Genomic DNA, 144,179 nt, shown 5'->3' with positions numbered 1-144,179 from the left:
GCTCTACTCAGAGGCAATGAGGAAAAAGCATTTCAAAGTACACCGAAGATGGCCTATCGCTCCCTTCCAGGGATTTACAGATAATACAGGTGGTTAAATTTCAAAGCACACTGTGGGGTCTCCTCTGAGGCAAACCTAGAGCAGCCACCACATGGGCAGCTCCATTCCATTCCAGCCACAGAGAGGCCTCGGTTATCATATATGCAGAAGTCTGTTAAGTGTTTTAGATTACGACTACACTAGATAAAATAATTTTCTGTTCCACTTTTAAGGAACTGACTTCTTTCCCCTCCAGTGGTCAGTTTGGTGAGGTGAGAGAAGCCAAAATGCTGGGAAGCTTGCACTTCAGGATCAGACTGAGCTGAGAATAACAACTGTCAGATTTCATGGCTGTGGAACTGTGGACAGATAACCTAACCTCTCTGAGCTTCAGTTTCCAGTATTCCTATCTGAAATACCTCTTTCATATATAGTAAACACTCAGTAAGCAGTATCTGTTGTTTACTATAAAGAAGTGAGAGTGGGAGATGAGAATTTTTAAGTAGAAAAGCATCTTAGGACAGCACCTCCGAGACTATATTCCTCAGAACACTGGTCCCATGAAGTAGAATTCCAACAAGAAAGAGTTTTGTGGCCACTACATTTTGAAAATGGTATATATCTCTCAGTAGAGACTGATAAAGTACATTAGCATAGTTAACATTCTGAGAGGTCCTGCAGTAAAGCAATCAGTTTAGCTTGGCTGAACCCAGCCTCTCCTAAACTTATTTTATTAGGTTTTTTGTTCCCCTCCAAGGAATAACTGTTAGTTCTGTGAAGCATACTTCGGGAAATAATGGCATAAGAGAAAATGTCTGACTTCATCAGAACTTCTTGATCCTGCACTTTGGATGCAGGACGTGGATGCAATCTTTGTAAGATTGTCCTGCGACGTGGGGGGTTGGGTGGGACAAATGGGACAAGCCATCAGACTCTATCCCATGTCACCTAGGTCCATAATGAAAAAAACCATCCCTGAGGGAGCTTAGACCATCTTAGGGGGAAAAATGGTGATGTGACATATAGTTGCTTGAAGCATTGCCTTGAAAATTTTTATTTTGGTTGGTGGTGGAGCAGAGGGAACTATAAGCTAGATATAAAGTCTCATGAACACTCACAGTTCTCTGCAAATGACCAATAGCTATCATAATATGCCATAACAGTATTTCAGAAGAGTTTCAAAATGCCAGACTGGGGTTTAAATACACACACACACACACACTCTGAGTAGTTATGTAGGAACAGATTAAAAGGATATGTTTAATTTATAAGTGCTACTCTGATTAGAAATGATAGATGTGGAAAGATTGCTAAAGGATAATGTTCATACTCAATTTGCAATAATTACACATGTCTTTCATCAAGACACATATCTAATGTAATCTCCCAAATCCCAAAGTACACATAAAAATAAAGTCCGGTAAATGACATCAGACAGGAGAGGATAAAAATTATACTTCTAGGAAGACTCAGAATACACTGGGGTCTAAATCAGAATGGATAGAAGTAGACCTAGATATTTTTGAGTATTTTTGTAAGAGCATTATTGCCCCCTTTTTATTTTAAATCAGTGTTAGAATAATACAATAAGCAACCACCAAGAATTGTAGACATTTTTTCAATTTTGTTTCACTTCACATACATGCATTGTATATTTAAATATAAATAACATACTGGGGGGTAAACTTGTTCACAATAAACTGCAGACATTGTGGCACCTCTCCTTAAATATTTCAACATATGTCTCTTACAAAAAGGACATTTTCCCACATAATCACATGGCATTATTCTGCCAACAATTCTCTAGTTACATGTGATATCAACTCTAGAGTCAGATTTCTTCAGGAACAATCATGGTTCATATATTGCATTTGGTTATATCTCCTTAAATCTAGAATAATCCTCTCATCCCAACATTTTTCCCAGTATATTTATTTTGTGGTGAGACTAGTAATCTTGTAGGATGTCCCACATACATGGCTTTGTTATCTCTTGGGGTCATTTGGCTCATTCTTCTATTTCCTGTGCTTCTTGGAAACTAAAAGCTAGGTTGAAATTCAGGATTAGTAAACTTTTAACTATACCTGATCAGTTGGGTAATTATTTATTCCCATTTTCCTTCTGAACCACTGTAATCCTAAATAGTGCCTTCCACCATCAAGAATGTCCTGGTTTGGGACACCTCATCAGCAAATGAAGCATCACATTATGAGGCACAGAATATTAGTCTGCCCTGCCAGTAGGAATACCAAGTCTAATCACTTGGTTAGGTCTCCATCACTTAGCTTTTAAGAAGTAATGATCCCCATTATAAGATTGTAAATTGATTGATTTTATTATGTAAGTCATGTCTCCTTTCAATAACCAATCAAAGTTTTCTGCCAAATGGGCACAATCCTGAGTAAGTGATTCTACCTTAAATTGGACTTCAAGTCACTCCTTCTTATATTAATATGTTATGGAAATATACTTTTTATTAAAAAAAATTTTCTATTGTTTGAATTCAACTAAAGGGAAGATGACAGAAGGTTGAAGATTTAGTTTTCTCCAGCCGTTTGCATAAAGTCGTCTGTATTTTAAGAGCCCTAACCAAAGTCAGCTCTCCCAGGTCTCTCTCTTTGGTGCCTGGTTGAGAGAGGGAGGTAAATTTCACATTGTTCTTTCTTTCCAAATTTGGATTGGTGGAAAGAAAAAAAAGTTATCAATTTTTTTCTCTCCCAGGGATAGCTTTTGCCTCTTGTTTTTCTCATTTTGTGTCCTGAGAACTTGGCTTGGCAACTGTCAGGTTGTACCTCCCAGAAATATGGTTGGTGTGATCAACAGAAATATGGTTGTACTCTTTTTAGAGCTAGGGTCCTACTGACTTTTTCTTGCTCTCAGGGAAACTGTCTCAGTCTCTCTTTTGGTTATCTTTGCCAGTGGCTCTGGCTTTTCGGGAGGGTAGTTTCTTTTGCACACTTTTTGGGGAGGGACCCCTTTTGTGTCAATGGAATTTTTAAATACTGCAGGGAATATTTACTCTTTGTTTTGGCTAAAACCTGACAAGATATTTGAAAGATATTTTGTTGTTGTCATTGTTTTTAAGTAGTTCTGTGGTCAGAATTTCAGAGGTTGGCCAAATCAAAGCTGATACTCAGAGCCTGATAGAAACTTTTATTTTTTTTAAGATTTTATTTATTTATTTGATAGAGATTACAAGTAGGCAGAGAAGCAGACAGAGAGAGAGGGAAAGCAGGCTCCCTGCTGAGTAGTGAACCCAATATGGGGCTCAATCCCAGGACCCAGGGATCATGGCCTGAGCCAAAGGCAGAGGCTTTAATCTACTGAGCCACCGAGGCACCCCTGATAGGAACTTTTTTTTTTTTTAATTTATTTTCAGCATAACAGTATTCATTGTTTTTGCACCACACCCAGTGCTCCATGCAATCCGTGCTCTCTATAATACCCACCACCTGGTTCCCCCAACCTCACACCCCTCGCCCCTTCAAAACCCTCAGATTGTTTTTCAGAGTCCATAGTCTCTCATGGTTCACCTGCCCTTCCAATTTCCCTCAATTCCCTTCTCCTCTCCATCTCCCCTTGTCCTCCATGCTATTTGTTATGCTCCACAAATAAGTGAAACCATATGATAATTGACTCTCTCTGCTTGACTTATTTCGCTCAGCATAATCTCTTCCAGTCCTGTCCATGTTGCTACAAAAGTTGGGTATTCATCCTTTCTGATGGAGGCATTATACTCCATAGTGTGTATGGACCACATCTTCCTTATCCATTCGTCCTTTGAAGGACATCTTGGTTCTTTCCACAGTTTGATGACCATGGCCATCGCTGCTATAAACATTGGGGGTACAGATGGCCCTTCTTTTCATGACATCCGTATCTTTGGGTTAAATACCCAGTAGTGCAATTACAGGGTCATAGGGAAGCTCAATTTTTAATTTCTTGAGGAATCTCCACACTGTTCTCCAATGGCTGCACCAACTTGCATTCCCACCAACAGTGTAAGAGGGTTCCCCTTTCTTCACATCCCCTCCAACACATGTTGTTTCCTGTCTTGCTAATTTTGGCCATTATAAGTGGTGTAAGGTGGTATCTCAATGTGGTTTTAATTTGAATCTCCCTGATGGCTAGTGATCATGAACAGTTTTTCATGTGTCTGATAGCCATTTGTATGTCTTCATTGGAGAAGTGTCTGTTCATATCTTCTGCCCATTTTTTGAAAGGATTATCTGTTTTGTGTGTGTTGAGTTTGAGAAGTTCTTTATAGATCCTGGATATCAACCTTTTGTCTGTACTGTCATTTGCAAATATCTTCTCCCATTCCGTGGGTTGCCTCTTTGTTTTCTTCACTGTTTCCTTTGCTGTGCAGAAGCTTTGGATTTTGATGAAGTCCCAAAAGTTCATTTTGGCTTTTGTTTCTTTTGCCTTTGGAGACATATCTTGAAAGAAGTTGCTGTGGCTGATATTGAAGAGGTTACTGCCTATATTCTCCTCTAGGATTCTGATGGATTCCTGTCTCACGTTGAGGTCTTTTATCAATTTTGAGTTTATCTTTGTGTACGGTGTAAGAGAATGGTTGAGTTTCATTCTTCTACATATAGCTGTCCAGTTTTCTCAGCACCATTTATTGAAGAGACTGTCTTTTTTCCACCGTATATTTTTTCCTGTTTTGTCGAAGATTATTTGACCATAAAGTTGAAGGTCCATCTCTGGGCTCTCTACTCTGTTCCACTGGTCTGTGTGTCTGTTTTTATGCCAGTACCATGCTGTCTAGGTGATCACAGCTTTGTAGTGTAGCTTGAAATCAGGTAATGTGATACCCCCAGTTTTACTTTTGTTTTTCAACATTTCCTTAGCGATTTGGGGTCTCTTCTGATTCCATACAAATTTTTGGATTATTTGCTCCGGCTTTTTGAAAAATACCAGTGGAATTTTGATCAGAATGGCATTAAAAGTATAGATTGCTCTAGGCAGTATAGACATTTTAACAATGTTTATTCTTCCGATCCAAGAGCATGGAATGGTCTTCCATCTTTTTGTGTCTTCTTCAATTTTTTTCATGAGTGTTCTGTAGTTCCTCAAGTACAGATCCTTTACCTCTTTGGTTAGGTTTATTCCCAGGTATCTTATAGAGATCAAAGAAGAACTGAAACAATTCATGGAAACCAATGAGAATGAAGACACTTCGGTCCAAAACCTATGGGATACAGCAAAGGGGGTCTTAAGGGGGAAATACATAGCCATCCAAGCCTCCCTCAAAAAAATGGAAAAATCAGAACACACCAGCTGTCTCTACACTGTAAAGAACTGGAGAATCAACAACAAATCAAACCAACTCCACACATAAGAAGGGAAATAATTAAGATTAGAGCTGAGATCAATGAAGTAGAAACCAGAGACAGTAGAACGTATCAATGAAACTAGAAGCTGGTTTTTTGAAAGAATCAATAAGATCAATAAACCATTGGCCACACTAATCCAAAAGAAGAGAGAGAAAGCCCAAATTAATAAAATTATGCATGAAAAGGGAGAGATCACAACTAACACCAAGGAAGTAGAAACAATCATCAGAAGTTATTATCAATAGTTATATGCCAATAAGCTAAGCAACCTAGATGAAATGGATGCATTCCTGGAAAACTATAAACTCCCAAAATTGAACTAGGAAGATATTGACAACCTGAATAGACCGATATCTAGTAATGAGATTGAAGCAGTGATCAAAAAGCTCCCAAAAAACAAGAGCTCAGGACCTGACGGATTCCCTGGGGAATTCTACCAAATTTTCAAAGAAGAAATAACACCTATTCTCCTGAAGCTGTTTCAAAAAATTGAAGCAGAAGGAAAATTTCCAGACTCTTTCAATGAAGCCAGCATTACCTTGATCCCCAAACCAGGCAAAGACCCTACCAAAAAGGAGAATTTCAGACCAATATCACTGATGAATATGGATGCCAAGATTCTCAACAAGATCCTAGCAAACAGGATCCAACAGCACATTAAAAAGATTATCCACCATGGCCAGGTGGGATTCATTCCTGGGCTACAAGGGTGGTTCAACATTTGCGAATCAATCAATGTGATAGAACAAATTAATAAGAGAAAAGAGAAGAACCACATGGTCCTCTCAATTGATGCAGAAAAAGCATTTGACAGAATCCAGCATCCATTCCTGATTAAAATGCTTCAAAGTATAGGGATAGAAGGAACATTCCTGAACTTCATAAAATCTATGAAAGACCCACAGCAAATATCATCCTCAGTGGGAAAAAGCTTGCAGCCTTCCCACTGAGATCAGGAACACAACAAGGATGCCCACTCTCACCACTCTTGTTCAACGTAGTATTAGAAGTCCTAGCAACAGCAATCAGACAACAAAGAGAAATAAAAGTTATCCAAATTGGCAATGAAGAAGTCAAACTCTCTCTTCACAGATGACATGATTCTTTATATGGAAAACCCGAAAGACTCCACCCCCAAAACTACTAGAACTCATACAACAATTCAGCAACATGGCAGGATATAAAGTCAATGTACAGAAATCAGTGGCTTATACACTAACAATGAAAATACAGAAAGGAAAATTAGAGAATCGATTCCATTTACTATAGCACCAAGAACCATAAGATACCTGATAGCAACTTTTTAAAAGACCTTCTCCCTTAAGCTAAAATGCAACTGTGTATCCAGGGAGGAAGCACAACATTCTGAAGCCATTATGGGAGGAGTTACTAAAACATTCTAAAGAAACACAACTCTAAATCTAGAACAGGGGAATCTTTTGATTTCTATCCTAGGTGAAGATCTGCCTGATAAAAAGCAGCAAATTGAGGATAAGGTAGTCAGATGGCTGGGTCAGCCTCTTGAAGTGATGCAGGTTGCAACCCAATTCTTCGAGGAGTCAAGAACAACTGTATTTATCTTATAAATTGAGTCATTACAAGAACAGAAATTTGGCTCCAGAAGGCAAAACCCACCTGTCCTTTTTATTAACACCAGAACCCTCCCCTATTTATCTCAAAAGTCTTGCAGATATTGTAGAAGATACGGATTTAGGAGGAAAAAACCCCTCCATTCTTGAAGAAACTGACATCCTTTCCTTTGCCTTTGGGTTGTAAATGTTTTACCTATCTCCTCTAGGAACTCAGAGTCCTTTCTTGAAATGCGAACTTCAGGTAGGTAAATCTGATCAGGAGGGAAAAAAAAGACAGTAATTTGGAAATTAGGTGAATAAAAAATCTTAAAAGTCTTTTCCACAAATACTAGTAAAGTTCTAGCCACCCAAGAGATAAAACCTTTACTTATTCTATCTGCTAGAGACACAATTTGCACCCAGCTGTTCTTAAACTAGTGAATTTTGCGTGATCGTATCTGTCTTATGGCTAATGTTTTAAAATGAAAGCTGTAAGATCTCTGCATCTGTCTGTATGCTTATGTATGTTTATGTATGTATGTTACAGATGTGTGATATTTTTGTACCTCTGGATGGTATTGCTCTAATTTGTAAAGAACTCTATTTAAATGGCTTAAAGACAGACATTTATATTAATCAAGTATACTCTCAAAAATATTGAAACTAACACAGATTTTTTTTCAAGTTCATGTGGCATAGGATAATCTTTGGTATATAAAAGTTTAAGCTGGTTGGTTTAATTAAAACAAATGTCTTTAGAATTAGCAGCATCAATTATAATCTTTTTTATTCTACCTAGGTTTACTAAAAGTCAACTAAACTTACGTTAACTTTGTTATAGAATCTGTCAGTAAGAAGGATAACTTAAAGTGACAGCTATTGAATGTCTCATGAAATTTTCATGAGTAAGCATAATTGTTAAGAACAAGTAAATTAAAAAGGTCTAAGTAAGATAAAAGCTTATAAACTCTTCAACAACAATTACGCTTTATGGTATGCCACTTAAAAATAGTTTCCAGAATCTTTTTGGTAACTTAAAACTTTAAAGATAGAGTGAGATAAATTAAATGATGACTATTCGTTGAATATCTAGATCATTCCCAAATAAGATAAAGGACTGCAAAATTAATTATTGAACATAGGGTTATCCACTTTGGCTTCCTTTTAAAGATATTTAGGTCTTTTGGTAAAAATGTTTTGTGCCACACTAAAAATTTGCCTGAGGAAACATGTACTTCTAAAAATTATGAGAAGGATTTTAAATTTGCAGATGCACAGAGTAGTAGCATGACAGACAATCCAGAATTACTCATTTCTTCCTTTTCACTAGGAATAAAGGATTCTAAAGTTTAAGAATTATAATTAATACATGTAATTAAAACCACTTAGAAATTATAGGGTAAAAGGAAACAGCTGTGTATGAAAAGTAGGTAGGGAAAGTAGAATGACCAGTGATTCCAGAATGAGAAAGAGAAAAACATAGGCCAAAACCTAAATGAATATAAAAAGAGCTTTCTTTAGAAGGTTTGTGGAAAGGAATCTTGGAAAAGGAATTTTGTATGTGCTTAAGCTGATTAAAATGGGAATAGATTTCTTTAAGTTTTTGTTGTTGTTTTTTTAAGATTTTATTTATTTATTTGACAGATCACAAGTAGGCAGAGCAGCAGGCAGAGAGAGAGAGAGGAATGGAAGCAGGCTTCCTGCTGAGCAGAGAGCCCGACTCGGGGCTCCATCCCAGGACCCTGGGACCATGACCCGAGCTGAAGGCAGAGGCTTTAATCCACTGAGCCACCCTGGCACCCCTTTCTTTAAGTTTTTAAAGAATGAGCTTCTGTATCAAAAGTACAGTGCTATATCTATATCTATCTCTCTCTCTCTCTCTCTCTCTCTCTCTATATATATATATATATATACACACACACACACACATACACACACACTTTTTTTTTCCTTTTTGGGTAATCAACCTGAAAAGCAAAGAGTTTGTGTTTTATCAAAATAATATAATGTTTCCTCACCTTTTTTTTTTTTAAAGATTTTTTTTTTTTGTCTGAGAGAGAAAGATCACAAAAGAGAGCATGAGCATGGAGGTAAGAGAGAAACAGGCTCTCTGCTGAGCAGGGAGCCCAGTCCTGGGACCCTGGGATCATGACCTGAGCTGCAGGCAGATGCTTAACAGACTGAGCCACCCAGGTGCCCCTCTTCACTTTTTTGATCAGATTGTTGATTACATAAGAAAACCCGGTGTTCTTGGGGTGCCTGGGTGGCTCAGTCATGATTGAGCTCAGGTCATGATACCAGGGTCCTGGGATCCAGCTCCATGTTGGGCTCCCTGAGCAGCAGAGGAGTCTCCTCCTCCCTCTCCTTCTGCCCCTGCTCCTGTGCTCTCTCTCTAGGTCACTCTCTCTCTCAATAAAATAAAATAAAAAAGAAGGAAAAAAAGGTCAATTTTTCTCAATATTAAAAAATCTAAGTTTTGTTCACAACTATGTAACCTTCTGTATTGGTCTTTAAACTCTTCTGTGGTTAAATCTACAATTTAGTGTTTCATAACGATTTGAGATCCTGTTTAGTCAGATGTTCACACCTTTTGACATTTTGACAGTTTCCCCAAATCAAATTGCAAATGCAGCCTTTTTGACCTTACAGTAACTTTGAGATGTCCCAGAGGATTGTTAGAAGCTCTCTCATCTTGTTAAAGAGAGATGTTAAACTAATTAGGGTTATCTGGTCTGTTAAATTATGTGGAAGCACTGTCAAATAAGTGATGATAAACCTTCTTAGGTTATATGTATATAAATGTCTGTTACTAATATCTGTATTCCAGAAATTGTTGTTAGAAATTTGTCAGTATTCTCATATCGTCCAACTATTAGCCTAAATTATTGTGTGCAACAGAAATAACTACATTTCCTTATCAGATGAACTCTGGTCAGATCTATTACCATGGCTGTTTGGTTAAGTCTTTTTGTCATTTACAGACAATTACTACTTTACTCTGATGTTTTTGCAAAGGTGCTTCATCTTCAGAAAGGTTCATAGAAAGGACTCTGATAAGTACTCTTAAATATAGGTTTCTGATCACTTTAAGATTATAAAACTGAACTGGGAAAGAATTTCCAGAACTAAAGGAAAAACTGAATTCAAGTAGAACAAAAATTAATAACATGGAATTGAATGAATTGATGAAGATGATTGTAATTTTTTTTTTACAACTGTTTCTTTGAAACACTGCTGCTTCCTTAGTTTTGTTTTCTTCCAGATTTAAGGAAAGCCTTTTCTCTTTTCTCTTAAGCTATCTGTGACTTACAGTAATTTTGTAAAGTATACCTTTGTAAACAGAAACGAAACATTTACTTTTTCTTCCTATCTGATCCCTCCTGACTTCAGAAATTTTTCGAGTATTCTTATTTTCATGGCAATATAGGTATTTGCATAAGTTCAATAGAATCTGTTCTCCTTATAGCAGGACACAATTGTAAACATTGGTTATATTACCAATGCTTTGACTGGAATATCATGTTTGAGAATATGTATATAGTCAAATAAAACTAGACATGGGCTCCCTGCTCAGCAGGGAATCTGCTTGTCCCTCTCTCTCTCCCTCTCCTTCCCTCCCCCAACTTGTGCTCTCTCTCTCTCCCTCCTTTCAAATAAATAAATAAAATCTTAAAAAAAAGAAAAAAGAAAAACAGGTATGACCAGATAGTTTGAAGAAGCTAAGGTTGACTTCATGCAACCAATAAAAGCCCCTTGGATAAACTAGCCCGATACCTTGCTTCAGGGTTCTCTGTAAACTTACCAGGTGGGTAATGGAGGCTTCCTGGCAGGTCCTCAGAAACCCTCAGGATAGCTTCAAAAGGGAGAATTCATGCAGATCTGTAGGAATGTCAGATGAAGTCTGATGGTGAGTTCTTGGCTTGGTTTCTTAGTCTGGAGAGGATTTTAACAGTCCAGTCTAAAAGTCATTATGAAAAGGTTCAGCAAAGAAGATTTAAAAAGAGCCTATCTCATTGATCACTATGCTTGCTGCACTTATGTGAATAATCAGGCCAAATCTAATGAGACTAGACTTGCGTTGCAAACAAATTAGTCTTACTGTGATGATCTTTGATAGAGATGAGGGTGATCATAGAGGAAAAACATTTTGTTTTTAGGATATTCTACACAAATGTGTAGACATCAGATTCTAATCCTGTTTATTGTCCTGAAGGTTTTGTTATATACCTATAAGCTGAAATGGATCTTGAATTCTAGTGCTTATAACTGTCCATACTAAAGTTTCCAATTTTCTCTCATTCCTCTGATTTGGAATCACTGAGAAGAAAGACTGCCTTAACCCTTTCTTGGAAGAGATTATACCAGGTCCTCCTCGCTACCATACGTAAGTCAAACTTCAGGAATTTGAATCTTGGATCCATATCTCCCAGTTAAAAAGACTTAAGACTCTTGGAATTGCACATCTGCTAGAGATCTAAAATTAAAACTGATTAGGGAGGTTACTCCTCAGAAGCAGATGGCATCTCGAGTGGACAGCTCTTCCAAGTTCACAGATGAAGATCTTCATCTCCAGCATCCTTTTGCTTTTTTGGTATTTGTTTTTCTGTTAATGTACAGGAGGGTAGTGCTTCTTAATTCTGGCAACTCTCACTGAATGTACTAGTAAGGCCATAGCTGCACAGTAAAAGTCCCTTGACTTTCCTGCGAAGGTGGTTTTAGATAATACAATTGCTTTAGATTACTTACTGGCTGAACAAAGAAGAGTCTGTGCCATAGCAAATAATTCCTGCTGTACTGAATCGATACTTCTGGTATTGTAGCAAATATAAGAAACAACTAAGTATGCTGCCTGGGGAAATAGGTTGATGCCCTTTTAGGTGCATTTTTAAAATTTGTTTGATACCAACTGGCATGGTTCATGGGTGACCTGGCTAATGAGTATATTTAAGTTTCTTAGTGTTACCCTCCAATGGGTTACACTGCCCTTGGAGAAACAACCAAGATGAACAATGAGAGCAACACAAAGACGATTCTTCCATGGGTCTGATGTCATTCCCTGTGAGTTCCATAACAAGACAAGAGTGACTTAGTATTGATGGTGACTGAGAATCACACTAATACCAGGCGATTGGTCAATCTTTTGAGTATCAGAGGATGACCAAAATGGGGGAGCTGTTAAATTAATTAAACAAGGAGGCCTTTAAATTGATGTGGCTCTAATGCTGTGCCAGCCTGTATAATCCGTATCACCCAAAATCTAAGCCCATACGCACCTCATGGTTATGAAGTCAAAACACTCAGGGCAGCCGGTCACTAATGGCCAGTCAATAGTTTCCTGACTTTGTTTCTGCCTTTTCTCTATAAAAGTCTTTCCCTCTGTGCTCCTGTTGGCAGAGTACTCCTGAACACTTCTGATTTGGTGTTGCTTGATTCAAATCAATTTTTTCCTCAAATACTATAAGATAATGATATTTGTTCTGTACACTGGAGTAAATGAATGAGGCTAATGTAGTCGGGGATGGCCACCTGGAAGCCTGGGCCCTAGCTGGTTGTCCTGAGGGCAGAAGGAGCCATGTGTCAGTCTCCTGTAATGCATTCAAGGTACATCAGGGCCAGCTCTGCACCCTAGGAATCCTAGAAGAATGTATATTCTGATGTTATGATGAGCCCATCTTTCTTTTAAAAAAATGCAGTGTGGCTGCATAGTATTCCATTGTGTATATATACCACATCTTCTTGATCCATTCATCTGTTGATGGACATCTAGGTTCTTTCCATAGTTTGGCTATTGTGGACATTGCTGCTATAAACATTCGGGTGCATGTGTCCCTTTGGATCACTACATTTGTATCTTTAGGGTAAATACCCAATAGTGCAATTGCTGGGTCATAGGGCAGTTCTATTTTCAACATTTTGAGGAACCTCCATGCTGTTTTCCAGAGTGGCTGCACCAGCTTGCATTCCCACCAACAGTGTAGGAGGGTTCCCCTTTCTCCGCATCCTCGCCAGCATCTGTCATTTCCTGACTTGTTGATTTTAGCCATTCTGACTGGTGTGAGGTGATATCTCATTGTGGTTTTGATTTGTATTTCCCTGATGCCGAGTGATATGGAGCACTTTTTCATGTGTCTGTTGGCCATCTGGATGTCTTCTTTGCAGAAATGTCTGTTCATGTCTTCTGCCCATTTCTTGATTGGATTATTTGTTCTTTGGGTGTTGAGTTTGCTAAGTTCTTTATAGATTCTGGACACTAGTCCTTTATCTGATATGTCGTTTGCAAATATCTTCTCCCATTCTGTCAGTTGTCTTTTGATTTTGTTAACTGTTTCCTTTGCTGTGCAAAAGCTTTTGATCTTGATGAAATCCCAATAGTTCATTTTTGCCCTTGCTTCCCTTGCCTTTTGCGTTGTTCCTAGGCAGCCATCAAAAGAAATGAAATCTTGCCATTTGCAACAACATGGATGGAACTAGAGCGTATCATGCTTAGCGAAATAAGTCAAGCAGAGAAAGACAACTATCATATGATCTCCCTGATATGAGGAAGTGGTGATGCAACATGGAGGCTTAAGTGGGTAGAAGAATAAATGAAACAAGATGGGATTGGGAGGGAGACAAACCATAAGTGACTCTTAATCTCACAAAACAAACTGAGGGTTGCCGGGGGGAGGGGGTTTGGGAGAAGGGGGTGGGATTATGGACATTGGGGAGGGTATGTGATTTGGTGAGTGCTGTGAAGTGTGTAAACCTGGTGATTCACAGACCTGTACCCCTGGGGATAAAAATATATGTTTATAAAAAAAAATGCAGTGTGTGTGTGTGTGTGTGTGTGTGTGTGTGTGTAACCTATTCCTTATGTTGATTATGTAGGAACTTGTAATTGTGAAACCGCTCCTTCGTGGAAATACAAATGTTTTTCTTGACCACTTTCTGATCCTACCTGTTCTCCATAAAATATGCTTAACCCTATTCCAAAAGTTTGATTTATTTGATTTTTATTTGATTTTTCTTACCTGGAGTCAATTCACTCAGCAGTTATTAACTGAGTTATTTTATGCAGGTACTTCGATAAGCAATGGGGATAGAGAAATGGTAAAGGCAGTTTCTGAGTCTAAAGTGTTTACAGTTTAGTGGAGGGAAACGCAGGAATGGTCAGAGAAAGCAAGAAGTGCTTAATGGTCGTTGATCCAAAGTTCGATGGCCTTTGACTTGGGGCAAGTGCGAAGACTTCCCAGAAGCAGTGACATTTGAGGTGTATCTTGGAGGAGGAGTGAAGGCTTGACATTTCGGTCAGGAAACACAGCATTGGATAAGAGACAGAAACCTGTGGTTGTAAGAAACAGGTGAGCTTGTTACTGTGCCTGGAATACCAGTTTCAGGCAGCACCTAGAAGAGTGACAGAGGATGAGGGTGGAAATGATGGTACGGTTAGTTTTGGGGAACTTTGCCTGCTGCACAGAAGGGCTAGGACTTTTTATGAAGGAGATTGACATCTGCAGTTTTTTAAAACATGCCTCTGGCTTCACTGTGGAAAATGGTTGGAGGGGGAGGTCATGAGGAGATTGTTGCAATCTTGAGAGCAGAAGTGATGAGGGCTTGACCTGGGGTCAGGTTGGTGGGGGTAGATGAAAGAAGGTAGTGGTCATAGAATCCATAGCTATGGCGGCAAGAGTACAAGACAAGTCAGTCTGGGCAATGGAGTGAGTAATGGAATCATTAACAAAAACAAAGAGAAAGGCTCAACCCCACCATTTCAGCTCTTCAAATCCAATGTCTCCTTTTAGACTTTACTCATGTGCCCATTCCTTTTCAAGCCTTTTTGCATCCTTGTTTCCTTAGGGACCACTCTCTCCCCAGAATACATATTCTGGGAGTCAGACAGTTTGCTGCAAGCAGGAGGCTGTTACTTCGTATGTGTTAGGTGTGTTTCCTGAACCAGACTGCAGGACTGTCATTCACAAGCCCCACATCTCCTACTTCAGTGATGCTCATCCCAGCAGCTAGTGCACCCTGTCAGACCTTTACTCAGTTGTCTACAGTAGGCAGCGGGGCCTCATGCTGCACTTGCAAATAAAATCTTATCTATAAAGTATAGAGGAAATGTAGCCTTTCTGATTCATACAGAGGTGGAGGCCTTGAATCCAGGACCTGTGGTTCCCTCCTATCTAGGGCTCCGGGAAACACGGTTTGAAAACTTTTGGCTTAATGGACTGGCTGTGGGTTTGAGAGTTAGAGCTGAGTTCTAACCCCTACTCTGTCTCTTACCCTAGCCGCAACAGAATAGACAAATGGAGCAACTGCTCTGAGTCTCACTGTCCCCCCCTGTAAAGCAGGGCTCAGTATACTTCCAGTGTAGGCTTATTGTGAGGACCAAGTAAGGCGATGCATGCAAAAATCTGTGACACCTGTTAAGTACTCACTAGGTCATTGTTGTTGTAAGAATAAAAAGAAGACATTTGCTAGCTGTTGGAGTAACTGAGCCTTATTGAGTTGATACTTGTTCAGTCTAAATAAATCTACACTTGCTCAAGTTAGGAAAAGCCAGTGTTGGGGGTGAAGTTATGGGGGAGTTTAGGATTCAAAGGGGACCCAATCTTGTCTTACACTGCGCTCCGTCCGCTCTGTAAACCCACAACTGCCTACTTTGGCATGAGGGTCTATCAATATTTAATGTGTGGGTGTCAGTTGCTGTAAACTGAGCACACCCCAGCATCAACTTGAATTAATTATATGCAAGAGGAGAGAAAATAAAATGCCTTTTCCTCAGAGCCCCAAATTTTACTGGCTACACTGAAGCCTGAAAACCACAGGGTGAAATTTCTACTGATGGAGGACCCTGAGAAGAAGCTGAACCAGAAGAGTGATGGCAAACCACGGAAAGTACGATTTAAAATCTCTTCCTCCTACAGTGGCAGAGTGTTGAAGCAGGTCTTTGAGGATGGGCAGGAATTAGAGTCGCCAAAGGAGGAATACCCTCACAGTTTTCTCCAAGAGTCCCTTGAACCAGTGGATGGTGTTTACGGGTCTGGGGAAGCCCCCAAGCCCCAACCATACTCCCCTAAGCTGACTGCTCAAAGGATCAGCGTGTTTAGAGAGGGCAATGCCTACAGTTTGGCGGGCAGCCAGCCTTTCTTCAATGATTACAAGGCGAATGACCATAAGGTTGGTATTGTGCATGGTGTATGAACTTTAAGGACTAAAACGTATATAGGAAAACACCTAACTGATTCAAATTTCTATCTTGCTCATGCTCCAGTACCAACCAGAGCTGTAGGTGCTCCAAATGGGACGCTGCTATTGGAGTAATATTTCTGGGACAAAAATAGCATGCTTGCTGCCTCCTCATTGGAACTTGCAATGAGCATGTACAGTATTCAGTACCATCCAGGGTAGTAAATGGTAATTGGGCCATTGGCTGGGTTATCTTGGTAAGTAAGTTAAATAGAGATACAGTGGTTTTCAGCTTGCCAGACTGCGTTTTAGAAAATTATGTGACAACTGGTTGTTTTGTTTCCTGTTGACAACTGGTTGTTTTGTTTCCTGTTCGAAGGTGCTCATTTCACTCCGGCCAGTTACTCAGCTTGTGGTTTATCCATGTCTTACTTTATTTCCAATCCCCCTCCTGCTGCCTGCTTTTAAAAAATGTTTGTTTCTTTGTTTATTTTGCCTTTCCATTGCTCATTAGTGTGAACACTGAGTGGTTGGAATCCTGGGAAGAAATGGCAAAAAGCATGTCAAACAGAGGAAATGTTACTTGGGGAAGAAGTTTGAGCTAATAGTTCAATTGAAATGTGTATTTTATCTCTTAATTTCAGTTCTCTTCCCCAGTACCATGCATAATGAAAAGCCCCTACATGATTTTCTTTGAAGCTAGAAGAACTTGGGAAATAGTCACTGATTTCTAAAAATGAAAAGGAGATGTGTATATGGCTACCATTGGAACCATGAATGCCTTTTTTTCTTTTATATTAAATACAGTTATATAATGTGCCAGGTTATTAATGAATAGTACACCAGGATATGCTCTCATCTTTAAAGTGTGAAATTCAGATAATTACTCTCTAATCATTTTTATTGTTAGTTTCCTAAGGGAACAGATAATTCGTCTATACAGACAAATGCACTGGCCTTTCTGACATTGGTAAAAGTGTAATTATGGGAGTCCACATTTATCAAGAGATAATACCAGGTTTCCTTTTGATAATAAAAGGGGCTGGAGTGAACATGTTAGTGGAGCGACTTATGCATTACAAAGCAGTTTCACATAGTCTGTCCTTGGGTCTTTACCGCAGCCTGGAGGAGAAAGGCAAACTGTGGTCATTCCCATTTTGCAGGTAAGGAAAACCGAGTGCCAAGTTATTAAGGGATCCACCCAGTATTAGAGAGTCATTAGGTGCAAAGTCAGAATAAGGACCCAGATCTTCTGGTTCCTCATGCTTTTGGTTGTGTGTGATGTTCCTTTTTATTCTCTGAAATTATTCTTTTTATTCCAATTCTATTCTCACCGTTAATATTATTGGTGATGTTAATAGTAATAGTTACCATTTACCAAGTGCTTATTATATCCTAGGTTCTTGGCTATGTCTTTTACTTATAGTATCTCTTTGAAACTAAATCTTACCTGTATGTTTAGACTTTACAAAGCTGTGGTATACAGACCTTGTGCAGGCTGTGGTAGATAATTTGGCCACCTGACCTTTACAAGTCCTGTGTCCAACTTGGGACTTATGTATATGTATGATTTGGTAAGGACTTATAAAACCAGACAACTGACTCTTCATAGCAGCACCACAACATTGTTTAAACACAGTACGGAGACCATGTTCAGAGTTTGATTCCTGCTTGATCAGGTTTCCTGTTTGATCCAGTTATCCTTGTTTCCTTTGCTGCCTGATCCAAATGCTACCTCCCAATCTTAGCCAGTCTCTGGGTAAGAGGGGGTCAGGATGGATTCTTGCAGCTCCGCCCACTGAAACCAGTTGTCAGTGTGGTATTTATGAAACTCAAGGAAATGAGAGCTGGAAAGCCATGATTTTTCAGTAGCAAATTCAACTATAAAATAAACCCTAGTAAATATTGGTTATGAAGCAACACTGGGTAGCAGTTAAACACAACAATTATAAGTAAAGGCTCTAAATTTGAAGAGGTGTTTATACATCAATGTGCATAGCAGCTTTATTCACAGTTGCTCACGAGTGGAGGCAACCCAAATGTCCATCGGTAGATGAACGGACAGATAAAATGTATATACACGCAGTTGAATATTATTCAGCCTGAAAAAGGAAGGCTATGCTGACACATGAAAGCACAGATGAAACTTGAAGACATTATGCTAAGTGAAATAAACCAGTCATAAAAAGATAATTATATGATTCCATCTATGTGAAGTGCCTAGAATAGTCAGATTTATAGAGACGGAAAATAGAGCAGTGGGAGCTTAATGGGGATACAGTTTCAGTTTGAGAAGATGAAGAAGTTCTGGGAGTGACTGGTGGTAAGGGCTCCACAACAGTGTGAACATAATAATGCCACTGACCTGTACACTGAGAAGTGGTTAAAGTGGTAAATTTCATGTACTATGTATTTTACCACAGTAAAAATAACCATTTTTAAAAAGCAGGCGTGGGCACCTGGGTGGCTCAGTCAGTTAAGCGTCTGCCTTTGGTTCAGGTCTTGATCCTGGGATCGAGCCCTGCTTTGGGGACCCTGCTTGGCAGGGAGCCTGCTTCTTCTGCTCCCTCTGCCTTTCCACCCCTGCCTGTGCTCTCTCTTTCTCTCTCTCTCAGATAAATAAGTAAAATCTTAAAAAAAAAAAAAAAAAGGGCAGGGGCTCTTATGTCTTTTAAACCTGGGCTTGCTGTCCCCTTGCCTACTTACTGTGGGAGCTTGACAGACCACTTATTATTGCCGTGCTTCAATGTCATTTTCTATGAGATGAGAGTAAATAAAAGTATCTACTTATGAAGTTTGTTGTGGTGATTAAAAAAAGATTTTATGTAAGAAACACTCAGCATTGTGCCTGGAACATTGGATGTGCTTAGCAAGTAATCCCTACCTTTGTGATAATGACCAGGTTCTCATCAAAGAAATACTGAGTCTTTAAAAAAATTTTTTTATATGATAGAGAAAGTAGTTATAAACAAATAAATATTTTAAAGAATTGAAACCATTTGAAGTTTATAAGTTTCATTTTAAAAAAATGGAAGGGAAGGAAGAGACATGGCATTTACTGAACACATCTTTTGTATATATGTCATTGCATTTTCAAGGCAATTCTTTGAGAATTTTACAAATTGGAAAAATAGCACATGGGGTTTGGTAACTTGCAAATCTTGCACAGAAAAATTGACCTCAGGCCTGCCTGCCTCCATAGCCTTTTGCATTTCTAGAACTCAGGAAGGCGTCCCTGTTTAAGTGGAAAGGTTTCATGGTGCCTGAATAGGAGTCTCCAGGCACGTGGCCATGGATGTCAGAGCACTTATGAAGCTCAGTCACCCAGGTTGCCATTCTGGGCACTATGGAAGGAAACACAAAAATTCATGGCTTCGTCCTGGCCCTCTGTAATGCAAGAATATGTGTTCCTCATGGGCAACTGGTTGTCACCAGATAATGTGAATTTTAGTTACGCCTTGAGGGTTTCCTTAGACACAAGGAAGAACTTGGCTGTTGGGGTGACTGAAACATAAACACACCTTACAGGTGATTTGGGACCCCCCTCCTTTTAAGTACATTAAAAATGAATGTACTATCTTGGGTGTCTCAGATACAGACCAGCTTAGAGGCAGGAGGTTGGACCAGATGACCACAATTTTTTTTTCAGTAGGTTGAGAGTTTCACCTTGAAAAAACCAGTTCTACCTGTGAAAAAAAGCTCCCTAGTAACTAAACCTCTTTGGCTATTAGTGGAAGTGGAAATGGAACCTTCTAAAAGTGCCACCATCTTTATCTTCTGATGTTCAGAAACTGATAGTCCAGAGTGTGAAACAGGAACCCAGTGTGCATCAAACAATAGGAAAGGGAAGCTGCCACACGATCCCTTGAAGAGAAGGAGAGAAAACAGGGCCAAGTAGGAAGCTCCTGACTTCATAAATAATGTGATAGAAAACTCTCTGTGTGTTCCAAGGAAGGGGATCCCAGTACTGAAGTCCTGTTTCAGCCAGGTTGCGACTGAATGTGTTATGGCTATATATAGGAGACTGCTTGATTGTGGCATCCCAGTGAATTTGGTTTCCACACTTTCGTAAATGCAGGCAGAGTATTTGGAGCCGACGTATTTAGCTGTGTAGCATGATTGTGCATGCAGTACTAATGAACAGTGTTAAGTACCAGCAACAGCAACAACCTTGCATAGTATCTTTAGCTTTGAAAACCCTGTTTTAGGGCGCCTGGGTGGCTCGGTGGTTTAAGCCGCTGCCTTCGGCTCAGGTCATGATCTCAGGGTCCTGAGATCGAGTCCCGAGTCGGGCTCTCTGCTCAGCAGGGAGCCTGTTTCCTCCTCTCTCTCTGCCTGCCTCTCTGCCTACTTGTGATCTCTCTCTGTCAAATAAATAAATAAAATCTTTAAAAAAAAAAAAAAAGAAAAAAAGAAAACCCTGTTTTAGGGAGCCTGGGTGGCTCAGTGGGTTAGGCCGCTGCCTTCGGCTCAGGTCATGATCTCGGGGTCCCGGGATCGAGTCCCACATCGGGCTCTCTGCTCAGCAGGGAGCCTGCTTCCTCCTCTCTCTCTGCCTCTCTGCCTACTTGTGATCTCTGTCTGTCAAATAAATAAATAAAACCTTTAAAAAAAAAAAGAAAACCCTGTTTTATATATTCTTCATTGTACTTCCACCCCTAGAGATTGATATAATTAGCTGCAGGGATGAGCATCAAAATATTGCACCCCAGGAACATTGCCCTGTCAGCACAGAAGCCAGCACAGCTTTGGAACGGGGTCTTGAGACCTGGGCTCCTAAGCATTAATGGCTACATTACTGGGTTTGGGGACAGTAGAGGCTCCCTAAAGAGAGCTGAGGGCGACAGGAGGGCACACAGAAGTCGCAGGACAGCACCTGCTTACCACCCAGTATCCAAGTATTCCTGTTTTTTGTTTTGTTTTCTTGATAGTGTGTGCATGCATGAAGGGGGCGAGGGGCAGAGGAAAAGGGAGAAAGGATCTTAAGCAGACTCCAGTTTGGACACAGAATTCGACTTGGGGCTCCATCTTTCAACCCTGAGATCACGACCTGAACAGGGCTCAGCAGTTTGAACGCTCAACCAACTGAGCCTCCTACGCGCCCCAAGGCATTCCTGGTTTCATAATGATTTTGTCTGTGGTGATGCCTACCAGTTAGATGTCACCCCATTTGGAATGAGCAAAGCGAGGTTCTAAGAGGCCAGATGACTCTCCTGTATCTTACAATTGGTGAACAGCAGTATTAAGATTGGTCTTGTTTGTTGCCAAGCTTTCTTATCTCTGGGTTCTTAGTTAAGTAATCCCCAAACATTTACTCCTCCATGCTTCTCTGCTGCATTGTAGTATTGCCTAAATTATTCCTCAGCAAATTACCAAGTCATACATAAAAAATGCACGTAAAGGAACATAAGCTATTAGTAATGATGCTGCAGAAATATATTTATTGACCTAAAAAGATTAACGTATTATACAGATAATAAAAACATTACATATATAAGATCATTACATATATGTAAGATCACTTCTCTCTCTCTCTCTCTCTCTCTATATATATATATATATATATATATGTATGTATATATATATGATCATTGTATACATAGTGATCTTACAGGTTTTTTGCAGGGAAATGCTTGTGAATAGTGCTGTATGGTTAAGAATATGGGCTTTAGGGGGAGGGCGGTTGGGAGAAGGGGTGGGATTATGGACATTGGGGAGGGTATGTGCTTTGGTGAGTGCTGTGAAGTGTGTAAACCTGGTGATTCACAGACCTGTACCCCTGGGGATAAAAATATATGTTTATAAAAAATAAAAAATTAAAAAAAAAAAGAATATGGGCTTTAGAGTTATACTGGGGTTCGAATCCTAGCCACTGATAACCTTGGGAGGCTCTTAACCCCACTGTGACTCAGTCTCCTTATCTGTAAAATGTAGAAATCATAGCATCCACCTCAAGGGATGTTTGAGGAGAAAGTGAGGTAATGTTGTAAAATGCTTAGCATGGTGTCTGACACACAAAAAATGCTATCCACTAGAGTAAAATAATAATTCAGTAAATTTTATCTAATATTATCATTTATACATAAACATTTTGGAGAACTGTTTTTTTTTTTTTTTTAAGCACTCTTCTGTGTTTATAAAACACCTGCTGTGCCCAGCTCTGCCTCAGCTACTGTGATATGTAATGGGAATAGAAACTTTGGCTCCGGCCCTGCGGAGTCTTGCAGCCCCGTCATAGGATTCGTTCAGCTATGGTCAGTTACCATCAACAGGGAGAAGGAAGCTGGTTTTCAGGGCTTTTAGAGAGAGCCAGCAAACCCGGGCACGGATTGTAGCTTTAGGGTCTTTTGGGATTCTAAGTGCTAGACAAGTTCTTTGTCCCGTTTCCCGGGATGTTGAACAGGTTCTGCAGCCCTGTATGTCGTGACTGCTGGTAAGTTGCCATGCTCATTCTCCATTTCTCTAGTCTCCACCTATTATAGATTTCGGAAAGATCATCATCTACACGAATAACTTGAAAATCATTCGAACCCCAATGGACAAGAGAGATTTCATGAGGAAAATTCTCCAGAAGGAAGAAGAGGCTGAGGAAGAGTCTCTGGTGAGCAAAGAAGAAATCTATGGAGACCGTGACCAGAACGACGGGCATTTGCCAGACACGGAAAGCACTTTCCCCCATAGCCAGTACCCACAGGTGTGTCAGAGTGGTTCACTGTCCTCCTTGGAATTGGCCCTACAGCAGTGGTCTCCACATGGTTTTGACTGTGCACTACTTAAGTGAAAAACGTCAATATAAATACTTTAGATGTCTAACTGTTAAGAAATGTCGAGGAATTTTAAGTTTATTACATTTTAATGGTATGTGATTAGCAATAATCTGTGTTTCAAATATGCATGATTTTTGTTGTTTTTGGTGACTTCTGAGAGCTGATTAGGTATTTATTGTTTTCACTCTGCATATAGTGTGGCATAGAACAGTTTCCAAAGATGGAAAAAATCAGCTCTGTTCTTCTTACAGGTTTGCTTGTGTTTCTGTTATTGGGGTTATCCTCAATCCAATTTCCTTAATGAATCTTACCAAGTCATGTGTCTGGGTTTTGTAGAGATTAGTTTTCTTAAAACTAAGCACTATCCTCTGTACATCCGCTGGACCAGGGACAGTGGAACTTCTTTATGCTGCAGTATGCTCGAAGTGAATGAATGAGCCGGGACACCACTGGCACTTTACGTGCTATGAGGTCAGTTTCCATCATGCTTGCTCCAGAGATCCTTGGGTCCTATATTTGTCTGCGGACTGCCTGACCCAGTGAAGAGGCCAGTAGCAACTAATTTATTAAAAATCAGCATACCAGTTTCTTTTGAAAGTATGATTGAAGCTTACTTAGAATGATTTTCTGCCCACACCTCTCAGAGGTGCTAACTCCTCACCTTGGAAACCGTTGCTCAGACATGCTCAGATGAAGTGGTAGAGTGATGATATTCATTAGTTCACAGTGTGGGATTGGCAGTGGGAAAAGCAATTTTGATGGATCTAAGCTAAGAGGGTAAAAGCTTGGATAGCAGCAGAAATGAATTTTCTCTCTCTTTGGTTTTCATCCCTTGGGAGTTTCAGCTTTACTGTGGGACTCGCTCTCACCTCCTCAGGGTTGGTGTGACAAAATGGGCAAGGGACTTCCTCATAGTGAGTGATGTCTCTACCCTGGTAGGGTTTAGAGGGCAGAAACCAGAAGGTCATGACCAGACTCTAGCAGAAGATTCTTATTAAAGTTCTGCTTACAAGGACTCATATCTCTTTGCAACCTGATCTCACACTTGATAAGATATTTTTGAAATGCAAATACGATCACGTCTCCCCTTCATCACTCTTTTTCCCCACTGCAAACTTCAGTGACCTCTCACTTCTTGGAATAAAACAGTAGATAGCCTGTTCACCTCTTTAGGCTCCTCTTAAACATCTCTTCTCATTCTGCCAGACACACTGCCCTTCTAGCTACCACTCATATGGTCTTTGCCCTTTCCTGCCAGAGGCAACTTCCTTGTGCCTAGAATGTTCTCCAGATTCCCCACTGCTTTGCCCTTAGCACCTGAAATCTCAATGGAAACATCACTTCTTTAGAGGGCCTCCCCTCACTTCTAGGATGATGAAATATCCAAGACTGGACTCCTCAGAGCACCTCATCCTCGTTTTCAGTTGCAGTCGTAGATTTCCCTGTGTAAATCTTTGGTTAATGTTAACTTCCAGCCACTAGAATTTTTCTCCACAAGGGCAGGTGCTGTATTTATGTTGGATGTGGCATAGGAGTTCCCATGTCAAAAAAAAAAAAAAAAAAAAGAAAAGAAAAAGAAAAATAGCGCCTGGCATAGAGTAGGTGTGCAGTAAATATTAGTTAAATGTTTGTGGAAAGAGTATTAGAATTCGGAACCAGAGAGCCAGCTGGTAGGAAGTATTGTGCTTCTGCCTTCTCTTGCTGTTCAGAACCTAGCAGAACAGCAGGCGGACTACTAAACATTGTGATCCAAAGCATTACCTTCCCACTTTAAAATTCATTAATTCTACTCTTTTTTACACCATTCTGTAATTTGTTGGAGCATATATTTTCAGAAGAGAGCCAGGCATGATAAAACGCAGGTCATGCTGCAGGCCTGAATAAAAAAGCAGCAACAGGCCTGACATGACAATTATCTTTAAATTCAGTTTGGAGAGATCCATGTGTTTTCGCTCTATTACTATAAACTAGGATAGAAGTGTGCAGGAGAAAGTTGCTGTGAAAGGTTATACTAGACTTGCCTGTCTTTTAAACTCTGTTTTAAATTGCTATTTGTTTGCCAAATCCCTCATGCAATAAATGCCCAGACAGGTTTTATTGTATAAAAGAGGGTCGGAGAACATCAAGGAGCCCCTTCCGACCAGGAGACTCTTTGTTGTGTTAGATGGAACAGGGAAGCAATGAGAGCCTTGATGAAAGAGTGGACCAAGGCTCAAAGCCAGACCATGCTGACCCTCTGTATTAGCTGTAAAAGAAAAGGAGAGGAATGATTGAATTGAGCCACAGGGAAATACGGAAGGGGAAAATCTGGCTGTGTGTTCTATGGATCCGAGACCATAAGTCATCTGGGCTTCTTTATGCTTTATAAAGATCTTGCCTTTGAAGTAATAATAATAAGAGCTGCCATTTATTGAGGGCCTCTGACCGCTGGGCACCATGCCCGGTGCTTTCCATGCGTTAGGCTCTTCATTCTCACAAGGACTCTGAGGGAGGTGTTGTTAGCAGTCTTCTTCTGTAGCTAGGGAAATCAAGGCACAGAGAAGTTAAGTAACTTGCCAGAGGTCATCAGAACCAGGAGTCAAAGCCCAGTCCACCTGACTACCAATCATATTGTCTTAACCTGCCTGCTGAGCAGCCTCCAGATGGTGCTTCTTAGCTCCTTCAGGCTTACCCTAGCCTTTGAGTCTGCCATGGAAGCTGAGCCCCTTGCTTGTGGAGCTAGTAAGAGGTAGTTTGGGTTAGGTCTGTCAGTTCTAGAACCTAAGCTGTGCAGTACAGCGATGTTCTAAGTCCTCTCACTATTTTCTGAGAAGAATTTAAAAACCTGGGAATGGAAGACAGAAGTTTACGTCTCACATGCCATGGACAGAGTTGAGGCTCAGTAACACTTGATTTAATGACTCATTGAAAGATCCAATCAGCACGCCGAGGGCAAGGGTTTGAAGGAGGGTGGTATCCCAGGGTAAGAGTAGAAACTCCAGTGATACCTCTAATACTCCACTGTATAACCACATGCAGTAGAGAAAACTTGATCGATGATTTGTTTTTTTCCCTGCAGCAGGCTCACCAGGTTGTTTCCTTAATCTTTTAATATCTGAACCTGGCATTCTGTGCAAATTAATTTTTGGTTGACATGGATGGCATTATGGAGGGATTTTACTATACTTCCTTTGGCAACATTAAAATCTCACTGGGATCCAGTACAAAACAAAAACAGGTGGATATGGCTGAAAAAAAAGGACCGTGACAATTTGCTTAAAGAATATTTTGGCAAATACATCTCTTTTGAACATTTTAAGGGAAGAAAACAACTTTCCCCATTGTTAATATATAAAAATATGGCCGCAATCAATAAAATATTAACAAAAGGATGCATAGCATCATTTAGGTTTTTGTCAGTTGGGTAATCACTTCTGTTCCTTAAATCTAGAATAAATGAAATTTAATGCCTTCTTAGGTACTTTGAAGCACAATGGAAACACTTTCAGAACTTATGCCACCCTTTTCAAGATTATTTTTATTCTTAAGTTATAAAAGAGAGCTGTGTTGGCTGGGTGAAGCCACCCAGTGGACTCCAGCCATCTTGTGAGTTCCTAGAATTTAAGAATTGGAAGGGTTCTGTAGGTACTGTCTTTTTGTTCATCCATTCAGCAAACATGTGAATGACAGATACTGTGCCAGGCACTGCACTTTAAGGCTTGGGTGTGATGGTGACAGGGACTAGCACAGAGTGGTCAGCAGAAGCTTCCAGTAGATTATGAGACCTGTCATGCTTGGGGCAGTATAGGCAGGTCAGGCCTCCTGGGCCAGGGGGGTAGGTACTGCTAAGCTGACATCTAAAACTAAATAGGAGTCAACTGGGTTGGGGAGAACAGCCCACAAGATGAGAGGCAGGGCTCCACTCTGGATCCATGCCAGAACTGGTGGACGTCTGGACTAGGATTTTGGTCGGGGATGAAGAGACCTGGGTGGATTTGAGAGATGTTTAGCTGGTAAAATAGACAGGCCTTGGTGCTGGATTCACCTGTTATCGATCTGGTACCACCCATTATTTCTTGGAAGGTTCGTGGTCTATGCACAGTCTTTGCAGAGTATAAAGCCTGCCGGTTTCCTTGAGATGTTTTAGGGAAGGAGCATGGCAGTAGATGGGGCATTTTCTGTAAGATGCGAGTCAAGGACTAGTAAGTCCAGACTTACTGGCAAGGCTAAGAAGTGAACTGAATTTTATGGAGAATCTGTAATATGGCAGATAATATATTGTGGCCTTTTCATCTACTCTGTCATTTCATACTGCAGCTACTCTGAGTGGCGAGCATCACCAGTCCCATTTTGGAGAAAAACAGATTCAGAGTAGTCAAGGGAACTGTCCAAGGTGCCTAATTGCTGTCCCAAGCTTTATCACAGTTCTCAAAGAAAACAAAGAAAGTACTGCAAGAATTCAGAGCTAAGCTTTAGAGGATTGTAACCTCTCTTACAGTTCTTGACCTCAGTCCCTCAGTCAGTCACACAAGAATGCCGACTGTTGGGACAGCTGCAGCGAGGGGCTGTGTGCATAATCCCGAGGGGCAGGAACTCTGGTGCTCCATCACCTGGGATCAAAACCTGCCTCCTCTCTTCCAGGCTGTGTGACCACAGCCAGATAACTGAACTTCTCAGTCTCTCATTTTCCTGTCTGCAGGAAGGATGCTAATACTTGCACTGTCTCACCAGGATAGCATATGGATTAGATAGGTGGATGTAGAGAAAGCTCTTAGAACCATACCGGGCCCCTACCCCTACTAAGTATGCTACAAGTGTTCGCTGTTAGTATTTGGCAACAAGGAAGAATAAGCCCTCATCCTAGTAGAGCATACGGAAATCACAGGTCAGATGGTGATAAGGGCGACGAGGAAGGGAAAGGTACAAAAGGCAAGGCAGGGGCTGCTGCCTTAGAGATTCCATCGGGGAAATCCTCTCTGAAGAAATTCCAGTGAGTATTCTGTGCCTCTGGCCAGCTTCCGCACTGGCATTTTTGGGAAACATTTTGTGCTCTGCCTGTTTGCTTCACCCTGTTTTGGAACCGTGGTCTGGAACTGCTGTCACTAAACCCTGACCTGTCTCTTGCAGGAAGGGGAGCTTCCCGAGGACAACTGTTTTCACTGCCGAGGGTCAGGCAGTGCCACCTGCTCTCTGTGCCACGGCAGCAAGTTCTCCATGCTGGCCAACAGATTTAAGGAGTCCTATCGGGCCCTGCGCTGTCCTGCCTGCAATGAGAATGGCCTGCAGCCTTGCCAGATTTGCAATCAATAGCCCGTGGCTTTGTACGTCCGCTGTGATCGCATCCTTCCTGAAGCTATTTCTAATAAACTGCCCCCTCCTTCTCTTCCCTCGCCCAGCAAGGAAGCCACAGTGGCTTGCGACCACTTCCACCACTGGCAAAACTCAGTCGCTTGATAACATTTCATAAGGCTAGGAGCATCTCCGTGTGGTTCTAAGCGGCAGAGGCAATTTCGAATTAGAGTCCGCTTTGAAACAGGTTCTAAAATTATCCTTCCAGGAACATGTCTGTGCATCTTACTTGACTTAGTTCAGCTTTTCCCTTGCACTAGTGAGCAAATAAATGTACATTTCAGGCAGCAAGTTGAAATCATTTTCTGGTTGGGAGTTATTTTGCAAAATTATGCTTCGAGAAAGGAATAAAAAAGGCAGGTTTCTGATGAGCTGAATTCCTGTAGCTTATAGTGCATTTCAAATCGTTATTGATCAGATTGAGTTTTTAATTAAGCAGAAGAGAAAAGCGATGCCCCTATGTGGAATGTATGAGCAGGCCACTGGAAACAAAACAACATGTATGTGCTTTATGCTGAAGATAGGCAAGCTGAGAAGGCCTTTCTTTCAATGTCCTGACCATCTCCTGTGTGAAGTGCTTGGGTAGGGTTCATGCAGGCAATGAGCATTGCTACTTCTTAAGACCAGATGAGATAAGACATTCCTGCGTGCCTCTAAACTCCTGGGGTTATAAGCCAAGTCAAAGCTATTTATGAGAAATTTGGTGCTTAAGTATGTGTGTACGATATGACTTCTTCCAGCCCCTGAATTATTAGTAGATAAATAAATGTATATTAAATCTAAGATAAAGCCACAATCTCTTCAGAAAAGCTTGGCTATTTTGTAGTTCTCTGTTGGAACTGACTAAAAGAAAAACTGTCACCAAGGCAGATTTTTAAGAATTATCTTTCTGCCGCCTGTGAATACACGTGCTAAAGGTAATTCTTTCCTCTTAAGGTTGGTTGTAAAATTAGAGAAATTCTTTTGTTAATGAACTTTTGTAGCTCTAACACCCACTGTCCTTACCCCTTGAGAATATCACTTGTAAAATCTGTTATCTATTGAGACACATGGCTTTTCTATGATAATTTTGGTTTTCATAACTTAATTTTTTTCAAGATTTGTTTGTTATCCTCTAATAGCTGTTAAAATAATTCAACAGTAGAATGCTTTTCAGGAAATATGAACACCTCTAATAAAAAGATTAAAATATTTTTGGAAGCCGTGATAAATGTTGCCTGTTCTCTCTTAGCCAGAATGATAGAATGGTGGTTCACCGGCTTTCTTTGCTTCGACACTTAACTGTTCTCTCTGACTTGGTGTCTGTTTTCTCGCAGCTTTGGGCACTTCTCTTCTTCTGGAGTACCAGAGGAAGGAATGATAACAGGAAATCTCAATATATTCTTCTCTTTTTCGGCAGGAACGTTTGATGATAAATAATTTGAGCCCTGCCTGCTGCATGTGCACTGTTGCCCATATGGGCACCATGACCCTTCAGTAGGGCATGGGGGGCATGGGGCTTACAGTTTCAGTGGAGGAGAGACAGATCTACAAACGGATAATTACAGTGTTGTGTGACAGGTTCTGGGACAGGGGAATTACAAGGAGCGTTTGAAGCACAGAGAAGGGACATCTCATATAGCCTGAGTGGGGTTTGAGGGGCTTCCCAGAGGAAGAAGTGTAAGCAATGTTGCTTCTTTTCCTTCTTTCATGCTTTCTGGAACCTTTAATCCTTTTCATCCCATAATAAATACGTCCACTAATAATTACATCTGTTTGTTCAGACAACAGGTATTTATTGAGCCTTGGAGATACATCAGTAGACAAAACAGAGAAAATCCTCGCCCCCATAGACCTTCCATTTTGATAGGTAGATGCTGGCAACTGAAAGCATGCATTCAATATATGATGTATATATTCAGAGACAACTGGAAAGTATGCAACAGAGAATTCAAATCTATAATTGCACGCACATATATAATGTATAGGTGTTTGGAGTGTTAGAAGAAGATGAAGGCTTTCATAAAAAATAAAGGGGATAGAGAGTCGGGAGGGCTGCAATCTTAGATTAGTTTTCAGGGAAGCATCACTGAGAGGTTTCCTTTAAATAAAGGCCTAAAGGCGTTGAGGAGTGAGTTGTGAAAGTATGTGGGGTAAGATTATTCCAGACAGCAGAAAGAGCAAGTGCTAGCCTCATAGGAAGGAGAGCCTGATGCCTGATGTGTTTGGAGAGTAGTAAAGAAAGGAGTGTGGCTGGAGCGCAGGGAACAAGATGACAGGTGTCAGGAAATGAGGTCAGAAAGGAAGGCGCGGGCGTGTTGGCATGAGAGGGCGGCTTCCTTCAGAGCCTTTGTAAGAACTTGGGTTTTACTGAGTCAAGTGCTGCTCTGGATGGGGTCTGTTTTCCGTCAACTGCATACCCTCTCCTTCCATACCCTGCTCTTACTGCTGCGGCAGGAGACCTGCAAACTCCACTTCCCAGAAATCTTACCTGCTGGCTTCCTGTTAATTCTGCCAACAGGTGGTACTGGCAGAGCTGGAAGGTGGAAGATCCCCCCTTTCTGAGGGGGGTCCTGACAGCCGTTCCCACGAGCAGCTGGCATGTGGGAATGCTAGCTCAGGAAGCTTGCTTCCAGCTGTAGTCACATCAGCGGCTCTGCCTATAGGTTCGGTGGAACGTTCCTCCAGCCTAGCGGTGGTGGTGGATGGTTGTAGTTACTAATCTTTGTAATCAATTCCCTCTGATACATATTCCCTCTCTTTGAAATACCCCAGAAGAGTAGTTTCTGGCTTTCCTGATGGAATGCCAACTAATACAGATATTTTAAGCAGAGGAGGGTCACAGTGTGATTGTATTTTAGCAAGCTTCTCTGGCTGCTGTATTGAGAGAAGATACCACGGGGCTGAAGTGGAACTGGGAACTCAGTTTGGAGACCATGACAGTAATTCTGATGACAGTGAACGGTGGCCTGGGCCAGTGTGCTTCAAGTGGAAATGGTGTAAGTGGTTGGATTGTGGATATATCTTGAGGGTAGAACCGTAGAGTCTGTCTGCTGTCCTTTGTATCCAGAACTATTGCTTATGACCTTCCATATGCAAACCCTTTCTGTGGAGATAAGTTTGCATTAAAATATCCACTTCTAGATTGGCGATAAACATTGCGGCTGGTTTGGGCAGAGCCATGGTGAGTTTACTTTCGTGAGCAAGGCCAGTGGATACTCCTAAGACTACAAGAATTCCTTTGGAACTAGAGGCAATTATGATGGTTAAAAAATATCCTAGTCATGTGAGGATAGAGTCCGACTTAGGTGTCAGTTAGGTGTCCGACTCTTGATTTTGGCTCAAGTCATGATCTGAGGGTTGTGAGATTGAACACTGCACAGGGCTCCATGCTCAGCAAGGACTCTGCTTGAGATTCGCTCTTCTTCCTCTGCCCTTCCCCCCCCACCTCCCCTGCTCAAGTGCACACACTCTAAATAAAAAAAAAATTTTTTTTTTTTAAAGATTTTTATTTTTGTGAGAGAGAGAGACAGAGACAGAGAGTGTGCATGAGCAGGCGGGAGGGGCAGGGGGAGAAGCAGGGAGCCCTATGCAGCACTCAATCCCAGGGCTCTGGGATCATGATCTGAGCCGAAGGCAGACACTTAAAGTGACTGAGCCACCCAGGAGCACCGAAATAAGTAAAATCTTAAAAAAAAATCCTAGCAATGCTATAAATTAAAATAATTTAAATGCTCCCCAATATTTAATTTTGTCATCCAGACTCCAATTTAAACTTTTTAAATTAATATACAGGTTTTCAGAAGACAAAATATTTATCCATCTACTTCGTTGAGGAATTTTTCACTGGATTTCTACTATGTTGAAAGTATTTATACTAAATCATCTGGATTGAAATATGAAAGTACTCTTAGTATTTATCATTAATGAGATAATGATCTTGGGCCTCTGAGTTGGCATAATAAATGAATCTCGTTGTAGAACTCTGGATGACACTGCCACTGCCCTTGGTACTGACTCCAAGGATTCTGTTCTTCTGCTTGGCCAAGTTAGCTGAGCTTACCACGGGGGCTTTATTACAGAATTTATTTATTTACTTACTTATGGAACAGTCATATATCAGCCATGATAAATGGGCAGGATGCTGTTCTAGGCACTTGACACTTACTCCACAGATTGTCCTAACAATCGAATGAGTCCCGATTTTGGCCATCTGTTAGCCCCACACATGCTGCTCCTTTCCACGTCATGTCCACCCAGACCATAAACCCGCAAGCCCTTCTACTAGTCTTTGCAAACGTCTTGCCTTACTAGGCTTTTGCAAAAAGTAATAGTCTGTACTGAAAATGGGGGTGGTAACCAAGGGGCAGAGACTATCTTAGTAACAGCTCAGCTGAATTTAACAAGACCTGTTTGCCAGTGTGCTGGCCACTTAACAACCATCCATATCCTTTCGGTTCCAACTTTCTTTTTTACCTTTCCATCTCTTCTTGGAAAGAAGAGGGTACCCTCTCTTCTTGTAACTCTGTTAAAAGAGAAGAACTCATCTGTACAGCCCGTCTTCCTAAATGTGGCTTAGTCTCAAGACCTATCTACTCTTTCAAAGATCTGCAGGGCCAGAAGGTTTCCCTTCACATGTCCACCCTTCTAGAAAGACACCTGTGCTTTGCAAGGGCTCTTATATTCCCCTCCCTGCCTATTGATTCTGTGGGGTAAGGGGTGGCAACTCATCTGCCCTAAACCTTTTCCATTAGAACAACTCTGCTTTTATTTGTTTGTGTTTGGCTTCCAGGTAAGATTACTTTTAAAGAGAGAGTTGCACATTGAAAATATTTTTTTGAAGTCCACATTAAACATTAACTGTGTAACCCATAATTTAAATTTTCAAATTAAACTGACCAAAGACATCAATTAAGCTTAAGTTTATAAGAAAGATGGTGTTGTTCTTATTCTAAGTCTTCCACATATATAATTCACTCTGATAATAATGTTCATTTAGTCTGGTGCCAGTGGCATTTATACAAAGCTTCTATGGTTCACTAGGGCTTAATCTGAGTGAATTTTATGATAAAGGTAAATTTGAAAGAAATGTTCACAGTTGTTTTTATCACCTGTCCTAATTAGTTGCATCTCATTTTCTAATTAAACACAGTAATTATAGAGAGTTCACATTCATGCAATTATGTGAGAGAAATGGAATTCTGTCAGTGTTGGAGTTATGGCATATAATTACTGCCTGTGTTAAAGAACATGTAAAACCCAGAGAAGAAAAGACCTGAAACCATAATACAGTATAACTTCTGCATTGTTTAGGGTTAGAGGAGTTGGGGAAGGTGGTAGGAATGGGGCAGTTAAATCAAGTCTTGAAAAAACTAGATTTAGAGTTTATCTTCTTTAATGGTTTGAACTTCCTCTTTGCTCAGTCCCTTAACATCACTTTTATCCAGTTCCCAAGTACTTCTTCCCCTGCTAATGGTGATTTCTCACAAGATTGGAGCCATTAATTCATACTAAGATGTGAATGGCTAATAGATTATTGACCATGTCTGCTTTATAGGTTCAAAGTGTTACATTAATGAAGAACTCCTGTGAGTAAGGCCATGTGAAAAAACAGGGAGCCAGAAGATGAAGGAGACATAGTATCTTCTCTTAGGGACATTATAGTCTCACAGGGAACCAGATATTTATATGAATATTTGCAAAATAAAATGATAAGTATTACAGGAAGAGGCAGAATAGAGTGGCTAACTCACCATTAGTTGTTGGTCTTCTTCATTCAGCTATGAGATCCTTAAGGGCAGAAAGTGTGCCTCATCTATCATTGTATCCCCTGCATCTACCATAGTGCCTGGTGTATAGAAGGTGTTCAATACATATTTGGTGACTTGGTGTTTGCAGGAACGTGACATTTGGTTGCACACATGGGACCATCAGTGTATTGTTTCCTTCTAAGCCAATGTCTAAGGAAAATTTCACAGATAGCTTCTAAAATGACTCCCAATGATCCTCACCTTTTGGTATTCCTGCCTTTGTACAATCCCCTTGAGTGTAAACCGGACTTAATGACTTGCTTCTCACAATGAGATGTGGCAGAGATGATGGGATGTCACCTCTGAGATTAGGTTATAAAAAACTACGATTCTTTCTTTGGCTTTTCTTGCCCTCTGCTTGCTGAAACCAGCTGCCAGGTTGTGAGCTGCCTTATGCAGAGGTCCACAGGGCAAGGAACAGAGGTCCACGTGGCACAGCAATAGCCAGGGAAGAACTGAGGCCTTCAGTCCGGCAACCTGCTGGGAACTGAATCCTGCCAATGAACACGTGAGTGAGCTTGGAAGCTGCCCCTTCCCTAGTTGAGCCCGAGACTCAGGGTGGCTGACATGTTAATTCCAGCCTGAGAGACCCGGTGCCAGAAGTAGGCAGCTGAGCCCCACCGGATCCCTGACCTGCGAGATGATAAACGTGAGATAATAAATGTTGAGTTTGGGGACCATTTGTAACACAGGGAGAGATGAGTGACTTAAGTAAAACAACAGATCCTTTTATCTCCAAAGGGTTTTCCCATGGAGAGAAATACAATCATTTATTCCTTTAGTGCTCCATTTGTTAAGTTCATGAATAGAATTCTCAAAACTGAAAACCAGTTTTTCTGGAGGCCTTTAAACATTGATTACCAATGTATTAATCATATAATTTTAAACGTATAAGTTTAAACAATTTAACCGCAAGCATATATTTCGAATGGCTGGTCCTTTTAAACACTTCAAAACCTTAATTCATAAACATGTAAAACAAAGATGACAGAATTTATTGCCGTAGTTCACTTAAATCTACTCTAAAAGCATCAGTATCATGGGTTTAATACCTTTCTTATTTCTGTTCTTATTTTTTTCCTGCTAGTTGTGATACTCCCCGAGGGCTACAACATTATTATTTTTACTCCTTTCCTTGGGCCACAAAATTCTTAGCAGATCTCAAAGAAAAGATTACCTTATCAGAACCACCTAGATTATAGGACTTGGTTTATTGACTGATTAATTCTTGGTCAGGCTTGCTTGTTTTTCCCAAGGTGATTCTAACCCAAACCACCTTTTTTGTAGTAAGCTTTTCTCTGGATAAATGATATCTGTTATGTCAATGAGACTATTTCAGGCCTTCTCTTATGCCTAAGGTTTAACTTTCCATCCTAGTGTGTATCTATGAAATTGTTTTTTTTAAATTATCATTTCATCATTGTTATATACCTGTCATAATCACAAATTGATTTTCTCTCTTAGCATTAAAAACGTGTATCTCCCTTATTAGCCTTGAGATTTAATCTCTTAAGAGTTGAGAGATTGAGTCTGTGTAGTTAGTGTTCCTTTGTAGGTCATGTGGCCAATACATTTTACTGGTAAATACCGTGGAGTCCCCTTTCTCGTTGGCTATTGTGGGCGCCCACCCAAGCTAAATAGTCCTTCCTGTTCCTGGCATCTACTTCTTCTGGGATTACTGGGCTTACAATTTCTAATGTTTATTCTCCTTAAGTGGATAGAGATAAGCATGTGACTGTGCTTTGTAAACATACAGGATTAACAGAAGAAATGTCAAACTCTCCTGATTATTAAAACCAATAAAAATAATGTGTTTTTTTTATATACACCATTTTCTATTACAGTGACTTCTGGGGCACACTTCAAATTAGCTTTTCTGTTTTGAGTCATTTTGAATTGATGGCTTTCGCAAGCCTTATCCTATTTCCTGTACGCCATGCTGACGTCGGTAATCGTGGTGGTGGCGAAGATGGTGACAGCAATTTTGATGCTCAGATTGTAACTTTGTCTTAAGAGACAGATCTTTTTTTTTTTTTTTTTAATGGACAAGACTGTAGTGTCTAGGATTACACATTTGGGTGATAAAACATTAAAAAATACAACCAAGTCTTTATTATAAAAGTGAGGATATACAGAAAGGAAAGGGGGTGTGATCAGAATGAGGCTCATAAAAGAAGCTTGTGGGATGAGTGGTGAAGTTCTACTTTTTAACGGGGCGTACATTTGTTAGTGTGTTAAAAAGTTCTACTTTTTAACAGGGGCATACATTTGTTAGTGTGTGTGTGTGTGTATGTGTGTGATTAGCACCTTTATTTGTTTATTTATTTTTCAGTGTTCCAAGACTCATTATTTATGCACCACACCCAGTGCTCCATGCAATACGTGCCCTCCTTAATACCCACCACTAGGCTCATCCAACCCTCCACCCCACTCCCCTCCAAAACCCTCAGTTTTTTTCTCAGAGTCCACAGTCTCTCATGGTTTGTCTCCCCCTCTGACTTCCCCCCACTCACTTTATTCTTAACAATAAAGATTTTACTTAAAAAAATGTTCACCTTATAGTCAGGGTGGGGGCTGTTCTTTCTGTTGGCTTCTTTATCCTTTAGACAATTCTCCTAACATTCTTAACACATTCTTGCTTTTTGGCAACAATAGGATATTGGAGAAATGTTCTTAATTTTTTTTTCTGTCCAAATCATGGAATTGCTAGCTTCCAAGGGATTCTATTTCTTTGAATAGGTCTAAAGACCAGCAGCTGGGCTTTGGGGGTGCACTTAAGAATAAAAAAAAAAAGTTAGGAAAAAAAAGAAGAAGAGTATGTGATGAGGGGCGCCTGGGTGGCTCAGTGGATTAAAGCCTCTGCCTTTGGCTCAAGTCATGATCTTGGGTCCTGGGATCGAGCCCTGGATCAGGCTCTCTGCTCAGCAGGGAGCCTGCTTCCTCCTCTCTCTCTGCCTGCTTCTCTGCCTACTTGTGATCTCTGTCTGTCAAATAAATAAATAAAATCTTTAAAAAAAAGAAGAATGTGTGATGAGCAGGAATGTACTGGTGTGGCTGCTGGGCCCCTGAGATTGGAAAACATACTTATTAAGGTTATTCTTTTACACTGATAATTACCAACTTAACTTACTATATTGCTATTCAATACGTTTCTTATATAAGGTTTCATCAACTATAAGCCTTTCTTCTGAATTGACCATCTTTTTGGTATGATGAAACTCGGTGGAGCCAAGACATGCCTTGTATCACATTTTCCTTTTGGGTAGAGTAATCTTCAAACTTTTTTACTCAGATAATTCATAATTATTTAATATATTTGCCAAATTCACAGTTTTGCACCACCTGTATTACTGTTCTTTAAAATATTTTTTGTTTAATCAACATCAAACTTCCTCCCTTAAAAGAATTAGATTCATATTAAACGATAGTATTCATGGAATCATAGGATTTAATTAATTGGTCATGTGTTTTTCCAGTATCCATCAAGGTGGATACATAGATGTTGAAATTTGAGAAGACTCAATAAACGTCATTTTCCCTCACTCAAATTTAGGACCACCTGAAAGGTAAGAAAGAATCAGGAAAATAGAGCGCAAAACATCAGGTTCATTACTAATAAAAGCTGTACTGGGAGATGTTGCTTAGATGCTGGATAATTATGGGTTCCCTAGGGGTGGACCTCAGGTTTGGACTGATACATCCATTTGCAGGCCTTCCCGGCGGGGTGGCCCTATTTACCTCACAGCCAAGGATGCCACAGAAGTCGTCTTCCCTGAAGGAAACAGAATCAGAAAGGATAGAGAAGGAAAGACTGAGCTACCATACTTAGTTTTTCCTCTAAACCCACTAATTGGGCAGTAATGAGTAAGGAAACAGAGAGGGGCAGGAACATTAAGGTAATGGATATTTCTGTAAAGAAAACACAACACCAGGGAAATAACCATTAACATACATATTTGAGGGCACCTGGCTGGCTCAGTAGGCAGAGTGTGTGACTCTTGATCTCCGGGTTGTAAGTTTGAGTCCCATGTTGGGTATAGCGGTTACTTGAAAAATATGAAGTCTTGGAGTGCCTACGGGGCTCAGTCAGATAAGCATCTGCCTTCGGCCCAGGTCATGATCGTAGGATCCTGGGATTGAGACCCTCATTGGGCTTCCTGCTCAGTGGGAAGTCTGCTTCTCCCTCTCGCTGTGCTCCTCCTCCCTGCTCATGAGTTCTCTCTCTCTCTCTCTTACAAATAAATAAATCTTAAAAAAAATAGGAAAATAAAATACCTATTTGTCCATTTAAAAACATGTAAGTACACCTTTTGGGAAATCCTGCTATAGTGAATAGGTTACAATAAAAGTGCCTGAAGTTAGCTGTGTCCAGTACTGCTCACGTACCTTTTCTGCATCTCAGTCTGTTTATTATATTTGGAGGAACAGATATATTTTTTAAGGATTTTATTTATTTGAGAGAGAGAGAGAGAGCACACACTCACTCCGGAGAGGGAGAGGGACAAGCAGACTCGGCGCTGAGTGCAAGAGCCCAATGTGGGGCTCACTCTCAGGACGCTGAGATCACAACCTGAGCTGAAATCAAGAGTTGACGGCTTAACTAACTGAGCCACCCAGGTGCCCCTGGAGGACCAGATTTAATGTAGCAGAATCTGAATCCAGATCAGCGTGGGTTATGTTGACAGTGTGCCACATATATGATTTTGGCCATTTTGCGAACTGCATAGAATAAACTATCACCACAAAATCAGAATCAAAAGCTTCTACCTCTTCTTAGGCCATTGGGGGTTATTTTACCCTCACCGTTCGTAAAATGACTATACTCTGGCATCTTGTAAGCTTTCGTTCTTGATTTCCTTAATCAAGTCAGGAACACTTATCTCTTTCAAATATTTTGATGTGGTAGCTTCCTGTGATCAGGCTTAGAATGTCAGCACTTAAAGGAAAAAAGTAAAGGCACTCTCACTCTTGTTTTTATAGGTCTGAGAAAGCAAAGGACTTGTCACATCCTACTTAACTGACTTAACCCCAGAAATGCTGTCTGGTTCTCAGCTTACTAATTTTTTCATGCCGCCCCTAGGCCTCTGAAACACAAAGTCAAAATAAGAAAGCAATGGGTCTGGGCAGAGATAAATTATTTCGGATCGTTCTCTAGCTCTAAAGTATATTTTGAATCTTTCCATTCTTTTCCGTGTTCCATACCATCTCCATAGTCCAATGCACACTACCTCTGGCGGGTATCATTTAAATACCTCAAAATGGGCGCCTGGATGGCTCAGTGGGTTAAGCCGCTGCCTTCAGCTCAGGTCATGATCTCTGGGTCCTGGGATCGAGTCCCGCATCAGGCTCTCTGCTGAGCAGAGAGCCTGCTTCCCTCTCTCTCTCTCTGCCTGCCTCTCCATCTACTTGTGATTTCTCTCTGTCAAATAAATAAATAAAATCTTTAAAAAAAAATAAATACCTCAAAATAAGTCTTCCCCATTTCAAGGTCATCTCCTCAGTGCTGTGGGTGAGGCCGGCTTCAAACAAAGCCCCCAGATGGGACCTTGCTGCTGTGATTGGCTTCAGGGAGGCCCTGTGTTCATCTGCACGCGCTTGGCTTACACTGATTGGCTCAGCTTAATCTTGGCCCCACCCCAGCAGCCAGGGGCTGCAGATCTGTCACCAGCGCGGTGTGCGTGGGAAGGGTGTGCAAGTCCAGAAAGGCTCTGACTGTGGTTCTAGAAGAATGTCAATTGATGCTGGGTAAGAAAATAATAAAAGATATCTACTGCTCTTTTCTTCATGTTTGATAGCATTTCTTCAGAAGGGCTTTCTTTGGCTCACACACAGACTAAATGAGATATACCTTTTCTCTCTCAGCAGTCCCCTTTTCTTTCAAGGCAAAGTATGTGATTTCATATTTATCTGTGTGATGATTTGTATTACATCCCTTTCCCCCACTGCAAGTTAAGCTCCTTGAGGGCAACAAGTACATTTGTTTTGTTGAGTGATATTTCTTTAGCATCTAGAAAGCTGCCTACCATGTAGTAGGTTCCCCAAAATTGTTTAATGAAAGAGTTAACCGCATGTAGTACACATTGGACATTTATTGATTTAAAAATGTTTTAAATCTAAATTCAATTTAGTTACATAGAATGTATTATTAGTTTCCGGGGTAGAATTTAGTGATTCATCAGTTGCCTGTAACATCCAGTGCTCATTCCATCAAGCACCCTCCTTAGGATCTTTATTGATTTTAAAGACATGGAGGAGAGTTTCAGACGTGTCAGTAACCTTTAGACTGTGGCAAAATTAAAGAACAGGCTTCCAAGAATTTGTAAACGAACATAGCATGTGAAGTGCATAAACAAACTAGACAAATCTGTATTCTTTACCCCTTCATCCTGCCTAGAAGATGAAACTCAATCTTGCTATGAACTGACAAGGTAAGTCCTACTGGTTGAAACATGGAGTCTGAAAATTGTTTTTTTTAAAGATTTTATTTATTTATTTGACAGAACACAAGTAGGCAGAGAGGCAGGCAGAGAGAGAGGGGGAAGAAGGCCTGCTGAGCAGAGAGCCCAATTCAGGGCTCTATTCCGGGACTCTGGGATCATGACCTGAGCTAAAGGCAGAGGCTTTAACCCACTGAGCCACCCAGGCGCCCCTGAAAATTTTATTTTTATTAGTCATTAGTAATTCAACTACCAAGAAGTATCCTCTTAAGCAAGCAGAATTTTTTTTTAAGATTATTTATTTATTTTAGAGAGAGTGGGAGCATGGGGAGGGGTAGACAGAGAGGGAGAAGCAAGCTCCCCACCAAACAGGGAGCCCAATGTGGGGCTCTATCCCATGACACTGAGATTATGATCTGAGCAGAAACCAAGAGTCCAACACAACCACCTGAGCCACACAGGCAGCAAACTTTTTAATATGTATCTGAGCAAATGTGTATGCCTCAACTTCTTCACCAATAAACTGTGGGTAATAACAGTGCCTGTTATGGTGAAGATTAAATTAGTTAATACATGCAAATTACTCAAAGCAATTACACAAAGAACAGTGCCTGGCACATATTAAGGGCCCAAGAAACGTTACCTATTTTTATGAAAATCTTGTATTAGTGACTATTTACTATTTAATTTGAAAAGAATTTCCTCTCCCAGAGAATTTAGTTATACATTATCTTATTTGAATTCCATGAGAGATTAAGCATTTGGTATTTGTAAGGATGCCAGAAATATGAAGAAATATTAGACCCAGGCCCATCTCTGAGAAGTGTACTATCTAAGGCTTTTTATTCTGTGGCTTGGGATTCCAGAAAATACCTCTTTGGGGGAGCTAAGTTCAAATTCTTAGCTTTTTACCCATTAGGATTCTCTAGGTTGCAAGTAATAGAATCAAACTTAAGCTGGCTTTAAACTATAAAGTGAATTTGTTAGCTCGTGTACGGGGCAATGAAAGCAGTGTGCTCTGTAGTGGTGATGGGTCTGGGGCTCCACAGTGTTCACTGAATACTCAAATTTTCCCGTCTGATGGATTCCTCCATCACAGGGATGGTGTCAAACCAGGGCTATCTGCCCATAGGGTATTTGCTAGCCAGAGTTAGGGACACTTCCTTGTTAGTTTCCAAGAGAATGGAAGCTAATTAACAGAAGGCCCCAGTAAACCTCTCTTCAGTGTCTCATTGGTCCAAAGTGGGCCATATGCTCATTTTGTTGCCAATCACTGGCAATGGAGATCATTCCTAGAGCAATAAGGCCCACTCCCAGAACCGGGGTGGAGTGAAAAGTTGAAGGAAAATAGGGCTTTATTTTGAAGACAGAAGGGCAGAATGAATGCAGAGTAAACAATCAGCAATTCCCAGTCTGCCCTTTGAAGGAAGAACCATATCTCACTTTTCTTCGTGTTCTCATATGTTCTGTGCCAGGTGCTAAGTACTAGTAGAAAAAAATGGATAAATAGACTTACCAAAGAATTATTTATTCCCCTTACATAAGCCTCTAAAGTCCTAGAAATGCTTGGAACTAGCATAACCTGGAACTAGCATAACCATTTTTTTCTGGTTTCATTGCCTTCTCTCTTAGTAACATGACCGTGAACTCCAGCTAGCCCAGGATTAGCAGAGGAGTAGTCTGGATAGGCCCTTTCTTCTGGAGTCCCCTCCTTGATTCATTATAAACTATGATATTCATCATTCATTCCCAGGTCATAGGGCTTCTTTGGATGGTTGGTATCATATATCCTGTTAGATGAGTCAATCTTTTAAGATCTGTGCCCAGAGAAATTAGCATTTAAGCTTCCTCTTTATTCCAGCTCTGATGTTAGGGAAGCAGCTGTTGATGGACTAATTAGTATCTTAGGAGGACTAAGAATGATCTCCCCATCCTTCAACAGTTGCTTAATCATTTGTCCCAGGGAGGGTCTGAGAGCATCATTGAAATGATATTTTATGCAAAAACTGCAGGTTGGCCCAGCTTCCTGGTCACCATATGTAACAGAAATGGTAGCAACTATAATGAAAAACCAAGTCTGTTACGCCTGGTCATATGTAAGGATAATGTTAGGGTTTATGTGAATTTGTTACAATTCCTGGAATTAACTCTTTAACTTGCATGTGTGGCCACTGTTTTCATTTCATCTGTAAGGTGTCTTCGAGGTAGACATGGGGTGACCAAGTATACACAACCACTGTGTAATATCATCTGCAGTGGTCGTTTAAGCTAATGGGAAGCTAAAATCAGGAACCCCTTTATTTCTTTTGAGATATCATTACCACACCAGTTAGAAATGCTCTTATTGGTGAGGTCAGCCTGCTCTATGAGCAAAGATGGGAGGCACTTGCTTGATGGCTTAGGTTAATCTTGATCTAACTATTTTAGGAAAAGAATATTCTTTTCTCTTGAGGGAAGAATTATTCAAAGTCCTTACATGAATCAACTTTTTTTTTTTTAAGATTTTTTATTTATTTATTGACAGAGATCACAAGTAGGCAGAGAGGCAGGCAGAGAGAGATGGGGGAGCAGGCTCCCTGCTGAGCAGAGAGCCCGATGCAGGGCTCCATCCCAGGACCCTGGGATCATGACTTGAGCCAAAGGCAGAGGCTTTAACCCACTGAGCCACCCAGGCGCCCCTGAATCAACTTTTCAAGGGGCAATTTCTTCAGTATCTATGTTTACTTCTTGGATTTTATTTTCCCATGCTTACTTTCGTAAGCCACCATGCCTCTTTTGAGATCAGATATGTTCAGGGTGGTATGGCTATAGGCACCAATACCTCTTTTGGTTGGCTTATTCATTTTTCAGAAACATCAGTGCCTTTAATGTGGACACTCCTGTGTGTTCTGCCTTCATATCATTCCAGTTTCCTTCAGTGATTTTGTATCTACTAGTTTATGCCTTTTTAGATAGACATTTGGAGGGATTGGATTTTACTCCCTGTACATGAGTTAATTAGCCTCTCTGAGTTTCAGTTTATTCATCTGTAAACTGTGGCTAATAGTGGTAATCAGTGTGGTGGTAGTGTTCCAAGTTCCCTTCTTCAGAGTTTTCCCCTACCACCCCCATCCCAAAGCAGTGCTCCTTACTAGAAATTGTCCTCCACTGCAAGGGAACTGGCTCACCCAGCCCCCTTACCTCAGTGGGTGGAGGTGTGGGGCACCCAGCACCAGAGCTTCCTATACGATTGGCTAAAGTCTCAGCTGGAACCAGATTTTGGAACACTGCATTCTGCACTTCAGAAGCATCCCCAGTCTTCTTGTATTTAAGTTCGTGCCTCAAAGTCCGTTTCAGGGAGCCCAGTCTAAGACAAATGCCACTTCTTCAGACCGTGGCCAAGATTGAATATATAAAGCCTTTGGGAAGCAATCTCTTTGGGGTTGGGAATGGATTCAGTATTTGAGAGCTGTCATTATTCTTGGGTGGTATGTCATAGACTGATAACGTTCTCATTTCTTTTTGATCTCATCAATCAGATAGTACTTTGAGAAAAATAATGTAATAACTAGCTGAAGGCAAAGTTATGCAGTGTTTGTTTGTTGTCCCTCCACCCATTCTTCCTTTGCCCTGGGGACATTCATGGTTGCCTCCTTCTCCACCACCTGTCTTCTCCCTGCTTGCTCTCATTACAGCAAAATACAACCAATCTGAAGATCTAATCAGCTTTATTAAACGCTTCATGAATCAGGCGGCATCTTGTCTAGCAAGTAGATGGGAGCTCTGAGGAGTTGTACAAAGGAGAAGAGTTTATTTTTTTAAAAGTATTTTTATGTATTTATTTGACAAAGAGAGAGCACAAGTAGGCAGAGAGGCAGGCAGAGAGAGAGGGAGAAGCAGGTTCCCTGCTGAGCAGAGAGCCTGATGCGGGGCTCGGTCCCAGGACCCTGGGATCATGACCTCAGATGAAGACAGAGACTTAACCCACTGAGCCACCCAGGCGCCCCAAAAGTAAAAGAGTTTTATAGGAAGAAAGGGGATGGTAAGGAAGTTACAAACAAAACAAAACAAAACAAAAAACAAGAGAAAGGATTGTTCCAGGCCAGGTCACTTTCCCTTAGAAGAAGAGTAGCAGCTGGTCTGTCTGTCTTTCTTTTTTCTTTAAGTATAAGGGTTTATTTTACTTTTCTTTTTTTTTTAATTAATTTTTAAAAAATTTAAATTGGTATTTAACATATAATGTATCTTTAGTTTCAGAGGTGGAGTTCAGTGATTCATCAGTCTTATATAATACCCAGTGCTCATTACATCACGTGCCCTCCTTAATGTCCATCACCCAGTTATTCCATCCCCCATCCCCTTCCCCTTGAGCAACCCTCAGTTTGTTTCCTAGGATTAAGAGTCTCTTATGGGGGGCGCCTGGGTGGCTCAGTTGGTTGAGCAACCGCCTTCGGCTCAGGTCACGGTCTCGGAGTCCCGGGATCGAGTCCCGCATCGGGCTCCCAGCTCCATGGGGAGTCTGCTTCTCCCTCTGACCTTCCCGCCTCTCATGCTCTCTCTCAAATAAATAAATAAAAATCTTAAAAAAAAAAAAAGAGTCTCTTATGGTTTGTCTCTCTCTCTCTGGTTTTGTCTTTTTTATTTTTCCCTTCTTTCCACTATAATCCTCTGTTTGGTTTCTTAAATTCCACATATGAGTGAAACCATATGATAAGTGTCTTTTCTCTGATTGGCATATTTTACTTAGTATAATATCCTCTAGTTCCATTGACATTGTTGCAAATGGTAAGATTTCAATTTTGATGGCTGAGTAGTATTCCATTGTATATATACACCACATCTTCTTTATCCATCACCTGTTGATGGACCTCAGGGCTCTTTCCACATTTTGGCTATTGTGGACATTGCTGCTATAAACATTGGGGTGCAGGTGCCCCTTCAGATCACTACATTTGTATCTTTAGGGTAAATACCCAGTAGTTCAATTGCTGGGTCATAGGGTAGCTCTATTTTCAACTTTTTGAGGAACCTCCATGCTGTTTTCCAGAGTGGCTGCACCAGCTTGGACTCCCACCAGCAGTATAAGAGGGTCTTTCTTTCTCCACATCCTTGCCAACATTTGTTGTTTTCTGGTTTGTTAGTTTTACCCATTTTGAATCATGTGAGGTGGTATCTTATTGTGGCTTTGATTTGTATTTCCCTAATGCCTAGTGATGTTGAGCATTTTTTCATATGTCTATTGGCCATTTGTATGTCTTTGCAGCTGCTTCTGTTATCCAAATCACTTTATCTTCCTTTGGAGCTAAGAGAGGCTCCATGGACAGATTACCTAACTGTGCTTCTCAGAAAATTCTGACTGACCCTTTATAATTCACATTTCCAAGGGGAGGTTGAAAGGCAATCAGGTGAGGTTAGGTTTGGTATTGAGCTCTGGTTTGGTGATTTGGCCCAAGTGATGCCCTTTTTGGCTTGTGGTTTTTCTTTTTTAACACCCTCCACCCATTCCAACTCTTCCGTACCCTACTGCACATACTTCCTTCTTCCCCTGGAAAATTTGTGGGAAGGAGAAGGATTTGGTAACTTACACTGAGGTGCAGTATGTTACCCCTTAGCTGTCTAAGTTGTACTTCATCTGAAATTCTTTCTGTGTGCCTTTGGTTTTATTTTTTATTTTTTAAAGATTTTATTTATATATTTGACAGAGAGACACAGCGAGAACAGGAACACAAGCCCGGGAAGTGGGAGAGGGCGGAGCAGGCTTCCCGCTGAGCAGGGAGCCCCATGTGGGATCATAACCCTGGGATCATAACCTGAGCTGAAGGCAGGCATTTAATGACTGAGCCACCCAGGCACCCCATGCCTTTGGTTTTATTATCATCATTCTCTGTATTATGACTACAGCTTCCCTTCAGTAATTTCTGGTCTTCAGTCTGGCAAGAGATCAGTCTTTTAAAGTTGATATTCTCAGACAGGAAATATCTTAAATAGACTACTTTAAAATGTGTGCCATTAATTGCTACTGCTGTTACAGAGAAGATTTCCCGTTTTGTAGTAACACTGTAAGATGAATTGCCCTTTAAGGATACAATTTTGCCAAACAAACAAAATGAATAAAAATCTTACTGGATTTCTAAACAATGAAGATGAGAAGTATAAAAATAGAGAATTGAAGTTATAAATATCTTAGGCAGCTCACCTCTCAGAGGTCTTAGGAGTTGGGTTGACTTGGAGATAGAAAAAGACCTGACAGTAAAGGGTTTCTTTTTCTTCTCATTTTTTCTTTTTCTTTTTCTCTTTTCTCCTTTCTTTTCTCTTCCCTGTCCCCATCCCTTCCCCTGTCCCCTGTCCCTTTCCTTTTTTCCTTTTCTCTTCCTTTCCCGTCCCTTCCCTTCCCCTCCCTTTCTCTTTTCCTTCTGGTGTATCAACTCATAATGGCTAAATTTGTCTTCCACATCAGATTAGTCAGCAGTCTGTGTTGCAGGTGATAGAAAGCTCAACTTAAATAAAGTTAAGCACAAAAGGAGGTTGACTGGAAGGATCCTGGAGAAGCTCAGAAAATTCCAGAAGGAGCTGCATGAACCAAGCATCTGGCAGTGCTCCCAGGCCAGAACTGGAGATCTGGTGCCACCAGACTTTGTCTTCGTCTTTTTTTCTCTGCTTGTTTTGCATCTGGTGCTGTGAGGTGAAGTATGTCCTCCAGAAGATGTTCCAGTCCTGACCCCCAGGACCTGGGAATGTTATCTCATTTGGAAAGAGGATTTTAGCAGATGCTTAAATTAAGATTCATTAGGGCTGCCATAACAAAGTGAGTAAGGGAGAGATAGATAGAGGGCTTTAGGATCAGGCTCACAGAAATCCCCAAAATATTGAGGTGTAAGGAAACCCGAGATAAGGGGGCATACCCTGCCCTAGGTATCTGAGGGAGAAGTCTTATTTATGACAGTTTCCTGTGGTCAACAGAAAATAACTAGATCCTAGAAAGAAGTAAGCCATTAAAAATGTTATCACTAGTCCTTAATCAATGGTGCAGTCAGTGGAGAAGTCAAAAAGATTTAAGCTCTCTGGTTAGCTTCCTATAAAAGACCAGCCCTAAAAGCCCTCAGTGGCAACCCTGTCAGGATCCCTCTCATTCCTGAGAGCCTTTTTTCTGTATAAAACTCTATTGCTTTGCTCACTCACCTTTGTCTGAGAGGTTCATTCTTCAACTCCTTGAGACAAGAACCTAGCTCTCCTGCTTGAAAAGTACCACAGGCTGGGTGGCTTATACAACCGAAATTTATTTGCAAAATGTTTTGGTGCCTAGCAGTCTAAAATCAAAGTGTTGACAGGGTTGAAATGGTCCTTCAAAATGGTCCTTTCTTTTTACCCAGGAACTACTCTTCTAGGACTCTGTTTTTAAAGAGCAATACAATATGGTGGTAAAAATTTATCTGTAAGGATTTTCACAAGCGGTAGTTATAAAAAATAATAGAAAAGCATAATTTACGATGATGGTTCATTCATATAATTGAATATGATTAATATCATTAAGATCATATTTTTGGCACTAATGCTCTCAATTTGTTAGGGAAGAAGACAAAGGGATACAAAATCATATATACTACATCTCCCAATGTTAAAAGGGAGGAGATGTGTATCTTCTGAGGCCTCTCTGTTTGGCTTACAGATAGGTGTCTTTTCTCTCTGTCTTCACATGGTCTTCCATCCGTTCAGGTCCATGTCCTCATCTTCTCTCCTTATAGTGACCCTAGTCATACTAGATGAGGGCCCACCCATATGACCTCATTTTACATTATTTATCTCTTTAAAGGTGCATTTCCAAATAGACTCACATTCTGAGGTATGGGGGTTAGGGCTTAACATATACATTTTGAGGGGGGTCATAATTCAGTGCATAACAGATGGAGTCATTAGGGTGGGTCTTAATCCACTGATTGGTGTCCTTATAAGAAGGGAAATTTGGACACAGAGACAGACAAGCATAGAGCACTGATGACATGAAGACAGGCAGCACACCATCTATAAGCAAAGGGATGCCGGAGGCCATCAGAATCCAGGAGAGAGGCCTGGAACAGATTCTCCCTCAGCCCTCAGAAAGAACAACTCTGCTGACACCTTGATTTCAGACTTCTAGCCTCCAGAACCTCCAGAGATGACAAATTTCTGCATAAGCCTCTCAGTTTCTGGTACTTTGTTTGGGCAGTCCTGGGAAGCGAATACATCTGGCTTTATTTCCTTTTCCAGTTTGGCTGTGTTCCATATGGCACTGAGACTTCCTTGGCTCTTCTCTCACTCCCAGCTTCTCATCTTTCAGCATACTTTGTCGTCTCTACCTTCACGAAAGATCCAGAATCTAAACACTGCTCCCTTAGCACATTCATGGTCACTTGTCACCCCCCGGTCTACGTTATTACAATGGCCTCCTAGTTGGTTTCTTTCTTCCCCTTGCCTTCTTCCCAAGGTCACTTCACTGTTACTAGCCAGAGTGGTTTTGTGAAAGCAGAGTTCTAATCATGTTTCTGCCCAGCTCAAAGTTCTCAGTATGTCATTACAGAGATAAAGCTAACAACTTCCCAGGGACCTAGAAGACTGTGTGCCTAGATTCTTACTGCTTGTCTGTGCTTATCTTCTAGGACGCTGCTCCAGCCGCACTGGCCTCCTCCCATTTCTCAAACTCGCCTGGCCAAGAACTGCTGTCTCAGGGCCTTGTAACTGGCCACTCCCTCTGCCTGGAATGATAGTCCCCTAAACACAGGCATGACTCGCTCTCTCTCTTCTTAAACTCTTCTTCTCAAATGGCGGCTTGCCAGGGAGGTCTTTCCCTCTACGCCACTTCCACTTACCATGCTTCTTCCCTACTTTATTTTTCCTCTTTGGCATCCTTACTCCATGTTTTACGTATTTCTCTCACCAGGCACTGGCATGTGATAGTCCTTCTAAGTCCTCTCTAACATGTGGGATGATGGTATGATGACCTAGGAGGAGCTGCTTGCCCTGAAATATTTCCTTGAGCTTTCTTGAACTTCTTAAAACTGTCTGATCAGTCTCATCTTTAACTGAGGGAAGAAAAGTCTGGCTTAGTGATGCCACACAAGTTATTTACCCTGATAGTGAACTTGTCCTGAGATTTTGCCTTGTTCTCCCAGCAAATTCCTACTTCATACCCTAGTTCCAGTAACTCTAACCGTGTTGCCTGCCTTGAGTCTCTAGCTCACATCTGAAATCTTGGGGAGCTATAAGGGAATTTAGAGATGATCTTGGCCCTCTTGGTCACTTTGTTGAGGTGCAGGTACAGGAAAGAACTTGCTCACGGTCATATTCTCTGTGAAGTATATTCATGAATTTTGTCAACGTATACTGTGTGCCAGATATTTTGCTGGGCACTTATGAGATAATAGACCATCCTAGTTTCTGCTTCCCCTCCTCCTCCACCCGCTCTCTAGTCTCCCCTTCACTTGTTTCCTTTTGCAGTGTTCCTGAAACCCTTGTAGTGTCCTAAATGATAAAAATACTAGGAGCATCTTTTGTTCTAATATTTGGGTTTTGACCTGGGCTTCTAAGATTTTGAAATTTCCTGGGTCGTAGGAGTGTCTTTTGTCCGATGAAGTGACTTTGGGGGCCTTCTGGGTGGGGGTTGGTCACCAGAAAGATCAAGCCATGATTAGAAGCTTGGAATGTTAATCCCCCTACCCCGTTCTCACCCCGTTCTCCAGAGAATGGGAAAGGGCTGGAAATGGAGTTAATGACCAGTTGTACCTACACTATGCCTCCACAGAAATCCCCAAAGTGTGGGTTGGGAAGAGCTTCCAGGTTGGAGAACACACGCAAGTGCTGGAGAGTGGCACACCTAGAGAGGTCCCGGAAGCTCTATGTTCCTTCCCATCTTGCATCTCTCCCATCTGCATGTGCATCTGTATCCTTTATCATATCCTCTTAGAGTAAAGAGGTAAGTTGTAGGTAAATGGTTTCCCTGAGTTCTGTGAGCTATTCTAACAAGTAAATCAAACTGAGGAAGAGATCATGGGAACCTTTGACTTATAGCCCATCAGTCAGAAGCACAGGTAGCAACCTGGACTTGTGACTGGCACCTGAAGTGGTGTGGGGGAGGGGCAGTCTTGTAGGACCGAGCCCTGAAGGCATGGGATCTGGCGCTATGTCCAGATAGAGCTGAATTGTAGGACACTCAGCTGGTATCAAGCGTTACATGGTGTGGGAAAAACCTCCACAGCTGGTGTGAAAAGTATTTTGAGTGTGGTCCCAGCAACAGAATCAAGGAGGCACACAGGAGGAGGACTGAGGGTTTTCTCCTCAGCACTGGAGAGGCAAGAGTGAACAGCACACAGTTCTTTCCAGTCTGGAGACCCTCACAGTCCAGGGGAGAATTTCCATAAACAGACAGTCATAAGATTGGGTGAAAAAGATCAGTGACAGAGAGATGGTCAGGGTGGTCAGAAGAGTGTAGTGAATCAGCATAAAGAGGGAGAGAAAAGCAAAGAGGGGAGAGAGTGAGGAGAGAGGGTCAGGGCTGAAGCTCACCCCATTCACTTCAGCCTCATGGCAGTCATCATCGTTCCCTCAGAGTGAGCTGGGTATCTACTATGTTCAACCACTGTGCCTTGCCTTGAAGACACAAGATGGGTGTCTCAAAGACCAAACGAAGAACTTGAGAGGTTTGCAGATTTCCAAACTCGAATCCCTGACTAGTTAAGCCACCCAGTTTCAGAGCAATGGGAGTTTGTTAGCAGTTCCTTCTCTCTTCCTTGGGGACACAGCAGGTGAGACTGTTGTGCAAATTGGCTGGGATTCTGAGCCACAAGATTCCTTGGCAGTAGCTTCCCTTGTCAAGCCTGGCACACGTTTCCACCTTCAGAGTACCCCAATGTCCTTGGAGTAGGCAGGTGGCCTGTGTTCTTACAGCCAACCCGCCCAGCTAAAGCCAACAGGTTCTGGGTCCTTTAATCTTTCAGGACACAACCTTGGCCTTTTGTGGACAGCTAATCAGGAGTCGGCAAGCAGCTGCTCAAGGATACATTCTAGAAGAAAGTGGTGTCAGAGTGGAGTGGGGGTGCAGGACACAGCCTGGCAGGGGTCTCCTGTTTCACACCCAGTGTCCAGCTATTCTCTGGTAGCAGAGGCAGATGAGTGTCACCATCAACCCCACAAGTCAGTTCTCTCTCCTTTGTGGGGCTCTGAGGCCCCCAGGAGAGGCTGGGGTTGGTTTTTTCTGTATAGTATGTATAGTATAGTTGTTCTCTACATATAGTCGACTTTATGGGCTTTGACATCCAACCCTCCATTCCACTCCTCATAAGTATTTCAAGAAAATGCTGCTCTTTGGTGTAGTAAGGTGAGGGTTAACAATTAACTAGTGAATTTAGCCACTTTGTCATTGATGACCTTGACAATAGTAGTTTTAGTGAACTGGCAGGGACTCAAATTGACTGGAATGTGTTCAAGAGATTATAGGCAACTCTTTTGAGGAGCAAAAATGGAGCAGAGAATTAGACTAGAGCTGGAGGGTGGTATGAGGTTAAGAGTTGCTTTTTTTTTTTTTTTTTAAGATGGAAGAAATCACAGCATATCTGATAGTGTATGTGGGTTGGAATGATCCAGTAGAGGCAAAACTGATGAGGGAAGAAAGGCCAGGTATGGATAGAGAGATGTCCTTGGATGAGATAGAGGACAAGGAACTTTTTAGCAACGTAGTACAGCTGTGTAGGGCAGGTAAAAGTTTTTCCTTGACCGTCTTAGGGTCCCTAGCTAAGTCTGAAAATTAAACTGACAAAGACAAGAGATGCATACATATTTACCTATTCTCAGTTTTGTGGGACATGGGCTCCTTCATACAGAGACAAAGACCTGAAGAAATGGTTGTACGTTAGGGTCTTTGTATAAGGTTTGAGAACAAGCAGGCGGTAGTGTACAAGTCTAACAGGACAAAGGATATAAAGTAAGTGTAATCAATGTTGGGAAACTTGGCAAGGCATGTCTGTTTGGATTCTTCTGGAAAACTTCCACCTTGGAGATAAGGATGCTACTTTCCTTTTGGTTTGCAGAGAGCACTCCTTAGAAGACAGCTTAGGATCTGCTTGAGGCAAGGGGAGGGGAAGGTCACAGAACTTCTGCGTCTGCCATTTTCTCAAACTCCTTCACTGTGAAATATTCAATATGCTCTGGTGCCATATTTTGGACTACTGTGTTCTGAATACTATTGGTGGGTTGTTCAATAGACATTATTAAATATTAAATTACATAAATTTACTATTAAATAAACTATTTTTAGGTTGGGGTGCCTGTGTGGCTTAGTTAAGCGTCTACTTTCGGCTCAGGTCACAATCCCAGGACCCTGGGATCCAGCCACAGGTAAGACTCCTGCTCAATGGGGAGTCTGCTTCTCCCTCTCCCTGCTGCTCCCTCTGCTTATACTCTCTCTGTTAATAAATAAAATCTAAAAAAAAAAAAAAGGTAATAGGTATTCAAAACTTATCCCTTCTTAATTGTATTATTACATTTACCATTAACTGTTTTCCTTTTATTTTTTTGAGATTTATTTCTTTATTTTAGAGAGAGAGAACAAGAAGGAAGAGGGGCAGAAAGAATCTCCAAGCTGACTCCCAGATGACTGCGAAGCCCGCATGACCCATGAGATCGTTGCTTAACCAACTGCACCACCCAGGCACCCCTGTGTTCTTTTAAAGAAAGACTTTTTTAAAAAAATTGGGTATAGTTGACATACAGTGTTACATTAGTTTCTTGTCTACAACATTGTGATTCAACTTCTCCATGTGTTATGCTCTGCTTGCTCCTCTCAAGTGTAGCTCTCCTCTGCCACCATACATGTCTGTTCCAGTATCGTTGACAGTATTCTCTGTGCTGTACCTTTTATTACTGTGTAAGGGGCAGGTGGGGGCTAGGTAGGGAGAGATAGATAAGGGGCTCTGTGATCAGGCTCACAGAAATCCCCAAAATGTGGGGGGAGGGGGGAAGAACCAGAGATAAGGGGACACATCTGACCATCCTGCCCTAAGCGGGTGGGGTGAGTGTCTTTTCATGATAATCACCTGTGAGCCATGAAGAATAATCAGACCCTAAAAAGGAAATAAGCCATTGAAGATGTTATCACGAGTCCTTGCTCAGTGATGTTATCAATAGAAATGTTAAAAGGATTTAAGTCCCCTGGTTAGTTTTCCATAGAAGACCATCCCTAAAGGCACTCAGTGACAACTCTCTCACTCTGGAGAGCTCGTTCTGTGTCTTCGCTAAAATTTCTATCGCTCTTCTCTCTGTTCTCTGTGAGATTCATTCTTTGACTCTGTGAGACAAGAGCCTAGCTCTCCTGGTTCATTACCGTGACTTATTCACTGGAAGCCTATTACCTCCCATTCTCTCTCACCCATTTTGCTCATCCAACCACCCATGTTTGCTAGGGCAACCATCAATTGTTTTTCTGTATTTATAGGTCTGATTCTTTTTTTGTTTACTTGTTGTGGGTGTTTTTTCCCTTCAGATTCCACATATGAGTAAAATCATATGGTATCTGTCTTTTTTGACCTATTTAACTTAGAATAATACTCTCGACTTCCATCCATGTTGTTTCAAACGCCCCAATCTCATCTTTTTTGATTGTGGAATATTCCATTATATGTATGTTGCAGGATTTCTTTTCCTTTAGTGCCTGTGGTTCTTGGTCTTGCCACTTTGAAGAATGAAGAGGTAGATCAAAGAGTGGTGGCAGCAAAGCAAAGTTTATTGAGCAATAGTACAAAGCTCCCAAAGAGGGAGGGGACCCAAGAGGGTTGCTGGTTTGACATTTCAATGTAGGGGTTTTATGGGCTCTTGGGTTTTGACTGCTTTAATCTGATTAACCCTCCACGTGCCTGTCATCCAATCAGGTTTTTGTTGACAGGCTTATCTATTAGATAGTTGTTCCCTTGGGTAAGGGTGAAGGGCTTCTTCTAGGGTGGTATTTTGTAGCGGCTGGGACCAATAGGGTGGTGGCCCTCACTGCCTTAGATCATGCTATCTAGCTGCAGGCCGCCACATCAAGCTTTTTGTTTAAATTCCCTATTGGCTGGGTTGACTGGGTGGCTCATTTGGTTAAGAATGTCTGCTTTGGCTCAGGTCCTGATCCTGGAGTCCTGGGATCTAGCCCCACATCAGGCTCTCCTCTTTGCCCACCTCAATAAATAAGTAAAATCTTTTTTTTTTTTAAATTTAAAGATTTTATTTATTTATTTGACAGAGAGAGAGATCACAAATAGGCAGAGAAGCAGGCAGAGGGGTGGGGGGTGGGGGAAGCAGGATCCCCGCTGAGCAGAGAGCCCAACGCAGGGCTCGATCCCAGGCCCCTGAGATCATGATCTGAGCTGAAGGCAGAGGCTTAACCCACTGAGCCACCCAGGTGCCCCAAATAAATAAAATCTTAAAAAAAAAAAAAAAAATCCTACTGGCTTTTGAGCTGGCTCCCTGGACCTGGGTTAGGATACCCAAGGCCATTCTTTTCCTTACTGTTACAGACAAGTTGTAAGTTCTCCTACTTAAAGCTGGGGCATTGAGTAGAGCCTAGAATAACAGGCTGGAGCTTTTTTCCTTCTAAGGCTAGTTTCCTCTTAGGACAGGGGTGTGAGTGCCCTTTTCCCTGCTTGCCTTTCTTCCAACTATCCTTTGTTATATTCATATATGTATACATACATATATATATGTGGATACACACAGTATCTTCCTTATTCATTTGTCTATTGATGAACACTTATGTTGCTTCCATATATTGGTTATCATAAATAATGCTACAATAAACATAGAGATGCATATATCTTTTAGAGTTAGGGTTTTCAATTTCTTTGGGTAAATGCTTAATAGTGGAATTATTGAATCATATAGTAGGTAGTTCTATTTTGAACTTTTTGAGGACCCTCCATACCGTTTTTTCACGATGGCAGCTCCAAGTCATATTCCCACCAACAGTGTATGTACCGTACTGTTTTTGTTTGTTTAAAGATTTTATTTAGTTATTTGACAGTCAGAGATCACAAGTAGGCAGAGAAGCAGGCAGAGAGGAGGAAGCAGGCTCCCTGCTGAGCAGAGAGCCCGACCAGGGGCTCGATCCCAGAACCCTGGGATCATGACCTGAGCTGAAGGCAGAGGCTCTAACCCACTGAGCCACCCAGGCGCTCCCGGTACTGTTTTGATTATGATAGCTTTGAAGTGTATCTTGAAATCTAGAATTTGTGATACTTCCAGCTTTGTTCCTGCTCAAGATTGCACTGGCTCCATTACTTATGTTCTTGCCGTCATGTCTGCTGCATGTGGATGGTAGAAATACCACACACGAGTGCATTTTTGCACGTGTCTTTCCCACCTCCATGCTTACTGACATCACTTTGGTATTTTGAAATTGGCGGTGGTGGGAGTGTTTACCGTAACTGCCATCATTAGGCATCGGGGCCTTGTTTTGGTGGTTTTTCAGAAGGAGAGCTGTCTCGTAACCATGTGTGAGTCCACTGGGGGGCTCAGCGGACCAGTGGAGAGACTGGCCTGAAACTGAGCACGGACAGTTCACTCACAGGAACGGAAGAGAGGGGCGGGGCATTTGGACAGGGGAGTAGACAGATGTGGTCAAGAGCGTTTTCCTATTTACTAAGTAGAAAAGGGAACAAGGTACTCATCTGAGGATATGGCTGGGAAGGAAGTGTGGGGTGTTTGAGGTGAGAAGACTGTGGGACAGTTAGTGGATGAGAGAAATGTAGTTTGTTGTTATTTTGCCCAGCGCCATTAAAAGGCCCCTTGAGGTTAGTGGTTATGAATTTGAAAGCAGGGCTGTTATGGTGAGTGTGTATTTGTCTCCAGTCTCTTGCAGTGGCAGGAGTGAAGCCCTGAGTAATGGGAAGCTGGATTTACCCAAGTGTGAGGTTTTGCAGTGCTGCTATGACTATGTGTGTGGGTAGCAGGCGAGATAAACGTGAAGGTCACCACCTCAGAGAACTGCCTTATTCATTCTAGCTAAAATCACGCCCCATCCCCGTAACCATAATCCATTATCCTGTTTGTTTTCCTGTTTTGTTTATTGGATGTCAGATCGCCTGGCTCACCCATCCTCTTTGCCAGCCGGGACCGTACTTTATTCACTACGGAATGTGCGGTTCCTACCACAGCGCCTGGCACAGAGTAGATGCTCGGTAAGTGATAGGTCGAGTAACTTCCTGAATAAATGAATTCACTTGCTCGATCTTGGAAAATCCGTGCGGTCCAGTGAAAAGTACTCGGATTCTTCCCACGTCCCTTTGTTCCTTGCTCCATGGTGTTTGAACTTTGAGGAGCAGAGGAATTCCCTTACAGGGTCGGACATGCTAAGCCGCGAGTTTTTTTTATTTCCTGAACACTCCCAGGGTATATGGGCCCAACTTAAAGCTTTTGAGGCAGCTGCCTGGGTCGTGTGTGTCCTGCAGTTGCTGACCTTTGTCACATGGGACTCAGCAACCCGGAGGAGGGTTATATTACAACCAGACTTGGAGGCCGGGTGGTTTCCGTATTTGTGATCACTTGTCTTAGGGCTGCTGCGTCTGTAGAAGCTCAGGCGAGGTGACAACAGAAAAGCAGGGTTCCAGAGGCGCAGAGCCCGGGGCGGCCCCTGAGTCAGCGCCTCCGCCTCCCGAGGCCCGCCGCCCACTCCCCGCGGTGGCGGAAGGGGGCGGGGCCCGACTGCCCGTCTGTTCCTGCCGGAGGACAATAAAGTTTCCAAAGTTTGAAAAGGGAGGAAAAAACCCTTCCCCGCCCCTTTGGCGGGGCGGGTGTGGGCGCCCGCGGCGGCGGCAGAGCCCGGCGCTGGCGTGCGGGGATGGGGGTCACGGTGGACGTGCGCCAGGTGTACAAGTACCCCTTCGAGCAGGTGGTCGCCAGCTTCCTCCGCAAGGTACCCGCCCGCTCCGTTCCGGGCCGCGCCCGCGTTCCCCCACACCTCCTCCGGCCGCCCCGACCCCCGGCCGGCCCAGCCGTCTGTGTCCCGGGGCGCCCGCCGTCTGCCCCTGCTCCTTCCCCTGCCCCCGCGGGAGTTCGAGTCCGCGCTCTCGCGCCCCAGCTGCGGGTTTTGCCTCGGGATGTGCGGGGCGTGGGTGGAAGTGCATTTCCTCGAAGGCTCCCCATCGCTCCCCGGGGTGCGGGGAAGGCTCCGTGCGCGGCAGCACGTTCACATCCTGCCCCACAGTACTAGGGAATGCACGTTCTGGAGCCTGGTTGAGGTTGCTCGTGACTTGTCGATCTTTCTAGTAAACCATGGACCGCCCCCCACTCCAGTACAAGCCAGTGGGAGCGGTGGAAGCGATCACCCTGGTTTACTCAGCACTGTTGCTCTACCACCTTAATATTTTTTGAAAAGTCCGTGGGGCTTGCGGCTGGTAGCTTACCCTCCCTGTGCCTTAGTGTTTTTGATCTGTGAAATGGGGGAAATAAAAGTACTAACGGAAAGGGCTGGTTGTGAGGAATCAAGTGAGATAATTCATGTAAGTGCTCAGACTGGTGTTTAGGCCTCTAAAATGTTAGAGTTGTTCGTACGACTATAACTGCACCCTAGGCTCACTGCTCAGTGGTCCTCTTTATCCCAGGGGCTCCTGCTAGGACTATGCTCCTGACTGTAGAATAGGGAATTTCTTGAGAAATCCAGAGCACCCAGGCCTGGGAGCTGAGACTCCTGAACTGTAGTATGTCTCTGACTCTAGTTACTTCATTGGTCAAGGGTCATCTTCTCTTTTAGGCCTCTCTTTTTTCATCTAAGATAGGAGTGTTGTATTAGGCATTTTAGGATCCCTTTCAGCGTTCACTTTTTAAAGCAAGATTTGCAAGAATTCTAATTTGCCTTGGGTAGCAGCAACCAGGAAGTGTGCCCCATATATAATGCAGAAGCAAAACAGAGAGGCTGGGAGAAGAAGTTAATTTTTTAAGTGGTAAGACAGGACCTCTATGGGTGATGCGGTTGGGGACCCAGGTCGCAAGGATTGATTAGGACACTGGTTAACATGGTCTTGCCATAGAGGCCCCTCCCATGTCAGATCGTTTGTATTTTTCACCTAGTAGATGCTCAATAAAAACTAGTAAATGATGAATGAATAAATGACTGAGAGCATGAATTGTGGATCTGGTGGAGACTTTGCCTTAGGCCAGACTTCTGGGCCCAAAGGAGAAACAGTGCATACTCCATTTTTTAAATTAGGACTGGCAGTCTGGAGTGTGGATTCCTTAATGCCACTGCTCCCTTGGAATGCCTTTCTGGATTATCCTTATCAAGAGCTGATCTCCATCTTGACAGAACTGGGGGAGCACTTGATCTAGGCATCACTGCCATCTTCTCCAGTGTTGGATAGTTAACTTCCGCACATACCTTTTCTCCTCATGAGACTAAGCTTCTTGGGGGAGGACTCATTCCCACAGGAACACATAGCACAATGCCAAGCTCTCTTTTACAGAGGACTTTGCGTGTAGTCATGCTTCTGGGCTAAATGCTTTTCTTTTATTCAGCAGGTGTTTAGAGATACTTTTCTCCTGTGTGCCAGGCTCAGTGCTGGGGCCCACCCAATAGATGCTCTTCTCATGGAGCTGATCATCTCTAGTTGGGGAGACTGACATTAATAAATGAACAGCTAATGAACACATACTTACAATTGGTGATGTGTATTTATGCAGAGAAAGTTCACGTTACTGGGACCAAATACAGCAGGGAAGTCCTGCTAAAGTTCCCCAGGGTGGTCATTGGGAAAGGCTTTCCCGAAAAAGCGGCCTTTGTCAAATGATGGCTGAAGTGTATATAGGAGTTTCTTATGGAAGAAGGGAGGGGGAGGAAGTGCTTTCATACATCATCCCATTTACTTCATCCAGCAGCTGTGGGAAGGATTTAAGGACAATTTCCATTTCACTACCTAGAGAAAACGAGGTTCAAAGAAGTTTAAGTAACTTTTCCAAGTTCCCACAGCCAGTTTTTGGGAAGCCAGGATTTCACATCTGAATCCAGAGTCTCAACCTGCATCTCCAGGCTGTGTGGCCTACCACATAATAGGCATTCAGATGATTATTGAGGGGGAAAAAATGTTCCAGAATGATATTTGCTGTGCTCTTTATCTAATCCCAGTGTTCTTTTGTCTAGTCTTTTCTCAGGGTGTATTCATCGGGGACCCTCTGTGCCTGATATAAGGGCATAGTATTGATGTGTGGTAAGGTGAGAAAATACAGTGTTTCAGTTTTCTGTTGCTATGTAACAAATCACCCCTGTTACTTAGTGAATTAAACCAGTGGTAAACTTTTGGATCTCACGATTTTGTGGGTTGACTGGGCTCAGCTGGCTGGTTTTTGTGTGCCATATGTTTACAGGTGAGGTCATTCACAGCACAGAGCTGCATTCAGTTACAGCGTTTTAGTATTCTTACAAAACACTTGGCCAAGTAACTGGCACATAGTAAATAGGATATTTTGGAAGGTAGGGCTAGGGAAAGAATATTTTCAGAAAAGGCCTAGCAGTGGGACAATGCAAACACTATGGGTGACACCATACTTCTGTTCTTTTTATTCACAAAACAATGCCTCAGAGGGGCTGTGTGAGTCAATAAATTATGAGATTTTAGTAAGTCTACTTACTGTGAGCATTTCACCTTACATTACAGAAAGCCATGAACTGGAAGTCAGTAGATCTGGATTCTGATCTTTGTGCTTTCCCCATTAAAAGTGGTTTTGGGGTGGCCTTGGGACACGGTTTTAAATAGTCTGTACTGTGCCCTTGTGCAAATTAGAAAGAGGCCTCATCTGGGTGGTGGGCTCTACAAGCTCACAGATAGTGGGACTAGTGGACAGGAAATGGGGCTATTTATTGAAAATTAGCAAAAGGAACTATTACCCCGTCAGGCTCTTGGGCTGTCTAAGCTCTAGAATTGGAGGCTGAGTGGGTGTTCCAGGCAAGGCTTTATCAGGGCTTAATGCTCCAGTACAAGGGAGACAGAAAAAAGATTCTGCAGTCTGGCTCCCCAAGGAGAGGTTTTAAGGAGGATTTGGCTGAAAAAGGGTCATCAGTGGGGAGGTCCATCTTGGCTTAGATTGGTTTGGTTTTCACAGTCAAGCATCCCTCTTATGTGGAGGGCTTGCACAGTGTCTGAGGTGGATCAGACCAGTTGAGAAGTGTGTGTGGGGAGGTGGTGTTTGGAGCTTGTGCCCCTTGGCATCCAGCTTAGTTTCTGATGGCAAGCAATACCTGCTGGCAGGGCTAGAAAACTGGGTTATTGTGGCTTGTTAGCCAGTTCCTGGGTGTGGGGACCTAAGTGTTGTCTGTGCTCTGTCTCAGTGCTCCTTCCACTAGGTGGCTGTAGACCTGTGCCTGCTGACCTGCGACAGCCCTATTGCCTTAATTTCGTGTCTGTGAAACAATAATGCCACGTACCTCACCTGTCTCCCAGGATTGTTGTGAGGATCAAACATATGCGAGTTTGAGAAACATAAGCTTTTTCTAAGTGTAAGGTAGTAGGAATGATCTTTGTGGTTTAATATACTTTTATTTTTCTTTTAGTCTTTATGTATTTTTTTTCAAAGGAAGGCACTTGGCAGAAGGAACAATCATATGAGGATCTCTGGAAGCATTTAATCTGATTTTGCACAATGGTATGTTTGAAGCTGTTTCAGCACCGAGGATGTTCTATTTTAAATAGAGTCTACTGATCTACGTCTTTTGGTATGTTAGGACTTGCCTTCCAAGTTATTATATACTACTATTTTTAAAACCTGAGGAATGTTTGCTCTTCTTACACCTGCCTGTTGGATACCACAGGCAAAATATTAGCTACATGCTTTCAAAGCTAAATGGCACCTTGAAAACAAACACCACAGAACTCTTTGTTCATGGAATGTAGTGTTTCTCAATGAACCCTTATGGAGGAATGCTGTGAAACCCAAAATGGTTTATTCATCAGATGCTAAACTGTAGTTTCCATGCACTATATTGTTGGTGCACCTGACAGTGCATTAGGCTTCTTTGTATGACTCTTAAGCTTTCCAGCTCTTACTGCTTACAGCTGTTTCCTTCCTTTTACTTAAAACCACCTACAGAGAGCAGGCAAGGTTGCGTCGGTGCAGGCCAGAAGCTCACTCATCTCTACAGGCTTACGTGGGTCTGTTTGCTGTGTTTGCATTCATGAGCTGGATTCAAACACTTCTTCGGTGTTGTCTACCTAAAATTTAAAGTAATTGAAAAGGACTCAGAGGGCCCTTGTGTTGACTGGATGTTCTTGTTTATACTCAGTTAAGGCCAGAGAAGTTAGAGTTTTTCTTACTATAGAGTTGTTTGTGTTGATTTTCTTTTTGTGCTGTAGGCAAAGCAGGCATTGTGAATAGGGTGTAAGCTTTATGGGCAGAGATCTTTCATTTGTTCCTGATGCATCCCAAGCACCCAAAGAGATCCTAGAACATAGTAGGTGCTCAACAAATCTTGTGGAATGAGTGAATAAAATGCACCACTCTGGAGTTTAGCCCTGTGTAATTTCAGATGGGAGTTAGTGTGGGGGTCAGTCTTACGGCCCTATAATAAAATGGACAGATTAAAATAATTTCTTTTTGCTTCAACACAGTGGTCTCAGGTTTTTATTTATTCTAGCCAGGAGCCTGCTGTGCTGAACAAAATGGTTTGAGTGTTTACCCTTAAACTCATAAAGGGAATTTATGAATGGCTATTTCCATTTAGAGTAGAAAGTTGATTGGGTAATTAATAATGTTTTCATCTCTGATCCTATCTTTTCTCCCTTGCAAATCTGCCACTTGTGGGGAACATCTCTTCCTGAAAAAAATCCTGAAATATTTGGGGTAAACTGATATTTCGGAAATAAATGATTTGACAAATTATAGGGCTAGTTTAACATAACAGTCATTTATCTTTTTACTTACACTGTAATAGTCTTTCTTTTATCTTCCTATCCTCAATCCTGCTAGAAGAAGATTAGGTACGACATGAAGCAGAATGGTGCAAACGGAAAGAGCACCGGCTCTGACATCAGACGGGGGGACGGAGCGCTTCTAGCTGTGTGAGTTTGGGCAAGTCACTTCTCTGTTTCAGGGTCCTCATCTGCAGAATATGATAATAGTAACTGTCTTCTGGCATTGTTGGGGGAAATTAAGTGGATAACGCACGTAGTTGCATGTAACCTACTTAACTTCATGTTGGCACACAGTAGGTGCATTAAAGTACTTGGTAAAAATCTTGATAGTAATACTAACCACAATAATTTCTCACATTGATTCTATGAATATGAAAATAAAAAGCTGAGAGAAGTAGTCTGCAGAAATCTTCACCAACCTGGAATAATAAAGAAAAGAACGAGCACGAATAAATGGTGCATATTTGAATTATGACTTATTTTTTAACTGTTGTTTAAATGACATGAAGGTGTGCTTGGAAACTTACGTAGTGGTGGTTGTGGCTTAATCAGTTTATAAAAACTCGGGTAGTTTTTAACTATCAAAGCAGTAAGAGTGAAACTTTTGTATGTCTACTAGTGGACATTTATAATAAGTCTGTGTATCATTTTGCCTTTGGGAGATGAGGAGGTAAATAAAACATGGCCTGAGCCATCAAGGAGCTCGCTGTTAAGGGGACAGAGGGAAATATATTAATTTTTATCATAAATGCTTTGTCAGGGGCATATTACAGACATAGTGTGTGGTGCAAGGATCGTATTTTTTTGTAAGATTTTATCTTTAAGTAATTCCTACCCTACTGTGGGCTCGAACTCACAACTACCAGATCCAGAGTCGCATGCTTCACTGACTGAGCCAGCCAGCCACTCCATATATTAATTGTAAATCTGTGACAGCTTTTAGAGTACTTAGGGTTTATTGCCTTTTTAAAAAGTAAATATTCCCTCTAGTCCTCCTACTTCACTGACATGATGCCTCCCCTAATGCTAATAGGAATGTGTCAGGAGTTCTTGTCACACGGACTTTGAATCAATAAAGCATGAGCTTATGAAGTTTTACAAGTCTGGACAAGAAGAAATATCTTCTGATAATTTTTAAGTCATCGCTTAAATCTGTTTGGTTTCCAGGAAGATACTAGGCATATACTCAGTGCCACACCAGTGAATTGCAAGATAGGCACTGAAGTCCTGAAACTGAGTTTTAAAAATGTTGGTTTCATTCTTCAGCAGCAAAAACCACTACTGTTTATTGAGCACTGGCCTGGTGTTTGTACTTTATATAACATTATTCCCTTTAATTTCTCTGACAACTCTTTGAGATGGATCCCCCCCCCCCAATTGTATAGATGAAGAAACTAAGGCAGGCTGAGATTAAAGTAATTTGCCCAAGACTCCCGCAGGTGGGCTTCAAACTGAGGTCTCTTGGATTCAAAACTCATTCTGTTTGCAGCACTCTGTATTCTCATTTTCATTTTGTCTTTAATTTCTTAACTTTTCACTGAGAAATCATTTGACCCAAAACAACATAGTTGTAGGGGCCCTGGCCCCCACACAATTTAAACTCTGCATCTGTGTAACTTGTGACTCCCCCAGAACTTAACTACGAGGACCCTGCCAGTGACTGGAAGTCTTACCTGTGATACTAGTAATCGATGAGCACATTTGTATGCTATGTACATTTATGTACTGTATTCTGACTGTAAGAAACCTAGAGAAGAAAAAATGTTAAGGAAACTATAAGGAAGAGAAAAAATGCAAATACCGTACTGTATTGTATTTACTGGGGAAAAAAAAAATCCACATAGAAGTGGACCCATGCAGTTCAAACCCATGTTGGTCAAGGGTCAGCAACCATTTGACTTACAAAATATTGCAAAACAGAGGAAGAATTCCTTTACCCAGCTTCCCTAAACCAGTGTATTACTTTTAAAACTAGGGAATTAACATTGATACTATGGTAACTCATCTACAGGCCTTACTGAAATTTCACAGTAGTCCACTCATGTCATTTTTCCAGTCTAGGATCCAAGAATCAGTCCAAGATCCCACATTGCATTTTGTTGTCATGTCTTAGTCTCCTGCAATGTGGGATACTTTTTCCCTCTTTTCTTTTTCTTTCTTTGTGTGTGTGTGTGTGTGTGTGTGTGTGTGTGTTTTGTTTTTTGTTTTTTTTTTTTGGTCTGTTTGGATCCTAGTCCTGGTCAGTTATTTTGTAGCTTTTGTATCTTTTAATGCATTTGATTTATGTATGCATTTAATGTTGAGGTAGGAGGGTTTTCCTTTGTGTCATAATTGTAAGCTGTTTCCTTCTAAAAACTTAACTGTGTGAATTCTGTAAGACTGATGAATCACAGACCTGTACCCCTGAAACAAATAATACATTATATGTTAAAACAACAACAACAGAAACTTCATTATGTCATTGCCAATTATTAGGACTTTTTTTTTTTTTTTAAGATTTTATTTGTCAGAGAGATGACAGTGGGCAAGTGCACAAAAAAGGGGAGGCGCAGAGGGAGAGGGAGAGAGAAGCAGGCTCCCTGCTGAGCAAGGAGCCTGATGCCAGAGTCAATCCCAGAACCCTGGGATCATAACCTGAGCTGAAGGCAGAGGCTTTAACCTACTGAGCCACAGAAGTGTTCCTGTCAGGACATTTTTTTTTTTTTTTTTAAGATTTTATTTATTTATTTGACAGAGAGAAATCACAAGTAGATGGAGAGGCAGGCAGAGAGAGAGGAAAGGGAGCAGGCTCCCTGCTGAGCAGAGAGCCCAATGCGGGACTCGATCCCAAGACCCTGAGATCATGACCTGAGCCGAAGGCAGTGGCTTAACCCACTGAGCCACCCAGGTGCCCCCTGTCAGAACATTTTTGAATGAATAATGGTGATGTGACATCGTTGGCCTTTGTTTAGAACCATAACTTTTCTCAGCCAGACAGGTCCTGGGTATCCTGGCTTCACAGATGGCAGCATCACTGTCTGTACGTCTTGGCTCCTGTCCTTTGCTCTTTCTACTTCATTCTCCTGCTGATCTGAAAGGCCAAGAAACAACCATTCAAAAATTTATTGACTTAAATATGTTTTGTCCTTGATCATTGAAATTTTGATTAATCAATGATTCATTTGATCTTGGTATAAAATTAGCTTCACTTTCCTCTAAGATACACCATTGCGTGTAGCTCATTAATTTGGTGCTGTTCTGGGGCGCCTGGGTGGCTCAGTGGGTTAAGCCTCTGCTCAGGTCATGGTCTCAGGGTCCTGGGATCCAGTCCCGCATTGGGCTCTCTGCTCAGCGGGGAGGCTGCTTCCTCCCTCTCTCTCTCTTCCTGCCTTTGCCTACTTATGATCTCTCTCTCTGTCGAATAAATAAATAAAATCTTTTTTTTTTTAAGATTTTATTTATTTATTTGACAGACAGAGATCACAAGTAGGCAGAGAGACAAGGCAGAGAGAGAGGAGGAGGCAGGCTCCCCGCTGAGCAGAGAGCCCGATGCGGGGCTCCATCCCAGGGCTCTGGGATCACGACCTGAGCCAAAGGCAGAGGCTTTAACCCACTGAGCCACCCAGGTGCCCCAAATGAATAAAATCTTAAAAAAATAAATTGGCGCAGTTTATGGTGATTTCCTTGTTTAGCTCAAGGCCAGGTCTCTCTTCAGCAGCTCCACCCCATTTGCACATGCATTTCTGAAAGCAGCAAAGATTCTCGTGGTACTTATAAAACAGAAATGTTAATATACAGACTTATTTTAGGTCCTCTTGACCTTTGTACAACTAACCATATAGACCTCTCAGCTTAGTTGCTTCCTTGTGCTTTCTTGAATGATGCCATTTGGAAGTTGGGAAACAATGGTTCCTTCTGAGGTCATTAGCTCTTTTTTTGGGGAGGTGTTATTATAAAAGGCAGGCATTAACTTCTGAGCTTTTTGGAAAGTTGGCATTTTAAAAACTTACTCAAGAACAGGCTTTATGAAAGCTTGTATATTGTCCCCTTGTAAATAAGAAAGGTGAATAACTGTATCTTCAGGAAGCTCCTCCCATAAATATGTTTATCTTATTCCTGTAATTAGAGGGACTCAATTTCTTGGCCTCTCACATTTCATAGTTCTTTGTTTGTCTTAATGTAGATTTTCTTTTTTATTCAGTGTTTTGCAGTTTAGGTCCTCTTAACCTTTCAATGTGTCAAAGGAAATGAAAGCAAAGTATATGACATTGTAGAAAAGTCTGCATTTTACCCTTGTTAGACTGTGATATTTGCAGTAGATTTATATCTTGGGGAAAGATAAAGGATTTCTTTTATAGAGTCTATAAAGGAAATAAGATCATAAGGAAGTTCAAAATGAAGTGAAATATACCTTGGAAAATACTGGAGGTCCCCTAGGATATATGGCACACAGCGAATGTACGTGGCCCCACGTGGTAATTGTTATGCTGCTACATTTTGTGGCCCACTGAACCAGGTCCTGGGGTGGCAAGCAGTTTTGGCAGATACCTGGTGTTTAGACCACTTTGCTTCCATGAGAGTTGCTGGTTAGGAGTGGGGATTGGGAAATCTCTGTGACTCTGCTTGCGTGCAGGCTTTACGCCATTTCTGCTTTTAGTGCAAACTCCTTGTCTTAGTAATAGTTAGTGGGCTTACTCCTTTGGGGAAGTACTAAATGAGATAATGCCTAAGATGGCCTCTGATACCCAGTGCAGTAGATCAGCGGATGCTCACCAAGTCTTTGGTGGTCTTAGCTTGATCTACTCCATTGTCAACACCATGTTTAAAAAGGTATCCAGATAAACCTTTCTACTGCCTCCTGTCTTCTCAAATTGGCATTCCTGGTGGTGACCCTTTCTGAGAGCCTTCCCTCTCTCAACCCCTTGTTAACTGACTTCAGAAGGTTCATGAATTAAATCATGAATATTCAAGCTACCACAAGATGGCGTTAGACTATTTCAAGTAATGCCAGGTAGGGGGAGCCTCAGCACAATAAATCTTTATTTTTAAAAAAGTTAGAATATATGCTTTTCACGTCATGGTATTTAGCTGTTGTAAATAAACCTCTCATTTCTTTTCCCGTTCTCATGTGGAAACATGAGGCTGTGTCTGTTCAACTCCCTGAAGTAGTTGGGTGAGAAAATGACTTGAATCCTGCACATGATTTTACTAAAGTGAATTGTTTAGGATCTCTTGTTGTTTACAAGCATTGTCTAATGGGTGACCCTTTGGTATTTTACAGTGACCCCTCCACAATTTCCCGTTTCCCCATTGTTCCTTAGTCTGATGGATTTTTCTCCTTATGTTTATTTTTTTGTTTGTTTTCCCCAACTAACATGGAAACTCTGTAAGAGGCTACAGTTTTGTTTGTTTCTTTACTACATCCTCAGTGCCTGGAACCGTGCCTAGTGTGGTAGGTACTCAAAACCTCCTAACTGAAGAAAGAATAGAGAATTTTCATTATTGTTTCAGTCAGTGCCCTTTGGCTTTCTGAGAAATCTTAAAATTATGTAAAAGTATGAAGTTTCTGAATTTATATTCTTCAGGAATTTCACTGATAACTTAGTGATATAATCCGAACTTTAAAGCTTTTATTACTGTCCTCCTCTGATGATTATATTTCACATCTCTTCCGTAATTTAGTTCAGTAATCTCCCTACAACTTAGAGTATATTTGTAATATTCAGTCAGGAAGTATTGATGAATACAAAATGAGCAAACTAGGACTTGTGAAGGAAATACTTTCAGACTTTTATTTTACCTTAGTATGAAAGTTTTTATTCATGCACACAAACACGCACGTAATTCAGGGGATCTGTGTAAGGCTTACATATTTTCCTTGCTTCAGGAGTGCTCTGTCAGGCCCCTTGCTGAGAAGCAGAGTAGCTAAACCTGACCCTCCCTAGTGGACGTTACTTGAAGGTTAAACTTTAAGACAGCAGTCTTCGTAGTTTTGAGCATTTATTCCTGGAGCAAAAAAATGAATGAATGAATGAATGAATGAGTGAATGAATACTTAAGAATCCACTTTGTGACAAGTTCTCAAGATGGCAGTTGCCAGGATGGAAGTGTAAATAACAGAGTTTATGGCATGGGGCACAATGAAGTGTCAAGGCTGCTGAGGACTGACCCTCTGGATTGTCTTCATTGATAGGTCACCAAGCAAAGTGAGGTTTATTTTCCAAATTGACCCCTGAGGTCAGCGAAGTTCATCTTCCTGATTATTCATTCAGCAAAAATTTATTGAGTGCCTCTATCTGCCAGACACTGTGCTAGTGGTAGGGATAGAGGAGTGACTGAACTAGCTTTGTATTCCTGTTCTCACAGAACCTGTGTTCTCATTCTGTGTCTTTTGAGGCCACAGATAACTTTAATATGTGTGAAAGTAGTTGACCCTTTTCTGTGAAGACCAGTTAGCCAACCCCTCTCTCTCTCTCGCACACTTGCTCACATGTGCGTGTATAGGTAGCTGCTGTGAGACGAGGAGACCCACACTGAGTTACATATACCACTTCCTGGGGTTCCGAAGACTTCCCCTGCCTGTCAGCCTCTTCACTGCTTTCATTCCCTCTCGGCACTTCGTGATGTCTTGGATGAGACTGCCTGCAATTTCCTTTTTAGGTTTGGTCACATCATGTAGCTGTGTGAGCTTCTAGAGAAAGGGCCCAAGGGGTGATCAGCAGGCTCGGATCAGGGACCACCTTGTTCTATGGCTTGGAGGAAGTGACTTCCACTCCCAAAGTCTTTTTCTTTGTATCAGAGCAATAGAAAGGATTGTATTTGAGTAATTCTGAGGAGATTTAAGGATAGGTTAGGTAGGTAGACACGTTTAGAAGGCAGTAGAGAATATCTGAGGGTAAATTAGTCTCAGACCTCTTGAGCTGGGTGGTTTTGAGCAAACTACTTAGTTTATCTGGGCCTTATTTTTCACATGTGAGGGGGAAAAAGCAGTATATATCTCATGTTATTAATTTGAGAATTAAACTGAAATAATGTATGTAAACTGCCAGGACAAAAGTGGTAGCTTTTTTTTTTTTTTCTTTTTTCAGCCTTATTATATCCAAATTGTCTTTCAGGGGAATTAATAGGTAAACGATTTATTGAGCACCTGTAGTAGATGACTTCTATAATTGTTCTCCTGTGATGCCAGCCCAGCTGCCAGGCAGTGGCATACGATTCGAGGGAAAGATTCACTTTGTATGAGGCCCGGTTTAATTTCACGGCTCTCCCACTGACTAGCTGGGTGATCCTAGACTCTCTGATCTTCAATCAGTTTCCATCTCTGACAGATGAGACAATGATAACACGTGACCCGGTCACAGCAGAGAGGCTCTTTCGGGATTTAAACAAGATGGTGTAAGTAAGTAGAGTATGTGGCACAGGGCATGGCACAGAGGACACCCTCCATTGCTGGTTCCATAATTAACCTAGTTAAGCTCACCCTCCCTTCTCTGCCCAGGGCTAGGTTGGATCTCAAGAACGTTTTTCTTGGGTTTATACCGGTTCAGTTGACCATAGCCTCTTCCTTATCTAGTCCCAAGTAGTGAAGTGATGAGTCTTGACTGAAAACGGGCCTTCGAGGTTGTTTGAGAAATATGTACTGTTCCTGCAGAGAACTATGGTTGCTGGGAAAGAACTCATTTTGGTAATTCTTCTTTATGTGTTTTCATTTAGTATCCCAACCCCATGGATAAAAATGTCATCTCTGTGAAAACCGTGGAGGAAAAGAGAGGTAAGTTTTCTGAATGTACCTCACTTTGGTGGTGATCATTAAGTGATACTGATTTTTCTAAAGGTGTTTGTGTTTGTGTTTATAGCCTATTACTTTTGAAACAGGTGTATTTCTGTATGAAGTGTTAGAAAAGAGTACCCAGCACTTACAGCAGCAGAAGGCTTGCTTAATATGCTCTTATCACTCTCTCAGTTAATAACTGATGACAGTAGTAATAGCTAACATTTCTGAGCACTTCGTATGTGCCAAGCACTCTCACTCATATTAACTCATTTAATCTTCAGACTAATGTATGGTGTATGTGTTATTATTACTCCCATTTAATATATGAAAAAACCAAGGTATGGAGAGGTTAAACAAATTGCCCAAGATTGCATGGCTATATCCCTATAATATATTCATGTCTCATTTTATAGGTGGCAAAACAGTTGTGATTAGTAGCATGTATGTAAAATTGACTATAAAGTGATTAGACTATGGAATCAGACCTGTACTTGACAGCAGGGTTCCATATTGACCAGAGTAAGGGTTGACGGAACTATGCTTGTCCTGCTTGATGTTGTGAATAAAGTTTTATTGGCATATAACCATGCCCACTTGTTTATATATTGTCTATGGCTTCTTCTTGGCAACAACAGCAGAGTTGAGCTGTTGTGATAAGACTATCCGGCTCACAAGACCTAAAAATGTACCGTCCGGCCCTTTACAGGAGATGTTTACTCACCCCCGAGTGAGACTGTAGGAGTTTCACTGCTTGCTGTCATTCGTATCTCACTGGAAGCATTTTAACTGTCCTTGCTTGGACTTGAGAACCGGGCCACGCAGGAAGCTTTAGTGATGCACAGAGTCAGTATATAAACCTTTGGAGACACCCAGGCCCACTTCTGACTTGCTCTTGGACCTTCTGGGAGAACATATGATAAGCCACTGTTCATTACATGAGTCTGAAGTCTTCTCTGTGCTTGGTGAGCATGACCCTGTCTTTTGCTTTTGAGAGTCTTTTCTTCATGTCCATAATTCTAAGTTAAAAAATCTAATTCTAATTAAAAAATCCTTAAAAAAACCTTTTCTTCCCCATGTATCTGCAGTCAGTGTGGAAGGGATATGTTATTTGACATCAGAGAAATCTGATTTCAAGCCCTGATTACTACCTGCATAACCTTACTTGTTGAAGGCTCAGTTTCTTCATTTATTAAATGAGAAAATAATAATAATCCTGCTTTTAGTTTGGTGTGAAGATCAAATGAGAGAACAGTGTGCACATTGCAAAGTGATATAAGAACATTAATTATAATTTCAACCATTGATGGGGGCGTCTTTGCCTGCAGGAGTGGCTAATCTGTTTTAAGTATGTGTGCAGCAAACCTTGGTTGGGATGGCTAAAGGAATGCCAGCGGGCAAGGAGATGAGCCCGCGTCTTACCCTGGCAGTGGCTTCTGGGTAGTCTGGGTGTTTGCACCAGTGTTCAAGGCTACTCTAGCCAGAGCTTTGAGAAACCCTGTAGGAGCTTGGCTGAGTCACATTAATTTGCAGGGCAAAAGACAACACTCAACCGGTCTCCTTTTTTCTTAATTCACTTTTATTTTGTGTTTTTTACCTTATTGGTGCTATTCTGGAAACCAAATTCCAAAGCAGAGGAGTACCAGTCACTGGGAAGCTGATTCCCTATGAGTAAAGAGTGTGGCTCATATAATTAATTACAGATTTAAATTTTGTAGCCAGAAGCCTGTTCTTGAAAACATGGTTGGTGTAGAAAGTGGCAGAATCAGATTCTCCATTCTTTGTTAAAACATTCTTTTTGTTGAAGTTGAACAAAAGGCTCATTGGTCCTTGTCATTGGAGGCTTGACATTGATAGTCCAGATTAGTGAATGGTTTGTGATTCTTCATCCTTGACTTCAGAATGTGCAGTGTGAATTAGCTGTCTTACCCTTATTCTTCGGTCACAGATGAGTGTTTTTGGAATGATTTGGCCCAGAAAAGTCAGGAACACCGTATTTTGAGTTAAACATTTTTCTTTGGGAATTCTACATATAGAAAATTGACATCGACATGTAAGATTTTATTGACAAAGGACAAGAATACATTTCCTTAAAAATTTTTTTGAGTGTAAAAATTTTCTGTTTCTAGATGTGTCAACAGGGATCATCTATAGAAAGAGGATTGCAGTCTGTCAGAATGTGGTTCCAGAAATTTTAAGGAAGGTAAATTCATTTTAAAATTTAATCAGATTTGGGTGATTTTCACATAGTCCTGGAAAGAGACAGCATTTTCTGCTGTACAGGAGTGTGAGAACTTGTCCAGGTGTACCTTACAGCCCTCAAAGGGAGAAAGCACTCTCATATCCACCTCAGTTTTGGCAGATGCCACCAGAGATAGTTTTTTCCCCTGTCTGTTTCTGCTTCTCTTTGCTGGCGGGCTCTTAGTGGACACAGAGATGACCTATAATTATTGTAAAGATACCTTGCACATTTTGCATGAAGTGACCAGCTTTTCTCATCTGTCCATGGTTAAATATGAATTTTAGATAAGAATGATCAGAAACAGACAGATGGTAAATATTTAGTCTCATCTTTAGCAAGGAAGATAAAAGCTTCAGTTTCTGTTTCACTGTCAGAGAATAAGTTATTTCAGGGAGTATAATGTTCTCAGTGTTCTCTATAAGTCTTTGTGTGTGTGTTTCTATAATCGCGGTGATGATGAAATCTTCATGATAGCAAATTGTTTTCTCTCTTTGAAATTCTTAAGCACTCTGGTGATGGTTGGCAAAGGTAAGTGGGAATTTTTAATAACATTACTTAAATCATAGTGGGATTATTGACAAGAGTCCTTTTAGAATCATTAGGAAATAAGACGAGAGCATCTTGAAGTGCATTTCATACGAGGTCTCTGGTGGTTGTTTCAACCTGGAGGTGATTCTGTTTGTGATGGAGAAGCCGATTAGCTTGCAGATTACACTGCTGTGCTGTTTGCTGTTTGTAGAAAAAACGGTGGCTTCTGTCACTTCCTGGTCATGCATTAAGACTGTCACATTCTTTGAAGGAAAGAAAGCTGATGTGACAAGGAAAAAGAACTTTATTTTATTTTCCACATGGGAAAATGTGTTGCACTGTATGCAGCAAATTATCATTGGCTTTTTCCACAGGGTGTATACCCTGCCTTTGCCCTATATACAGGCTTTGAATCTATTATTTAAAAAGACATTCAACTTTGTCTGGTATCTCAATTCTTAAATAATTTAAGGACACCTCTGACTTCTACAATGCTGCCTTTGTAGTTTCCCATGTCTCTTCTACCTTGGAAACCATACATTTCGAGGTATCGGACAGTTTAAAATGAAGAAGATATTTTATCTGATATTGTCCTGCTGCATGCGAGCCCATCAGTGGGTCCAATTAGAATCCATCAATTTAAGAAGGCCATAACCAGCCCTAGAGGAGACACGAAGGAGGTGGATAATTTGCTTAGTGTTTAGCAGTTAGGGGAATGAGGCCATGGACTGTACAGCCTGCATAAATCCTGGGCCATTTGCATGTCCTCACCAGCATTTAGTAAGGTCACGGTGTGTTGGATTATCAAGGACTCAGAGCCATTGGTGAGCCATCGTTTGCATATGAGCATCACTTGTCCTCTTAATTACCCAAGACTGAAAGCAACTCTGGACTTAGCCTTTAGGTGGCTTGCTCTTCCTCAGTTGAGAGAGCCTTCCACTCTCTGTTGGACAGGTGAGCATTTTAAAGGTACCTAGTATCCAATTGGAAGAGGAATCCTGGCTCAATCCTCAGGAGAGAAACATGGCTATTCGGAGTCACTGTCTTACGTGGACACAATATGCATCCATGAAGGAAGAGTCTGTCTTCCGGGAAAGTATGGAAAATCCAAATTGGTAAGATCAGCTGTGTGTGTGTGTGTGTGTGTGTGTGTGTGTAGGTTGGATGCAGGGATGCACGAATAACTGCATATTTTAAAAAGCTATGATTCCATACTTAACCTCTGTTTACAACTCACATAAGGTACGTATTATTAATCTTTTTATCTTAGAGAGAAAGAGAGATCATGCATGCATGTGGGCAAGTGGGGGGAGGGGCAAAAGGAAAAGGAGGGAAAGACTCTCAAGCAGGCCCTCGTCCAGCATGTGGGCTCAATCTCATGATGCTGAGCTGAAATCAAGAGCTGGACGCTTAACCGACTGAGCCACCCTGGTGCCCCACATTATTAATTTTTAATCTTGAAAGTAATTAATGAATAGATTGCCCTTTGGGGGAAAAAATAACAGAGTTCAGCTCTGTTCTGATTACCCTGTCCAGTCTTGGTGCCCTTTTGCTCTCTTGAGAGGCAGTGAGTTTTTAGCAGTGTGCTGAGGATTCTTCCAGACTTTCAAGAGATACCGTTAGGTACTTACATGTGTATTCACAGAGTCTGTATAGCTTGGTTTTGTGTCTTTTTACATATATGCTTTCATTCTGTGTCAGTCATTGGGTACTTACATTTTTTTGCTTAATAGAACTTGATCCATTTAACATAGAAAACCTAGCTTATTCCTTTATACTGTTCGTGGTATTCAACCCTATGATTATACTGCATCTGGTTAGCTTTTTTTTTTTTTAAGATTTTATTTATTTGAGAGAGAGAAAGCACATACCCACACTAGTGCAGAAACTGGGGAAGGGACAGGGAGAAGCTGACTCCCCGCTGTGCGGGGAGCCTGATGCAAGACTCGATCCCAGGACCCCAGGATCGTGATCTGAGCGGAAGGCAGACACTTAACCGACTGAGCCATCCAGGCGACCCTCTTCAGCTTATTTTTGGTAGAGATTCAGACGGGTTCCAGTTTACCTTTATTACAAACAGTAGTATAGTGTTTGTGAAGCATAGGATCCTTACATAGGCAATATATGAATGTTTCTTTAAAGGAGAAGTTTTAATTGTTAGGTTTATTGAGTATATTATTTACTGACAGCAAAATTTATTCTTAATGTACAGTTTTATGAGTTTTGACATCGTTGTATAAACACTGCCACTGTCAAGCTATAGAACATTTATGGAAGACTTTGAAAAGCTATATGCCAACACTATTCAATGAAGAAAGAATATTCTTTTTAACAAACGGTGCTGTCACAACTGGATATCTACAAACAGAAGAATAAAGTTAGAGCCCTACCTCATTCCAAATACAAAATTAATTGAAGATGGATCAAAGACCTAATGAGAGTTAAGACCTATAAAACTTGAAGGAGAAAACAGCTGAAGATTTGTGAAGTTGGATTAGGTAGTGGTTTCTTAGATATGATACCAAAAGCCCAAGCAACAAAAGATAAAATAGGTGAAATTGTTTTCATCAAAATTGAAAACTTATGCTTCAGGGGTACTGTCAAGAAGGTCAGAGGACAATGCAGAGAATGAGAATGCTTGTAAACCATATATCTGATTATATATATATTATATATATATATATCCATAATTTATGAGAGTGTACACTTATTTTGATGAGCCCTGAATAGTGTATAGACTTATTGAATTGTATTGTACACTGAAACTAATATAACACTGCATGTTAATTATACTTGATATTTAAAAAAAATTTAAAACATGAGCAAAAGATTTGAGTAGATATTTCTCCAAACAAGATGTGTAGATGGCCAGTAAGTACGTGAAAAGATGCTTAGCATCATTCTACATCCAGAAGTGCAAATCAAAATCACGATGAGATACCACTTCAAACCTGCCTGGGATGAGAGCAGTCTAAAAGATACATAGTAGCAAGTGTAGGGAATGGTGGGGAGCCATTGGAAGGCTCTCACACCACTGATGGCAGTGTAAATGGTGCAGCTGCTGTGCAGATCAGGTTTTCAGGGCCTCAGAAAGTTAAGCATAGAGTTACCCTGGAGCCAGCTTTTTCTACTCTGTTGAAAACATACGTGTTTTGTGAAAACACAGAAACTTGTACGGGAATATTTATAAAAACATTGTTCCTGATAGGCAGAGTGTGAAAATGTCTGTCTACTGATGAATATGTCACCAAATGAGGTATACTTATCAATGGAATATTATTCAGTCATAAGAATGAAGGACAGGTTTTATAATGTGGGGGAGGCTTGATAACAGTATGGAAGAAGCCAGTTACAAAAGGTCACATAGCTTATGAGTCAACTTACTTGAAATGTGCAGAATTGCTATGTCCATAGCGATGGGAAATAGATTAGTGGTTGCCATAGTGGGCAGCGACTGCTAATGGGCGTGGAGTTTCTTTTTGGGGTGATGAAAATGTTCTGGAACTCCCATTGATGGTTGCCCAACTCTTAAGTATAGCAGAACTGTTGAGTTGTACGCCTTAAAAGAGTTCGTTTCCGTAAGCCAGCAGTTCCTATTCACATACTTTAAAAAAATTTTGCCAAAATAATGGGTGAGAAATGATAATTCCTTTTGAGATAGGCTTAAAAACAAAGGCAAAATATAAGGAGCAACAAGTATTAATAGTGATTACTGCTGTGAGTGCAGATTTTAGAAATCCTGTACTGTTTTTCGTTTTTCTGTATGATTTGAATCTTTTATTAACCTGTCATTTTCATGGAGATAGTAAGACTCTCAAGCTCAAATAACTTAAACCCCTGAATTTAAAATTCATTCTGGAGACCCATCACTTGTATGGATTGTTACTGCTTCCCATGATTTCGGTCCTGTGGTGCTAATTCTCAGATGCTCCAGGCGCACCCGGAGTAGTGTGAAGGCCTCGGCTTACTAGCCTCTGAGCGGGTGTGCCTGGAACCACCTACTAGGTGTGTTTCCTCAGCTTCTCCCTTGACAGGAGCTTCACACGGAACATGGATGTTTGGGATTAAGTATAAAAGCTGTGGCCGGAGTATAGGGGAGTCTGTGTGTGTTTGTTTTGTACATGGAAGTAGTAAAAGGACAGAATTGTCTGAATTTTATGCAGAAAACACAAAAGTCTTGAATCCACCTTGTTTTAGCCTTGGTTTTCTCAGAGATCCGGGCTATTGCTGGCTAGTCTGCACTGGACCTTTACCAGTGAAATGTAAAGTGATAATTGGCCCTGACGATCCAAGGAAAACATCCTTCAGTACCTTTTCCCTCTGTGTCTTTTTTAAAAGTTACTTTTCCAATATCTTGATTCTGGAAAATATGATACATGTGTCTTATAAAAAAATAGTAATCAGGGTCACCTGGATGGCTCAGTCGTTAAGTGCCTTCCTTCGGCGCAGGTCATGATCCCAGGGTCGTGGGATCAAGCCCTGCATAGGACTCCCTGCTCGGTGGGAAGCCTGCTTGCGTTCCCTCTCTTGCTGTCTCTCTCTGACAAATAAATAAATAAAATCTTAAAAAAAAAAAAATAAAGCAAGCCAGTGGGCTTATTTGGTTAAAAAAAAAAAAAGAAATATATAAATATGTATGCATACATATGTATACATGTATGTTTCATATATGTATATATGAAACAGTTCTAGGGGGAGAAACCAGTTTTCATTACCTAGAAATAGTGTTTATTTACATAATTTTCTTAGTTCATTCCTAATTGGCATTTAGAATATTTTTTTGCATGTTTTTGCTATTACAGATAATGCTGTGATGAAATCCCTATTATGTCTCTCTGTAGTTATTCAATAATCTTTTAAGGTACATGGAGCAAAGTTGGATTTCTGGGTCAAAGGTTATATTTTGATCCATATTATCAGATTGTTTTATAAAAAGGTTTGACCAATTACACTTTTTTTCCCCTTTGATTTGTTACATTCTTGTCCTTTCCCAAATACTCTTTTTAGATTTTTGATATATCAGGCCAATATTTTATTGACACCTCCCATATCTGGGTCAAAACCAGATCCTTCTCCAGCAATGTTTTAAAGCTGAGTTTAAATAACTTATGCATAGTGAGAGGAAGTTGCCAAGCCAAGGCGTGAGTCCAGGTATCATAGATGCCACCTTGAGCAAAGTGGTGAGCTAGAAATATGGACATGGGTAAAGGGTGGAGTGATGTCAAACTGTAGAGCGCCTTGGATCCCAGGTTATGGAGGAAGGGCCTTGTTCTTTCAGCAGTCAGCAGCGGCATGAAGATTTCTGAGCAGGGGATAATGTGATGAAAGCTGTGGTCCAGACTCTAGGAAATTTGTTGTCTTAGCTCTTGACATGGATTTAAGGAAGGCATTTTAGACATTCTAAATGAATGGGTAATCATGGGGGGACATCGAGGAAAGGACATTATTTCTTCCCCCTCCTTTGCCAGGGAATGTGACAATGATGGCTGGCCACTATACCCAGAGGATGAAATATGGACAACCCCCGCCTCCACCTTAAGAGAAAAAGCTGTTGAGTCTAAAATTAGACCCTCAAGCTGTGTGTTGGTTAGCAGGTGTGGGTATGTGATGGGAAACCAGATGTCATTGTGTCCCTATATGTGGCCTGTTGGCTCAACTCAGAGATGGGCTCCAAAAGGGTTCCTTAGAATCTGACTAAGCCTTGATCTGTGTTTTTTTAACACAGATTTAGCTTTGGCTTCCTGCTGGTGTATTTGTACTTGGGGCACCTTCTGGGGCAAGAGTTACGTTATAATTTCACGTTCCCTCAAGCACACCAGCTCTGGGGCTGTAAACTCCTTGAATGGACAGTCATGGTTTCTGCTTTCTGAAATCTTACATCCCAAGATGAATTTATTAATTTCTTACTATTTTGTTCTATTTTTCCCAGAACTCAGGGATCACGACCTGAGCCAAAGGCAGATGCTTAACCAACTAAGCCTCCCAACTAAGCCATCCTCCCTTTTTTTGTTTGTTTTAAAGATTTTATTTGAGAAAGAGTGAGTGAGAAAGAGCATGAGCAGGAGGGTGGATCAGAGGGTGAGGGAGAAGCAGAGTCCCCGCTGAGCAAGGAGCCCAATGTGTGGCTTGAGCCTATGACCCTGATATCATGACCTGAGCCAGAGGCAGATGCTTAACTGACTGAGCCCCCCAGGCACTCCTGGCTCTTTTCCTAAAAACAGATTTTTAAAAAACTGTACTCTGTGGGCATGTAATTGATACAAATTTGATTTGGCTTTAATGATGGATATTTACTTTATCCAGGAAATTCGAAAAAGATAGTCATCTTGTATTTTCTTGGGGTTTGCTCTTTCACCATAACTCTATGGATTTTGTGGTCAGCAGTAGTTTTTCTGTTATCTTGAGGCAAGGTTGTAGTTATCACCATCAGTGGAGACTTCGCTTTATTCATGATGTTGCCGAGCTGGATTGCTTTTGCTTTAGGTTAACAAGGCCATGCTCCCATGCTCATTGCTGAGTATCTTAGTGGCAGGTGTCTTTACCCACCATGTGGGACAGCTTTTGTTTATTCATTGATGCCTGTAAACCTTATTTCTGAGATTTAAAAGGTGTAGCCTCATAGAGTATGTGGGTTAATAACATTGAATGTATTGACCTAACATTTATGAAATATCAAAGGAATTTCTCTGGAATGTAGTAAAAGAAACAAGCCAGAATCAAACTTGACACCGGGATTAAATTAATGGGATGAGCAGCTGTTTTCAGTTCAGTAAATTTTCATTATAATTGAAGTTACACTTATGAATATTCTTCGTTCTCATAAAATGTACAACATTTTTTATTTTTTTTTTTTTATTTTTTTTTTTTAAAAGATTTTATTTATTTATTTGACAGAGAGAAATCACAAGTAGTCGGAGAGGCAGGCAGAGAGAGAGAGACACGGAAGCAGGCTCCCTGCTGAGCAGAGAGCCCGATGCGGGACTCGATCCCAGGACCCTGAGATCATGACCTGAGCCGAAGGCAGCGGCTTAACCCACTGAGCCACCCAGGCGCCCTATTTTTTATTTTTCAATTTCTGGATTAAAACATCCCAAGCCTTGAGTCTTCATCTGGTGAATCACAAAATACAATAATTTGCATATTTCAAGAGGCTCATGGTTGGGCAGTGTGTGTGTGTGTGTGTCCATTTTTTCCTTGCTTTGAAGTCTTTTTTTTTTCCTCTCTCATAGCAAATTTGACAATTTGGTGACTTCCTTGTGTTGGGCACCAGCCTTTTTTGGTTGACCTTCAAACTTGCTATCACTGGAATATTAAAATATTGTGGCTTTGTTAACTTTACTTAGGAATTATTTCTAAGCCCCATTCCTGACAATAAAGGGCTTGAGGATGTAGTTATCAAATAACCCAGATAAGTACCACCGTATTCATCCCAAGACATAATACCCCATGCTTATATTCACCTTAATTTTCAGGGTACCAGGGGGTGATCAGACAATTAGAATGTATTGCCAGTTACAGAAAACTGATTAACAAGGCCTTTTCTGTGTAAATAAGATATCTGGGCAGGAGTCTTATTTTTGGTACAGAAGACTGCCCTCTAAAAGATAACCATTTGCTCTTTATGTTTGTGTTCCTGTAATCCGAGTTTTCTCTGGTTTCCAGTCCTGCTGTATCTTAAGTACATAGCACAGTGCTCAGACGCTTGCAGAGGGGGCTCTGTGCTGTTCGTGGACAGAATGGCAGATCGTGCTGCTTATGTGCTGAAATGGGGACGAGGAAACTGAGAAGCAGTGGAATCGGCAAGAGGGTCAAGTGCAAACTGGGCAAATCCAAGATGAATTGGTAGGAAATTGAACATGGAGGAGATCTTGAAATCACCAGTAACACGGAGACCTTGCTCCTTTTTGCTGCTGGGTCACTTATATTGGTTTAACTTTGGGAAAGGCAGAAAGCTGGCCTGAACACTCTCATAAAGTAATATGAAGATTTACTGAGATGACGACAAAGGAGAATGCTCTCTACCCGGAGAGTATAAGGCGCTACATGCATAAAAGTTGTTGTTGGAACTAATGGTGAATAAATTTTTAGTTTAGTGGTGTAAGCTCTTTGATTGAAAATAGTGGTGATAATTAACAAGGGTTTAGTTAGGGGAGCATTCTGTGCCATTTAAAAAAAAGTAAGAGCTTTTGAAATATCTTAGTCGACGCCTGTTGACTTTTTGTGTTTATCTTCTTTGCCCTTTGGGTTATGTATTAGTGCAGGATTCAGGGGGAAGGTGAAACGGAGATTTGTTGTGTTGGCTCTAGTTTTGTAGGCCTGGGCTGGTGCTCGGGATTCGGTGTTTTAGAAGTTCTTGAGGCGAGTCTGTTGAGCAAATAGATTTGGGAGCCCGTGATATCTGGTCTGTATCTTGTGGTCCCAGTGGAAACACACTGCTAGCTCCTCTTTGAAATCCCATTTTTCACAAAGTTCCTGTTAATCTCCAATAGCATGACCAGTTGATAACCTGGCTTGTCAGGCAAACAGTAAACACTTTTTGGCAGAAGCACTTTCCTGGAAAGTTTAACAGAATTCACTTGAGGGTCCTCTTAAATTTGTGTCAGAAAGGAATTTCCTGTGGAAGTAACAGAAGAAGAAGGGAGACTTAATGAGTCTGACTACTGTCGAAATTGTGTTGAAGTCTCGGCTCTTATGGATTAGAGATGCTGCTTGTTTTCTTTTTCTCTTTTGGTTAGTCTTAAATCTGTAGTAAGTAAATATGTTGAGTATTAAAAGTTATAATACTTTATCACCAGGCATTGATACCATGCAGAACAACCTACAGGTCTTAGGACAACAGAGCAGGAATCTGATGCCCGTCTGCTCATTTAAGGATCTGTCTTCTCCATCAGGTTGAAAATCGACATCTGGGAGCTTGGTTGTTGTCTTTCCAATCAAGGATAATATAGGAAATAAGGAAAGAGACGGAGAGTAAAAAAGCCACGTGGACTTCAGCTTCCTGGTCTGCATTTAAAGCTTCATTTTGAGACATCTCATGTGGAGGTGGAGGCAGCTCCCTTTCTATGTGTCTGACCTCAGGAGGGTTGCAGTGCTGAGAGGAATTGAGGTGGTGGTTTCTAGCTTGTTCTTTAATCTCCCCTCTGCTTAGGGATGACTCAGCAGCCTTCTGTCTGACGACAGGAAAACCTAACCCTCACATAGTTCTAGTTTGGATGAATCTTACTCCAAATATCCTTTGTAATCATGTGTTCCGATAATCTTTCCTCTTTTTTTTTTTTTCTACAAGTATTGCCTATTCACCATAGGATGGTTAAAGTATACAGATAAGAAAAAACAGTATGTTCATCCCCTCTTTGGGTATGTGCTCATTCTAGTCCGTGGCCCCAAAGGGAACCTGTATTCTGACTGCCATCTTTATAGATTAATTCTTGTGGAACAGAATCAGGGTCTGTACTCTGCTTTGTCCATTTTCTTTTGTTGACTGTTGTGTTTGGGAGCCTCCTCTGGGTTTATCTGTACTCGTTCCAGTGCTGTGTAGCGTACCATTCTAGAGCATGCTGCACTTGCTACAGTTTATTTACTCATTCGGCAGAAAAATCATTTTTACAAACATGGAATCATACTGTACATGGTGTTCTGACTTTTACATTAATTTAACATTACATTCGGGACTGCCTTTCCTTATTAAATATGTCATTTTAAAATGATTTTCCATGGCTGTTTAGATGTATTTGTTGGATAAAATTATTCTGGTGTGTTTTATTAAATGCCCGTATTGGGCATTTGCATTTTTTCTCATTATTTGCTCTTCTACATAATGGTGTGATGAATTTCTTTATAGGCTGCTCTAAGCCCTCAACTAAGATTATTTGCTGAGGACACATTTTTAGAAGTAGATATATGAGTCTAAGGGTTTGCATGTGTTTGAGGCTTGTATAAGGTTAGGTATTGCTAAACTGAAGCACACATTTCTACACATCTCAGAAAACTCCCGAAGGGGAAGGCACTTGGCAGTGTTGTATAGACCTGCATTGCAAATGGGAGGGGGAATAGCTACCTAATTTACAGGGCCCAGTGCAAAATGGAAATACAAAGTCCCAGGACGTGTGGGTAGCTCAGTCAGTTGAGCATCTGCCTTTGGCTCAGGTCAGGTCAGGGCCCTGGGATTGAGTACTACATTGGGCTCCTTGGTCAGTGGGGAGCCTGCTTCTCCCTCTGCCTGCTGTTCTCTTGCTCCCTCGCTCTCTCTGACAAATGGATGGGTGGAATCTTCAAAAACAAAAACAAAACAGGAAACAAAGTCCTTTGTTCATAGTGGTTGAGAATTTCAGGAATAGGGACATAGATCATTTAACCAAGTGTGTAGCAAACCATGCAGCAGCACAGGTGGCATGTCCTTGAAGCCAGCACCAAATGGGATGTGCGCTCCGGGAGGCCTGATATCTCAAGGCAAGACTCCGAATGGACCAGCTCACAGACTGTTGTAGATTTTGAAACTTTGACCACCACTCAGATGTCAATAAAGCTTGCCTTAAATAGACATTTTTTCTTAGGTAGTAAAGTTGCTGGAAGGGATATGGGATCTGAGATTGACTGTGTGGATTTATATAGTGGCCCTGTCACTTACTTTTGTGAGGCCTTAGCAAATTTGCCTTTTTGAACCTCAGTTTTTTTTTTTTTATCTGTACAATGGGGTTAATATTACTTCATAAGACTGTTGTGGGAATTAATGGAAATGTATGCATATAAAGGACTTAATGCAATACCATAGTGGGCTACTAAAAAGTGTTATTATATGGGGCACGTGGGTGGCTCAGTCAGTTAAGCATCGACTGTTGATCTCAGCTCAGGTCTGGATCTCAGGGTTGTGAATTCATGCCCTGTGTTGGGTTCCACACAGGATGTGGAGCCTAGTTTAAAGAAAAAAACGTGTTATCAATTGTAATTGATGATCAGTTCTTAAGCCCGCGGTTTACGAGACTGAGCCACCTTGCCCTGTAATACGTACCTGCGCGAGGCTGTTGGGCTCCTGAGATTCCACCACTTGATAATTCCGTAGTATTACGGAATTCCCTGCTGCAGCTCACGATTAATAATTTAGGACTCTGGTCAATAACCCATTCCTGGGACTTGTTAGAGGAGAGCAGCTCGGAGGGGGAGGGCCCCAGGACTGGGGGCTAGAGAGGCTAGTGGGTGTTCGGTTTCACGTGGCTGTTGTGCAGAGTGTGCGAGTATGATGTGTGATAGCAGGGTGAGGAGGAGGCTGGTAAGATGGGAGGGCTCCAGCGTGCGAAGGGCTTTGAATGCCAGAATGGGTCGGGAGGGATTCATTGCTAAGTGGTTTAGGGTGATTGAGTGTCACCTAGAATTTACTGAGGTGCGCAGGTTTGGGAGTTGACCAGAATTGGATTTGTGCTGTGAGCATTTAACTTCCCAGGCACGCTGTTTGTCTTTGTGTGAATGGGAATACTGATGGTAGTGGTAGCAGATGGCATTATTATTAGTGGCAGTAATAGCAGTAGGTTAGTATTATTAACTAACATTACGGAATGCTTACCCAGATGACATTGAGTGCTTTACACATACTACCTTATTCCTCCTGTGGAAAAACCTATGTAATAGGTATTATTAATCCCATTTTACTGAGGAGGCTGAACCTCACATAGCATTAGGTACTTGCTTATGTTGGCAGGTCTCCATTCTGTGTGAATCCAAAAACTACATCCTTAATTATGTTCCCTTTCTCTTTCCCTGTTTGTGTGTGTGTGTAGGTTAAGATTGCTTAGCACTTATTGAGAACTCTGCCAATTGGATTGGTTCTCTGAGGAAGCATTATGATATGAGTGGGCTTGGTAAGATGGGGTGGGAGAGTCCCCGTATTCTGGCATGGTGGAATTCATGTAGGAGCCGGAGAGTGTCTCCAGCACTGTTGGGCCCATGGAGCAGGAGCAGGCAATCTGACCTGCAGGCCCTGCCTGTCTTTTGGGCTGTCCCTCTGTGTGGTCACAGGAGAAGGCCAGAATCACCATGATTAGAACTGAGATGTCATCACAACAGGAATATCTGTGGAAACTTTTTCCCCCCTCAAAGACACTTTAATTAAATTCCCATCATGAAAACAGTTAGGCAAGATTTGCCATACCTAACCAGTCAATAATTCAAGGCCGGGATCTCATTAAGAGCTTTTGCTTTCCCGGAAACTGCCGTTTTGAGGATTCAGAACTAGTGGCTGCATGATCTGGGAATTAATTTATCCATATATCCCCCGAACTTTTTTATTTTCCCCTATCCGGAAGGAAACACATTTTTAAATGACCTAGGAGACCGGTTGTATAAAGTGGCATTCGCTTTCACAAAGACGTTCCTAGGTTTGAGGTATGCATTCTGTCGTGATTCTGTTGTGGTCTGTGGAATTATGACTGCCTGCAGACAGAGCGAGAGATGTGACTCTGATACAGGCGCCACACACATCAGGGAGCCTCCTCTCCGACCACAATTTTCCAGATACTGTGGTGACTTATCTTTGAGCCAGGTGAAGGGTGCCCCCTACTGACCTTAGCAGGTAGAAATCTCGAGAGTCCGCGTTCAGTCGCCCTGACCAGGGTATTGAGATGTACTATAAATTCTCTCATTCTTTTGCTTCCTTCTCTTCTCTCCCTGCTCTCCTTCTCTCCATGCTTTTGTTCCTAATGCGTTACTGATTTTTCTACCATATGCTAACCATTGCAGATGGCATTGAAGCAGTAAAGAAAAAAAAAACACACAAGTATAACCATTTAGAAAGACAGTTGCCATCAGGTTGAAACTGCACATGTCCTGTGACCCAGACATTCGGCTCATCTGTATGTTAGAGACACTTGCAGACCTGTGTACCTCGATTCCCTGTAACATGTTCATCTTCAGTAGATCGGAGAAATGATTTGGAGTGTTTTCAAGCAAGGGAACACCATGCGCCAGTGAGAACGAACGGACAAGTTACATGCGGTGATACGGATGAATCTCCGCTGAGCAATGCAGGTGTATTCTCTGCGGCTTCGTAAGCGGTCCGTGGCAAGATCAGCCGGTGCTTAGGAAACTGATTTGGGCAGCGTGGATTATGGAGAGCATACACCGGAGACCAGGATCCCCCATGAGAGGCAGTTGTGGTCCTGGAGAGAGAAAATCGCTGGGCTAACCCCAGGCAGTGGCCATGGCAGTGGCAGGGAAGAGAATGGCGTGGGCTGCTGAGGGGCCGTTGAAAGTAAAATCAACACTATGTACTGACTGGCTGAGTGTTTGGGTGGATTAGGAACAGAATACTATAACCCGTTGCTGCGGTCTCGAGTATCATAGATGAGGAGGATGGCTGTGTTGTTAACTGACATGGGAGCAGGCCTGGGGTTTTGAAGCGGTAGGTAATGAATGTCCATCCACCAAACTGTATGACCCTGGGCAAGTTATTGAACAACTTCTTACCACAATATCCTCATGTGTAAAAAAGAGAAAATGTTTTAAGGGTAACGACCTCAGAAGATCATACGGTGTCTGATACATAATACACACTGTTGAAGAGTAAAAGTGACCCTGGGTATGTAACATCATAAACGTGATTGGTCCTTCCTTTAGGCTGCGTAGGGATAAAAGACAGATGTAGGAAAAACTGAATTGTCTTTATGTCTCTTGAGTGAAACATCACACACTTGAAGCTTGGGAGCAGTGGAAAGTCTCAGGACAAAAGGCACAAAAACCAGAGGTTGCACAGTGTGGGAAAAGGGAAATCAAGAGGTGATTTAACGAGATTTAAAGTGAATGATGTCAGAAGTTAGCATGTACCTTTACTGAGAATTGTCCTTGGGATCGCAGAGCCTTTTGAAGAATCACTTTTTATTTATATAGAAATGATCCTCAGGTCCTTATTATTATTGGTTTTGGTGATTACTAAGTAATACATATTATAGAAGATTAGTAAAAGGGAGAAGATAAAAAAAAACTATAATTCTAACATCCAGAGATTCTTTTCATATTTTAGCTCTGTCCATTCGTCTTTCCATCCATCAGTCCATCTTTTCTTTCGTGCTTTTTTTTTTAAGAGCTGAAATTAAACTGTATCTTGTGCAACCTGCTGTGTTTTGCCAGGGAACTTAAAAGAAGGCTTATCTAGCACGAGGGATTTACTTTGGCTATGTGTAGTAAGAAGAAAATGTCTGATGTGCTTTGTCAATGAATTATTGAGGGAAGGTGCAACATTTTCTTCTCTAGCAGGCTTAAAATATACTAGGATAAACTCATTTCAATGATGGTGAGGGCATGACCCCGCTTTACTGCCCTGTTATTCTCTGATATGTTGACAAGCCAGGAGAGTGCTTTTCTGAGCACTTACATCTCCCAAAAGTAGCAGAAAGAAATATTGGTTAGAATATGATGTAACAGAGACTTTTATTAATCCCTCACCTACACTTGCCTTGAGGACTGAAGAGTTTATCTCTCCCAAGAGTGTAAGACTGCTCAACTTTTCATTTTTAAATATTAAAATCACTGTAAAATTCTACTCTGACTAATCTGGAATAAAGACAGGAAAGATTAGTGTCACTAGGATATAGTTTTACATGAACAAATCATTTTAAATAGGCTTAAATCTAAGAGGTGGAAGCTGCTTTGCCTAGACTGACTATTTGCTTAGACTATTTATGTCAAATTGGCTAGGATAATTCTGCGTGTGTGAGAGAGAGAAGCTTTCCTTTTATGGAATGCACGATCGAAATGTAGAGGTTCCTGCTACTAGAGAATTAGAAGGTCTAATAAGAGTTATGCTAATTATTTTTTACCCAAATCACAGCTTTTTGGATCCATGATTTTCCTCGAGTATCTTTCTTGGTGTGAGCAAATGTGTCATTCATATATATATATATATATATGCCCACCCCCACCCCCGCCAAATCCACATACAGGAGACATGGCTCTCGTCTCTTTTCCGCAGAGATGGATGAAGCTAGAGGAAATATTTTCTTTGTTTAATTTTTTTTTTAAAGATTTTATTTATTTATTCGACAGAGAGAAATCACAAGTAGTCGGAGAGGCAGGCAGAGAGAGAGAGGGAAGCAGGCTCCCCGCTGAGCAGAGAGCCCGATTCGGGACTCGATCCCAGGACCCTGAGATCATGACCCGAGCCGAAGGCAGCGGCTCAACCCACTGAGCCACCCAGGCGCCCCTCTTTGTTGAATATTTTTGGTTACAAAGAAATTTACTATTTATGAATTTATTCACATAACAAATGCTTACTGAACTCACTGAGTGTGGGTACTTTGTTGCAAATGGGGGATAGGAGATGGTCTGAAAGCATTTAAGGGTGGCAATAAGCTGTTTAGTCAGTGGTGCACTGTAACGATTTGTCCGCACCTGTTACTTGGTGGCCTCAGAAGTAGAGTCCTTGCTGCCTGCAGGATAAAGTCTAAACTCCTCAGCATGAGTAAACCGTTTGCCATCTGGTGGTCTCCATTTGTCCTCCAGTCTCCTCTCCTAATATCTGCTGTGCCCATTTCTGTTCATTCCTATGAACAGAATTTGTTAAGCTCCTTACTAAGTACTGGGCATTTTCAGATAACTTGGGGCCTCTCAGATATTCTCTGTTTCTTTGTGTTCTCTTGCTCGGGTCCTTGTGGTTTTCCTTACTGGAATGCTCTGACTCTGTTTGCTGGTATGACACTCAGCCACTCTGGCCATGAGATTTCTCTGGAAATCTCATTGGAGTTCTCTTATATGTGTTAAATTGCTTTTTCCCTTGCTGCTTTCAAGATATTTTACTTGGGGATGTCTTGATTGTAATCTTTTTTTTTTTAAAGAATTTATTTATTTATTTGACAGAGAGAGATCACAAGTAGGCAGAGAGGCAGGCACAGAGAGAGGAGGAAGCAGGCTCCCTGCTGAGCAGAGAGCCCCATGCGGGACTCGATCCCAGGACCCTGGGATCATGACCTGAGCCAAAGGCAGTGGCTTAACCCACTGAGCCACCCAGGTGCCCCTATAATCTGTCTTGATGTAGGTCTCTTTAGATTTTTTTTTTTTTTTTTTTTGGTATTCATTGAGCTGCTTGAATTTGGATGTCTATTTCCTTTCTCAGATATGGCAAGTTTTCAGCCATTATTTCTTCAAATAGGCTACCTGCCCCGTTCTCTCCTTTGCTTTTGGCATTCCCATAATGTGTATAATTGATCATTTGGTGATGTCCTGTAAGTCCCTTAAGCTATCTCGCTTTTCTTCATTCTTTTTTCTTTTCACTCCCCTTAACTCCATAATTTCACATGACTTGTGTTTAAGTCTTCTGATTCTCTGCTTGTTCAAGTCTGCTGTTGAATCTCTCTAGGACATTTCTCAGCTCAATTATTTTTACTTCACCTTGTGAATTTGTTTGTTTGCTTTTTAAATGGTTACTGTTTGTTCATAATCTCATTTTGTTAATGCATCATTTTCCTGGTTTTGTTTAGTTGTCTCTCTCTGTTCTCTTTTAGTTTATTGAGGATTTTTTTTAAGGTGATTGTTTTGCATTATTTGTCAGATAAGTCATAGATCCATTTCTTTTAGGCTTGGTTTCTAGAGGTGTATTTTGCTCCTTTGAGTGAGCCTTGTTTCTTTGTTTCTTTGTTTACTTCACGATCTTTTCTGGAAACTCAAGCATTGAAAAAACAGCCGCCTTCCCCAGTCTTAATGGACTGGCTTCATTGAGTGGAAGACCTTCACTAATTAGCCCAGACAGAGATTCTGGAGGTCTTTCAGACCTTTTCAAAGGATGATTCTTCTCTAGCTTTGTGTGTGAAATTTTTTTTCTTTCTTTTTTTTTTTTTTTTTAAACATCTTAATTTAATTTTTTTTCAGTGTTCCAAGATTCATTATTCATTGTTTATGCACCACACCCAGTGCTCCATCCAATCTGTGCTCTCCTTAATACCCACCACCAGGCTCACCCAACCCTCCCCTCCCCTCCCCTCCTTCTCTCAGTCCACAGTCTCTCATGCTTCGTCTCCCTCCCAATTCCCCCCAATTCATTTTTCCTCTCCTTCTTCTAGTGTTCTCCATGTTATAGTTAAAGAGGTCTACCCCTGTTCCCCAGTTGCCACGACCTCTTGCTGTGCCTGGTATCTGTCTGGGGCACTGCAGAGTCCGGTGCTCTAATAGGTTGCCACACTCACCTTTGTTCTCAGCAGCTCCCAAAGTATCCTGCCATTCCTTTCAGCAATCTGAGTCAGCTGAGAGTTGGGCAGCCCCCTTGTAAAGCCAGAATATTGGATATTCCGTTCTTCTGCTTGCCTCCCAAGGGAGAAGCTAGAAGTGGGGAGTTTTTCCTCAGTTGCACAGTGCTTTGCTCTGTGGATGGGAGCTAAGGTGGGTAAATGGAATGAACTTCTTTCTCACTTTGGTGTGGCTTTTTGACTTTGTACTCACCTGGCATGCTGCAAACTGTGGAGTTCTTCCAAAGGCAGGTTGGTCCATATACTGTTTACTTGGAACCTCCATGGGGTAGTGAGGACCTGGAGTTTTCTCTTCTGCCATCTTTCTGATGTTACTCTCAAGTGTTACCTAATCCATTTTATGAAGTGGAGATAATACTGGTAGACCTTTGTTTTTTAAAGAATTTATTTATTTGAGAGAGAGCATGTGAGCAGGGGCAGGGCAGAGGGAGGAGACTCCCCACTGAGCAAGGAACTCGGTGCTGGGCTGAATTCCTGGATGAAGGCAGATGCTTAACTGAGGGAGCCACCCAGGTGCCGGTATTTGTAGAACTTCAAATAGCATAGTGGCACATCTAATCACACCAGCCTCTCCCCTCAAGGATAAAAGAAGTTATTCCAGGCTTCTGTCTTTCCAGTCTGTCTCTACTGCCTGTCTCTCTGTAGTAACAGTGGCTAACATTTAGTAAATACTCATTGTTTCTCAGGAACACTTCATGTTCCCATTATGTGTATTAATTGATTTATTTCTCACAATAGTTAGGATGACACTATGATTATTCTCATTTTGTACGTGAGGAAACTGAGTTAAGAGAGTCTTAGTAATCTAATCAAAGTTACACATCCATTAATTATCTCAGATTCAATTTTAAGAGCCATTTTGTTACATGAAATGAATATATATATTCATAATTATATATATAAATGGGAATTGGTTAAGTTTGTTGTGGGTCAAGTAGAATAACATTTTATAGATAGAGTACAGACCTCAACTATCATAATTTTATCATGAGATTATGTCATAGGTATGACTAAAACTCCTATATTCTGCAGTTGCTATAATTAGAATAATGCAGCTATATGTTTTCTTTTTTCCCTGAGCTTTATTGAGCTATAACTGACATATAGTGTAAGTTTAACATATACAACATAATTTTATGTATTTATATTATTGAAAATTTATATTACAAAATGTTTACTGTAATAAAGTTAGTTAACACATTCATCACCTCTCATAGTTAAAAATATTTTTGTGTGTGATATTTAAAACTTAATCTGTAGCAATATGAAAAAATATTCTTTAATTTGAATAAAATAATTGTATATATAAGCTATAAGTCTCTTTTTAACAAAAAATTTGTTGTCATAGGCAATTATTGAATTGTTATGGACATTGTTTTGTGCTGATCATAAGTGATAATTATGCTGTTGGCAATCTCTGTAATTTAAATATCCAAACATAGAATGACATTAAAGATGCACTTTTTTTTTTTTTTTTTTTTTTAACAGGACGGAGTTTATTCAGAGAGGCAGGATTTCAATTACAGGGGCTGGCTTTCTCAACTGCATTCTGGAAACTTTTGCCAGCACATTCTTAAGACAGGGTGCCCAGAAGGTAAGCTTGTTTCTGCTTTGAAACAACATTCATTTTAAGAAACCACAGATAACCCAATAACCCATTGGGTTATTTAATAAGGCTCATAAGCATATGTCATGAGAAAAAAAATACAGTTAATAAAAATAAATAGATGTGGAAATAATTATGTTTGCTCTTGATTACCTAAATCCAAATCACAGTAAACCTTAAGTGCTGTTTTTGACCCATTAAATTAAAAAATAGCCCAGTGAAGATTATGTAATTATATGGAAAATACATTGAGTCTAAATAAGAGATACAATCAGAACAAAAAACTATATTTTCACTACATACAGTATGGTGACAACTATTTCCTAAAAAAAGATAATAGTTAATATTTATTGAGCACTTACTATATACCACTTGCTATAAAAAGAATTTTTAATTTTTCATCTAATTTAATCCCCACAAACCCTTGAAGTAATTCTTTTTACAGCAATCTAGAATTCTTGTGGTTTTCAGACTCCATGCTTGTGGGAGCTAGGCTTCCATGAAGGTGATTCAGAGGCTGCCTTACAGTTCTAAGGTCTATACTGTGTTTTAAGTAGTACTCTTCTACATCTTTTTTTTTTTTTTTTTAAGATTTTATTTATTTATTTGACAGACAGAGATCACAAGGAGACACAGGGGCAGGCAGAGGGAGAGGGGGGAAGCAGGCTCCATGCTGAGCAGGGAGCCCAATGTGGGGCTTGATCTCAGGACCCTGAGATCATGACCTGAGCTGAAGGCAGAGGCTTAACCCACTGAGCTACCCAGGTGCCCCTGTAGTACAGTTTTTCTAGTCAGAAAAATGGGATTCTGTTTTGTGGGGGAACATAATAGTTAGGCACATTGTGACTCAAAGTTAGTGTTTCCTACCATCAAATTGCAAGTGTTCATTTGTAAAAACCATTCTTGTGGACCATACAAACACAGGTGGTGGATTAGATTTGGCCTGTGGGATCCACAGTTTGCCAACCCCCACTTAAAATGTATAAATATTCTTTGATTAATTCAGGTGGGTCTATGTTCGACCTGTCCATCAGTCTGAACCTATTACTGGTTGTATATATTCTGATCCTGTGAGATGCATAAAGTAGACACTATTAGTCCCATTATATTGAAGAGAAATGTCTAGAAGGCATAAGTGTACCTAAAATGTGGGTGGCTGCTAGTCTGCCTGCCTTTTTCTAACATATACATGCTGAGCACCTGCTTTGTGTTAGGCACTGTGGTAAGCATAGGCTAAATGGATTTACCCAAGGTCATGGGACTAGCAAAGGGTGGAGTCTGGACTCACATCCCCATCTTTTGCAACAAGTCTTGCTCCTTGCCCCTTTACTGTGCAAGATACGTTCCAATAAATGAAGCAGAATGTTTGCCTCCTTAGCACCATCCTGTGTATTAGATGCATTTATGTTGTGGTCTTACTCCCTCTGTAGTTATTACTACTCTTTGGTTGCAAATAACTGAAACTACTTTAGGCTCATTCACTGAAAGGGTACAAGGGTAGTGAGGCAGGCAGGCCGGCTTCAGAATGGTCTGCCTGGACAGAGTGCTGCCAAGAGCCCATGCTACTCCTTCTTCAGCAGAGAATGCATCTGTTTGATTCTCTTCTCTGCTCCACAGACTGTAGAGTATGACGTGGGCCTCCACCGTCCAGGTGTGCATGGTCTGTAGAGCTCTGGCCAGTAAAGAGACTGTCTGCTTATTTCATTCATTTCCAAATTCTTTGGAAGGGACTCTTACTGTCCTTTCATAGGTCAAGCATAGCCAGGTGGGTGGAAATCAAGTTTTATGAATAAGGCTTGACTTGGGATGTGAGTGTGTGGGTCAGGGTTGGGATGTCACGTCCCAGGGAAGGGAGGTGGTGGGATGTGCCAGTAGTCCCAAAGGTTTCTGGCGTGGTGTCACAGTAGATTCCGTGTTCTTGATGGCAGAGAGGCGGTTTTATTAATCTTAATCCCAATTCCCCTCAACTCAGAGTAGCTAGGTCAGTGCTCCTACGTTTATGTGGAAATGAGTAGAAAGGAGATAGAATGCCTAGCTCTATCTCAGTTGGTTTCTGATGAATGTGATCTAGAAATCATCAAGTGACTAAGTGAAGAAGCCAACTAATTTCTCTTTTTTCTCACTTTTGCTCAAAAATAAGAATATGTTTTTCCTGCTAGGTTTGCCTTTTCTGACTTTCTCTTTCTTTCTTTCTTTCTTTCTTTCTTTCTTTCTTTCTTTCTTTCTTTCTTTCTTTCTTTCTTTCTTTTTTCTTTTTTAAGGAGGCTTAGTTTAATGAGTTAGCTTTTCAATTTTAGGAGCCACTAGTGCTAAATTGTCTTTTACCTTTTATCCAAGTGCTGATGTTTTCCGGTATCAGCCTCACTTCGTGATAAACCTTCACAGCGGAGCCTGCATAAATGGCTTTTTGTGGAAGTTACCATGAGAGTGTTTTAGGTGACTTTATTTTCACTTTAGGACTTTATCCTTGAGGCTCTTCAGTGATGGTGAAGGTGGGATCTGATACCTATTTTTATCCAGAAAAAGCACAGTGAGGCAGTCAAAAAGTTTCTGTCTCTGTTTGTCAGCTAGAAGCTGGCCCTGGATACAGGAACCCAAGGTGAGGTTGCTTGTGTTTCTGTGCCTCCAAACGTGGTGCGATTGCTTTTCTCTCCTCTCTTCACTTGGAGGTGACTTGTCATTTGGGGGCCTTTCTGAGACAAAAGCTGACTTTTCATATATCCCTCGGACCTCAATTTCCTCTTAGAATGAATGGAAGTTTGCGGGCAGTTGAATGACAACTGCCCTCTGTTAGCCAAGTCAACAACTAGGTTTTTGAAGTAGAAGCTGTTCTAATGTCTAGCACTAAAGCCCCTTGTGTTTGTAATGAGGCACAACTCCACGTTATCCTCTGATCCTAAATTTAATTGTCTACAAGGTGGGAATTTAAGATTTTTAAAAACGATTTTAGTTATTTGAGAGAGTGAATGAGAGAGCAGGAGCAGGAATAGAGGGAAGGAGAAGCAGGCCCCCGACTGAGCAGGGAGCCCGATGTGGGGCTCAGTCCCCAGGATCCTGAGCCGATGACCTGAGCTGGAGGCTGACACTTAACCGACTGAGCCACCCAGGCGTCCCACAAGGTGGGAATTTTAATGCATTCCACAAATATGTGTGAAAACTGTGTTTGAAAGTTTTCAGTTGATTGAAAAACACAGGTTAAATATATATAAGGTGTTCTTCCTGTTTTCAAGAATTAAAAAAAATTAAAGTCACATGCTTTTTCATACTTTGTTTTTATGGTTACATTTTTGTTTCTTTGGTTACATTACATTACATCTCATAGGAACACACAGTAGGTTTTAAACTCAGAAGTTTAGTTCCACAAACACTTTGGGTATCAACTGTGTGCCAGGCACTGGGTGGGATGCTGGAAACATAAATAGGAAGGAGAATTCATGAGAGTGGAATGTGTGTCTTATACAGCTTTATTTCACAGGTATCTAAAAGCTTGGGGTGGGCAGCTTGACAGGCAATGAATAAACATCTGATAGTGAGAATTTATTGAGCCCCACTTGGTGCTCGGTGCTTGGCACTATGGACAGTGCTGAGAAGGGTATTAAAATAACAACTGTAGTTAAAAGAGGTTACTAGATGCCAAGCACTATGCATGGCACATATTACCTAAATTACTTTTCTTTCTCTCTTTCTCTCCCTTTTTTTTTTTTTTTTTAAAGATTTATTTATTTGACAGAGAGAGAGAGATCACAGGTAGGCAGAGAGGCAGGCAGAGAGAGAAGGGGAAGTAGGCTCCCCGCTGAGCAGAGAGCTGATGAGGGGCTCTATCTCAGGACTCTGAGATCATGACCTGAGGCCAAAGCCAGCGGCTTAACCCACTGAGCCACCCAGGCGCCCCCTTTCTTTCTTTCATTTCCTTCCTTCCCCTTTCTTTCTCTTACTTTCTTTCTCGCTCTCTCTTTTTCAGCTTTATTTACTTTTTTTGGTGGGGAGAGAATGAGTGTGAGCAGGGGGGAAGGGGCAGAGGGAGAGAGAGAATCCAGGCAGACTCCCTGCTGAGCCCCAGTGTGGGGCTCCATCCCAGGACACTGAGATCATGACCTGAGCCAAAATCAAGAGTCAGACGTTTTAACCAACTGAGACACCCAGGCGCCCCTTCCACCCCCAAATTAACTTTTCTAAACTCTGTGACATAGGAACTTTTAGTCCTGTTTTATGCATGAGGAAACTGAGGTCCCAGGCCATAAAGCAGTTTTCTCACGGTCACAGAATTAGTGGTGAACTTGGGATTTGAACCCTGACCTCGCGGGCTGTAGAGTGTGCTGTTAATGATTATATCCCACTGCCACATCTACCCACTCTGCCCTTGGGCATCTGCGTGTGTGGTGGCAGATGTGGCGTGCTTGCTAGAGCTAGAGCAAGGTGATGTGGTACTTACAGGAAGGACAGAGGAATGCAGAAGCAAAGAATTCAGTTGCTATGGAAGAACTTGGAATGGCCAGGGGAATGAGGGGCTCTGATGTTCGTAGTTGAAAGGGTTTTGAATGGCTGGAGAGTGTCCTCCCTTCTGGTCAGAGCTCCCTACTTCTCGTTTTACCCAGCTTCTACCTGGTCTAAATTCCAGAGTGCCAGACAGGTTGAAGTTCAGCTGTTAGTTATATTCTTTTTTTTTTTTTTTTTTTTTTTTAAAGATTTATTTATTTATTTATTTGACAGAGAGAGATCGAAAGTAGGCAGAGAGGCAGGCAGAGAGAGGAGGAAGCAGGCTCCCCGCTGAGCAGAGAGCCCGATGTGGGACTCGATCCCAGGACTCCGAGATCATGACCTGAGCCGAAGGCAGCGGCTTAACCACTGAGCCACTCAGGCGCCCTGTTAGTTATATTCTTTTTTCTGCTTTCCTATGGACTGTGAGTTTGTTATTGTGCTGTCTTGAAAGTATCTTCATATTACAAAAAGAAATTTCAATGGTATTTTTCACGGATGTAGAATAAACAGTCCTAGAGTCTGTATGGAAGTAGAGAAGACCTCAAACAGCCAAAGCAGTCTTGAGAAAGAAGCTGGAGGCATTGTACTCCCTGATGTCAAACTATATGACAGTTGTAGTCATCAGACCCTTATGGTATTGCCTAAAAACAGACATACAGATCAAAGGGACAAAATAGAGAGCCCAGAAGTCAACCCATGCTTATTTGGTCAATTAATTTATAACAGAATAACCATGAATATACAGTAGGGAAAGGATAGTCTTTTCAACAAATGGTGCTGGGAAAACTGGACCTCTATATGAGAAAGAATGAAACTGAACCACTTCCTTACACCATACACGAAAAACAATAGCAAAACCCCTAAACAAATGTTAAAAAAAAAATGGGCAGAGGAACCAAGTAGACATTTTTCCAAAGAATGCATACAGATGGCTAACAGGTACAGGAAAAAATCTTGACTATCACAAATTATCAGGGAAATGCAAATCAAAACCACAATGAGATACCATCTCCCGCCTGTCGCCTGTTGGAGTAACTGGTGTCAGTAAACAGGAAATAATCAGTGTTGGAGGTGGGAGAAAAGAGAACTCTTGTGCTTTGCTGGTAGGAATGTAAGTGGTTTTCCAGCCACTGTGGAAAACCGTATGGAGGTTCCTCAAAAAATTAAAAATAGACCTATCCTATGATCTGGCAGTTCCACTTCTGGGTATTCATCCAAAGGAAGTGAGAACACTACCTCAAAAGATAGATATACCTCCATGTAATAATGAATTATTTATATTAGCCGAGATACGGAAACAACTTAAATATCCACTGACAGATAGTATGAGTACATACAAATACCGAATCATCACGTGGTAGACCTGAGACTAATATAATGTGTGTGCCAGGTGCATTTCAATAGAAGAAAACACACCCATGAAGGTGATGTGGGGAATGGTGTGGTTGGTGACAGAAAAGACGAGGCAAAAATGTCACCTGTCAGTTGGAAAGTTCAGGGAATCGTGGATTCTCAGGGTGGAAGGACCTTCGCTTCCTGAGCTGCTAATCAAATCCAGATTCAAGCACAGCATAGATACTTTCTGGCTTAGACTCCTGGGGGCACGATGGAGTACGAGCTGTTGAGTACATGCGATGGTCTGCGAGTTTGGGAAGTGGGGCCTTAGAGAAGAGGAAGCATGAGTTTTCCAGATGTTATTTGAATTGCATAAATCATAGATCTAGAAGTAGAGGTAAACCTACAGTAAATATTTCCCGGTTCCCCCCACTCTAAATATTAAAACTATATTAAAGATTTTTTGTTGTGATAAAGTTATATGTTATATAAAATTTACCAATTTGACTATTTTTAAATGCACAGTTTACGGTCATTAAGTGTATTCCGTGTTGTGCAGCTGTCAGCACCATCCAAATCCAGAACTTCTTCACCTTCCTAAGAATAGCTCAGTAGCTAAAATGTTAACTCCCCATTCCTTGCTTCTCCCTACTCCCAGCAACCGCCCTTTTATTTTTATCTCTATGGATTGGACTTCTTGAGGTAGTCCATGTAAGTGGAATCGTACAATATTTGTGCTTTTTGTTTCACCTAGCATAATGTTTTCAAAGTTTATCGATGTCATGGTGTGTGTCAGTATTTCTTTTTAAGGCTGAGTGTTGTTCCATTATGTATTTGTACCACATCTTATTTATATTCATCTGTCAGTGGACACTTGGGTTTCTTCCACCTTTTGGCTATTGTGAGTAATGCTGCCATGAATATGGGTCTATAAATATCTGTTCAAGTCTTTGCTCTCTATTCTTTTTCTGGATTCTGTGGTAATTCTGTTTAAATTTTTGAGGAACTGCTTAAAAGTTTGTTTTTGAGATAGCTAGCTATCTTTGTCCATAGCAGCAATGGACTGTATACCATTACTCTGTATTTTTCTCAAGTCCGTCCATAAGAGTGGTGCTATATATACTCTACTGTTGGCTGGTGACACCAGTGAGCATGCCATATGGTGGTCTCCTCAGTCTGAGAGGCATTCGGTTGTCTCTTGACTCCGCCATAGTCTCTGTCCCTGTCGTAATTTCGGGTTCTCGGGATCAGTTTTGATCCATGACGGGTTGGAACTGTTGAAAAGGGCCATAGAAAAGTAGCACACTGGATACTACTTAAATACATATTTTAACTTGCCTTGAGGCAAGCAAGCACATTCAAAAAACAGATCCAGAAAACAGAGAAAAAGAAAGTAGAGGTTGAGGGAAGTCTGAGACGCATGAAAGGCATCATACACATTTCTGGAGCCTAGGGGGAATGGCTAACAGCTGTGAAGCAGGGCTGGTGGAGCCCAAGCCAGTCAGGTCCACCTCAGGGATCCTAGAAGAAGGACACAACAGAGAGATCAGGATATTCCATGGGTACGTGCAGCTCTGCAGTTGTCTCTAGTTCTGCGAAGGTAGCCTTTGGGTCTTCATCTTCAACCTTTTCTTCATTATCATCCACCCGTAACCAGTGAATCTTTTTAGACTTTTTTTTTCTTGTTTGTCCCCTCCCCATGAAATATAATGCCATGGGTATATGATTATCTGCTTATACATAACATTATGCCTTGGTTTTATACATAAAAAGTACAAGATATTTTTCACTCCTCCAAATAAATTGCCACCTTGTTTTGATACCGTTCCCACTTAGACAGCGTGCTTCATACACACTGGTTGTAACTGTCTCCGAATCTCCCAAATTCAGTCTCCAGTCTCCCGGCCCCCAACTGCAAAATTCCAGACCAAAAGCAAAAGAACTTTTTAGTGACCTCCCAAGTGGTTCTTGCATATTTCCAGTTTTCTTCTGGGTGAGGCTTAGGAGATAATATGGGTGATAACACTCTTGTCTGCAAGTGTGCTTTTTTAGCTCCATTGTCTCTGTGTTTGGAGACACTGCAAAAGCTATGGAAATGCAGAGCTCTCATGATGTACTCAGGTAGAGATTTTTTCTTTCTTTCTTTTTTCCTTTTTTTAAGATTGTGAAATACATTTTCAGTGAGTAATAAAATAATTTGTTATCCTAGCCACTCTCCTGGCAAGGCCCCATTATTCTTCCCATCATTATTCTTGTGTTGATCGGGAGGCTGAAGTGGAGAGAGGCTGAATTCAACAGCACATGAAATATTTGTCACTGAAACAATGTGGGCAAGTCAGACAGTTTGAATATCAGTTTAAAGAAGATCTGGCCTACACATGCTTCAGCTAAAGATATCTGAACATGCTGTTTCCTTAGGGGGGTTATAAAAACCCATTTTAATGGTGGAATATAATTCCCTGAGACAGAAGATGCTATTCTTGTGTACATGCCAGTATATATAAGTATGTGTGTGTTTGTATATGTATACACACACACTGTACACAACACACACACACGCACACATGTACACGTACCCTGAGACACAGTGTTTGTAGTAGTCCAAATGGGCATTTGAAAAACCTGGCTACTGTTTGGTTGCCTCATTTCTGTAAACTCTGTTACTCATCCTGGCGCCCCACAGCTTACAACAACACGCACTTACTGTCTTTTGGGTTCTGTGGGTCTGGAGTCTAAGCATGGCTTAGTCGGGTCTTCTGCTTCATGGTCTTACAGAGATGTAATCAAGGTGTTGGCTGGGGCTGTGATCTCATTGGAAGGCTCTGTGGGGAAGGTTCAGTTCCAGATGCATTCACATCGTTGCTGGTAGGAGTCTACCTGCCGCCCTTGGCTCCTTGCCATATGGGGCTCTCACAACGTGGCAGCAGGCAAGAGAGGGGGCAGGGGATTGCTAGCAAGGGAAAGGCCATAGTTTTTGTTACCTAATCATAGAAATGAAGTCCATTTCTTTTTTTGTATTGTGTGTGTTAGATGTAGCCCATCCTCAAGGGAGGGGGATTACGCCAGGGCATAAATTTATACCAAGAGGCGGGAATCACTAGGAGCAATGTCAGCACTGCCTACCATTCTGACCTCAGCTGATTGGTATGCCAAGTCGCACGTACAACTGTTAAATTCCTTTTGACACCTGTTGGGAATTGATGATAATTAGAAGTTGTTAAGGGTCAGCTGCACCCTCACAACCTTACTACCAGCTTATAAAAAAGTTCTCCAACGCATGCAGACGTTTTGTTAACCCTTTGTTTATAAGTAGGCACAAAATAGTTCACCTGTTTTATCAGTTTGATTAAATCTCTGTCTTTTCGGGTGCTCTGACCATGAATTACATAAGCAGCTAGCTCACTGAAAACAGCTGACACTTCCAAAGGCAGGATTCAGCTGTTTTAAAGATAGCCTCAGGCAGCCAGATCTTCTGATCCAGTGGGCAGTCATAGGACCTATGCATAAACATAGGACCATAGGCATAAACTTTGGGTGCCATCCCTAAAGTTGGCTGGTGTAGGGCTTGTTGGATAGAATCTTAAGAGCTTCATTGTGCAAGGATGGGTCTGTCTCTGGTATTTTGAGCTGATCCCTGTATCTTAAGTTCCACTAATGAAATTAAGGTGAGTCCATGTGGCACACTCACTAGGAAGTCACTAGCTTTACCAGTGAAAATTCACAGTTTTAACAATCCTTATTCCAATTATCCAAGCCCCTGCTGTTTTCAAGGATAGAGATAACTGAAGTTTCTGGAGAGTAGGTTTGCTGATTAGAATGCTCATAGTCCGACACATAGAGCTTGCACCCTGCATCAGGACAACTGACACAGGCACCTGGATAAGATACTGTATGTGCTCACATATTTTGAAGCAAATTACAGATATCCTAATAATCATACCAGATACCAATTCCTGAACCTAGTATATTCTGCCTTTAGAAAGATCATTCAGCTTGAAACAAGGTTTTGGCTGGCTGTGTGTTTAACACGGGATTGAATATGAAGCTTAAGAGAAGTCGTCTTTGGTCCATTCTCTCTGGTTTTTACTTCCTACATACCGCATTTCACATCTTGGACCCTGAATTTTCTCATCTCCAAAACAGAGTGATGGTGGTCGTACTTCATAGGCTTATTTTTATTTATTTATTTATTTATTTATTTGCCAGAGATCACAAGTAGGCACAGAGGCAGGCAGAGAGAAGGGGGTGGGGAAGCAGGCTCCCCGCTGTGCAGATTGCCCGATTCGGGGCTCGATCCCAGGACACTGGGATTATGACCCGAGCTGAAGGCAGAGGCTTTAACCCACTGAACTACCCAGGCACCCACATAGGGTTATTTTAAAGATTAAGTGAGGGTACATATATGAAATACAGCTGGCACATAGAGAAGCTTCAAGAATTATTAGCATTAAGAGAAGTTCTCTGATAAGAAAGTTACTTTTATATGTAAGTACCTCTTAAATATTTATCTGGACAAAAATTTTAGATTGCAGCAGTTTATTTTTATTTATTTATTTTTTTAAGATTTTATTTATTTACTTGACAGACAAGAGATCACAAGTAGGCAGAGAGAGAGCAAAGAGGAAGCGGACTCCCCGATTAACTGAGAGCCCAATGTGGGGCTCTGATCCCAGGACCCTGGGATCATGTTCTGAGCCGGAGGCAGAGGCTTTAACCCACTGAGCCACCCAGGTGCCCAGTTTATGGTGTTTTAAACATTATTTATCATTTGTTTAAATCTGTAATTTTAATATTTATTGTGTCCACATTTAACATTTTGATTTAGTTCCTTCTGTGTGTCTTTGTGTATGTTGGCATATGTATGTATGTATGGTACTTTTTTGGAAGACAAAATTGGGATTATTCTGTTTATTTAGCCCATCTTTTTCATTTATGGATACACTGGTAACATTTTCCTCGAAAACATGAGTTTTGCTGCCTTCATAGTATTCCAATGGCAGAATTGCTGCTGTTGTTGGTTCCTATTTTTTCACCATTATAGATAATATTGGGGTAGATCCATGAATACACATACTTGTGTATATTTCTCATCACTTCCTGGGTTAAAGAGTGTGCACATTTTTAAGGCCTTTGATGTAAATCACTAGATTTCTTTACAAAAGAATTTTTGCCAGTTTGTAGCTTCTATCAGAAGCCAACTGGGTATTACCAATTTTCTTGCTGTGTGACTTGAATGAAGGATCTAACCTCTTAGAATTTCCTTTGTCATGAGGAAAGCAGGGTTCGTTATTCTACCCTAGTAGGATTCTTGCGAAGAGGAAATGAAGTTGTTAGCTCCAGTCTTCTGATTCTTCTACAGAGACATTGAAAGTTAATGCTTTTGTCGTTAACTAATTGTTTGACCTCAGTCCTCCTCCAAGCTGATGGTGTTACCTCGGACTGGTTGTCCTGAGCTGCTCAGTTCCTTATCTGTGAAATGAATGCCCAGTAGACACACACGCAGGGCAGTCACAACCCTAAAAAAGAGTGGACATTCAAAACCCAGTAATAGAGGAAGACAGCAAATAAAAATGAAGAAGAATAAATGAAAGTCACAACAAGTATGACATACGAACATCAGTGTAATAATCTGATGGCATGTTGGATACTTATATTTCCTTGGTTATGTGAATCTTTTCAAGACTTTTTACATCACTTGAACCACTTCAAAGAACTGATGAATTATTTTCTGTCCTTACTTCCACAGGGTTTATTTCCTTGCTCTCAATTTACCTCTGTTGATAATACTTTTTAATCTCACTCTTGAGTGCTCAAATAGATTGATTTATTCCCTATTTATTCATTAGATGCTGCGAGACTATTACCAGGAGTTCTGATTTTTAACAGCTTATTGCTAGATCAGTTGAATGATAGTAACAGCCCTCTGCTTACCTGTCCCCTCCCTGTCAACTCAGCTTGTTCTCCTAGCTCTCCTAGCTCTGTAGAGTTTTAGTCCCGAGCAAGGTAGCCTTTGTAGTGAAAACCTCTAGGTGAAAATGAGTATGCTGTAAGTGGTTAACAGTCTTTGGTCCTTTCCCTGGGTTTAAGTCAATGCCTTTACCTTGACTGTGAGACTCAAGGATCCAGAATTCCTTGATGGCTCAATTGAATTCATCAGGGTGGTAATAGACTGCTCATTGGTAAAGCTTTGGGGGAAACCTTGCAACCACCCAGCTGCAGCTGTGGGGCATTGCCTTCTATGAAACTCGATGAACCTGAGAGATTCGGTTCTTAGGTGAAATGGCAGAAAGTGGTTTCTTGAGCTCCAGATGTGTCATTGGCTTTGTTTGCATAGCCTGTGTACATCATACAGCATTTAATGCAGGCGCCGAGAATCAGGAAATCCGGGTGGTGACCCTGCCTTGGCCACACTCAGTGCTTGGATTGGTTGCTCTGAACTCCAGGGATTGAACTAGGAGAGTTGATTTTAATTCCGACAGGATAACGATTTTGTTGTTGTTGTTGTTTGGAGCCGTTCCTCCTTTCCTTTAGTGTGTAAATACCAAGATTTGAAATTTTTTTCTAACATAGTTTTTAAGCCTGCCTAAACATTCAGGAGTTTAAGCTAAGTGGGGATCAGGACTGTCAGAGATAATTCATGTAACAAGTCGGTAGTCAAGGGTTGAGGTGTTGGTGATGAGATACTTAAAAATAATAATGCATAAAATACTAGTTAGCAAGGTGATAAGCATTTGGTAGGGAAGTTACAGTTTCACTTGATAGTCCTACTCAGATGAGCTAAATAAAGTGCTTATTACAAAGATCTGTGGGTGTTGTAGGGGTCTTTGAGCTATGGGTACCCCATTATAGATATGTTGCCTTATTTTTAATCATGCTTTCTGAAAGCACAGACTGTTCTGGAAATTTGGAGAAAACTGGATACAATATTATTATTAACTATAATCTATTGAGTATTTACCATGAGCCAAACACTGCACCATTTTATAAGCAGTGGGTTCTCCCAATGATTCTGAGGGAAAGAGAGAGACTATTCTACTGCTCCATTTTGCAGATGAAGGAGTGGTGGCACCAAGGTTGTTTTACTTGCACGGGGTCATCAGCCAGCAGGTGGCAGAGCCAGAATTCCAGGGGGTCTGACATCAGAGCCCATTCTCTTCACTGCTATACTCTTTGACTCCCTGACCTGGGGGGCAGAATCCTTTCCCCCAAAAAGCTTGGCTGAGGAGACAGGACAAATGCATGGTGGGTCTCTATCAGCATGGGGTATGACCTTGGAGTCTGATGACCTTGAAGTCAACACTTGTCAAACTACAGGGAAAATGTCATTGTCTCATAACACTTACTGTGATACTTGCTTTCCTAATGTTTCTTCACTCTCACTCCCACCCAGGAGTCTCTGGAGATGTGGGAGCCGTGTTCTCCCTACTGTTCCAGATGGAATTTGCAATCCATCTATTACTTCTCTGAGCTGACTTTCCCACTCTCTTGTGCTAAATTCAAAAGCAGAGACAATGAGAACATAGGTATTTGTGGCCACCGTAAATCTTCACACACCTCATAGAAACCCAAGGCAGACACAGAATTGAAAACTGAAACAGCTCTGGCCGGGTGGCATTGAAATATTGGAAAAATTGGGGCTGTGTCTGCAGATTGTGTGGATTAGATGTATTTGAGGCACAGAGTTTTTGTGGATCAAATCTGTTGTCGGACTGGACTTGAATTCAACTGGGTTCTTTGTGCTAAATTAAGATTCTTAGTTTAACCAGCAAGGCCAAGAAAATGTCATTGAGGCTTTTCAGATCAGGAATTAATACAGAACTCTGGGTAGAGCAACTTGAATTGCAAAGGTAATTTAATTTCTTAAAGGTACATCCAATAGTTAAACTTCAGTTGTGTGCTTAAGCCCTGCAGCATACTAATTAAATGCTCTGTGGGTTCTCTGGGGTGTCCAGCTGTTCCCCTTGATCATTCTTTCTCCTCTGTAGGTGGTGATTTCTTACCCTGTCTCCCCACTCTGTGGGATAATTTTATCTCTTGCTGAATGACCCCTTTGGTTTGTGCCCACCCTTTGTGAGACTTGTGGTACCAGGCAGAGCCCAGCAGGGGAGGGGCACAAGGCTAGAGTGCCTGCCGGGTAAGGAGGAAAGAAGCCTGTGGCTTGTGAACCATTTTTGAACTGCTTGTGAACCATTTTGTCACTTTCCATTTCTTTAGAACCCCCCCTTGCTGCCTGGAATTTGTCCCCTTCCTTCCTCTCCTCTTGAGAGAGTGAGGGGGGAGGGAGGGGCAGAGTGGGAGATGGAGAAAGAGAGGATCTTTTTTTTTTTTTTTTTTTAAAGATTTTATTTATTTATCAGAGAGAGAGTACGCTCCAGCACAAGCAGGCAGAGGTGGAGAGAGAAGCAGGCTTCCTGCCGAGCAAGGAGCCGGATTGCGGGACGTGATCCCAGGACCCTGGAATCATGACCTGAGCCCAAGATGGTGGCTTAACTGACTGAGCCACCCAGGCATCCTGAGGGAGAGGATCTTAAGCAGGCTCTAGGCTCATCGTGGAGCCCAACACGGGGCTTGATCTTATGATCCTGAGATCGACTTGAGCCCAAATCAAGAGTCAGACATTTAAAAAACTGAGTCACCTTGACTCCTTATTTCTTGTCTGGTTTTCTTTACTTAGATTCTAGCTAAACAATTTTTCTATTTTTCTCTGAATTTCCTTTAAAGGAAAATGGTGGGTTTTTGAGAGTAGCTCCTTTCATATTGACACCAATTTAAGATTTACATCCCTCTGGTGGGGATGTAGCTTTTTCACTTTTCAAGATACTAACATTTTTTAAAGCATACTGTTTTTTCTGTTCTCTTCGTTTCTTAATATGTTTGAATATTTCATAATTTTAAAAATGGCTGCACTTCTCCCAAAAAGACTCTTTTAGTCTGTAGACAAACAAAAAAAAAATTAAGGTTTTGTGTTAAAATGTTTTTGAATAGGTGCTACCTGCACATAAGTGTCATAAAATACATATTTTCAGCAGAGCCCTATAGGTTCTTTTGCCCTAGATCTCTTTGAAAACCAGCAGAATGTCCTGTACTGATCAGCTGTGTGACCTTCAGTAAGCCATTTAACTTTCCGAGTCTGGTTTTCCTTCTCTAAAGTGAGGATCATATTGGAACCTATTGAATCAAGTACTTGGGAGAAGTAAATGAGTTACATGCATGAAATGCTCAGGTCAAGACTTGGCACACAGCAAATAATCAGTTATTATTTGAAAAGAAAAATGCAAGAAAGTTCTAAGCGAGAACTTGTTTTTCCTATGAAGGCTACAGACAGTGGTTTTTAGAGGTTTTGATAAACCTGTCTTTGGGAGCCCAACCTTAAATCTCTGGGCCCCCTCTCATAAGGTGTGTACAGATTGAGCCTCTGATGGAATGTGAATGATAGTACTTACCTTCGGAGCAGGAGAATAAAAGGGAATGGTATAAAGAAGTGCTTAAAATATCTTGGCACATATTAAATACTCCAGAAATGATAACTGTTATCTTGCTATTATAGCTCAAATTGGCATGTTCTTTTCAGTCTTTTATATGCAGATTTTTAAACAGCCATAATTACGGTATAAGTACAATTTCATGTCTTGTTCTTTTCAAGTAATATTATATCACAAATGCCTACCACAGCAGCTATAGAAACTGCAAAGCCAACATTTTAATGACCACATAATATTTCGTTAAGTTGTCGTAAAATAATTGATTGCCCTGTTTCTTTAGGATTGAGCATTGAAGTTGTTTCCAGGCTTCCCATTAGCAGCAAGACCATGTGAAACATCTTTAAACATGGAATCTTTCATATTTTGTGTGAACACCTTAGAAAAGATTCCCTGAAGTACTGTTACCAAGATGTAACTGTTGTCGTGATTCTTTGTCTTAGTGAATTGGAGGCTTCATTGTGGGACTCAGCACATAGCGCATAGTCCATGCTTAGTCAGTAGTTACTCAGTTAGTGAGCACGTGTGCATGTTACTGGATGATTTTTTCATGTTTCTATCCTAGTTTTTTTTTTTTAAGATTTTATTTATTTATATGTCAGAGAGATCAAGATATCGAGCACAAGCAGGGAGAGTAGCAGGCAGAGGCAGAAGCAGGCACCCTGCTGAGCAAGGAGCCCGATGTGGGACCCGATCCCAGGACTCTGGGATCATAACGTGAGCCAAAGGCAGATACTTAACCAACTGAGCCACCCAGGCGCCCCTGTTTCTAGCTTACTTTATTTATTTATTAAATAGTTTATTTATTAATAATTTACTAAAATAGTCTTAAAAGCAGTGAAGGGAAGGTAATAATAGGTCCTATTTGTTGAGCACTTTCTTTGCCCCAGGCATCATCCTCAGTACTTACCTGTGTTACCTCCTTCAATTTGCTTAACACTGCTCTAGAGTAAGGACTGTTAGGACCGTTTTATAGATGAGACAGGGGTGCGTCTTGCGCCCAACCACCCGGGTGCTGAGTGGTAGAACCCGTGTTCACGTGAGCCAGTCAGACCCTTAGTCTCTGCACTTGATGAACAGGCTACAGAGCCCTCCTGCTTCACTTTACCAGCAGCTCACCCTCTTCACGTAGGCCCGTCTAACAAATGATTTCCCAGGGAACCTGAGTTTCTTGGCCAGATTCCAAACGAAGTGTGAATCAGGTGTCCCTGAGCCTGGAGGGTTTTGCTTCAGTCTCCGAACGAGAGCCAGAATCCCCTACAGGGGCCCGTTCTTTAGAAGGAGTCCCACGTTTGCAGTTCACCAAGTGAAGGATGTGAAAATCTATTTTTTCTTTTTTTATAAACCTAAGCTTTTTTTTTTTAATTGAAGGGAAGAATTTTATTACACTGTTAAACATTCAAGGCAGCTGGTAGATTTAGAACATCATGCATGTGGGAGTTACTAATTCATGAAGGAATATCTGGGACCAAACAATACGAAGGATAAGATCCTAGGGATTAACCAGTAATGCTTCCATTTAGTTAGCAATTGAAATACAGCAATTTTTAAAGAGTATCAACTGTGTTATTACCACCATTTCTTCACTCTCTCTTTCCCCTTATCAGTTTATTGTCTGATAATAATGGCACTAATGGGGATAATGGCTGGGGATTTTAAAGGATATTTGGGGGCGCCTGGGTGGCTCAGTGGGTTAAGCCGCTGCCTTCGGCTCAGGTCATGATCTCAGGGTCCTGGGATCGAGTCCCGCGTCGGGCTCTCTGCTCAGCAGGGAGCCTGCTTCCATCTCTCTCTCTCTCTGCCTGCCTCTCCATCTACTTGTGATCTCTCTCTATCAAATAAATAAATTAAAAAAAAAATCTTTAAAGGATATTTGCATCTGTGAACACGGCATGGAATTTTTTTCCCCTTCGCAAATAAATGACTTTTAAAAAAGAGCAGGGGCTATTACTTGCATGTAGTGATTTTAGGTTTTAGTTGTTTATTTGTAGCTTTCGCTCTGGTTGTTTGTGTTCATTTGTGATATTAAATGCTTGTATTTGCCACGGACGTCACGGCTCTGCCGCTGCACAGGTAATGTGAAGGACGGGGGAGTGACGGTGAGGCCTTCCGTTTCTACAGCTGACGTTCATAACGGCCCTCCGGCTCAAAGCTGTAACCTCAGACCTCATTCAACCTCCCTGGGGTTTTATCCCCAAGAAATGATGAAAGGCTTTTTGTGGGAAGTAACAGCCTCACTAGTTAGTTGGCTTTCGATAAAACCGAGGAATTCTAATTGGCAGATACTGGGTCAAAATAGAAATGTTTCCTGTGCACATGCCTGTCCTCCAGCTTCTTCCTGGTGCATGAGAGAGCTTCATTTGGTATCAACAGAAAACGAAGTGCATTTGGAGATGAGGTGAGGTGCTCTTATCCTTAGGCCAGTTTTAAGAATTACCTGTGGCTTGGTCGTCTTAGCCTGCCTCCCTTAGTGGATAAATTAAAATCATCCAGATGTGCATGGAAATAACTTTGAGATGGCAGGAAGGGACTGTGCCTAAGGCAACATGTCATTTTTTGGTGATGTGAGAAGAGAACCTTGCAGATGTACTTTTTGAAGCAGGTGGTTCACAGGAACCTGGTGTGTGAATTTGGATTCTGCGCTTTCATTGCTGGGTGCTATTGGTCAAGTTTCTGAGCCTCTCTAAGTGTCATTTTCTTCATGTCGCTGACTCATACATTGAGTGTGAGGATTAAATGAGACCAGTCTATAATGTGCTCGGCACAGCCTAGTAGGGCTGTAGCCTTTCTACAAACAGTTTTTTCCTGTGACCTGGATTCTAGTTCTATTCTTTTCTGAAGACCTTGTGAGCTAGAGAAAGCTGCTTTACTCTGCGGGTCTCAGTGTTGTCAAATACAAGTTTCAGTAACTCTTAGAGGTGATGTGAAGATCATGTAAAATGTACCTGGAGAAATCTGATCCAGACATGAGGTGAGCCCTTGTGGACACTTCCTGTCGGTCACTGACCATCCACTGAACAGGGGATGCCTGGTTGTGGGAGTCCTGTTGTGAGGGGCCCATAGTCAGATTTGGGTCTGCTAAGGAATCAGTAGTCGCTTTTCAGGCCCCAGGGAGTATGGGCAGGAATGCCTAATAAAAGTCTGTCATGTGTCAGGAGCTTTATCTGTTGCTTTGGTGAACCCTCACGGCAACCCTGCAAGGAAATACGCTTCCTCACTTCCTTCCGCCCATTGTATGGATCCAGAAACAATGAGGTAAATACTCATTGTGGAAAGAGTTGGAGAAATCCAGGTTTAAATTTCAGGTTGGTCACTTAACTTGCTCTTTGACCCCAAGCAAGTTAATCTGATTACGGCCCAATTTCTTTACCTGGAAATGGTGAGAATGAACGTGTCTTAGCTGCGGGGACCATTGAGAGGATTAACTGGGATAATGTCACTCAGGTCGCTCAGGTCACTGGCAGATAGTTGCCCACTATCCTCAGTATTGGTGAGAGGTGTGATGGATTTTTGACTGAAATATGGCTTTGGAAAATTACATTTTCTTCAGAGGACACACGAGATTTGAAGACAGTAGGCTGGCCTCACATGTAAAGAAAATTGTTGACATATAGAAGTTAATATGAATGTGGGTGAAGAGAAGGGGAGAGGTCAAAGATAAGAGGATTATCTGGGCATCTAGGGGCTTTATTGTTAGAGACAATAAGCATGCTGGTAATCATTTTATCTCAGAACGGGAAGAATCAAGGCAGAATTATGACTGTGCTTAAATTTGATGAATAGTGAATAAATGCCAGTAAAGAGAAATGACAGAAGCCCTGTTGTGTTTTAGTTTGTTTTAAAAGTTGTACTAGACCCCTTCAGTGTGCCAGCCACTGAGGCAGTGCCACCTCAGTGTTGGGAAGACTGTCTTATAATGAGGACTGACAGATGGAATAGGCGTAGAAAGCTTCTCCTTAGTGGAGGTTTCTAAGCAGGTAACCGAAGATCATTTGTCAGAAATGTCACGGATGGCATGTGGCACTAGGTAGGAGGCTGGTCTGTTGATTAGTCAGTGGTGAGAAAACCATATAGTCCAAGTCAGGAAAAATAAAATTATGTGTAGGTTGTTTTAAAAAAATTAAAAATGAAAATAGACTAATGGGGTTACATTGGAGGGTTGGGGAAGGAACTTCATAAAGTAGGCAAACACCAGTGCCTGAATGCCTTTTAGCCACTAAGATGTTCATGCCAGGTCAGAGTTTGAGAACTGGCAAGATGGAAACGGCTTGGGCCTCTTTCATCTTGATACTTGATCCTGGGATACCTTTCTAAGTCAGGTGGGCCACCTTCGGTTCCTTGAAAAGACTTTCATCTCTGGACTAGATAATACAGTGTCTTTTCCTGTTTTTAGATTTTATTATTTGGGGGTATATTCTTCTCCATAACCAATTGTGAGATTAAACATTCTCTTTAAGGAGAGAGGGTGTTTTATCATGTCATGCACAGACATCTGAATTATATCTGTTCATGTTCTGCAGTTACACCTAAAGATTTTGGGTTACTTACCAAAATAAAAATGAATCTTACTCAAGAGTTTATTAGCTACTATGGGAAAATTATATTGAGGTCATACATTCTATCAGCTGTGCCTACTTGAAAAGCATTGTATTTAAAATAATTTGTAGAGGTGATTAAATATTGATTCATATATTAAGAATCATGCCATTTAGTTTGGGAGCAGGGCTACAGTGTCTGATTTATTTATTAGGCTTTTTGAACATAGTAAATAGGGAAGGGAAGAACAAGCCCCTGCTGTGTACCCAGCGTTGTAATAGGCGCTTTCACATACGCCGTCTCATTTATGCCTTCCGCCCCCTTGTGCTGAAACATCCTGGATCCTGGACTCGCAGTCCTGATTGCTTTGGGTCAAATCAGGACTCAGCTTCTTAGTTATTGTGTGACTTTGGTCCAGATGCTTAATTTTTCTGAACCTCAGATCTCATCCCCCCACAAGAATAGGTTAATTCTCTAAGGCAGATAGGAGAATGAAGTAAGCCAGTGGCAGGTAAAGCACTCAGCACAGTTCTTGGCATACAGTATGTGCCACAGATTTTGACTATTAGTATTGGTTGGCGTTATCCCAGTTTTATGGATGAGGAAGACCTAAAGACCTAAGGAATTAACCTACATCAGATTGAAGATGCTTTATGGGGCAAAAGATATCTTCCTGGAGAAGCTTTGAGCAGTGTTTCTGTTACCTTTTTTTTTTTTTTTTTAATATTTTATTTATTTATTTGACAGACAGAGATCACAAGTTGGCAGAGAGGCAGGCAGAGAGAGAGAAAGAGAGGAGGAAGCAGGCTCCCTGCTGAGCAGAGAGCCTGATTCGGGGCTCAATCCCAGGACCCTGAGATCAGGACCTGAGCCGAAGGCAAAGGCTTTAACCCACTGAGCCACCCAGGCGCCCCATTTTCTGTTACCTTTAAAGAGAACACTAGATGCGGATTTGGCCCTTTTTCCCCACAGATGATATCCCCTGGCCAAGTGTTTCTCCCATCTCCTGGAGCTTACTTTCTGTTGAGGGAGGGGATGGCTGACAGTACAAAATATTTGAAAAAGCATAGTCATTTCCTTTGGTGACGAGTGCTATAAAGAGGAGTAGGGCCCAGCTGTGTGATCCAGGCTGTGGCCAGGCTGTTTCAGGTAGGGCTGTTGGGAGTGTCTGAGGAGGCTCTCGCTGAGTTGAAACCTCAGTAGGGCAAGGAGGTAGCCAGCCACTGGTAGATTCGGGGATGTTCCTGCTGGAGGGAGCAGCGCGTGCAAGAGAAAGGAGCTGCACATGTTGCCTGAATGAGAAGCAGGCCTGTGTCTGTGCAGGGCCCTGAGCTGTGTGGGAAAATCCCCGGAGCCATGATAGTGAGTGTGCGTGTATTATGAGAGCAATGGGACACTCTGGAAGGGTTTAAGCAGGGAGTGACATATTCTCATCCTTCTTTTATTCATACTATTATTCTACACAGAAGAAATGAAAAGATTTGAAGAAAGTTTTGTGTAAACCAACTGAATGAAAAAAAAAAAACAGAAAAAGAAGTAAGGTCAACTTGATGTAAATTCTTTTTTTTAAAGATTTTATTTATTAGAGAAGAGTGTACACAAGCAGGAAGGAGGGGCTGAGGGAGAGGGAGAAGAGACCCGCACTGAGCAGGGAGCCCAGGGCAGGGCTCCATCCCAGGACCTCAGCATCATGACCCGAGTGGAAGGCAGACACTTAACTGCTTAACCTGCTTAACCTGCTTAACCGACTGGGCCACCCAGGTGCCCCGATGTAAATGTTTTTTTTTATCAAAGGGTGAATGGTTTTATAATGAGAATTTAAGCATTTGAATTTATTGCCCTTTGTGAACAGCTCGTGGCTAATCCAGATTCTTTGGGACCCATTTTAGGTCCTATCTCTGCTGCCAAATTCTTTTCACATCATTCCTTCCCACTTTTTTTGTCTTTTTCTTTTTTTCTGCATTTCCATTCTTTATTCTTAACTTGTTTTGTTCTTTCATCCCCTGGGCTGCTCTTGTGATCCTGGCCTTTTCCACTGCCCTTTGAAGAAGGCTAACCACTGGGCAGACAGCAACTATAAGGCTAAAATTCAGCCTCTTTCAGCCTGGCATTGGAAAGTAATCAGTGTATCAGCCTTGTAATCCATTGACGTCACGAACCTTTTGTGTGCCAGATTCTGCACCGGTCTTGGTCTTTTATTGTTGTGGTAATTAAGTGAGCAGTTCTTGTTTTAAGAGCGCCCCATAGGTGTGTCTTTTGAAAACTGCTTTAGAAGTTTGCAGTTTTTACAGAGTCTGGTATCACTGTCTGTGGGACCTCCTAGATCAGTCAGGGCTTAAGGAAGCATCCGTTGGAGAAGAGAATAAATACTACCCTGTCGGGATTGAGCGGCCTGTAGTTCCGTTTTTTTCCAACTCCCCCTTCAGACAGGCCTTTTGTTTCCCACAATAATCAGCTATTTCTCAGAGACGGTTAGCGAGGGGGATCTCTGAAGTGTTTTCAATCCGTGAGGCTCTGGGACGCCTTTGTGGGGATGTGCTTGGCCGGCACAGTGTTGTATTAGGGAAATGAGACCGTGAGAGGCCTCACTTATCTGTACATTGGCAAATAGAGAAAGATAGCCTTGTAATAGAAAAAATCTCAGAGGGGAAAGGAGTAATAAAATCAAGCTGGTTTATGGTTTGTCAGTCCAAAAAGCTTTTAAGCCATATCTATAAAGGTGGATTCACTTAATGTTTTCTCTGCATTTCAGGCATCATTGTGTGATAAGTGGTGTAAATTTAGCCTCTTTAAGGCTGATCTCCTAGGGGTTGAGTTTTAAGCCTTGGAACTTTAGTTGAAAGGACTCTATTGATTGGGCTTTATTGGGTCCCTCCATACTGTAGAGAGGCACTAAGTAATGGTTTGGCCTCCCTGTTAAGTTTTTTTTTCTTTCTTAATTCACTTGATAGGTCTCTCTCTCTCTGCCCCTGTTCTTCACCTTCCATTTCTAACTGTTCTCCTTAAAAAGACTAAAGTGGTATGAGAGAGTGGGGGAAAAGGGAAAGAAAAATCAACTGTCACATTGTGAACATAATTGATTCAATAAATAACGTCTTTCAATTCCCAAGGCAAACCTCAAAGTCTTCACTTATGTCAATTAGTGTTCAGCTCGGTAAGTGGTGGCATTCTTAATTTGGACGGATGGGGAGAGTTCACCAGTGCTCACTTCCTAAGGAGGGAGTGTGCTTTCCTGTTTTTAAAGACATACCACCAGATTCATGCAAAGAGATGGTTGCAATAGAATCAACGTGGCCATTTTTATTCTTCCTGAAAATAGAAGGAAGGCATTTAATTATTGTTCAAGGTTTTGCTGAAACAAACAGATGGAAACAAGGGGAATGAAAACTACTGGATTGTAAGCTCTATGTGGGCAGGGGCCATGTCTTATTTGTTCACCCTTTAATCTCTAGTGCACACAGTAGGTGCATCATATTTATTGAGTGAATTTGTTAATGAGTGAATGAGAGCAGAAATGAACGTTAAATCTTAGGGAAAGAGTTAGATTAAATTTCATTGCACTGGTGGTTTTGTCCCCACTCTCCTCCTTACCCCCTAAGTCTTTGCAAGGACAGTAGCTCTAAGAGGACCAAAGGGCAACATGTACCTTACCTTCCAAAATGCATTCTCAGACTGGCAGGGCTGGGAGGGATCTTTGAGGTGGTGTCAGGCTGCCATTCACAGATTCTAGTAAATGAGCCAGTTTGGCTTCCGAGCCACATGAGGTATATTACAAATCTGCAGGTGCCAGGCCCCAGCCCTAGAAATGCTGACGGTGTGGATCTCAGCAGGGTGTGGGGATGCGCAGGTGCATCTGTGGGTTCCCCTCCCAGTTCTGGTGTGCAGCTGCACTACCCCTCTGGCCTGGCTGTCCTCTCTGCTCCCCACTCCTTGGTAAAGAGTGACTCAGCTAAAAACCCCCAGAATAACTTGGCAGTACTGTGACCAGAACCTGGGTCTCGTGACTCTGACAGCAGTGCTCCTGGTCTTAGAGTTTGCAGCTTTAGTTACCCCCTGACTCTGTGCTGGTCAGCATTCTGTCAGAATCCTTTAACTGATACTTCTTCCGAGTAGGATGGGGCAGTATTGGTGGCGATGGCTAGCCACAATCTAAAGGAGCATCTAAAACCTCGAGGATATGTTACATTTTGTTTGGTGTACTTTAGCACTAAATATATTTTAGGGTCTTCTCTAGAGGCTCACCTGCTTGCTGTGGCAGAGAATAAACCCCTAGTAGGAAGCCCCAGACTTTCTCTTGAAGTTCCCTCAGTGTTTCCCAGACCTGCCTGATCACGGGAATCCCCTGGGTGCTGGATAACAGTGCACAACTCTGAGGCCTGCTTGAGTCCTGTTAAATCAAAGTCTTCCTGTATGTGGTCCCGGGATCTGTGTTTGAGGTTAGCTTAGATCATTCCTGTTCCCTGTAGACTGCTTTCTAGTCCCTGAGAACGGTGTCTCCCATTCCCAGATCCCCCCACATCCAGCTCTGACTTCCTTAAAACTCTCGTTCATAATTATATCATCATGTTGTTTTTCTCTGTGAAGGTTTGGGCCCTGGTCTGCAGAACTTGTTCTTGAACGAGGAAGGAGGGAATATCTGCTTTCCTCTTTCCTCCAGGGCAGATTTTGACTGGCAAGGTGGGTGCATGGAAGGTTGGGATGTGCAGTCATGGAGGGTCAGGGTCAGCTTTGTGAGAAGGGTCAGGGAACCTCTGAAGCCAGAATAGAATGGCTCTGTTCTTTCCTTGCATTATTACTCAACAGATACATGATTTGAGGGACATTGTTTAAACCTCTTGGAGTTACTGTTTCCTCATCTGTAAAATGGGAGTAAGAATAGTACTTGTTCAGGGGCTTTGTGTGCATCAAACCAGGTGTCCCAGGCTGGCTCTTGGGACACAGACTCAGAGATGGAGACTTTGGTGCAGAGGGTGACTGGAGAGAGCCTCTGGGGACAGCCCTTGCGAGGGAGCAGGGGAAACAGGTTTCAGGCAGGAGGGGCTTTAAACTGGGTAATGTTACCGTGAAGGTTTCACCTGATTCCATGAGGACCTCCAGACATGGGGTGTCCTTCCCAGTTGTCTGGAGTTGAGGGAAGGGGCCAGGACCTATAGACCTCTGTATCTACTAGTCCTTGGATGTGGGCTGCCCCTGGAGAGGGGTTGATGACCTCAGGTAAGGCAGCTCACCTTTGGGTTAGGGTGGCTGTGCCTCCAGTGCTGGCAGGTGGGGAAGGGGTGCCCAGGTGCTGGAGGATCTCCGTGGTGCACCCTGCACCCACTGCCCAGGACCATGCTCACGAAAACCTGGGCAGCCAGCGTAGCGCGTTTGTAAGTGCTCGATAAACACTTGTTGTTGCTGTTACGATTCGGCTCCAGCAGTGCCACTGAGCGGGCCACTTCCAAGAAGTGACTTACCTTCTCTTGGCCTGTTTTCTTAAGTTTAAAATGGAAATTCTCAGCCCCTGTACCCATTTCCCTTGATTAATTCTGAGCCCATGTAGAGAAAATGTATGTGACTTTGGTGAGAAAAATATTGTAGAAATGTAAGGTGACTATGAGCTTCCTTTTCTGAAATGAGAATAGGGCCCCGACTGGATTCCTTGAAGGGAAAGGGTCACGATGAATGTAAAAGTGCTTGTCCACGAACTGTGGCGTTCTGATGGTTCTTTCTTCTCTCTCTAGGGAATTAGAATAATGGAGATGCTGCTGAAGGAGCAGTGTGGTGCCCCATTAGCCGAATAAAGAATCATCAGTGAGTACCACAAGCAAAATCAGGATTATTTACTCCAGCCATGTTTTCATGCTTTTAAGTCCTGTATAATGCATCAGCCTCCCTGGGCTACTCCCCCGTACACTTCCCAGTTACAGGTGGAGGATACGGCCTCACAGGTGTTTCCTGATCGCTTCAGGACCCTCATTTACTTACTTCTTTGATTTTCAGAGCAGCATGGTGCCACGTGCTGGGTTGCAGCCGCATTCAAATTGTTCAGACTGCTCAGCACAATCCAGCATGATTGCGACCCTCACCCTCACGGTGCCCTCGATTTGTAGACTGTGGTTTAGGATTAACTGAAGCTTAATTGTATTGTTCTGGGAACAATGAAAGGGGGGAGGAGATTAAAAGCTGTATTTGAAGCAGGAAGAGAAGTAAGAAAGGGGCATGCTTTGATTGGCCAGTGGAATAAATCTGTTTCATTGGCCATAAATCCTTTCACTGGTTGGGAGTGGCTGCCTGAAATACTACAGAGAAGGATTCTGACATCTCGCGGACACTCTCAGGTGTGGCGGAGGGTGCCGTGTGTGAGGCTGGTGGATCGGCACTTGCCACATCTCGTTGAGGACAAACACTGTTGAGGTTTCAGGGAAGCAGGTTTAGAATCACTTAATTTTTTTTCCCTTAAGTTTTTATTGTCTACATGAAGGAGAATGGTGTCCATCATGGAAGGGACAGAACAACATTATTTTAGAGAGAACCAGAGCCTAAAATAAATGATTGTAATGGATTTGCTTCCGACCAAATCTATTGGACTTGGATTTTTTTTTTTTAAAGATTTTTTGTATTTTATTTATTTGTCATAGAGAGAGAAGCGAGAGCAAGCACAGGCAGACGAGAGTGGCAGGCAGAGGCAGAGGGAGAAGCAGGCCCCCTGCCAAGCAAGGAGCCCGATGTGGGACTCGATCCCAGGACGCTGGGATCATGACCTGAGCCGAAGGCAGCCGCTTAACCAACTGAGCCACCCAGGCATCCCTGGACTTGGATTTTTAACACGTGTTAAAACCTTGGAGTAAAGCAAACATTGTCGTGGGTGATTCATCATTACCTCAGATTTCCTTATGTTGGCTTATTATAGTACACATGATTTCATATAAGCAACCTTAGACTCTACTTGTGATACACAATAAAGTTTGAGGACAGCTCACCAAAGAAGAAGCAAAGTGAACATTTATATATAAGTTCTTCGGCATTGAATGCATGTTAGCCTGGCCTGTGAATGGATTTATTCATGACTGGGGAGGCTAAGTAAGATAATTTCATTTAGCACAAGCATGGCACATGGCAGGTGCTCAAAAATACTGAAATGCAATCTGGAAATGCTGTGTTTCATCGCTTCTCGACCTTTTGGCCAAGACAAATGTAATACCTGTTCTTATCAGTGTAATATCTGATACGTCCTCTATCCGAGGACATTATATTAAATGGATTTTTGGAATTAGGAGATGGACTAGGAGCTGCTCCGTCCACTCCACGCATCTACCTGGTATTGCAGTACTTCCAGGAATGGTGCAGCCCCCTTGGGGGGAATTAACTGTTGTACCAAAAAACTTAAAAAAAAAATTGCTGTGTTCCTACATCTACTCTTTTCTTAGAAAAACAAATTTTGAGGCATGTTTGTGAGACTCACCAGGTAGCTCTAGGGCTCATGTACACTTGAGTGTGGATCCCATCTTACTCCAAAGGGTGAGGTCTAAGGTAAGCTCCTTAGAGCTCCTTAATTAAATGAGAGAATGTGATGGGACTCCACTTACAAGTATACATTGATTTTCAAACTTCAGATTAATGATTTGGAATGTCCTTGAATATCACAATCATCTGGAGGATTTGTTCAATGTAGATTGGTGGGCCCCCTTCTCAAAGTCGCTGAGTCAGTAGGTCTGGGGTGCTGTCCGAGGACCTGTATTTCCAGCGGGTTCCCAGGTGATGGTGAAGCTGCTGGTGGTCCAGGGCCCACAGTTTGAGAACAGTTGCTTTAAATGAGGTCTTGTCCATGAGTGAAGACAGATAAAATACAAGGGCCCCGAGGAAGCTAATAGCTAGGGTGTTCAAATTGTCGTCATGTATTTTACTGCCTTTAGATTAATCAGAGGAATGATTTTCTTGTGTGGCTTTTCCCTGATTTTAGCATCTCAGCGACATCCTGTTTAACTTCTTTTTTCCTGCTTATATGGTGACAAGCTCCACCTTGGAGGAAAGACAGCTGAAAAGAACAGAGATGACACTCACACCAACTTGTGTTTTTGGTTTTAAGTGAGAAAAAATGAGAAAAGTTCAGCCAAGCCTCACCTATTGTCCTAAATTACCGATGTTCTTGGGCTTTCTGTTTGTTTTGTTTTTACGGTGGTTGAAAGCTAGCCATGAACTTGGGGCTTTGCATTGTTTCTAAAAGCAACTGATTCTCCCCTTTCAGGTGAAGTGGTTGAGGTGTGGGGACTGCCAGGAGTGTAATGTGGGACAGTTGTTTTCAGGGCATCTAATGCAACAGAGGTTTTGAAGGATTTACATAATTCAAGCTCTCTTAATTTATGACCCAGGGAGGCAAATGTGAAGTAAAGGATATATTGAGATATATTTATATATACCCTTACAACATAAATCTAATCCAGATTAGAGCCTGTTGCTGAGGCTTTAAGCATTTTGTCAATATCCACTTTATTGAAGTATTACTTACGTATAATTAAATTGACCAATTTTTAAGTGTACAGTTTGGTGAGTTTTGACAAATACATAGTTATGTAAGCATGGTACCAAAGATGATATAGAACATTTTACGGCTTTGTTGTTGCTGCCGTGGTGTTTTTTTTTTTTTTTTTTTTTTAAATAAAGACTTATTGGGGCACCTGGGTGGCTCAGAGGCTTAAGCCTCTGCCTTCGGCTCAGGTCATGATCCCAGGATCCTGGGATCGAGCCCCGCATCGGGATCTCTGCACAGCAGGGAGCCTGCTTCCTCCTCTCTCTCTCTCTGCCTGCCTCTCCGCCTACTTATGATCTCTATCTGTCAAATAAATAAATAAAATATTTTAAAAAAAATAAAATAAATAAAGATTTATTTATTTATTTATTTGACAGGCAGAGATCACAAGCAGGCAGAGAGGTGGGCAGAGAGAGGAGGAAGCAGGCTCTCTGCTCAGCAGAGAGATGTGGGGCTTCATCCCAGGACCCTGGGACCATGACCTGAGCTGAAGGCAGAGGCTTTAACCCACTGAGCCACCCAGGCGCCCCGTTACTGCCGTGTTTTTGCCAGCTCATTGCTTCCCTTTTTTTTTCTTGGCTATTATTACATAGTTTTTTCAAGCTTGAAATATGCCCTTTTTAATGGAACGTCTTTTCTCAAAATTGGCCCTATGGAAAATGGAAGAGTGGTTGTTTTTATGAGCAATTAAATGTCACCTTTAAAGGAGGGGGTTAGCTATTAGGTCTAAGGCTGTAGAGGAAGGGTCAGTCAGTTTTTGCCCTCAGGTCAAATCCAACCTGCTATCTGCTTTTGTAAATAAGGTTTTTTTTTTTTTTTTTTTTTTTTTTTTTAAAGATTTTATTTTTTTATTTATTTGACAGAGAGAAATCACAAGTAGATGGAGAGGCAGGCAGAGAGAGAGAGGGAAGCAGGCTCTCCGCTGAGCAGAGAGCCCGATGCGGGACTCGATCCCAGGACTCTAAGATCATGACCTGAGCCGAAGGCAGCGGCTTAACCCACTGAGCCACCCAGGCGCCCCTGTAAATAAGGTTTTATTGGAACACAGCTATGTCACTGGCTTCGTTATGGCTACAACACTGGAGTAAATAGCTGTGACAGAGAACTCCCCTCTCACAAGGTTTAAAATAGTTCCTGTCTGGGTTTTTACGGAAAAGCTTTACTGTCCCCTACACTTGAGCATGCCCCCTCCTAAGTTATGATCAAGGAGCCTTGTGTGTTTGGTTAACCTTTTAAATATAGTATTTGACCATATCTTACCTGTATTTCAGAGTTAATAGTGTGATAGTTTATTTTCTCTGTATTAGCTCTAACCTCACCACTCGGATGATTTTATTTTAAGGCCTAAGAAAGCATTGAAATTGTCACAACAGTGAAGTTAAAATAGCAACAGTCATACTACCATTGCTTGTGAAGTTCCAGTGCACGTGCATAAGGGAGTAGAAAAGTCGGCATTTGGTTAATCAGATAGAGCAGCCCAGCCATGTGGCTGGAGTCTAGGTGCTGTGTACAGTGGACTCAGTTTGCCAGTTTGGGAATTTTGTAGTTCTTAATTAAAAAATAAAAAAAAAAGAAAACCATTCTGTAGGATTTGGATGAATGTGCATAAGGAGGCATTATTTCCTTTTTAAATATCATACCATGTTTCAGATTTGCGTAATTTAAGCTCACATAGACTGTGACCCCCTTGTAGATGGTGCCCAGTCCTCAAGATCTTCCCCAGAAGTCTGTGGCCTGTGTATCTTCGTGGGCATTTGAAAATGAGAAAGCTTGTTAGAAGGTGGTTTTGTCATGGGCCAAAATGGAGGCGCCTAAGTCTCACTAACCAGTGTGCTTGTGGTGCTGTTGCTGACCTGTCTAACCAGTGTGCTTGTGGTGCTGTTGCTGATGCTTCCGTTTGATAGATTTTTGATTTCCTGTCATTTCTGAGTAAAACAGATAGCCCTGACGTGTGTTTGTTCTTGCCGCCGGCAGCCGGGAGACTGGGCTTGCTGAGGTTTGACAACACAGCAGAATTCTTTCACACTGGAGTGATTAAGCCTTCAGTTTTAGCTCTGTCTTAACTCCCTTTGAACCAGCTCCTCTGGGTCACCGGACTTAATAAAATAAGGTGCTAGCTTTGTTTGAAGATCATTAGGAGGCAGAAATGCAGTTTCTTCAAGAATTATCCGTAGAGATAGCATTCAAGTGACTTATTTTAGGAGTTGCTTCAGAAAAGAGGCAAGTAAGTATTGATTGGCGAGACATGTTTATTAGGTGATAACGCCTGTTTTTCTCTTGCAGGGGACCTGTGTTGTGCTACTTTTGCTCGAGAATCACTTCTTGGCCAGAACCCATCACTGATGCAGTTTTCCAAAAACGGGCTTATGGAGACAGCTTAAAGAAGAGGAGACCTTCCTGCCAGGGTGTGAAGCTCTTGGACAGGAGGCCTTCTAGATGGATTTTTATGGCACAGTGTCTTTATGATTTACAAATAAAGGAAAAAACCCATAGAAGGTGACGTCTGCCCTTCTTCAGGATGTCCTGCTGATTGCCTGGTGACGGTGTCAGGGACACCAAGGACAGGCCAGAGGCCTGGCGAGTGGCACTTTTGCCCACGTTTATCAACATCATTGCTTATAGGATGCGTGAGAAGATTTTGGGACAGATAAAGGAGTCGAAGCTGATACCTGATGCTTAGGTGGCCTACAACAGAAAAGAATGTACCAGGCCTGTGTTGAAGCTAATCCATATATAGAGTAATGTTCTACCCATAAGTACTACCTAAGGGCAGTCAGTATAGCTTCTGTAGCGTAAGGTGTCAGCCGTGTGATTTGGTCTTCTGGAAGAACATGGCACGGAGAGCGGGGAGGCAGGGTGTAGCTTTGGTATTGTGAGGGGTAGAGCAGCTTGTTAGCCTCTCTGTGTTTCACTGGCAAGTCAGGAGAACCAGGCGCAGATGTCTCTGTCTCGTAATGGTTAAGCACGGAAGGACAGGAGGGATAGTTCAGTGCGAAGAGCCCAGGTGTGGGGAATCTGAGGGACCTGTATTTGAGTGCAAGTGTTGCTACCCACCAGCTCAGTGATCGATCGTGTACATAATTTCCAATCTTTCTGAAGCTCACTCTTTTTAATTGTACAAGGCGTTACAGGATTAACTTCGTGAGATTGTGGGACTGATCTGAGGTCACGTTTATCGAGTGCAGCATGCTGCCTCTTGCCTAGGAGAAGTCTTGTAAACAGAAGTCGTTATTATGTGAAACCATTTAAAAGATGTGCTTTTCAGATGTATTGTAAGGTAGTATCACTGTTTGAAAATTAGGTGACAGTAGTTTGCATTTCCCATGATTGGAAACCAAAATATAAATGCACACTACCTACCAGAACACTTGAAGAGAGGCAATAAATTGGAATTTATCTGCTTAAGATAAAAATTGGGCCATTACTGGGAACACCAGGGGAAATTGTTCTTTTTTTTTTTTAACTATTTGAAAATTTTTCACTTAGTGCAGTGATGAATTTCAAAGCACTTTAAAAAATTATTTCATATAAGCCTGCCAGTGTGAGTTTCTTCTTAATGTGTGTGAGCTGTTTGTGCTGCTTGAGTTTTGTCCCTTAGGATAATTCTTATTTCTTTCATTCTTCAGGTGTGTTGGAGGGACAAGGAGTGGTAGGAACCAGAACACACTTAGATTTCCTTTTCCACTTTGTAAATGGCATTTTGGTAGGCTTTTGGAATAATAGCCCATTTCAAAACACAAAAGGTGATGTAAATTACCACAAAGGTGAGAGGTTAGAAGTCCGAATTTGGAGGTTGACATTGGAATGAACTTAATGCTTCCTACTCAACAACTGCATCCTCTGAAGGCAGGAGTTCTCAGCCTTGGGTGTTCATTAGAACCACCTGGGGAGCTTTTCTCCACCCCCCCCACCCTCGTTATGCCCCAGAGCAGTACAACAGAATCTCTGTGTGGGGTGGGGAACCAGCCTCTCTATTTTTTAAAGCTCCCTGGGTGGTTCCAGTAGGCCACTAGGGATGAGAACGCTCTAGTGAATTCTCGGCGATTTTCAGACATTATCTGATTTCTTTCTCAACACTTCTGAAGTAGGAAAGGATCTTTGTAGCAAGAATTTTGGTTAGAACTAGAGAGAGTGAAGGCTGAATTTGTCCCTAATTGCCTGGAGCTGGGGTGGCCAGTGCAAATGGCTTTGGGTACCTGGCAGGTGATCTGGTGAGTCACTGACGCAGGTGGCCACTGGGAGACTGTGGGGGACGTACACCTGTGTAAAGATGGGCAGCTGCTGCCTGGCTCCCCCACACTGTGGACCTGTGGCTGGCTTTTCTGGTGATTCCACTTTCCACCTTGGTAGGAAAAGATAGATGTTTTTTAAAGAGAAGAATTCTCCCGGTTTTTACAGGTTGGCAGTAATTCAGAACTGTTTAAAACATTGTGCCGGCCCTACAAAACGTGTTTGCTGGTAGTTTTCAGTCTCTGCCTCAAGGGTGGTAAGGCCTAGTTTAAACATCCCAGCCAATTTTTAGTAGATTTGCATTTCCCCATTCTGGATGTAAGCTGCATTCTGCCTCTTCTGCAAGACTGCTTTGAGATGTATTTTCTTCCCATTCCCAAGAATCCCTTCCCATTCCCAAGGAACTCAATATTTTTCATAAACACTCTGCAGGCGTCCATTGCTCTGAGCTTCACATATATGGCTTCAAAATCGTAACACTTTTTTAAAAAACTAATGAGAGCTTGTTAGAGTTTATTTTTATGACATGTCAGAATCCTTTTCCTGTGATAAGACTATGGAAATGTCAAAACCAGGAGGAGTACCACCTTACTGGGCATGTTAAGAGTAAGTGTGGGAAGAGGTTAATTCATAGGCCCAGCCAGCTAGTTGCCTCCTGACTGGGTGGCTGAGCCTACCCTTTTTATTTTATTTTATTTTTTAAAGTAGGCTTCACACCCAGTGTGGAGCCCAGCATGGGGCTTGAACTCACAGCCCTGAGATCAAGATCTGAGCTGAGAGATCAAGAGTCAGACCCTTAACGGACCGAGCCACCCCAGTGCCCCTGAGCCTACCCTTTAAGGCAGTGATTTTGTAGAGTGATTCCCACACTTCTGCTTGTACCAGAAATTCTCGGGGAGGAGTGCTCAACTGTAGGTTCCTGGGCCGTCCCCTGGAAGTTGTGATTCATGAAATTTTATTGGGGGCTGGGGGATCTATGTTGTAAAGCGAATTCACCAGGAGATTCAGTCGTGCTGTTCCACAGACCTTGTTTTGAGAAACATTGATTTCAGGGGCTGTGTTGTTGCCCTCTGTGTCTCCTAGCATGTAAAAAGGCAGTCATTTGGGTCCTCTGATCGATAGCATTGACCGCTCAGGACACAATATAAAGTTCTTAATGCAGAGATAAGCTGACTGAGGGTATTCGTACGTGATGGTGGTGCTTTTACCACGAAGGGGCTTTTATAGTTTCAATCATATGTGGATAAAAAAAGGTGCTGTATTCTTTCTATATAAATCGCTTTGTGTATTTTATAAGCAGTATATGTGTGGCAATGATATCCCATTTGTCAGACATTGGAGGATACACAGTGCAGACCAGTCAAGGCTGTTTTTGAAGTTACACATCTTTTTTGCTTTATTTGAACCATTGACATTGTAACTCTCAGTATACATTTCCCTGCTTTTGTGAACAATCTACTAAAAAATAATGAAAAAATTTTAAGGTCATCCTTTATGTTTTTCATTGTTTCAGGCCGTCTTTGAGTTTGTTAAAGCCCTTCCACTGGACGGCTCTGCCCGTTGAGCTCTAGCGGTTCCTTGAGCCTGCCTATAGGAAACTTCCTTCCGTTCTGTCTGGGGTTGGGAACTCATGTCCCTGCAAACTGTACATCTCAAATAACACTAAACAGGCTTTGAGGGGCTTTCTTGAGAATAGTAAAATGAATGAACATTGCTACATTGACCTGGTGACGGTATTTTGCTATTTTCCTGTAACTTCCTGAATGCCCAAGTACACTTGTCAAACCTTTGACCTCAAGGTCCGTGAGATTTTGCTACAATGACGTCTTTTGGTCTAGAAGCCAGTGTGTTCATGGTTTTATATGTACAGTTGCATAATGTGTGAAACGTAAGTAAATTAAATGCACACGAACATTTCTCAGGCTATGTTTTTGTGCAGGATAAAAGTCTTCTTGATGGGGTGCCTGGGTGGCTCGGTAGGTTAAAGCCTCTGCCTTCGGCTCAGGTCACGGTCCCAGGGTCCTGGGATCGAGCCCCACATCTGGCTCTCTGCTCGGCGGGGAACCTGCTTCCTCCTCTCTCTCTGCCTGCCTCTCTGCCTACTTGTAATCTGTCTGTCAAAAAAAAAAAAAAAAAAAAAAAGTCTTCTTGATTCAGTGTGACTGTGATTTGGGGCTGTCCGTTAGTTGGATAACTCTGAAATTCAGTCCTGTGGACATTCTGAAATAAGGGTGTTACGACTAATACTTAACGCATGATCGTTAGTTTCTGGGGGTATCACGTCACCCAGCAGAGCTTGTGTTTGTCGTTGGTAGTGATGATCCTCATCCTTCACAACAGTTCCAGATGCGGGTGTTACACTGACCATATATGGTGAGCTGGTGAACTTTCTCCCAAGTGAGCCCCGAGGTAAGCCAGTAAACTTTCTCCCAGAAATAAACAGAGGCTCCTTTTACTGGGTGATCTGAGGGGGCCATGTGCTCATAGGGAAAGGTCCAGAGTGGGCCGAGAGAGAAGAAACAAAGCACCACACAGACAGGCAGCAGCGGGAAGTCACATGAACCCCAGACAGAGGGAGGCGTGGCCGCTGCTTTTTGAGTTGTGGGGCTCAGCTCCGCTTTCTATACTGTGTTTCCATAAGGCTTCATGAGATCCTTCCACTGGCCTGCTTTTCACTTGGATGAATTTGAGTGGCTTTCTCTGCCTGGTTTCCAAAATGCCCTGCCCCAGCTCTGTCGATGCTTTTCTATTATTAGAGCTGAGTACCTTTAGGGGTAGAATCCTTGGTTCAGCCAGCATTTATGGAGCACCTACCGTGTTCAGGAAAAAGGCAGCCTTTGTCTTCTGTTTGGATTTGATCTAGGGGTTTCTAGGAGGCCTGCACCGACATTCTACAAACAGATGGCAATGGTGGGCACCAGTTGATGGTAAGACCCAATGCACGGACCTCCTGAATAAATCAAACAATATTTGCTCATTTAAAGGATGCCGAAAAAAATCAGCCCAGGACATGCAGCAAAGAGATCAAACACATAACTATATAGCATGGTGGCCTGAAGCCTCACTGGCAGATTGCACCATTGTGGATGACCCTGCCTGAGTTAGAGGCACACGTCATACCTTTAGAAAGGTAACCAGTTCTCTCTAGGGTGGCCTTATAGGTAGAAGAGTGGAGCTGCCCTGCATGAGACCACCTCCTCATCTGAGCCACATAGCATATCCCCACTGCATAGTGCTTGCTGGGTACGGGATATTCAGGCATAAATACCTTCTACTTTCAGACTGTTCTATCACAGCTTGCTCCAAGGGGATTCCTGGATTCACAGCTGCAGGATAGTAGTTCCCTGATGTCTGGGTTGGGGGTGCTAACTAGGGCGGATTAATCCTGTGAACTCTAGAGAACCTTCACACAAGCATTGGAGAGATTGGGGCGGGTAGAGAAGTAGAATCCTAACAATGACAAGCCCAGTGATGGGGGCTAGGAATAGAAATTATATTAACTTATTGTAACAATCTCTAGAAATGTACAAATAGCGATATTTAAAATTTTAAATGCAGTATTTCTTGCATACCTTGATGGCTGATCGTAACCCCTTGGGTAGCTTTAAAACACACTGATGCTTTTGTCCCAGCCCCAGAGATTCTAGGTGGTGGCCCTGGCATCAGGATTGTGTAAAGCTCCCCAGCTAATCCAGAAGCCATGGGTGGAAATTCTACCACCTTCAGAAATAATGTCTCTTTTTCCCTGAGTGGGAACCCTTACGTAGCTAGCTGGAAGAGGGAGTTGGCAGTATGAGACCTCCCCCTTGCCCTACTCCTTGTGGTGAATTTTGTCTCTAGGCCTTCCGAAAAATGTAATTTACTTTTGAAGAAAAAAGTGCTCCGGTGTCTCTTAAATACTAGTGGAAGAAAAGCAATCCTCAAAATACTCTACCATGTGCACTTGGCTTTGTTATGATCAAAAGTTTGAGTTGCATTTGTTGGAACAGAATCCAATGCAGAAGAAGGCTGCTGTAGTAACTCAAGATCCTTGCTCGTCACGAAGGGTTAACCTGTGAGCTTGCACTGCTGGACCCTAGGAGGCAGTTCTCCAAGCTGTGGCCCGGCCTGCTGTGCAGGAGGTGCTGGGCAGAAAACAGCAGCCCCCATCCTGGTAAAATTAAACTCCATGGAGCTATTCGCCAGCCTTCTCAGAGAAGGTTACAGCCATTTCGTGCCTGCCATCTGTTCGGCTGCTGATGGAGTCATTCCTTCCTTGTGTTGGTGCCAGGCTGAACTTTTAGATCCAACAACGAAGGAGAAAATATGAACTGTTCACTTGTATGTTTTTGTTTTCTTATTGTGAGTTTAGATGTCCCTCTGAATTCACAGGTCCATCAGTTGCACCAACTTGGAAATGACCATGTTGTTGATTTTCTTTAGAGGTTTAGGGGAAATTACTTTCTGGACTGAGGCTTCTGTTATTTGTCTTTAGGGATGTAGTCATTAATCCCTTCAAAACCAAAGTCATTCTTGCCAATCTGTCAAAAAAAAAATGTTTTTCCCCTAGTCTCTGGGACAGTAGGCTTATGTAAAGTGCCTTGAAAGACTTTAACAAATGAATTACCCCAGAGTCTAGTCTTTGTTGCTGGAAACAGAGTATGGGGTCAGGAGAGGGAGAGAGAAAGGGAGAAAACATATCGAGGTTATTGAGTAGGTTAGGGTGACTGTGAGGAAACCTAGGGTGACCATTTGATCCTCAGCTCATGTCTTCCATTTCTCTGTGTGTATTCATAGACAAAGAGAAAAAGTTCATTGCAACTTTTTCCTGGTCTTCCTGATTGGATCTAAAGACTTTGGAAAACTTGGAGGCATATTTGAGACACTCCATGGCTACAATTTTTAATTGCAGTTTTAAATTGGATTAAACGAAGCATCAGATTACAGTTGGAACTATTCCAGTATGGAAAGTAGTCTTTTTGTATGTGCGAAGTCAGAAGCTAGCTTTATAACTTGTTTCCTTAGGTGTTAATTGTTCTGTCAAGTGCTATGAGAACTATTTCTCCTGGAAAAAATAAGTGCTAACAATGTTTTGGAGCCTTACTAAGGCAAGGATTTTGCAGAGAAGAATTGGGGAAGAGGAGAGGGTCAGGCAGGCATTTATTTCCCCCTGATCTGCTTCAGAAACATCTACCTGAGGAGTGTCACCTGCAATTTCCAAAACAGAGTATTTGTACCCTTGGGAATATATAGTCATCTCCATGAGGGGTGGATGAAGCCATCTACCAGGAAGGTATGATGAACAGAATGCTCCTCTTAAAGCATTCCTTTTTCTCAAAGATTTGTGGGAAATCTTGTTTTTATATTAAACGTATAACTTTGTAGACTATAAGATTGGAATGGAACCTTAATTTAGGAAAAAGGAGAAGCCCTCAAGTCCTTTTGCTTGGAGTGCTGCTTAGCGTTTTGCCTAGAACATGGCAGGTGTGATAGGAGGTTGAATCTGTTGAAAATACCAAGAGTGGCCATCACCCGTCCTTCAGCCTGCTGCAAACTCTTGGCAGGTAGCATATCCCAAAGGTTCCAGGGCCCTCTTCTGCTAGTGGGAGTCAGGTTCCTCTCTGGAAAAGTTTGGGAAAGCTGATGTAGCTCCTCCTCAGTCCCCAGATCTTCCAGAATTCCCATGTCCCTCAGAGGCAGCCTTGCATTCCAGCAGCATGGCCCTCCCCTGCCAATATCTTGTGATACAATATGGGGCAAATATCCTGTAAACTTCGGTGGGCCTTGCCATCAGGGGCATCACGGATTATTTTGAGGGTTAAGTTAATGCGTGACTTTTTGTTGTTGAGAAGGAGGTATGTAAGTATGAAGAGTATTTATTATAGTTTATTTTTCTCTCATTTATTGGGAGGTAGTCATATTTCTTCTTTTGTTAAGAGAAAACACTAGTTGGGCAAATTTTGGTTGTCAGTATGTTTTTGACATACCGTATTTTCCTAAGTGGAGGCAGTTCAGATATACCTGCATACCATAGCTTTTCTAAGCACTCTGTCTACAGTGCTCATTAAAATCCATGGGAAGGGGTATAATTAGTTTTGATGGGGTAAAATAACAAGCACAAGGAAAAAAAATTAATGAAGCGGTGTTTTGATTCTTGATTCTTGTAATTATAGTGGTGCGGCTGGTTCTCCTATAGTGAAGCTTTTAACCATTTCCAATAATAAACCGCTTTTCTGGTTGTATTCTCTCAGATATGTTTTAACTGTCATCTAGATGGAAATTGTATGGCAGTTGCCAGCAGGAGTAACCTTTACTTTTGTTTACAAAACACATTTCTGTTGAGAATGCCAACTATGGTAGTATCCTAGGTTTCTTGTTGAAAGAACATGTCCTGGCCAGCTCTGAGTTTTCCTTTGAAAAAGTGAATTTTGACTATCTATTGGGTGATAGATGAGGATTAATATACAAGAAATCTAAGCATTGATTTGTCCAGGTATACCCTAGAAACCTAAATTGGAGTTCTGGTTATGTCAGACCTCAGGTGCGTATGTAAATTCTCAGGGCTTCTCAGTGCATATGTAAATTCTCCCTTCATATGGGAGGGAGTAATAATGGGGCCTATTTTTTAGGGTTATCCAAAGGATTAAATAAGCTCAAGACATGTAAAAGCTGTTGGAATAGTACCTGGCACATAGTGAACACTCCAGTCTCTGGAAGAGATTGTGTTGAGTTGGTGTTCTTTAAATGTCTGCTAGAATTCTCCAGTGAAGCTGTCTAGAGCTTAAGCTTTCTGTTCAAGGGAGATTTTTAATCACAAATGTGGTATTTCTTTAATAGTTGGAGGGAATTTAAATGTTCTATTTCATTTGGGTTGAGTTGTGGTAGTTTGTGTTTTTTGAGGAATTGGTCCATTTTATCTAAATTTTCAAATTTACATGTGTAGGATTGTTCATAGTATTTTCATTTTAACCTTTTGATGTCTGCTAGGTTTTTAATGATAGGCTCTGTTCTATTCTTGATACTAGTAATTTGTGTCTTCTCTTTTTTCTTTGTCAGTTGCTAGGTGTTTGTCAGTTTTATTGATCTTTTCAAAGAACGAGCTTTCCATTTCATTGATTTTCTCTGTTGCTTTACTGGTGTGTTTTATGGATTTCTGCTTTTTATTATTTCTGCCTTCTGCTTGATTTGGGTTTATTTTTCTGTTCTTTTTCTAGGTCTTCAGGTGGGGGGTTAGATTATTGTTTTCAGACCTTTTTAATTTTTTAATGTATATATTTAGCGCTATAAATTTCCCTCCTACCACTGCTTTAACTGTGTTCCACAAAATTTGTTATGGTATATTTTCATTTTTATTCCATTGAGTGTATTTTTAAAATATCCCTTGAGATCTCTTCTACCCATGGATTATTTAGGAGTGTGTTGTTTAGTTTCCAATTGTTTGGAGATTTTCCAGCTGTCTTTCTGCTATTGACTTCATTTTGATTCCGCTCTGGTTGGAGAACACACCTGTATAATTTTATTTCTTTAAATATGGTGAGTCTTCTTTTCTGGCCCAGGATATATAATCTGTCTTCATATATATTTCATGGGCATTTGAAAAAGAAAGGATATTCTGCTCTTGGGTGTAGCATTCTACAAATATTGATTGGATCCTGTTGGTTGATGTTAGTTTCAAACTCTTCTATATACATATCTTCTGTCTTGAGTTATAAATTGTTGAGAGAAAGATATTGAGGTCTCCATCTACAACTGTAGATTTGTCTGCTTCACATTTTATTTCTGTTGATTTTTGCTTCACATATTTGGCAGCTCTTTATTTAGTACGTACACATTGAAGTTTGAGGTATCTTCATTTTGGCTTAACCCTTTTCTCTCTTTTCTCTCTCTCTCTCTCTAACTCTCTATCCCTTTTCTCTCTATCCCTGGTATTTTTAATTGCCCTGAAGTTTCCTCTAGCTTGAGTGCCTTTAATAAGAATTCCTATATTTGTTTTTATTAATATTTGTATGTTATACCTTTTTCAGTTATTTTTCTTTTAATTTGCCTGTATGGTTAGATTTGAAGTGACTTTCTTGCATACAGTTTGGCCATGTTTTTTAAAGCACTATGCCAATTTCTGGCTTTTAATTAGTGATTTAGATCATTTACATTTAATGTAATTATTGCTATGTTAGGGCTTAAGTCTTCCAGTTTATTGATTGATTTCTGTTTGTTCTGTTTTTGTTTTCCTTCCTTGATTGTGTGTGTGTGTGTGTGTGTGTGTGTATCTTATTGCAGACTACTGGTGTCATCATTTTACCAGTTTGAGTGAAGTGTAGAGACCTTACCTCCCTTTACATTTCTGCCTCTTCATGTTTATAGTTAATTGCCTGAATGAAATATTTCTTCTACATGTGGTGAGAACCATATCAGACCGTGTTAACAGCTTTTTGCTTAACCATCAGCTATAATTTAAAAGACTCAGTAGGAGAAGGAAAGTTTACTGCATTTACCCATATTTTATTTACTGTATTCTTTCTTCCTTCCTGATATCTTGAATTTTCTTTTTTTTATCTTTGTTTCTCTGCTTAGAGAACTACTTTAGCCATTCTTTTAGGATAGAATTGCTAGAAACAAAAGTTTTTCAAGTTTCCATCATCTGAAAACATCTTGATTTCCACTTAATTCCTTAAGGATATTTTCATCAGATAGACAGGATTCAGGATTGACAGTTCTTCTAGCACTTGAAATATGTTTGTGCCACTTTCTGTGGCATCTGTGGCTTTTGATGGGAGAAAAATCACTATTTTTTTATTATAATTGTCATTTCCCTCCCACTGTTTTCAATTTTTTTTTCTTTTTGCCTTTAATTTTATAAAGTTTAGCTTCATTGTGTTTTGATGTGGATTTCTTTGGGTTTAATCTGTTTGGTGTTTGCTTGATTTCTTCAACCTGTCGATTTATGTCTTTTGCCAAATTTGTAAAGTTTTCAGTCATTTCTTCAAGTACTCTTTTTAGTACTTCCCAGTCTCTCTCTCCTCTCCTTTGGAACTATGATAACAGGAATGTTAGATGTTTTGTTATTGCCCCATAGGTTCCTGAAGCTCTGTTTATTTTTGTTTCTTCACTTCATTTTTTCTCTGTTGTTCAGATAGAGTAATTCCTATTGCTGTATCTTTCAGTTTACAAATTTTTGTTTTTGTTGTTGTTATTCTTGTGTCCTCCATTCTCCTTTTGACCTCATCCATGGAGCTTTTTACTTGGATTATTATTTTTACAGTTCTAAAATTTCTAATTGGTTCTTTCTAGTCTTCCTTTCTTTTTGTAGACTATTTTGTTATTTGTGTCATACATCTTTGTAACTGTTCACTGAAGCACATTTATGATTACTCAAAAATATTTGCCAGATTATTCTAATGTCTCTTTCATATTGGTGTTGGCCTCTACTGATTATTTTTTGCTTTTGTTCGGAGATCTCTCTGGTTTGTGATATGAAGAATGATTTTTGACTGAATTCTGGCATTTGGAGTATTACGTTATGAGATGCTGGATCTTGTTTTGACAGTCTGTTTTAGCTGGGTTGTTGTGATACCACTCCAGCAGGGGAAAGGGTGGGTACTGCTTTATTAACTGGTACATGGGGTAAAAGTTCCCTGCCCAGTCTCCATAGACATCTGTGGGATGGGGAGACCTTCCCTGCTACAGTGTGGTGGGTTTGGGGATTCTGGCTCTCTGCTAGTCCCCACTGATACCTTCTTAGCTAGGAGGGATAAGAGTACTTCATTACTGCTCCCCACCTGGCCTCCACTGTTACTGTGGTATTGTTGCATACTCTTGACTCTACACTTGGTCTCCCCTGACACCACCTCTTCAGAGAGGGAGGGAAATAGCTTCTTCCTGCCAGGTAGAGGTAGAAGTTCAGGCCCTTCCCATGGTCTCCACTGAGGGGATGGAGAGGGTTTTCATTACCACTTGGTGGGAATGAAAGTCCCAGCTCCCTATTCAGTCTTCTCTCACATCACCCTGGCAGGGGGATTGTGAACCTCTGTTAAAGTCCAGTGACAGTGGAAGTCTGGGCTCCTCACTTGGCCTTTGCTGGCATGGGTTGGGGTAGCAGCCATAGTATTTTTTATGGCATGGAGTACAGTGATTATCTTCTAAATGTTTTCTGTCTTGCTGGGTGGCTCCTTTCCTGGTCCTTTGCTGAGAGAGAGCAGAATGTTATATTTTTCTCAGAAGAGAGGCATTTCTAGGTTGCTGGCTTCTCCAGAACTCAGTCTCGCATATATGAAGCAAAATGAAAACCCAGCAAACTCATTGCAGTGTTGTTCTTTGGATCTCAAGTTCCTTAGATAGGCTGCCTTCTTTGCTCCACTTTTCTTAGTCATCTTATTTTGTTTCAAATATAATGTCTAGCAGTTTTAGTTGTACCATGACTTGACTCTTTAAAGTCCAAAGCCTTTGGGCTCCTTTCTCTACTTAAGTTCATCTTTCTTTTAAGTCTTCACTGAAGTATCACTTGCAGGAAACTGTCCTCACTGCACTCTAGGCTGGGTGTCTTACAGTCCTCAATAGCACTTTGCATTTCTCCTTGCAATAACTTTGTTCAGTGTCTATTTCCACCATTTGACTGTAAGCTTCTTGAGGCCAGGAGCCGGTCCCATCTTGACCAAATGAGTGGCATTGTCATTTGCAAAATGAGGCAGCTGGAATAGATGAATTTAAAGACCCCCAGTCTCTACATTTTCCCTTCTTTTTCTCTCATTCATTCTCTTTTCTCTCTCTCCACCTCCCAAATAATTTCCCAAAATAGAGTTATACTGACACTTGCTCTTTCTGTGTCCCGTCAACATCAGGTTTCATCATGAAAAACAAAATAAATTTTGGTTATCTGTTAGATAAATAATGATGATTTAACACAGTTTTATTTTGTACTTATTTGAACACCAGGGAAGTTCATTTATCCTGTCAGTAAATACTAAGTGTCTGCTATGTTCCTACCTCTGTGGGAGACTCTGTGGAGATAGAACAGTTGACCAAACAAAGCCCAAGTTGTCATGGAGCTTATAGTTGAAGGTTTTTTTTTTTTAATATTATTGATCACCTACATATATTTTATGAATTGCCTCTTTGCATCAGTTGCTTGTCCACCTGCCGCCCTCTCCTTTCTAGTGCTTAGTTAGCAAATATTTTGCTCAGGAGTATGAGAGATATAAAACTAAGATAGTCCTTTTCACAATTCACTTAGCGTCCATTCTGACTCACCAATTTACACATTCAAACAAAAACGCTTCCCTCAGAAAAGAGGTCTGGGCAGCCCAGTCATCACTATATTGTTTATACTTTAAAGAACTTGAGTAAAACTTAAAGGCCAAAGTGCCTATGATTTTGGTATATTAATTTTATAATGCATGTGTGACTGTATAGCAACAGTTGAAAACCGTTCATGGCAAAAGGGCATTGAGCAGTTGGATTTAATGAAAGCATTTTAGAAAAACCAGTTGCAGTGTTAGGTTGTAATTGCAAAGGAACCTGTCTGGACTTCAATTTGTCATCTTGCTTTCTTTTAAAATGCTACTTAATTTGCATTTCTCAGACATCAGAGGCAGTGATGGGAGGTCCTGGGTGACAAGCCTATAACATCAACATGGTTTTAAACAAAACCCAGCATTTTTCTGATGAGCTAAAATTTTACTCCAGAAGGAGCCCTTAGTAGACTGCTTTCATCTCATGATATAGTTGGTTATACTGATCTTCATCTCTCTTATCAGTAGGGGACGTTTTGGTTTATTCACTAAGCACTTCCATATCCATTATCTCATTTAATTTTTGAAGCAACCCTGTGAAGACGGTAGGAGATGTTTTACAGATGAGGACTCAGAGGCTCACTGTGGGTTAAGTGACACAGGGAGGAGGTGGCGGAACTGTAGTCCTTGTCTGGCCACATATTTATCCAACCTCAAACGAAATTTCATAGTAGGGTTCCTGGGTGGCTCAGTGGGTTAAGCCTCTGCCTTCAGCTCAGGTCATGATCCCAGCATTCTGGGATCAAGCCCCACATCGGGCTCTCTGCTCAGCAGGGAGCCTGCTTCCCCCGACCCCATCTCTCCTTGCCTCTCTGCCTACTTGTGATCTCTCTCTCTCTGCCAAATAAATAAATAAAATCTTTAAAAAAATTTTCATAGGAATGCTGTGTAATGTTGGATACATCAAAGAAAATGTTTCTGTAGCTCGTGATTTATATTTCCTGATTACAAACTATTGCTTACACTGTGTCTCGTCCTTGTCATGTGATCTTATTTGTAAGATAAGTAAACGTAAAAATGTAAACTCCATTTTGATTCCTCCCTTCCTTTCTTGAAAGAATGGTGGGAGAGGGGAGCTGGGAGCACAGGGGCCCAGAGGGAGTGGGACTCTCAGGCAGACTCACTGCTGAGCCCACAGCCCAATACTGACACCAGGCTTGATCCCACAACCATGAGATTGTGACCTGAGCCCAGACCAAGAGTCTGACGCTTAATTGGTGAGCCACCCAGGTGCCCCTCACTTGATGTGTTTCTGAGTGTGTGTAAAACACGTTTTGTGAGAAGTCCTTTATACACCTTCTTTCAGATTGTCATGTTTGGTTATTCTATTTCTTGCTATGACCTTGACTATTATGGTGATAGAGCTAGAATTAGTTAGACTAATTGCAGTTTTGTCATCTATAAAATGGCGTGTTTGAGTTAGCATCTGGGAATTGTAGAAACTCCAGTTTGGAAGGGGCTTTAAGAGCCTATGCTTTTGAATCAGAGGGATCACAGAGCAAGTGTTGGCTAGTAAATCTGCCATTTACTAGCTGTGAGTTCTGAGGCAAATCATTTCAAGTCTGAATTTAAGCTTTCTCACTGGTGAAAAATAATTGAGATTAATGTATATTTACAGAATGGTTGTAAAGTGATTAGCACAGTGCCTGACCTATAATGACCACTTCAAAAGGAGCCAGTAAATAGATACTCTCTCTGAGGATTAAGAGCTTGGTCTGCTGGATTGCTGAATCTCACCATTTTCCCATAGAACATGCTAGTTGATGCCCATATCATCTTGAATAATCTTTGCTGGTGTTCCTCACTCATGTTTGTCCACTTCTGGTCTCACTCATTGTATTACATGTTTTGCAAGGGTCGTTTGCATCCTAAATCAGTTTATGCTCATTTATAATCATTTAATTAACTGTTCTGTAAACTGTGTATTGGTCTTCTATTGCCGCTTTAATAGATAAGGACAAACCTGGTGGCTTAAAACAATACAAATTTATTGTATTACTGGGGGTCAGTCTGAAATGGGTTTTACTGGACTAGAGTCAAGATGCTGTGTTTCTTCCTGAGACCCTAAGGGGAATTTGTTCCCTTTCTTTTCTAGCTTCTAGATGCCATCCTCATTCCTTGACTTGTGACTGGCTTCTTTCTCCATCTTCAGCCAGTAGCATAGTGTTTTCAGATTTCTGTCTGGTTCTCCATCCTTCTCTTTATGCTTACGTTGGGCTCACCAAATAATCTAGCATGATCTCCCTGTTTCAAGATCACATTTCCAAATTCCTTTTGTCTTGCAAAGTAAGGTATTCTTAGAGTCTGAGGATTAGAGCATGGACATCTTTGGGTGGCAGTTATTTTGCCTACCACATCTGTTGGCATTTGAAAGAAGAGAGAGAGGGTATTTTTATGAAATCCAGTTTCTTGCTTTGGAAAGAGTCCTTAAGTTACAGTGAAAATAATTGGTTTTGAATTACATGAGGGTTAGATAGCTATCACATTTTGGCAAAATTGTGAAAGTCTAGAAGGATTCCACACTTAGATTGCTTCAGAAGTGTCTTTATGTTCTTGCTCTATTTAGAGAAACTCAATGGAAACCAGAAAATGCTTTATGGTTTTGATTTATGGAAGAAATATAATGTAGAAATCTAGTCAGTGCACTCATTCACAAAGAAAAGTCCTTGGCTCCACACAGGAAGACTGGTAAAGGCAAATACATGTATTTTCATTTATTATAAATTGAAATAAAAATATTTTACGAGTACTATTTTTTTATGTCTTCTCACTTTAAGATAAAATTTCTCACTTTCTTGGTTAACTAGCCAACTGCCAATCCCAACTGTGTCAGACAAATATTGTCTATTATATTATTTAACTAACCCACATTCTATTTCCATCCCTCTGTTCTGAGGTTTTTCACCCCTACCTCAGAGATTCTTGACATATTGGTGGAATCTTGCACCTCTTTGAGAATTTGATGAAAGCTAAGTCTGACCTTGAAAAATACCCATACAGACAATTTTTTCTTTCTTTTTTGGATCTTGGGCACAAAGAGTTGTTATTATACTCTTCAGTTCTTGTTCCATTATCATTTTTAGTCTGTGCAGATCCATGCTCTTACTTTTATTTTATTTTATGTTATTTTATTTTCACCTTCACATCTTATCCACACCCCTGTAGATACCCATCCTAATTTCTTTTATATACTTAATCTAGAATAACTATGTATTACTGGAAGATAAATAGTATTGTCTTGCATAGTTGACATTTCATACACAGTTTTAGGTCAACTTGTGTGTCTTCTGAAGGCTGTTCTTGGACACTGGGAGGTCTGTGGGTCAAAAGCCTTCTCTTTAATCTGCACTATTCAATAGAGTAGCCCCTAGCCTCATGTGATTATTTAAATTCAAATTTAAATTAAGATGATATAAAATCAAAAGGTAGATTTCTCAATGACTTTAACCCCATTTCAGGTGCTCAACAGCTATCTGTGGCTATTGGCTCTATACTGTGTAGTACAGCATAGATACAGATCATGCTCATCAACCCAGAAAATTCTGTTGGACAACCCTTCCCCAAGTGACTCAGAAGAACTCTCCCAGCTTACTTTAATTGGAAACATTTTCTCTAACTGGCATGACTGTGCTTGTGTGAATAACTCATTCCTCAAGACTGAAAGAGTCCCCAATAAAACAGATGGGAAGAGGGTCTAGGGCATGAAAACTGTAAGTAATGGTTCTCGATCCAGCAAATTAAAGGACTTCAAATCTGCCCCTCCCCAGATGGTCTCTGAGGAATTCTACGCTGACATACACTCTAATCCTTGAGGTCATAATGATTTGAAAACCTATTGATTTCAGCTGCCTATGGTGATAACAGTTATTATTGTAACCATTGGTTTTTCATGAAAATGTCCAGATTGGCATTCAGGTATGAAAAATGCAGAATGAGAGGTTTTTACTTTCCTCACTGAACCACCTTTTGGTCTACGCTAAGAGATCATTCAGAGGCTTCTAGTTTCTTTGATCTCCTTCTGTGGAGATCAGGGTTCTGGTTCCCTTATGGTATCAGGGTGTGAGTCCCCTAGTCTGGTCCCTGCTGAACGGTACAAAGTAACTCCTTAGGACCTGGTCTCTTTCAAGAAAGACACTGAGTGTTTAGATTCTTCAGAATGGAGACAAATAAACTTTTCTCTTTCCTAATTTGAGTTTCTCATAGCATAATTGTAATAGGAGTGAGGAGTACAAGGAACAAAATGAGGCAAGGAAGAGGGAAATGATCTGCTGGAGTATAGCCTCATTTTCTGATAATGATGCTGAGGCTAAGAATGGGCCAATGTCATGCCTAAGATTATTCAGCTAGTAAATCTCTGCTCCACATCTGTTGCCCTTTCCGGTGTCACACTAACAGCTTGGGGTAAAGAAGTCCACAGTTCCCAAACCACTTTGATGTATGACTGTGTCTCATACATTGGACTCATTGAATTCCAGTTGGTATACATCTTAGTTACTCTGAAAGTCACGAATTGAGAGGTGCTGTGACTGAGAACAGTGGTTGATATGAACATTTGCCATGATCAATAGATGCTATTGATGAATCGGTGAGTGGACCCTGATGTTCAAAACTAAATGTCCCAAGAACTCTGATAGTCCTCAAATTTATAGCAGATAATTTCCCCTGGTGGAACTTAAGTTTATTTTATAAGAATGTTTTATAAGAATGAGTGTATTTGCAACAACAGAGAACAGGGAATTTGCAGTGTGATAGGACATGATGTGGATGTTGGGCAGTTACCTTGGTTCATTCTCATTTATTTATTTATTTATTTGACAGAGATCACAAGTTGGCAGAGAGGCAGGCAGAGAGAGAGAGGAGGAAGCAGACTCCCTGCTGAGCAGAGAGCTCGATGCGGGTCTCGATCCCAGGACCCTGGGATCATGACCTGAGCCGAAGGCAGAGGCTTTAACCCACTGAGCCACACAGGTGCCCCACCTTGGTTCATTCTTCAAGAAGAAACTTGCTTTGGTGCTCTCTCCAACCATCTTCATCTCATTAACATGCATGATTCAAAAATTCATGCCTCCGTAAAATCACCAGGAATTCTTTACCATGGATCTTTATGACTCTCGTGAATAGTCAAAACCATTTTTAATTTTGGCATTTTGACAGCATGCTAGTGTTAGTATGGCTCATTAAATATTACGTGCTCTCTACCTTTTGTGCATATGGTAGGATTGAATTTTTCTTTCATTCATTGCGACTGGGCATGACCAAGTGAATTAGTTTGGCCAGTGGAATGCTGCTGGCTGAGACATGAGTTACTTGCAGACAGAAGCCTTAAGAGCCAGTGTACAATGTGTATGAGAGGACCAAGCTCCCACTGTCTGGGAGAAAGCCTAACTTTGCAAAGTTGATAGACACGTAGTAGGGTAGGAACCTGTCAGGGTAAAAATCCACTACTGATGCAAAAATCAGGCCAAAGGGATTTGGTGAGGAATTACATATCATTTCCATAATGTGTACCTACCACATTTGACCTATCCAGATGCTCCAACTCCTTGATCCTGAGTACAACCTATAGTGGACATACTAGTACATATCTACTTGCCTCCCCCCGCCCCCTTTCTAGCTCTCTCATCTTTCCATGTTTCCATTATCAGGAGTGAAGTTGCCAGTGGATGTTGTCTATTTAGCTTTACTAAACTTCAGAGAAGTTTCCTCCTGATTATAAGTTCCTGACTTTTCTTTTCTCAGTATATTTACTTCCGAAAGCTTGCAGTTGTGTTATAAATGTCTACACCCCCAGATATGTATTTCTTAAGGAACTATGAAATGTAATCAAGGAAGGATATAGTCTCCATATCCCAGGGAGGGGAGGAGCCTAACTCTGAAAAGTGACGGTCATCGGACTAGATGTTTTGGTCACACGGACCGACCTTCTTGTTCTCCAGCAGTTTTCCATTAGCTCACCCCAGCATTTAATTCCCCCACCTTTCATTTCAGAAGAGTTGAGTTCAGTCTCTCTCCCTTATTGCAATAGTTTTTAAGTCTTCCTTGACATTTTTAGTGAGTGTCCAGTGAAGATTTTCTTTAACAGTGTACATATGTTTAATTTGATTAACTAAGAAGTGCCAGATTGTTATATAGAATGGCTATACTAGTTTATAGTTACACATATGTGTATGATGTATAAATACCATATATATATCTGTTAGCAAGGCGTAAGGATTCCTACATCTGCATATTTCTGATAATCCTTAGACTTACTTAGATTTCTTATGTTTATAATATAGAGTGAAGTGATACTTAATTGTTTTTTAAAATTTGCATTTCTCAAATTACCAGTGATTCTGAGAACTTGTTTTTTATACATTTGGTAGCTTTGGGGGTTTCTCCCTCTGTAAATTGTTCATAACCTTTGTCTTTTATTCTATTGGGATAGCTGTTTTTTTGTTTTTGTTTTGTTTTGTTGTTGTTCCTTTGCAGGAATTCCTTTTATAATCAGTCATGTGCTTGCAGATTTTAGACATTGCAAATTTCTTTTCTCATACTTTCAACCACTGGTGAATGTTGTCTGTGTTGTGACTTGTTAAGTGGAAATACATGTTTAAAAACCCATTTTGAGGGGCGCCTGGGTGGCTCAGTGGGTTAAAGCCTCTGCCTTTGGCTCAGGTCATGATCCCAGGGTCCTGGGATCGAGCCCCGCATCAGGCTCTCTGCTTGGCAGGGAGCTTGCTTCCCCTCCCCTCTCTCTGCCTGCCTCTCTACCTACTTGTGATCTCTGTCAAATAAATAAAAATAAAATCTTAAAAAAAAAACCCCATTTTGAACTTCAAACTTGCACAAAAGCTGTAAAACTAATACACAGGAATTCCAGTATATTACTTATTCAGACTCACTAACTTTAACATTTAACTCCATGTACTTACCTCTGTCTTTCTCCCCACCTCCACACACAGACGCCCATACTTTTTGTTTTTTAAAGAACCATTCACAAATAAATTGCAAACGTATTTCTTTGCTCCTAGTTATTTCAGTGCGTTTTCTAAGAACAGAAACAACCTATAATCAGAGTACAAGCATGGAATCAGGGAATTTAACATTGATTCAATATTATCTCATCCACTATGCAAGTTCAAATTTTGTCAGTTGTCTTGATTCTGAGTTTTATAGTTATTTTCTCCCTCTAATCCAGGATTCTATCTGTCACATCTCTTATTTCCTTCCTACCTACCTTCCTGCTTGCTGCTTGCCTGCCTGCCTGCCTTCCTTCCTGTCTCTCAGGAGTCTTTATTTTTCATACTCTTACCATTTTTTTTCTGTACAGTGTTCCAAAGTATGTGTTTGTGTGATGTTTTTTCATGATTATGATTTTTTTTTCAAAGCCGATATTGTATTCTCAGGACATCACATCAGGAGGCACATGTTATCAATTTATAACATTACTGACAGTGATAACATTGGTTACTTAATTAAGCTGAGTCTGCCAATGACCATTTTTTCCTTTTAACTAGCTACTTTTACATCAACACTGTGTCTATGGGAAAATAAGGGAATATAAATACATCTGCATTTTGTATTTGTCACATCAATATGTGCTGAACTCAACTTCATACTAACTCACAGAGATCTTCTATTTTATTCTTTATTATAAAGCACCCCATTGTGAGTATGCATCATAATTGATTTTTACCAGTCCCCTATGCAGAGAGATTTAGGTCATTACCAGCAGTTTGCATTTACAAATAATCTTCCATTGGGGAACTTAATGCACTTGTATTTTCTTACTGCTAGAGGTGTATCTTCAGGGTAAATTCCAAGGAATTTAAACGAAAAGGAAACACATATGTAATTTTGTTAGAGATTGCTGAATTCCCCACTGCAAGGGCTCTACCATCCACCTTCCCACCAGCAGTGAGAGAGAGTGCCCCACAGCCTTGCCAGCACAATGTGGTGCCAAGCTTTTAAAGTTTTTGCCAACCCCAGAGAAGAGAAATGGTATCGCAGTGTAATTTTATTTGCTTTTTTCTCATTACAAGTAAAATCAAGACAGTTTCATGTGACTAAGGACCATTTTTTTTTATTACTTGTTTGTGCCTTTAATTCATCATTCTATTGAGGTTTTGGTCATTTTTCCCCCTTTATGAGTTTTTTCAAGTATATTAAGGATAATACCTTTTTATTTGTGATCTATTGTGATGCAAATATTCTTCCCCAGCTGTCATTTGTCATGTGGCTTTTTCCATGAAAAAAAAATTTTGGTTTTTATATAGTCACATTTATCTTTTAAGAAGTTTTTCAACTGGATTTTAAGTCTTCATTAGAAAGTTTTCTTATATTCCTGTTATAGATAAATTCAGCTGTGTTGTCTTATAGGACTCGTACGGTTGAATTTTTTACCTGTATATCTGCATAAGTAAATCTTACTTTATATTTTATATCTCTGAATCCGTATGGAGTTTTTTACATATGATGTGAAGAATGCATTTACTTGCATCTTTTCCAAAAGACCTTCCGGTTGACAATGAAAGAAAATAATGTTCACCTTTGCCCAGGGGTTTGAGAGCCACGTTTATCATACATAACATTTCCAAAGGTGCTTGGGTGTTTCTGTGGGCTTCTGCTCTATGCTTCTGCACCAGTCTGCCTGCTTGTTCATGTGCTGGTACTGTTACACTGTTTTAATGATGGAACCTATATA

The 144,179-nt window shown here is 41.4% G+C and overlaps 2 protein-coding genes and 1 non-coding gene across 7 annotated transcripts; all 3 read left to right on the top strand.

Moving 5' to 3' along the window:
* Positions 1 to 15,775: 15,775 nt before the first annotated feature.
* GRXCR2 (glutaredoxin and cysteine rich domain containing 2) lies at positions 15,776 to 28,176 on the top strand. The gene is made up of 3 exons (XM_059416613.1): positions 15,776 to 16,111; positions 22,587 to 22,814; positions 27,994 to 28,176. Exons 1-3 carry the CDS (start codon positions 15,776 to 15,778, stop codon positions 28,174 to 28,176), a joined length of 747 nt encoding a protein of 248 aa, XP_059272596.1.
* Positions 28,177 to 57,124: 28,948 nt separating this feature from the next.
* Positions 57,125 to 126,145, top strand: PRELID2 (PRELI domain containing 2). Of its 5 annotated transcripts, XM_059417832.1 has the most exons (10): positions 57,240 to 57,329; positions 59,550 to 59,621; positions 60,980 to 61,118; positions 62,369 to 62,460; positions 70,006 to 70,063; positions 72,193 to 72,266; positions 73,788 to 73,948; positions 91,544 to 91,649; positions 117,214 to 117,283; positions 122,283 to 122,373. In XM_059417832.1, the coding sequence occupies exons 5-9, from the start codon at positions 70,018 to 70,020 to the stop codon at positions 117,271 to 117,273; spliced, it is 447 nt and encodes a 148-aa protein (XP_059273815.1). In that variant the 5' UTR covers positions 57,240 to 57,329; positions 59,550 to 59,621; positions 60,980 to 61,118; positions 62,369 to 62,460; positions 70,006 to 70,017; the 3' UTR covers positions 117,274 to 117,283; positions 122,283 to 122,373. The 5 variants fall into 5 exon arrangements, 4 of the variants coding, with proteins under 4 accessions (XP_059273813.1, XP_059273812.1, XP_059273815.1 ...); XM_059417831.1 differs by lacking the exons at positions 59,550 to 59,621; positions 60,980 to 61,118; positions 62,369 to 62,460 and adding an exon at positions 70,773 to 71,028 and having other exon boundaries at positions 57,297 to 57,329; XR_009407486.1 differs by lacking the exons at positions 59,550 to 59,621; positions 60,980 to 61,118; positions 62,369 to 62,460; positions 122,283 to 122,373 and adding an exon at positions 116,075 to 116,167 and having other exon boundaries at positions 57,125 to 57,329.
* Positions 118,636 to 118,824, top strand: LOC132028878 (U2 spliceosomal RNA). The gene has a single exon (XR_009407575.1). It is a non-coding gene; the product is annotated as a U2 spliceosomal RNA (small nuclear RNA).
* Positions 126,146 to 144,179: the final 18,034 nt, after the last annotated feature.

The sequence above is a fragment of the Mustela nigripes genome, chromosome 12 (assembly GCF_022355385.1).
Source record: "Mustela nigripes isolate SB6536 chromosome 12, MUSNIG.SB6536, whole genome shotgun sequence".
Classification (NCBI taxonomy): domain Eukaryota; kingdom Metazoa; phylum Chordata; class Mammalia; order Carnivora; family Mustelidae; genus Mustela; species Mustela nigripes.
Note: the sequence above shows the minus strand (reverse complement) of the source record. Positions and strands in the feature narration are given on the sequence as shown.

Bases quoted from the DNA above. Each gene is read 5' to 3' on its own strand.
- GRXCR2 (XM_059416613.1), top strand. From the start codon at position 15,776: ATGGAGGACCCTGAGAAGAAGCTGAACCAGAAGAGTGATGGCAAACCA. The intron at 16,112-22,586 runs GTTGGTATTGTG...CCATTTCTCTAG, and splicing joins ACAAGGCGAATGACCATAAG to TCTCCACCTATTATAGATTT. The intron at 22,815-27,993 runs GTGTGTCAGAGT...TGTCTCTTGCAG, and splicing joins CCCATAGCCAGTACCCACAG to GAAGGGGAGCTTCCCGAGGA.
- PRELID2 (XM_059417830.1), top strand. From the start codon at position 57,255: ATGGGGGTCACGGTGGACGTGCGCCAGGTGTACAAGTACCCCTTCGAG. The intron at 72,267-73,787 runs GTAAATTCATTT...TCTGTTGGACAG, and splicing joins TTCCAGAAATTTTAAGGAAG to GTGAGCATTTTAAAGGTACC. The intron at 73,949-91,543 runs GTAAGATCAGCT...TTTTTTTAACAG, and splicing joins AGTATGGAAAATCCAAATTG to GACGGAGTTTATTCAGAGAG.